The sequence below is a fragment of the Pipra filicauda genome, unplaced genomic scaffold, assembly GCF_003945595.2.
Source record: "Pipra filicauda isolate LSUMZ 115617 unplaced genomic scaffold, ASM394559v2 scaffold4_size7858003_pilon, whole genome shotgun sequence".
Taxonomy (NCBI): domain Eukaryota; kingdom Metazoa; phylum Chordata; class Aves; order Passeriformes; family Pipridae; genus Pipra; species Pipra filicauda.
In genome coordinates, this window is record NW_024104643.1 from 1,382 (window position 1) to 145,560 (window position 144,179).

A 144,179-nucleotide genomic window follows, 5' to 3' on the forward strand; every position below is an offset into this window, starting at 1 on the left:
TGGCATTCCACTGCATTTGTCCCATTAGATTCATCATCATTATGTTTTTGAATTATAGTCTACAACAGCTGGACCACATCATCCCCTTCAGCGCTACGATCCTCAAAAGAGAGTTCTAGAAGAAGACTACTTGATGAAGACCTCTTTGGAGGGAGATGCAGGCTCCTCCACTGGAGAGCCTGGGTTTTCTTTAGGCAAAATAGGACACTGCGCTATTAATTTGTTCAAATTCTTAAGCAGATGTCTATGTCTATTCCTGCTTGCTTTGGCCTCAGGCAAGCCTTCTGGCTTATTGCAACATTGCTATATTGTACCTACCCTGTATGGGATTTTCTGTGGCTCTGCCTGACCCTAATAAAAACCCAAAGAGTCAGAGAAGAAATAATAATACCAGAACCCTAAAGCAGTTGTGGCTAGAATGTATGCTTGCCTTTTCCCTAAGTCCCATCCCATTCACTTCTTCTTTAGCCTGTCTTGCCTTTCTTTAATCCCCATCTAGGAACTATGTCTCCTCCTGTCAATCCTGTCAACAAATGACTGTGTAGGACAAACTATCACTTAAGGAAGAAAACCTCTATGTGGAGATCACACATGCATACAGGAGGTATCCAGTCAGGGTTTTCCAGTGGAAAAACAGACACATATGTGTCCTTCTCATTTTAGGAGAGAGATCTCACCAGCTAATTTCTGCAAGTCTAAACTGACTGTTAACAGACTTTGTGCCGAACCCAGGTTTGCTTTCATTTAAAGGAGTGTTTCAGCAATATGCAGCCTGGGGTTACTGAAATGGCCAAACAAAAGCCACCGAAAACAGGAGTTCAGAGAGCGTGGAACAAAACTGTTACCGGTTGTTAGGTTGCATCCTTCTGGTCTCAGCCACAAAACAGCAGCCACTGTCTTTGATAAAATACTTCTCTCACAAATAATTTTTAAAATAACTTTCGTAAATTAGCTGTGGCTATACATCTCAAATTTAATCTGTGTCTCTGCAACTATTCCCTCAAGGCTCCTCACTGACATGTACTCTTTCTCTTCTTCAGCCTCACTGCCGTGCTTCTGCCTCAGTCTCCGAACACGCCATAACCTATGGACAGAATTTCAGCTGTACTTGCAATTTCCTCATCTTTACGAGATGAAGCCACACCTTGATTTCAGTTTAAAACTCCTTCTTTCATCTTATACTTGTTTAAAAAGTAAGTGGAGAAGCCTCTTCAATCAAGGAATTAGAAGAGACTACATACAAAATGCTTCACTTCAGTATTTTCAGAAAACATAACACTTGCTTAGACAACTTTGTGTTTGCAATATTTTCATGGCTATTGCATTTAAATCGTTGAGTTCCTCCCTTTAAAAAAAGCACAATGAAAACAGTACATTGGACATTATACCTTTACAGCTGAATTGATATGAAAATGAGGATTTTTAATGTAATATAAGACTAAACCAAATAAACCGCAGCCACAGTTATTTAGCCTTCCTTTTTTACTCACTGTTGTTTAAAATTGCCCAACTCATTTAACCTAATTTTAGGAGTTAAACTTGCTCAACATTACTCAGAACTGCTGAGTATGTATTTCAGTCTATTTTCATGGTACCACAAAAAATGTTCTAATGTTTAAGTAACAGCTCTGAAAGAAAAATTAAATAAAGGTTTAATACAAATGCATCACCCATACAAAGAACAAGGTTTAAATTGCAGTTCTATTAAGTCAATGTAGCTTCTGTTCACTTCAGAGGAGGTCAAGATGCCATCCTAATAATTTTATAAATAAACCTACATGCTTTTGCCATTGTTGTGGATGTGACAGCATCAAAGCATAATTCGTGAAGGAAAGTATGAGGGCATGAGTTTGTTCTATAATTTATAGATATATTGAAGTCCTTTGATTATTGTTGTCCTTAATCTGAGAACATTCTCCTACAGGCTATCCAGGAAAACATCTAAATGCAGCTGAGTACATTGTGGTATGAGCAAGAAGTTGTACATTGTTCAGAAGGCAAGCTACAATAAGAAAAGTCATCCATTTTAAACTTTGTGAGCATATGTGCTAGCAAACATAGCTTACCCTCTTCTTCACCAGCTGGACATCTGTAGTTAACATTATAGTAGTTCATACATTATTTGTAATGGTGCTCAGCATGGAGCTTGAGCTTTACTTCAGAGCTAAAATGAACACATTTGGATTTCACTTTATTATTAATGCATTTGAAAGGGCATGGATCAGTCATTTTGCAATTTCTTTCAGAGGCACCGGACAAATTACAGGGACTAGTATAGGATGATTAGTTAAGCAGGGTAGTTTGCAAAAAAGTTTCCAATTCATGGCAAGCATCTTGAAATGATTATTAATTACAGACATTTTAATGTTTGTATTCTTTTCCCAGAAGTCAATTATTGCAGCAGTATTTACAATGTTCCTCCCACCATATGTGGCCATTTGCTGACTAGAACTCTTTCAGAGTTTCATATCAGTTTGAGCCAATGTTATGTGAATTGGTGCCCAGCCCAGCTCTCAGCTGAAGTTTAGAGGCTGGTGGAGCTTGGTGCATGGTGACCTCTGCTGCTTGTGCATTGCTATAGTCATAGAAGGCTCAACGAAAGTATAGCACTGCAACAACTGTAAGTATTTTATCGAGAAAATAGAGACAGAATATCTTTCCTGCAATGCTAGCTTTGACTTTGGGAAAGTTTCAGGTAGCCAGCTGCACAATAAGCCACTTGAATCTAGGAAAAACAGCCATAAATCAAAGAGGGTGTCTCTTTTTCACAGATTTATAACAGTGTTGTAACATTTCACCTGAAATGCTGTGCAATGTAACTCCAGGTGTTTGGCTGCATCTATCATTTACCAGGATGAAAGTTGTGCATATTGAATAAAATATACTATCTGTAATTTCATTTTGTGAAAAATATTAAATTTATTATTAATTTCGGAATTAATGCCAAGATTTAGCATGCAGTAAGATATAGAAGCATGCTAGAAAGTATTTTCTCTATGTAAAATGCTAGCAACACCTTAACAGCAACACACAGATCCTCCATACAACCCTCACTCTCACTTCACAGCATTATCGTGGAAAGAAAACTGTATTAGTACAGAATTAGGACACCAAGAACTAATACAAGATCCATGAATTGCACTCACATATGTTTTGTTGCAACTTTCAGACTCTTTTTAAAAAAGTTTTTTTAAAACCTGAAAAGACAACAGTTTTAGAAGATGGGAGTACCTTAGTCAGTATAAACAGTGTTAGCATTTTCACTCTCTTTTTGGAACAAAAGAGTTTTTCCAGGCTACCTTTCTTTTTTTCTTGTCCAGTCAGTAAGGTTATTTATATCCTTTCCCAGAAGGTATGATACCACTCATTGAGTGAGATTCAGTAACTGGGACTGTGACATTCGTCTAGAGCCCTTTGATAGATTCAAAATTAAAAACATCTTCTGACATGCTGCATCTCTTCCAGGCATATTTTCTGTCATGCAAGGCCTGCACAATGGCATTTGGTGTTGGTAGAGCCCAAGGAATAAAAGGAATTTAAAAAAAATTAATTCAGATCAAAATATTTTAAAGATTTGATGTTGCCTTTAGATTCCCATTTTCCATCTTTATTCTTCTATGTCTTCCTTCCGCCTTTTATGAGTGATAAAACCAGAAATTAAGGCAGCCAGAGAAAGAAACCAAGATTTTTTCTGAATCATGAAACTTCTAGCCTGACTAAGAGACTGAGGTGGATGAATGATTCCACAAGTTGATTGTAGGTTAGTCCTTTGTCTGTGCTTTAACTCCACCCTGTTTCATCCAGTACAAAAAAATCCTCAAAGATTACAAGGGGACCTCAAGATTCCTGTAAGACTTCAGAGAATATTTCAAATATCCAACACCTCTAAAGAGCTAATAAATGGTGTCTGCAGTGAAACTGAATCCCACAGATGATTCCATGCTGCACCACAGCTCATGAGTAAGACTGGCCCAGGAGTCCTGGCCCCGTGTGTTCTATGGCATGGCCTGCTCAAACAGCTAAGGCATAGCTGAGAGACCCAGGGTTGAGAGAACATAAAGTTTCAAGGTATGGACTGTACCTGGAGTATGTTTGTGGATTTGTCAGTTTATTTGGGTTTGGTTTTGTTTTCTTAAAAAGGTAAATGTTCAGAGTAGGGGAGAGATAAAGAATATTTTCCTTAAAGAACCTGTAAGGAGGCTTTAGTGAAAAAAGGAGTGTTTTGTATCACTCCTTTGTGCCATCAGATTGGGCATTCACAGGGCATATCATATCATGAGAAGTACAGGGCATTGCACTGGTAGAGAGGTATAACTGGGAAGTAACTGCTCAAATAAAGATACCCTCTGAGTAAAAACTGAAAATCAAAGTGATCAAAAAAACTTGTTTTAGTCAAATTTACTTCAAACATACAGTATCTTTACTAGAGGATAGATAGCTCAACCAGATATTAAGTAAAATTATGTATGATCCTTACTGACTCTCAGAACGTGAGTCAAAGTCCTTCAGGGCTTTACATGAAACATTGTAGAAGTGAGTGCAAAAGCACTGCTATAAGACACTGCAGTTATTTTGATTAATAGTCTGCACTCAGATCAAGAAAAAGCCCAGTAATACCCAATAATAAAATACCCCATAACACAAGTGTTCATAGTTAAATTTATCGGAGAGATTTTTTTAAAGAGAGTTTTAAGTCACTTTTTAAATGAAATCACTTTAAAAATAATAAATAAATAAATAAAGGAAGACTGTTCCTCTTAAGTTTCCCATTCAGACTTTCTCATGCCTGCTACTGTTTAGGCAATGAATATTCATGAATATAAACATGATTTGTAACATCTGTATACCAGTGGTAGAATGTTAGCAAGACATTTACACTCCTTTGTTTGGGATACATTGCTTTGTTTGGGATACATACACATATACAAAAAGAGATACTTTCCCTTGTGATCTTCTCCAGAGATGATTTCACAGTCCAAAGTCTGGCCTTAAAAAAAGTCTAATGTCTATCATATGATTCTGCAGGAGCAGAAATGGAAGTAGAGAATTTCTCAGCCCACAGCCAAACCCTTCTACCTTGCCAGAAAACAAGAAATAAAAGTTTAGTTTGTGAAACCTTTTCACAGCCTTCACTTTTCTTACAAAAAAAATAAAAAGAAAGAAGAGTATATCTGGCTTCGTCAGTACATACAAAGTCCATCTTCTGAGTTAAAATTCCCCTTCTTCATGGTATTTCTTTATCACAGTTATCCCACCTAAGTTAGATGAGGTGACAGGGCTTGTCACATAAGAAAGTCCAACTAATTTACCATCCTTCCTTTAACAATCCCTTGTTATTTCAGCTTCCCACTCTTTGTTTTTGTTCTTCTTAAATTAACTCAAAATTGTGAACTTAATTTACTGTTTTAAATGAACACCTACCATTTTGTGACAGATCCCACAGGTATAAATTTGTATTTTTAGTTAAACTTAACTAAATGGAAAGTCCCTCGAGGTAGAAATCTAATCTAAACCAATTAGTTAACAATAGCTAGGAAGGGTGGTTTTACATTTCAGAGTGTGAGATGTGCCCAGTGATGAACACTAATAAAGACTAAGAAAACAACTACCTATAACATGACCACACTATCTTTCTGGGCATCTAGGTCCCAGCCAAACCTCTTAGAAGGTTTTGTCAGCTAGATAATATAGATATCAAACATGGGTGTGCATGCACATATCTGAACATCTCATCTGCTGATGAATAATCTAAAGCTACCTGTCCACAACAGCAGAACAGCATCTTGTTCAGTGGCTTCAACAACTTATTAACTTCTGGTCACTTTATTCCTCTGCACCGTTTGTACGTAAGAGCATAAATAATTTTGATAATTATTTTCCTCCAACTAACCACGTCCAATTTTTCTTTTCTGGGTTATAATAGAAGGCAAAGAATTGCATATTTGTTCACCACCCAGGTTTCATAACTGGAAGTTAAACTGGTCCTGAGTGAGTTGCATGTCTCAGGTTCCTAATTTGCCTATTGACTTCTAGCACTTCAATTGCCAGTGTGAAGTGAGCCAGTAACTGAAGGTCAGTCACCCAGCTGGCAGTCCTTCCTGACTCATAAGTGAAAGAGAACTCACAAATTTAGGATTTGTGGAAACTGAAATGAACAAAGTTCTAAAATGCTGATGACAGAAGGCACAGGATTACAGAGTAGTGAAGCCATTTTGATCATTTGCTGGTGTAGAATGAAATACAGCCTGTGATGCACCAAAAGGCTTCCATAAGATATTTGAAGTTTTACTGCAAATATATGTCCATAAAATGAAAAGCAGTCTTCCTGTAATTGTTTTGTTTGATTCTTTTAAACCAAACTGAGCTCTGTGTTATTTTGGTCCAATGTGATTCTGCAGTCAGCACATCCAATAGTATACTCAGTGCCTTTGGAAAGAGAGTTCTTTATTAAGTCCTAATCTTCAATTGGATCTGAAGCATTCCTCTTCTGGGATGTGAGATGTTGCCAGTGTGCTGAAAAATGCCATTAAAATTTTCATCTGTCACATTCCTAAATCTTAATCTGAATAATTGTCACATTCAGACTTCTCTATCAGCATGAAAACAGTCCATCTCAGCCTCTGTATAGATAAGATACGAGGCTTGAGTGGCATATTACATCTTTTTCTGGTCCTTAAGTGTTGCTACATACAAAACACAGATTCTTTGCTATAACTACATGGTATGAACAGTCAAATGGCTCCAGTTATCCTACTATGTCCACATTTCAGACTGACTCAAACCTTCTGGAAAGCCTGTAAAAGAAAGATTAATGGCAAATAGGAAGCTTTAGAAAACACAGACATCTGGAAGTACAGATATCATAGTGGTGTAAGCCACAGTGGAATAAAACATTTGTTTAATTCAACATTTAGTCTCTAAAGCCAGTCAATAGGAAAGGAAAGCCAACAACTTAATGGCACACAGTTGTTTATGTAAGGTCTGCTGTGCAAAAGAGTCATCCAATTTTTTGCAAAACCAGCAGGTGCTGGATGTACTGAACTGTCAGAGCACCCAGTTCCTGGGCTTAAATACACAGCATCATTCACATAATCCCTGAACCCCTTATGGCTGGTTGAGGATCTTTGCCACCTTCATGAGCCCTTTGCTGCTCAACCTCTTGCAGCAATGCAGGGTCAGAGAGGTACAGCAAAGAAACTAGCAGCACCGATTCCATAGGGATGGCCCACATCTACCCCCTACTCCTAGCAACACAAATCCTAGGGCATGTCTCATCTGCATTTGCAGCTGCTGCACTATGGCAATAGCTGGCACAAATTCAAGTGTGGATACGCAATAGTGTTATTATAAAAAGTTACTAGTTTGAAATATTATGAGCTATTTTCCTGGTGATGTTTACATTATCCTGATTTTAATTTCCCACTCAGCAGGTTGAAATATTTTCTTCTAGACTGTCTTTCTCCATAATCATATAAGTCTGTTTCTATTTGAAGCTGGCATTAAAATTAAGTGATTTTTTTCCTTAATGTAATTTCATGCAGTGCATCAGTATTTTCAAACATCTTTGCTTGTACAGTAGCATTGTCAATAGGTAACATAACAGTTATAACTACAGTATTTCTTAGCATCCTGATTTGCAACCAGCATTGCATGATGAGAAGAATCTCCAAAATCATTTGCACTGTGTGATCTTTCAGTGAAGAACAGAGGCGCAGTTTAGTATTTCATACTTTCTAAAAACAAAAAAGACTTTATCTAGTAGATGACTTGGTAATAGAAAGTACATTAGAACATAAATAAATTACACTGATGAATCCTGTCAGCTACTGAATTTAACTTCAGTTAAAGGTAAATCCAATTTAACTGTGCGTATAGGCAAGGTTTGAAAGCTTAACTGTGAATTGCCAAATATTGGTCACAATTCTGTAATGCAGTGAGTCACCTCCATTGTATTCAAGTCAATATAAGTCAAGACCATTTACCTCTCTGCAGAATTGAATGATAAGATGAAGGATTACTCTATGAGGAAAGAAAATTAACTGTTCCATGAAAATCATTCAGGAGTTTTCAAGAAGACTCAAGACTACCTTGCATCTTCACTATAACCTCTTTGATTAGGGTATATTCCTCGTAAAAAACCTTTTTATTTACTGTCAGGGAAATCAAAACACCCCTTTCCTAAATCCAAATCAAGGGTGAGGAATAGAAACTCCTTTAGCCATTACTACTGAGTACCATAAGATTACGGACAGAAGACTATGGACATTCTGACGTCCTTATATAGAGAAATAGACAAGCAACCGCAGAGCAACTACGGAGGATAATGTGATAAGTGAGCCCAAAAAATCTCTTTGCAAGGCATCTTTAGTATATGAAAGAACTAGAGGAGAGTCTATTTCTTTTTTAGATGGAGACTGAAGAACTAGAATTGTCCAAGCTTTCCTCTTGCAGAAGATGTCTGTCACAGAAAGTCATTTGTATTTGTAGGAAATCCTACATCAGTCGGAGTACATCAGGTCCAGCCTCATAAAGCCATGTTTATGTTTAATTAAGCTAAACTGTAATGTGTATGTTCAGGTTGGGAAGGAGAAAGGGTGCAAATCCACAAAAAGAGGAAGGATGCAACAAAGGATGCATGGGAGAAATACTGGACAGGCAGAAATTTTCTAATCTGAAGTTTTGAAATAGAAGTTAGCAAATTCCCAATGCAAGCGTAACAGTGCAATGTAGACATAAAAGCTCATTTCCTTTGCTCAAAATCTTCCCAGATGATTTGACACATTCTCTCTTATTAATTTAATTATAAGGGAAAAAAATTAGGCTACCAATAGCAATTAAGTAGTTCAGCATCTAATCAAATTCTACTTGAGGTTTTGTGGGGTTTTTTTGAGAATAATGTTTCATTCCAGGATATAATAAAAGAAGCAACAGACAAAAAAGAAAAAAAAAAAAATAAACCACGGTTCACAATGTATTAGGACAGATTGTGAAGGACTTGTTATTTTACATTGAGCAGTGACGGGTTTCTCAAAAGTATTGAGAAATTCCCAGCAAATGACACCCAGATATCTTGAACACTGAAAGGAATGTATCATAACTTAACACCTTTTGAAACACTACATGTTTCAAACCATTCGTGGACCCAATTTAGCAGGATTTCTGAAAGACCAATGCAGTTTCTTCCTAAGACTTCATGTACACTGCACATTTCTAGGGTAGCACATGGTTAAATTATAAAATGTCTCAGTGTTACCCATTGCTTTGAGAAACAGTGCTAGAAGGAATGTGATACATTTCCATTTTAAAGGCTCAAGAATCTTTTCAAGAAAGGACAGTCCTCACCCTCACAGCGAACCTGTGAGACTGTTTTCTGGTGTTAAGCAGTGAAGTCTTCTCTTGGAAGGAAGTCAAAAGTGCAATTGATAAATCAGATAATTTCATGATATAAGCAGAATCTCAGCAGGAATATTATTGCCAGTCTTCTCTGCTGAGTAAAAAGTCCGGTTTTCTCTCCTTAAACAGACATAGTAAGTAGATTCTCAGCCCAAGAAACACGTTTCTCATAGAAGATCAGCTGAGACTCCTGTAAACTAGAAAAAGTGGCGAATACTTAGAGAATTTATTTTTAAGCTTTCTTTTCCTTCATTCCCATTCCCTTCCATAACATTCCTATCTTCGTGAAAGCCTTCCACCACCTCTTGAGAGCTATTCTTAGGCTTTATCTTTCCAGAAGTGCTTATATCACATGCTAATTGGCTTAATTAACTACAAGTCATAGCTCCAACAAAAGCATTTCCTATCTAGTCAATGTGACCATTAAAAGGTGATTTGCATTACATTTGCAACAGCAGACGCTTAGCTTGTGAAAGGGGCTAATGAAGCGTGTTCTGGGCACACAAATCAGGTGCTAGACGTATAGAAAGCAGTACACAGTTCCTTTGCAGAAGCAATTTAAAAGATTTTAATTAGTGGTTTTCCAATAAAGACTGACTTTTTTTTCCCCCTTGCAATGATAAAATAATTAAGGGAAACGAAGAACATCATCCTCAAGCAATTTGACAATTACAGGAAGAAAACGCAGTCTTTTTCTGTAGTCATTCATAGAAGTGATTCCACATGTACTAGGTCAGAAACTTGTTCTCTAAACCGTAATTTGAAAACAGAATCTCGAAGGGCAAGTGCAGCAATCAAGTGTTGCTAATCATCTGCAGACAAACCTGCATAAACATTGGGCTGTGCTCTTACATTCAGTTACAATGTGGCACTGCAGGCACCAGAAAAGGGCACCGTTTCAGGTGAAATTTAGGTCACGTGTAAGTGTCAATATACAAAAATATGATCCTATAAATCTCTCCCCAGCTGCGAACAGACCTTGGATTTACATAAACTCTATAGGCACTCCTGTTTTCAATACAGACTTTCCATCGATATCTGCAGCTCCTATTCTTGGCATGTGTACACCTATTTCTTATTGGCAGGGTTGAGCAGTGCTGCCTGCGTCTGATGCTAGATCTAGTTTAGTATTAGAGGGATGGGATTCGAAGTCCCTGCCGAGGGTGCTGCACTGGTCTGGGAGACATTCGCAGAGTACATTTGAAATGCCTGCACTCCACACAGCACACAGGTGAAGCAAGCAATCCCCTCAGAATACAGCCAGGAGAAACAAGCCTTTAACTGTTTCCCTTTTCTCTTCTTCTTTTGCCATTGTTTAGTGGTCGCTGCGGCCCCAGAGATGTGAGGAAGGCTAGACTGAATCCCCACCACCCGCTGTGTTCTGGCCACTCACATAATAAATGGAGGCTTCTCCGTCTTCTGGAGGTTGCTGCATCTTCTTCAACATAGCTTTTGTCTAACTTTAGTTAGTCCTGCTTTGGAGGCTGACCTCCAGAGGTCTTCTGCAGCTTGAGTTATTATGTAATTATAATACCTGTTACTCACATTTGAGAAGACGGCAGTAGTCCTTGTTAGTTTTCTTCATGAAAAACTGTAGACCTATAATGGGACTTCCACAATGAGTAAGAGATAACTATAAATAGAGGATAAGAAATCTTGTCTGTTTTTTGCACTGATGAGATGTAGATGGTTTACTGCGCATATGGATGTTTGATTCTACCATCCCTTAACCTTCTCAGGTACTACTTAGGCACTCAGATCTCTTGCATGCCTAAAATTTCAGTCCCTAAAATTCAGGGACACTGAATCCTGACACGAACAGGATTGCATCTGCGGAAAGGAAATTCCAACTGCAGCCATCCAGATACTAGCTAAAGTGCAGTTCAGTTTCTCACAGAGATCCTTTATTCAGCAAGTCCTTTCTTGATTTTGCAGTGGAGAAGCCTGGCAGAGAGATCTTACACTCCTGCCCCGTTTCCAGCTGAGTAGCAAGGCATGAACCAAGTCCTTCTGCTCAGAGGTTATGGCTCTGATTATAAAAGCGCTTCTTGAGCTTTTAATTCTTCACCATTCTTTTTCCACAGCTGAATGTAAACTGAAAATCAACAACTGAAAATCATGTTAATGCAGCAGAAAATTTCAAAATATTGTCCCCTCTACCTGTAAGCTATCAGCAGAACACAACTAGACTAGAAACCATATCTCTATTCATAGGCAGAATTTAGAGGACACAGGTTCAAGCTAAACTCCTAATGAAGCAGTGCTGGAGTGGCACTGGACTGTGTCACCTGTCGTGGTTTTGGATGCTGTTTGGGTTGCTGGGGTGCAGTGGGGGGCCAGGACTCCTGGGTGCAGCAGGGAAGGGCCTGTCTCCACCTGTCTCCATCCCACTGTCCTAGCCAGGGAAAACCCAGCCCTGAGCATTGGGCACTCTCTGGAAATTGGGCTGAGGCTGAGACATGGGACCACAGGTGGGCCCAGCTTGGTGGGATCCCAAGGCTGGACAGGGCAGGCTGTAGGGGAGCTGGAGACTGATGCTGCTGCAGTGTTGCTGAGGCAAAGGCTGATGGTTCTGGGAACTCACACAGGGTCCAGTGTCCTGAGCATGGTGAGGGCAGCCCTGAGGGTCTGACAGGCTGTGGGCAAGGTGGGGACAGCCCTGAGGGGGGGATCAGGACCCTGAGAACTATGGTGCCATCAGGTCCCTGAGAAAAGGCCATGGAACATTCCAAATTGGAAAGGATGGTTGAGGCCATCTCTTTTGGAAAAATAACCCCGTGGCTACAAGCTTTGCAAACCTGTTCTTTCCTCAGGCCTGAGCTCTCCCTTTTCACTAGAATGGACAATAAACAGACACAGTTTAAGATATCATGTGGACATGTCTCATGACAACAGCCCATTTTAAGTTTATCCTCTCATACATATGAACGAATGATCTTCTCCTAATCATCTATGTGCAGTCCAAAAGATTTTGTCCTTAGGTGCATGACACCTTAGACCTGGGTCTTTAAGTTTTTCTAACTCATTACTCAGATGTGCCTCCTGCACAGCCACCTGAAACACCACGCCTTTAATCTTTGCTGCTGTGCAAGACCACACTTGCAGTTGGCCATTGGGCGATGGGGCAAAGTGGCACCCTCCGGCTGTGGCTCTGGGTGGCTGATAGGCATAGGCTCTTCCCTGATCCCCAAGGACTCCTCTGATCTTTACATTCCTCCTGGAGTTACAGGAGATGCTGCTTTGCAAGAGGCTGCCTGTATGCTTTACCATGTTCATTCCTTGCTTCTGTTCCTTATACTCAATTGAAATAGTGAGGTTTTAGATCTCTATCTTTGTTACTGTCTGGAACAACACAAAGCTTCTGATGTTGCTCACTTGCTTATTTCTGCCAGGTAATATGTCTTGTGTAGATCCCTAACAGTGAGCAGAACTTTGCTGGAGGTGTGAACTGTCAGCTCAGACACCTGGCGTGTACTCCTTTGAGAAATATAGTATCTACTGGAAAGCATCCTTAAACTCTTCCTCATTATTTTGTTTCTTTTAACAGTGCATCTTCTCAAGATGATAATTTACAAAAATGAATGCCTATGGTTGTTTGTTTTTCAGAAATTGTGAAGTTTCCAAGTCATTTTTCCCCACATACTTAGTTTTCTTCCTTTCTTAATAGGTGAAAGGTCACTCCTATTTAACACTGAATCTAACCATTTACCTTCTGCTAACTGTGGCCTTTCTTTCAAAGATAATATCATGGTTTCTGGCAGCTCAGAGACTTGTGCACCTGTGTCCAACTTAAAATGAAGAAACGTTTCATTTGCTTTTGGACTGGTGATTAATCATCTTCTGATGCAATGATGTCCAAAAACTTCTGTTTCTTCCTTCAGCCTCTCCTGGCACCAGTAAACTCTTAAAATATGGTGTAATTACTTCCAGTGTCTGCATTTTCTTCTGAAGGCCAGGCATTGGTCATTCATTGCAATGCATGGAACTGCTTCATGAATGATGACTTTCATTTCCACGTGTTTTATTTTGTCGTTACTGCTGTATCATCTTTTGCATCTTCTGTGTTAAAATTGCTTTCAAAGTAAAAATCTAAGTAAATTTTTGAGGAGTTGGAACTGCATGCCCTATTAATTACAGTCTTCTGTTTCAGATTTCCAATGTGCTTTGCTATAAAGAAACTTAGCCTCCAAAATTTGAGGTGTTTGAGCCCTCTGTAAGTCAGAAAGTCTTGTATCCTCCATTCTGTGATTAAGAACACCTCTCTCTCATATAACATGGAGCAGAGGATTCCTCCATTTCTGTGGGAGTTTGAGAGACTGCCTTTTCTGTCCTGGTGTTTGTGAAGACGGTGAAGTTCTGCTCAATGTACTCTACATCCCTCTAAACTTTCATATATTTTTCAAGTAATTATATTTATTATTCAAGAGTTTTGTTTGTTTGCTTGTTTGTTTTAGTTTGTTTCCCTTCTGGCATTCTGCATCAATTAGGAAATGTAAGTATCAAAGTGCTTGACCACTGTCTGATTTAGGTTGTAATATCCCAATCATTAACTCTTGATTGATGCATTTCCAGTTCCCCTAGTAATTTATTTTTGATCCAGATCAGGTGTGGTTATACAAACACTGGTTCATAACATTAAAAGCACGCAACATGGTGTTAATGCTGCCTTTATACTGTGTGATTTTTGATCTTACACTATAGACTCCAAGCCTGACTCTAATGTGCAGTCAGACCATGACCTTAGCACCCAAGTTGTAAGCTGACAGCACGGCGTAATGTGAGCCTCAAGAAAGTACAATGCATTCCCTGCAGCTTTTGCAAGGGTATGTGAAATCTGTAACTCCCCACTAGTCTAAGGAACTTACACAAAGCAACCGTGGTCAAAGCTGAAGATGTGTAACACTGTATTTTTCTTCATACACAATGATATAGGACTTCTGCATGCTTAATATAAACTTTTAAAAATTTTTTTGCATTTCCTAATGAGTTTCTCATTAGTCTAAATTTTTTCCCTGCTTACATATTTCAGAGTCCAGAATTGCATCATCACAGTAGCTTTATGTCTGAATGACAATTTAGCTATACATTTGATGAATGTCAGTATATATTTAAATTGACTTTCAAACTCAAGTATTAAAATGCTCTTTAAATATTACTGATTTTTTTTCCTTTAACTTACTTGTAGTTTTAATCTAAGAAGTGTTTTAGACAGGAAGAAGGTTACAGGTTAAACAAGGAATATTTTACTTCAGAAATCCTGTCATGAAAGGGGGAACATAACTGCCCTCAAAGAGAGCACACTAGCATGTAGGAGGAGAACATCTGTTTCCACACTGCCTCTTCTGCAGAACACAGCTTATTATATTTGTCTTCATTCTCTCATTTACAAAACAGGTGTGGAAATGTATTTCAATATACTTAGAGTTACAACTAGGAAGAAACACCCACGAACATATTCTTTATGTCACTCTGAGTGCCGATACTAACCTTATTTCATAATTTACAAAAGGTCTCAGTGGCTGACTAGAGGATTGGGAAGATTTGAAACCTGATGTTATGTAAATTGCTGTTTCCAGCTTTGATAAGGAAAGTAAAACATGCGGAAGATGATACACTGGGATAAAGACATAAAGATATGAGCCTGAAAAGGCTCTCAAGGGATTATGTAGTTCTTTTGATTCTAGTGGGGGAAGGTCACCTATTAGTTAGATTGGATATCAAACTTCCCCAGAGTTGAGTTGGCTCTGTGCTGACTTATCACCCTCTGTGCCATTATTTTTGCACAAAAACATACTAATGCAGTGAAGCCTGAGTGCCCTTGGATGCATAAGCAATGGACCCAGTGAGAGATGAGGATGCAGGGATGGGAGTCTCATGAGTGGAGGTGAAGTGGCAAGCAGGATACAGAGACAATGTAGAACTGGAATAGGCTGAAGTGAGTATTCATCTCATATTAATGTTCACCTTCCTGTCAGCTTTGTGCTCATTACTGTGTTCTTTGAAAGGCTGTATGCTGTGAGCTACTGTAGACAGGGCTAGAAGATAACCTTAGAGAAGATGGGATGGGCGGTGTGGAATCCTGTGCCTTTGGGGCCAGACTGTATACAGAGACATGGGAAGCCTGGGGTGATAGCATAGAAAAAACAATTATCTATGACAGTCAGTGATTTACTGCACATATCAGTATAAAAATCATTCTTTCCATCTCTTGTTAGATGGCCCTGTAGCATCTCCCTTCCCTACTCTCAGAGGAGAGCTCTGCAGATTTTCTCTGAACTTTCACAAGTATTCTGCCTGGATTTGGAGGAACAAAATTGTGGATTTCAAATAGGAAACATTCAGTTGTGAACTAAATCCATGTGTGAATATCGAAATTTATATTCTGTTGGGAGCTAAATGGATTTCTGAGGTCTGCAAGCTTAGAAGACTGGAGAATTGCCAGAAACCTGGCAAGGTGACATTGTCATTATTCTACAATTACTGCGGTATAATATAACCTAAGTTTTCTTGAGAGGAAAACAATCCATACTGAGCTTGTACAATAAGCCTCTGTCAAGCACTTCCATTTTCAGGAAGCTACAGTGTAGACAGTGCTTTGAACTGGAGTAAGTCATGAGGTTAACAGAGGGCTCCATGGAACCTGAGAGACCATACTTGAAAAAATTCCAGTCAACCAAGAGCAACCTATAGTTCAACACTTTGAATTCACAGTTTTCTTTTCCAGTAAGACTTTAAAATATATAAGAATATATGAGAATGTATATTATATATATATAAGAATATATATCATATATATAAGAATATATATAATATCTATAAGAATATATAAGAATACCGCACATATTTATGCATACATAGACACAAAAGTGAAATCTGAAAGAAGGGAAACCTGGTAGACAGAATCTAAGCTTATTTTCTTGGCAAATGTAAGGATTTTACTTTTAAAATAACTGTAACGTTCCTTAGCTTATGTGGGGTGGTGACTTTAAAAGTTAATACCTTGAAGGCTTGATACTAACATTCAAAATTTTGTTTATATGGTAAAAAAGGTATAGTGCCAATTGGTTGATTTTCTACTTTTTTTCCCTTGATGATTACTACAATAAAAGGAGCATTTTTTTTTAAAAAAATTCTTAATTTAACTTCCTGGGAAAAAAATGTATGAGAACTAATCTAGATTGTTATACTCACTTGTAACAGAAAATGTACTGGTGTCCTTGCTACATGGCATATAAAAAGTATTAAGATAAGGAAAATTCCGTGTGTTTTTCACTGAGTAGAGGCAGTTTTGATTATGGGTCACACAGAGAAGAACTGTCCTCATGAATTCACTTTTTCATTTTGCATAGACTGTACAAGAAATCCTGGACTGGTAGGAATAAAGGTAGAAATGCTGATTATTTGGCCGGTGATTAACTGTCATACTAACAAGAAACATCTAAAAACATTTCAAGAAAAATCTAGTAAATTCTTAAAGAGTATGCACACAGAACTACAAAGAATGAATATCTTTCATAAGGTTCAGAAAATCTCCTTGCAGTAGCTACAAAAGAGCAGGACGGACATGAACTGAGGAATTTAACCACTTATCTCTGCTTCCCAAAAAACTACAAAAATCTTTGTAGCTGATCAAAACTTCTATCCTTCATGCACCTTCAGTAGAAGTCATTATAAAATATTACCACAAACATCCTTGTCTACAACTTGCTAACGTGCAACACTTCATACATCAGAAAGGTACATGGAAGTTGCTTTAACACTGGAGAAGATCAAGCCATAGACCTTGTGAACTCCAACCCTTTCTTCCTCTTGCCAGTATTTTCTGCATTAAGGTACAGCACTATGAAATCACATTTGACAGTTTTCCTTGAACTGCTTGGACTCAAGTGGCTACAGGAGAATCTCCAGTTTAACAAGTATTACCCTACTCAGTGATGGAGGTGAACCATGCACTTAAGAAAGCAGGAAATACATTAAAATAAACAAAAAAATAAATAAGACTTTTTGTTCTCACCATTAATAATATTGACTACTGACTGAATGCCTGATAAAGAGGATAAGATAAAGCAGTCTTTGATTGGATTTCAGTGGGGACAGCTCCTCCTCAGGTATTTCACACTGTTAGTGCAGGAGAGCAATGGAAAAGGACTGATTCATACCCAATAAATACAAAAAAGCATGCTCAGGTAGGAGCCCTGAATTTGTCACAGGAGTGATTAGGAAAAAAAGCAGGCAGAAAATACATTCTAAGAAAAACCAACAAGGATTTTCATCACTACTTCTCTGAGCACTCCAGCATTAAAATAGGTTTGCATAAGAGAATGGGAAATGGGAAAAAAAAAGGCTCCTAGGGTTACTAGGTAATGTTTAGATTGATAGAAGAGATTAGGTAGATATTCCTTGTATGGCAGTATTACCTCATCTCATATTTGATAGAGAGCAGTGGGAATATTTACTAAAACTACAAAAAGGCAAGGTGACTTTCTTGTCCGGAACTGAAAAAATGAAACTGAAAATGAAAAGAGAGAAACAAGATAAAACTTAATGGAAGCATTATTATGGCTTTGTCTAAATGGCAACTTTCATCAAATCTTGACATATTTGTAAAAACTGTAAAATATAGATCCAGACACAGTAGAATCAATAACAATAACAGAAATTCATCACTCTGTGCTATTCAAAGCACCATGCTGCAAGGTGTGTATTTATACACCATGACAGTACACACACGATAATTTCTGGAAATCAAATAGTTATATTCAAGCATAATTGAGTCAAACGTCACCTCACATCTTTAATGCCCACCAAGTTGGCTTAGAGTTTTGCTGTTAGAGATAATTATTTATAAAACTATGTGTGTGTTGAGCATACAATGTGTAAAAATAGATACACTAACTGGAAACAATTCTAATTTACATTCTGTTCAATTATTTTGGTTTACATTTGCTGTGTTACAAATGGTCAACATATTTTTTTTCATTAATTAATTCAACTGGTCTTGCTTTTGTTTTCTGTTTTAACTAAACAAAGTCTAAAAAGTTTCCATTGTTGCTGTTGCTGTGTTTCCAAAACATCCCGTGGTATGTCCGATTCACTACATATTTGGCTATTTTTCATGTGCTTTCTTTCAATGTTCAGTCTGCATATCATGCAATGTTCTTTCTGGCATCAAATGTCTGAATTTCCTTCCTAGCCTCTCTGTTAATGGTTCATGGCACACTTAATTTGATCATGATACAAATATAAATATTAAATTTGTATATTACGCATACCAGATTAATCTTGCAGAAAAGTCTGGGGTAAATATGTTTCAGAAATGTTTACTTTCTTCAGCAATCTAATTGATTTAAAAACATATTTCTTTGGTTTTGTTTGTGCCTATTTGGTGTACGTGTTCCATAAATAGTTTTGTAAATGCTCTTCATTAGGTGAGTAGTTACAACTGCTAATTTTGATCAGATGTTCTTATAGTTGCCAGAAATGTAATGCATAATTCATATTCCATTATTAATCCCACCCTTCATTTTGCCATTCTTGCTGTTCTAGCTCGTGATCCTCTAAGATAACCCCCACTTATTTGTACTACAATGAAATGCCTCATGACCCAGACAGGACTAAAGTAGTGAGGCTAAGCAAATGAACCAATGTCTGCACAAACAGATCTTCCTTTACTGCAAAAATTATCCAGTCAGAAAACAAAGCAGTGGAAAATGTAAATAATCATTCCATACCATTTGTGAACCATCTGCAGGCCAATTTCTTCAGTTATTCAGTGAAGAAATGAATGTATCCTTCAAGACAACAAGTATGAGAGACAAATATGATCTGCTCATACAATTCACATCAGGGGGGATTCAGCAGCAAACAAGACAGAATCGGGTAGGAATCTTGCAGGCTGATTTTTAATTCTTCAAATAGGGTTTAAATTAGATATAAGTAATTAATGTATTTTATACCTAGGACCAGAATTCACATAAACTAAGTTAAAAGTTAAAATAATCAATCAGTCTGTTGCAATGTTTTTCTGTTCTTCTATGTAGGACATCGACACTCGATGAAAAACAATCTTTTTACAAAGAAAGATGACATTCAGTTCAGAAAATAAGAATGCTTTGGAGTGTTCTTCTGATAGTGTTTACTGAAGCATCTGTGTTTTGTAGGGTAAGTAATTTGTTACCTGTCTGTTTTTTAGGGCAACTTAGCAACAAAGTGCAGACATAAAAAATCCTGGCATTTTAAGTCAACAAACGAATACACAATTTTTCAGGAATTAAATGTAAACACTTGTAAGGTCACTTTCAACAGAAGATACATTGATGAGACACAAAAAAAGAATGAAAAAGAACTTTAAAATATTAATAGGTCTGTAGCTAGCTTTCATAACAAACATTAGGGATTTCAGGGTTCCACTGTTACATAAAACTGCCTGTCTAGAATAATTTGCCTGTGTTTTTGGGAGAGCAGAGTGCTAGAATTCATGTTGCTCAGTACATCACTTGTTTTGTTTTCCAAAAGTCATACAAACTGAAGGAAGTGACTGCATATATTGATATTAGAACTTTTTAAGTTTAAAACCTTAATGGGCACATACCTTCTCAGCATCTACAAACCAAAAGAGATTTCTTCTCTATATGAAAGCTTATTGAAATTATTCAAAAACATATGTTGCAAACTTTTACTTCAACTGGAAAATGATACTTTTCTCCAACACTCCATTATCCCACAACTGAAGAAAATAAACCAAAGCAGGTGAAAAGTCCATGGAAATTAAATATTAAAGACAAAAAATACATTTCTAATACAAAAATAGAGTTGCCCTGAGGAGATGTTTCAAGAGTGAAAGTCAGTTTTTGAAAAGCACTTTGAAGAACAGTATGTTGTGAAGAGGGTTGTCAGAATGCAAATGTAGTGATAATTCAGGTAGTGTATGTGCTCTTCTGCCAACAAAGGGGGATATTTATGATTTATCAGACATAAAAATACTCACTTGTCTGAACAGAAATTGGTTTTTTTTGTTGTCGTCTCTTTTTAATAATGTCCTCTAGGCAACCTGGGAATGATAATATGTATTGCAATGTTCAATGGCAAACCTGTGATTTCACTGTTCAAGGGAAGCACTCTAGTTCAATAAAAAATGCTCAGAACCTGGAACAGCACACCCCACTGTATTGCAAAGCATAGTGTCACTTCTCCTAGAAGAGAAAGTAAATCCTACAACAGTTTCCTGTAGAAAAGAACAGTTCCCTAAATGACCACAACATTGCATTAATAAGGCTACTCGCTGCGAGGACTGCACATAACAGGTACAAATCAGGCTGACTTCCACAAGGGGAATTATCCAGCATTTCGTGGCAGCACATCTCAGGCACCAATTACACGAAAGAGAGATGCAGAAGCGATGCTTGACCCTCAAGCACCGTGCGAGCTGTTCACTGCTACCCTTTTACAGCAAGAGAAAACTCAGCCCAAAGTGCTTGAAGGCATAACACAAGTGGTGGGTGGGAGAACAGAAACGATAAAGCTCTTTCTTCTTCATTCTTTATCCTGTTTCAAACACTCAGACAATGCTCAGAGCATATACCTGCTCCTCCCCTGGACTATACAGGAGTCGAGACATATCAGGGCAGCACTTCACCACAGTCAACTAGCGATGCTGCAGGGCACAGAGTTAATTTGGGGTAATCCTATACTAACAGGTTTATATGGCCTCTGGGACTCAAAGTAATAATATTGCAGTTTTACATGGTGTAAAGTGGATCTATCTTTCCTCTCCTGAGATTGAGAACCAGAATGTAAAGTCGGTCTCAAACCTTAAGTGACTAAAAAGTGGCTAATTAAGTTGACATTAACTTCTGATGACAAACTGATAAAGAAATTAAAAGTGCCTACTGTGAACTGTAATCTTCTCTTGCATGTATTCAGATTTGTTTTGGCAGCTATTTAATTGGAGAAACACTACCTTTTGTACCATATCATACACTTCTATTTCCTTCAGTAGAACTCTAAAATACGAATGTGTAAAAAGATGAATGTTCCTAGATTTACTCTTTCCGAATGTTAGGTGCAGTTTGCCATGGAAAAGTAAATTAGCAATATATGAAGTTGTAGTATTTCAATAATAAACTAGAAGTGAATGAATAATTGTGATAGATTTTACATTAAATTGATTTATGTTGTCTGAAAAGCTAAATGCTAAATCATAAACAGGAAATTTTAAAAAAAAATTATCCCCACCAACAACGTGAAATGCTATTTTAATTCTTCACTGAGATCCTATCTGCAATTACATAATTTTCAAGTCCTGTTGTAAAATATTTTCAACAAAATCACATTTAAAAAATGTTTTCTACAGAAATCCATTCTTAAAATACGTCTTAGATGGAATTATAAAAATTAATCAAAACTTTTGTCTCTCAGTCTACATTTATAGGTTCTGTATTGAATTAATGGGCTGTGCAGAAAAAGTTATTAATTAACTTTCTTTAATACAGCTCATGAATAAGGGATGTGCTGCCTACAAAGTGCTGATAGAGGTGGCTAACTGGGGAAACATATCACTTACATAAATTCAATTCTTTGTTTTAAAATGTTCTATTCTAAAATTTCTGCACAGAGGAAAGGAAGGAAGGGAAATACAAGTGAAAATGATAAGTGAATACAAATACAAAGTGAAATCTTGTTATGAAAATATTCTGTTAAAGTACTGTAACAAGTGCTGCTTTTTTAAGAATTAAGGCTAAATCTTACTTTACTTATTCATAAAATCAGTTATAATGGTGTTCATGGGAATTCTACCATTGGATTCAGTGAAAGTACAGGCTGTGACACTTCTGTTATTCTTAGGAACAAAAGTGCCATTTAACTCTGCACTACCATAGTCAGTGCCCTCATTGTTAAAGGACTAGTGAGAGGAGAAGAGAAAATCCTGAGAGTTTTGATGCATTAAGAACATATTATCTGAAACAAAAAAAATGAACAAAAAGCCATCTGAACCTTCTCTTACTATATGTCAGGAAGATTTGAATGATGAACCAGTGTTCACAGTAATTTCTATACTTTTCAACTTCAATATATATAGATAAAGGAAGTGCACATGATCCCTTTGCCCCCAGAAATGTAAATTTGGAACTGTCCTTGTACAAAAGATATTTGATCACCCACACTGTTTGTCCTCAGCAGATGCTTTTGTATCCAAGCCTGCTCCCATAGAAATCAACTGAAACTAGGCAGTGATTCAAATGAAGACAACATGGGTCTTCAGTACATTGTTGGACAGACATTTTTTAATTAAATGAAGAATCTGTCTAGGGGTAATCTTAGTGATACACATTTTTATTACATGACTCTGTACCAATATTCCTATTCTCAAATTAAAACTAAAATTTCTGTGAAAAGGAGGGCTTGCATTTTTTTTTGCTTTTATTTACAATATTTAATCATTAACAGCATAGCAACAATTTTGCTAAAATCAACTTTATAACCCTTACTAGCTAATTACAGTCTGCCAATAAACACTGAAGAGCTTAAAATAGATAAAACTTGGTTTATATGCTGCTCATTGAGTATTTAGTGAGTTTTGTTCATTGAATTGATACCCACACCTTAGAGAATAAAAAGGTTAACAAATGGCACATTAGTCAAGTAATGTACAACTCTTTCTGCACTTTTTAACATTTGTGTGTCCTCTTGATGACTTCAGCCTTTCTAAGACTAACAAGTGAATTTATAGTTGAGAAACAGCATGGTTGCTTCTGCTGTCAGTCTTTATTCATTACTTTAATAATAGGAGGTGTAATAAACAACATAGATTTACAACTGTACATTTTAATTATTGTTTCTGAAGGTTTGTGTATCAGGAGAGGTGATCACTGCTCCTTTCTGATTTGGAATTTTCTCCTTCAGTGCCAGACGCTACCAAGTTATTCAGTAAGCAGACAGCTTTGCTCTTTTCATCAGTGATTCATGAAAGAGTTGACGGTGTGTTAAGGCCATCTGAGCTTCAGTCTAACAGTCTGATTTGTTGGCTAGATTTACTGCATCTTGATTTTCTTGATAAATTTCATGTGAAACCCAATACCATTTGCCCTGACAACATCTTTATCTACACAAATAAGTTCATGCTGGTCCAGCTGCAAAGAGAAGAAGATTTATATAAACCTGAGAATTTTGTAATGAAAACTTAAAAGTTTCACAGGTTTCACATGCAGAATTTTTTAATCCACAGATAAACTGTAGTTACATTTAGAAGTGATATTTTGGTTTTGGACAGTCTTTGTTAATCTTACACAAAGACTTTAGATAATTGTATCTTGTTAGCATGTGTTACATACAAGAAGAAATGGAAAGTCCCTGCTTATTATACATAACCACTGTGACTGTAATTGCAAAAGACTGAAAAGAGATAATTTAATGATAAACTATTAAAAAATAAAAAGCAAGCACAGACTTGGATTATACAACAGATACTAAAGAAATGCTGTGTAGAAAACAGCTTGATTTCCTGGAGTGGACAGTGTATTAGATTGTTGCCCTAAAAAAAATTTGTCACATTTACAGCTAGTTCCTAAATTTAAAATGTGAATCTCTTGTTTATTTACTGAAAGTTCATGCTTTCCTGCACTCTGATTGAATATCATAATTGCATTTCTCATTACACTTTATACAGAACAACAATATAGTGTACAGCAACTGCAAATCTTTGAGATATTTTGTCCATATAATCCTGCCTTCATGTTTCATATTTAGGATTTTAACAAATTTTGGGCAACAGCATGCCTCATGATGTAACCTGTACATATACTGTATTTTCCTACCCAAGAACATATGCAGTACAATTTACATATAATTGGGAACCTAGAAATCATTTTCTAATTTACTTCAAATGCACACTTCTGAGGAAATTATGGTATATAGTATGATTTCACTTGGATAAAACAATGTAAGCTTACTGTAAAATCAATAAATAAATAAACCTAGAAGTAGTTACCACTCCTATCAATTAGTTTAAGTCATTTACTGTTTGGACGAGTGTATTAAGGGAAGGGTCCACCTGTGGAATATAAACCACAGGACAAAATTTTGTGGACCTATTAATGATAATCAGAAGTGACCGAAGTAACTAACAGACTGAACTGACTGAAGAAATCTGTTAAATGGATTTCAATAATGATATCAGAAGGAATCTTCAAATGCTGGGCATACCCATTTTAAGAGTTCTGTTGCCTTGTAACATAAAGCAGAGAGTGGAATGTCATTCTCTTGCTGATTTCACGAACGGCATCGCTGTGGTGGTGAGACAAATGGCTATTTCTTTCCAGTTTCATAAAACATTGCAGATGACCTTGAAGAGGATGCAAGTTTATACTGGGATGATTGGTGTACAATTTTGAGGCCAGTCTTCATTATATTGGTGGGTTTCCTTGGATTTTAAGTTTAATGATAAGGTGTTCTGGAATTCCTGTGAAGAAAATGCCTCAGAGCTCTTGAATTGAAAAAGACTTGTGAAGAGAAGATATCGTGCATAGTAATTTTTAATAACCTATGCCTCTCAGGATGTCTGATGCTTGCTAATCTTTTTGATCATCAAGAATTAATTTCAAGGCTTTCAGGGAGAATGCAGCAAGAAGCATAACTGTGGTACAACTTCTCTGAGGCATCCTAAATCTCAGAAGGATTTTACTCATTTTTTAAAATACAACATTGACAGAGACAACAAGCAGGGATAAGCAAATTCAAAGAAACCAACTTATTCAGCAGTTGCCTGGAGATACAGAATATAGACCGACTAATCTGAGTTGGTTATTTCACATGGTGAGGGAACTGCAGCTGGATTCCCAGAGAATTAGGCCATGTTCCGATATGGCAGGAAGTATGGGAATTTTTGGAAACTGTTAAATTTGAACGGATTTCAGAAACTAAGGGAGTTAAAGGCACAGTTCTAAGGCTCAGGTGGCCAGTTTAAATGAGCAACTATACCTCAGTTCTGATTTGGTTATAAACACTGAAAATTCTTCATGGCCCACAGCCTAGGATGGATTTGCCTCCTTTCAGAGCCCTAGAATATGTATCAGGAAAGACATATATCAGTAAGATGCATGGGATAAAGAGATTTAAAGATGCTAACAAAGGCAGATTATTAATTAGTTCCCAGGGAAAAATGGAAGTTTGAAGCACCATACTATAACAGTGAAGTTGGCTACTTCACACATAAGCAGGGAAGATTTTCCTGGTGTTGGTCCTATCTTACCACTTGCCCTTAGTATAAGTGATCTCTACAATATAATAAAGACCACGTAATTCCCTGCCACAGGCAAGGGACATCTGTAAGACCCCAAGTCTTGAGATATGAGTCCACCAAGGGAGTTTTACTTGCACTTTAAAAATATACGAGACTGAAAATTTGCCTGCTGAATTATTAGAAGAGCCTTTGGTTCTTTTAACATCTTAAGAGAGAGCGCAAAGGAGAAGACACAGCACACGTTTTCTCAGGAAGTACTTTACTGGTAAACTGCAGAAAAAATAAGAGTACTTGGCAAAAGTTTAAAGGGTAGCATACAACCAAAACAAAGCATTCCACAAACTATTGACTTAACACATGCTAACACATACAACTTAGCAAAATCCAACCCATCTGGTATCCAGCTACCCAAAATATTAAGAAAAGAGACTGGAAGAAGAAAAAGAAGAAGAGAGATAAAAAGAGATATATAGCCACCATTCCTAGATCCAGTGTAGGTCCAGTTACACTCTAGCTAGGAGTCTAGAAGATGGTGGGTTCAAACATGTGGAGATCATGTGTCTTTGGTTTATCTACTCTGGCCCCTGTGGCCACCCTTTTCAGGTGGGACTTCTGGCCCACTGGCCACTCTGGAAGTCCGGAGTGAGGGGTGGTGCTCCCGCTGTGCCAGACAATCTGAGGCTGGGCCAGGGGCTCCCAGGGCTGCTATAGGCTGTGCTCCTGGGCTGCCTCATGGGTGTCGCAGGGCTGCTGTGTGTGTTAGACACCAGATCAGTAATTATTGGGTCAGAACCACCTTGTGGGGAGCACGTGTGTGTGTGGAGGGGGATGGGATGGGTCGAACCTCATGGAGGTGGGGTGATGTCATATCCCTCATGGCAGGCCCCTGGAGCCCACATGGGGAAGCCCCAGAACAGCTTTACACTAAAGTAAAAGTGAGCTGGCAGCTCCCGGAGCTTGGAGTCTTACAGTGTGGGATAAGGCGTGACCTCACCTCTGTGAGATTTGACTTGTCCCCTCCCCCCCTCCTGCACACACATACTTGAGTTGCTCCGAGCCAATACAATAATCCAGTGTGTCACATCACCTTCCACTAGACCAGATTACTCAGAGCCCCATCCAGCCCGGCCTTGAACAATCCTGGGATGGGAAGTCCACAACTTTTCCAGGCAACCTGTTCCAGTGCCTCACTATTTCTTCCTAATATCTAATCTAAACCTACCCTTCTTCAGCTTAAGACCATTCTTCCTTGTCCTTCTCCCCAGTGTTCTTCTCGTTCCATTCTCTGCCCAGACTGTATTTGTGCTTGGGATTGCCACAAAACAGGCAAAGGACCTTGCACTTGCCTTGTTGAATTTCATGAGGATTACACAGGCCCAACTCTCAAGCCTGCCTAGGTCCCTCTGGATGGCATCCCTTCCCTCCAGCGCATTGACTGCATCATGCAGCTGGGTGTCATTGAAAAACTTGCTGAGGGTGCACTTGATCCCACTGTCCATGTCACTGACAAAGATGTTAAACACTGCCAGTCCCAATACTGACCCCCGAGGAACACCACTAGATCTGCAGAATTAAAAGTTTGTTGTGAAAACAGGCTTGGAGATCTCAGGGTTACAACATGTGTGTTGCACACGCACCTTGTATATACTCTTGTTCCTCCATCTAAGAACAGGTTTTAGCCCTGTGGCAGTTTGAGCCACATTAGACATCCAAAATCCAATTTCCAGGCTTCCCCACCACCCCTTCCCACATTTATCCCATCATCAGAGAGAAACTTTCAGGCCAGAGGGGAAAGGGAAGTCATCATCATGGCTAGGCTTCGCGAACGAAGATTTGGGAAGGGCTCTACCCATGTTTGTTGCAAGGAGAGGGAAGTATATACATTTATTTACACAAATAAATATACTGTACAAACTAAAAGCAACTATATATATATGTATTTTTACATTTCTGTCAGTCCTTTAAGCCCTTCCCTTTAACTTTAGTCCAGGAAGAAGCCTTTCAAGGCTGATATGTAACCAGTCTCTCCCTTGTGGGAGTGTTCGGGGCCCGAACGCTCCCCCCTCACCAAGCTCCAGCTGTTTGTTATAGTTTTTCTTCTCACAAAGTCCAAGAAAGTAGCTTTGAGTCCTTTCTCTTCTGCTGCTGTGTGATCTTTCTCTCTCAGTCACATACCTCGGTTCGTAGGCTGTTGCAGTGTAGTTCAGCTTATCAAGCGCCTGCGCCCTGGAATGTTGATTCCTCCTCGGGTTTTCGGCTGTCCTCCGTTTAGATCACGGCAGAGACATCCTCCGGGCCTCTCTTCGGTCCGTCTCCAATTTCACCTGGGATTCCTTTCCCTAGCTCCGAGCTGTTAGCAGCCCGTCCACTTGGCTCTGCTTAAATGCTGAGCCTTAAAATCCATTCCCCACCAGTCTTAAATGCAGTGGGGGGGGGAAAAGCCCCCTAGCCTTGGCCACAGGCAGCTCGGTCCAGCTATACACTGTCCTGCAGCTGCAGGGGGGGAGAAGAAGGCCTACCCTCCTCTCTCTTACCTCTCAGGTGCTGTGAAATCTCTTCCTTCACAGCACACACTCCAAAGGCTGCCTCTAACTCCGGCCCAGGCAGAGTTGGGGGGCTGCAGGGCTCTCCTCTCCCCTCTGGAGGGGGAGAGAGGGAGCCCAGCCACCCCCTGGCCTTCTCCACCTACACGCAGCAGACACCAACAGCACAACACTGCCAACAGCTTCTGGTGCTGTGTATATATGATTTTGAGCAGAAGCGAACAACATGGACAGTGACTGGCTCTCCAGGGAACACTGCCCTGGCACCCAATCACCTCTGAGCCCCCCTGAATTCTCGGGGGGGGGGGGCAATTTCAACCCATGACAAGCCCTAAAAAAAATAAATAAAATATTCCAAATCTGCTACAGAACGCATAGCCGTGCCACGAACAGAACCAGGCAAACACCTGATGGGAAACAGGTATATCCTCTGTTCCTTAGGCAGCATATCAACACAGACAGCAGTGTGTCACCCTGAAAGAAAATGGAGATTCTTTCCTATCAAAAGACTTCATCATATTTAGGGTACAGTTTTCATTATGGAAGAACTTCTGGCAATAACCATGAAGAAAAATGTTTTTATTCATCCTGATTACTGTCAGGGATTTTTCCATTGTGTAAACAGTAACCCATAAGTATTCAGGCATCCAAAGCTTTGAAACAGCTTTGAGAGCAGACAGCAACTGACTACTTGAATGCAAACTCATCATATAAACCTCTTGATAGTTATTATTCTAAGAAGCACATTGCCTCTGTCTTTGCCTGCATAGACTACAAAATGCATGAAAAGTACTGAAAGAGCTTGAGAAGCTGATGGGGGAGGGAATGCAAATTTATTCAGAACTTTTTGAATCAGCAGAAAAGCACTGTGCTAATCCTAGAGATGTGCTTGTTTTTCTAAACTGTTGTAAATTTCCTCTTAAGATAGTAATAAAAATTTAACTTTGAATTTATCTAGCATTACACACAAAATTAGCAATAGTCTGTATACCCTTTGCAATTTTGACTGTGTTCAGATTAAACCAGATGGGACTTGCTGAAATGAATATTTTTGGGCCATAACAGGGTACTTTTTAAGCCCTTGCTTTCAGTGAGAAACTGTGCTTTCTTTGTTTGGACATCATATATGCCCAGTTTTTGTATTTGGTCTGAAAAAGCGGAAGAATCAATTAATTAAAAAAAAAAAAAGGCAATTTCTTCCCCAAGTACATTTTTCCAACAGCACATAAGATAGGGATGGCAACACTATAACATTTCACTAATAATTAGTTGTCATGTTTTAGCAGAACATAATGTAATAAACCCTATTTTTCTAAGATTTTTGTTCATCTTTTTTCTTTCTAACATCATGTACTTTAGATTGCCCTTTTATTTCAGATATTCTTTTCAGATATTTTATTTCAGATATTCTTTTCCTTCCAGATGCCTAGCGGTTAGGAAAGGATTTTCTTTCTTTTGATTCCTCTTCTGGGAAAAGAATTCAGCAGCTTGTTAGTTTCCTTGGTACTCTCTATATAACAAAAGGTGCATATATGGAAGGCCTCATTTTTCTCTTCTTAGCTCTACTGCAAAGATGCTGGGAGCACCTGCAATTCTGTTCATTTCCTTGGGTACTGAAGGTGTTCAGTAGCTCTAAGGATTGAATGTACTGGGACCAAACAAATGTGAGAAGCTCACACTGGAACCATGGAGCTAATAAGGACTGGGAGTTCCAAAATAGATAGCAGAGAACTTACACACAAAAAAATAAGTATTTCTTCCAAGTGAATACATCAATAAAGATGTGACTTGTTAGAAAAATACCTTACTTCTCTTTTCTTGAATGGCCATGTTCACAAGCTCTCATTATATTTTGCAAACTGCAACATAAAAAGATTCTTTCCTACTCACATCTCTATCTCAGTCTGACTCCCATCACTATTACTGTTGCTAAACAATTAGTATAAAAATATTTTCTATTATTCTCATCTTCTAGGTGTATTCTCCCCTTTTCTTCTTCAATGCTGTATTTTATTATTTACTTGTCCTTTTTTTTTTCTGTGCACTAGTAATTAATTGTATTTTATATATGCTAGAAAATTCTATTAAAAGCACTAGGACTTAAAATAGAAACTTTTCTCTTTTTTATTTGATGGAAAATCTGCAAGTTTAATTAGGCAACCCATTGAGATAAACACATCAACAAATAAATTTCCCACTCATGAATGCAGCACAGACAACAAGAAACTGGCTAGGAAGTTTCAATTCACCCGGGTACCAAAGTATTTATACCCAACAGATTTTGGCTAGATAACAGCTTTCCAATAGAACCCAAGGATTACAGAGTGAACTCCAGCAGGGTAGCTGATTCTTTAGCACTGGGAAATCTCCCACTGGATTAGAGCACATACATTTTTTCTTCAGAGTGACAGGCAAACAAGTGCATGCCAGAAAAATGCCTGAAGGAGGAAAGGGTTAATACAAAACTGTCCTCTGCAGGTAGTCACTATCTAGGCTCTTTTACACTGGTCTGTAAATAAGCTGGTCCTGATAACCTGCAGAATAGGAAGCACAAAAATTCCTAGTCCATAAGCCTCTTGTTTACAGTGCAGGTTATTTTTCTGTTTATACTTTGCAGCATCTGGACCCAGAAAAGAAAAAAAGTGAGCCTTGTCTGAGACTGCTGATGCCAGGTATAATCTTGAGATTAGAAATATCAAGAGAAAGGGTATTGATACATAAGCATAGTACCTTAAAAAGAAGGAACATAAAAACTATTTTAAATAGCAATCACACAGTATAGGTCATAACTTTTTTAATAAAGTCAGATGTTCAACATTGTTTAATAACCGACATAAGGAAGCCATCATATTTATAAAGGAGATACTTATTTCTGAAGATTCAGAGGTATTGCAGTTTTTTCTCTTGCAGCTGAAAAGCAAACAGTGTACTTAAGGAATCAATTAAAGAGAGGAAACAACAGTATCAGTTCAGAATTTTCAACCTCTCTGCAATTTGCTTCCACTTAAGAACATCACTCTTCCTTCAGAGCAATAACTGCATAGCATCTGGGAGATTTCACAGGATCAAATAACTTCACAAGTCCAGACCAGGCAATGTTTTCCTGTAAAATGATGGATGATTGAAGTACATCAAAATGTGTTTGATTTAAAAGCTAAGATATGATAATAGGTTCACATTTTGAAATACAAAATTGAAAATAAAAATAATTATCCTTAATGCAAAGCGGGAAAACCACTTATCTAACAAGAAAATCAGGGAAAGTTTGTTTTGAAAAAACAGACACCCATAACAGGATGCATTTTCAAGTCATTTAGTTATTTCTGGCACTACCAAATGATAGCTTCCCCCCCTCCTTCATCAATAAGGATTTGTTCTTTGACTGAACTAGAGCAAAGAAATTAAGGATCACGACATACTCATTTTAGGCAGCACATTCTACTCCTGAAGCTAATTAACTGACTTTTCAAATGAATCAGGCCAGCTGGATCTGGCCATCATGTTGCATATGGCTTTTATAATTTCTATTCTAAATCTTAAACATATTTTATGAATCAACCAGTACAAGATTAAATTAATGCATATATTACATTTAGAAAAGGCAAATTAGTGCTAAATGCAGCAAGTTTGATCTCCCATCTTGGAAATCATAGAGATCTCTATGGCACTTGGGAAAATACATTGTTATTTAAATATTTCAAATTGCCTCTCTGTAAAAATACCAGTTAGAACAAAAGCATACATTTACTACAGCTCAGTAGTTGGCAGAGAATAAAGTGAGTTTTCACTTATTATAAAATGGAGCTGTTAAAATGTAAGGTTTATGGTGGGAAAACATAGCTATTCATATGAATGAGTTTAAACTTTATTTCAAAAATTTATTTTGACCATGGCTCAGAGTAGAAACTGGAAGATGCTATGATTTTCTCCTAGCAAATTATTATTTGTGTGAAAAATGTTTATTGGTGCAGAAAAAGTATTACTGCTGCTTCTGAGTTAAACAGGCCAAGCTCAAAATTAGTGTTAGAAGAAAGAGTGTTATATAAATCATCATGGAGTAAATGTAGTAGCATTTCCTTGTTATATCCTAGGTCTATACTTGTAAAATATATCCAGACTGTATGTTAGTCAAATGTACCTCAGTTGAGCCATACAGTTGGAAAAAGTGCACCCTCTCTCATCATTGATCTTAATTAAGAAACAGTAAAAGAAAATAATAAACATTTTGGATCTAATTAAAAATTTCTTGAATTATATGTTCTAAAGCATATTAATTGGAAATTGTAGCATAAACAGCACAATGTTTGTTTAGCATTTCTAATATTCTTTTTAATTAATAAATATCTCAATGTTGTATAAAATGAGATTTGTTGCATATTTAATTAATTTATTTTTTACTGCCTATTGACTAGTAATTACCATACAATTAAAAGAACATAAAATTTACTGTTGCTGCTTTTCTGAAAATAAAAACATCTGCTGGGCATATGTTTATACTAAATGGAATTGAATGCTTATACTTCTGCAAATATGATGAGAATAATAATTCCGCAACAGAGACTTTTGGTCTGCACTGTAATAAATAGACTGAAATAGCTTCATTTCACTGATGTAGCCTTTAGGTATCATAAAATATAATGCAAAAATACCTGCTCCTTGAGATAGCAAAGACGATCCAGAAGTATCAAAACTTCTATGCAAGGAGCCAGAACAACCTTCAGCTGAAAGAAAGATTAGATACTACAATCCCTTTGGGAAAGACAGGCAATACACTTCCAAATGGCTACACTTCCTCAGAACAAGTCCAGGAAGGTCAGTCATTTCTTAGGGGTTCTGTTGTACAAACGTCAGTTTGCTAATTTTACCTATGGGATGGACATCTTCAAAACAGATTATATTAGAGACAAAAATACATGGAATGCTCTGAAATCAGGGAACTACATTATTTAGTTGGTTTTCAGACATTTGTCCAATAAGAAAATGATACTATCTGTAGCAGAACAATTTTAAAGAGGGAAATAATGAATTTTAATAAAAAGAACTTAACTGCATGGAGACCAGTCTAGATTTAAAAGGAGACTGACTTGCCATTTTCCATTGTAATAGTCTCTCTTGAAAAAGAATCTTCCATGTATTTGCTTTATTATTTTACTTACACCTAATATAGTTTTGGAATAGGATATGCTCCAAAGTCTGGAAGGGTTGGCTGCTTTGTTTTTTGAGATTGCATACCAATGTAAGACAGTCCACCTCCACATAAAACTTAACAGGGCTTTGTTCTAGACTAGCACATATATACAAGGTAATAGTATTAATGCTGTAACTTTTACCATATTAAATGCTTCTAGCTCATTCATTCTGTGCTTGTATTTTTCATAGTAATCCATTATACAGCTGTCTGGGAGCTGCAAGAGATTTAAGAAAAAAAGAGATCAGAGTTCTTCTAATTACTTTTTTTGAGAGAGAACTTTTACAATTAAATATTTTTTCCTCATTGAAACTCACACTACAAAATGAAATCCGTGTTTTGTTTTGAAAATTAGCCCTTTTCTAAGGTTTATAATTACTTTCCAATAGCAGTTTCTCAGTTCTAATTTACAATAACTGTTCTTCAGACAGCATTTTGCACTGACATGAAATTCTGAGATACATTAATTATTCAGAAAGCTCCAGTCATTCCTAAATGACAATTACACAGTAACTGGAGATAACATTCTCATTTCCTTTCCCATATATCTTATCCCCTCCTCAACAGCAGTATATCTATTCTTTTGTGGCTGTGGAATGAGCTAGACCACAACTTAGCAGAAAAGTAACAGCACTGCCAGACATGTAGATGTGGCTCCGAGGGACAAGGGTTAGCAATGGACATGACAATGCTGAGTTAACAGTTGCTGCTCTTAAAAGTCTTTTCCAACCTAAATGATTCTATGACTCTTTCACAAAAGACTATGAAAGCCGAAGTGTTTAATACATTTTTGAACACTTTATTAGAAGAATCATCTGAGAGCATGTGGCTAATCCAGCTGCAAAGATGTAAAATCTCTGCCTAAAATAGGAAAACAAACTAGAGAACACTTAAAAAACCTGTAAGTTTTCAAATGAGGTGTGTATTACGAACTTCATCCTAAGATAGCCAAGAAGGGACTAAAGGGACCTCAAAACTATAACTCATTGTCACTCAGAAGTTCTCAAAGAGGGTATATCAGAGGGTATGCCTTTTGTTATAGAACACACAGTTCAAATTAAAGGCACTGAAAAAATGGAACAAATAAAGAACTTAAAAACACTACAAGATAAGGAGATGAATTCGTCCACATGAATTCGTCAAGAACAAATCACAAGTTGGTCTACTTCACTTGTAAGGAGGGCAAAAGGATTCACAACAGAGAAAAATAGCTGGTTATCATATATTTCAATTTCAGAAAGATTTTTGACAACATTTCACATAATAATTTTACAAGCAAATTTAAGAAACAAGTTTAAGATTAAAGTACTATATGGTGAGTGAAAATTGTTTGAATGACCATAACCAGACAGTTACTAATGAGTCTTTGAACAACTAAAAGACCTGCTGACTGGAGGTCTATTATGTAATGCAGTATTTTCATTAAGAACTCAGACAACAGAATAGAAATCAGATTAATTAGGTCCGCTAATGTGCAACAGAAAGGCATTGCCAGAACTTAAAATAATTTTCAGAAATTGGAGTATGAAATGCTGCACAGAAAAGCAGAAGGGATTAGACTCAGGCAGAAATAATCAGCTGTTCAGGATGGGGAACACCAAATGACAGTCTGCAAGATATAGCAGATCATAAGCTGAGCAAGAGTCACAGTTGTGCTACTGCAAAAAAACAGCAATCACCATTCTATGATGTGTATGGGAGAGCAGCCTGCAAAGTGCAGGAAGCAATCCTTCAACTCTGGCAGTGGAAAAGCTCTAGCTGGAATACTGCATCCATTTTTGGGCATCAGATTTCAAAGAAAGAAATGAACTGTCTGAAAAAGCCCTGAGAGAGAAAAGAGATCAGAAATCTAGAAAACATGATCTAAGAAGAAAGACTCAGAAAACTGGAACTGATCAGGCTAAATTAGACAAAATTGAGAGTGGGCATAATAAAAGTGTTTACAAGGCTATCACCAAGAAGCAGAGAACAGTTTGTTCACTATGTCTACAGCGGATAGGGCTTGTATTGCAGCAAAAAAAAAAGTTAGCCAAAACCTTGAAGAAATCTTTTTCTCAGAGGTTAATTAAGGACTGGCAACATTGTCAGTCTCCATTACAGGAAGCTTTTGCAAGATCTGACAAATATTTTTCAGGGATGATGCAAAATTCTAACTCTGCCTTAAAACAACAGGGTTTAGAAAAACTTTCGTAGTATTTCAATCATATTTTTTTCATTTAGAAAGTACTTTTTCCCAATTGCAGATGCAAGGTCAAGTAGCTGATCTGGCAGTACAAATGTGGACTAACAAGAATTTTTTTTTATCTTATTGCTATTTTATTTTCTGTAGAGCTGTGCAAATATTTTAGAGGTTCTTTTTTTTCTCTCTTCCCCTCTAAAGAGTCAAACCAACTAAAATATATCAGTCATGAAATAAACAAAATAGTTATTTAACCTCTGACCTATAAGCTTTCCATTTCAACTGCATATTAATAGGGTTTTAGTATAATGGATTTTTGAAATTACAGGCTATTTGGAATTAAAATACAAAGATCTGTATTTGGAAAAATGTGATCATGAAACCTTTCTGCTTTTGCTTCCTTTATGTTCTACATTTTTCAAGATGAAGCATTCAAATTGAAAGAAAACAAGCTGTGAAATGTTTGACAAATAAAAAGGGGGTCAAAAATGTCTCTTGGACATTGCCATACTCAAGTATGTCCTTTTCCATTCCCTCCTTGTTTATTACACATTTTGAGTGAATGCATCCTGCTGTCACAGATAGATTAGGTAGTATTCCAAACTGTGTCTCAGATAAAAGTTTGGTGAGCTGGAAAAAAGAAAAACTGTCCACCAAAAAGCATTAATAGAGACGGGCATGAAAAGGGTAACTGGTAGTTAGCCATGTGGCCAATTTCTTGGAAGAAGACTAAAACCCAGATAACACTGGCTTTGGCTGAAACTGCAACAGCTTGCTACCTGCCTTTTGTTCCTAAAAGGTACCTGACACAACCATCTGCTATCCTTCCAAGGTGAAGTAGGAGTAGATTACCGTTTGTATTTTCAGGAGAAGAACTGAACTTCCACATGCAAAGCAAGCCTCATTCATTCACTCCAGTTGTCCATGCAACTGTTCTTTGGGTTGCCACGCATTTGTGTAGCCAAAAAAAAATTTACACATATATGGACTGAACTTTTTTCTTTCATTATGATGTTGAAACTATGAACATGAAAAAACTCAAATACATCTATAATGTATTTGTCTTAAGATTGATTCTGCACTCAGAGATCTAGCTTATGTTACTGACACTCAAGATGTTACTGACACTCAAGTAACCTACATTTCATACAGAGAATTTTTGGTTAGTATTTCTTCCCTTATGTAGCTACAATTTCTCCAGGTGTTTATCAGGTTGTGAACAAAAGCATCTCTTTGCACTGTAATGGGGGTATAATCTTCTTTTAAACTGATTTCTTTGGTTATTCAAACAGCTGAAACAACCAAGCGAACCTAGCAAGGTCTCTGCTAACCTAGTAATAACTATACCATATGCTGGAAATGGCACTAAAACTGTGCCATAGGACTGACTCATCTACGAGACTGTCAACAGAGCCCTGAGAGCACATGAGATACCATGTGCCTGAGCACACCCAGCTTGGACTGCAGTCCCACAGATACGCTGATTGAGCTGAAAAGAAAGCATTCAGGCACAAGGTATGGGACAATTAGTGATACCACACTTAACATCTCTTCAGAAAGCATTTTTTCAGAGCTCTGCCTTTTCCTAGACTGAGCATTTTGACTGAATGAAAGTCTCTTTTACTGTCCAATGCTGTACACGCCCTACAGAGGAGAGACAGCCTAAGGATGCTATTCCACAGTCTGTTTAAACAGATGCAATTCCTCTACTGCCTCAAAGGGACTGCTTTCCCCTGCACTGACAGCACAATTCCATGTTTCCTCTTTCTTCTTGTACAAGAATTATCAGGAACAGTAAAAGAGTACATGAAAGCAGTAAGACAACCCTTTTAGCAGAGCAATGTCTTAGATCAGTTCAAAACACTTGGGAAATCATACCTTAGAGCAAATTTTACAACTTTTCCATGACTAAGATAGTTAAAAATAATGTAATGTAATATAGTGTAAAATAAAACAGATAATGAAATTACAGAATCACAGAATCAAGTAGGTTGGAAAAGACCTCTTAGATCATCAAGTCCAACTTTTGACCTACCACCACCTTGTCTACTAGACCATGGCACTAAGTGCCACATCCAGTCTCTTCTTAGATATCTCCAGGGACAGTGAATCCACCACCTCCCCGGGCAGCCTTATTTCAATGCCTGATCAGTCTCTCTGTAAAGAATTTCTTCCTAATGTCTAAACTAAACTTCCCCTGGCACAGCTTAAGACTGTGGCCTCTTGTCCTACTGCTGGTTGCCTGGGAGAAGAGGTTGATACCCACCTCACTACCACCTCCTTTCAGGTAGCTGTAGAGAGCCTACTCTTTTCCAGGCTGAACAATCCCAGCTCCCTCAGCCACTTCTTATAGGACTTGTGCTCCAGACCCTTCACCAGCCTTGCTGCCCTTCTTTGGACCTGCTCCGGCACCTCATTATCCTTCCTAAACTGAGGGGCCCAGAACTGGACACAGCACTTGAGCAGCCTCACCAGTGCTGAGTACAGAGGGAAGAATCACTTCCCTGGTCCTGCTGGCCACACTATTCCTGATACAGGCCAGGATGCCATTGGCCTTCTTGGCCACTTAGGCACACTGCTGGCTCATGTTCAGTCTGCTGTCAATCAGTACCCACAGGTTCCTTTCTGCCTGGCTGCTCTTCAGCCAGTCTGTCTCCAACCTGCAGTGCTGCATGGGGTTGTTGTGGTCAAAGTGCAGGACGCAGCACTTGGTCTTGTTGAGCACCATACCACTGGATTCAGCCCATTTATCCAGCCTGTTCAGGTCCCTCTGCAGAGCCCTCCTACTGTCCAGTAGACTGACACTCCCCCCTCATCTTGGTGTCATCTGCAAATTTGCTAATGGTACACTCAATCCCCTCATCCAGGTCATCAGTAAAGACATTAAACGGGACTGGACCCAACACTGATCCCTGGGGGACACCAGTAGTGACCGGTCGCCAACTGGATGCAGCACCGTTCACCACCATTCTCTGGGCCCGGCCATCCAGCCAGTTCTCAACCTAGGAGAGAGCACACCTGTCCAAGTTGTGGGTTGCAGCTTTTCCAGGAGAATGCTGTGGAAGACAGTGTTAAAGGCTTTCCTGAAGTCCTGGTAGACTACATCCACAGCTGTATATATTCAGGTTAGTTCATGTCTTAATGTACTATACAATTTCACTACTGACAGTTCCCCAGTCTTAAGTATGAGGCTTTTTAACACTTTTTAAAACAACAGTAAAGTTAAACCACACAGTAAGATTCTTAATCATATGTCCCTTCCTTTGCAAACTGTATTTTATGATATTCCACTAGTCACCGCTAAAGATAATTTACAACCCAAGGACAGTCAATGGTAAGCTAAGAGAAGCACATCTTCATCTACCCAGTGTAAAAAAAAAAAACTCATCTGACAAAAAATAACCAATTAGTGAAAAAGAAAATTGTACTTTGCATAAATTCTGATTTCACTATTGTCTACCAGCTTTAAAACTCAAAATTAAATAGTCTGGAGTTTGCAAAAGCACAAAGTCAATGTAGCAAAGAGAAGTAATTTAGGAATTCCAATACAGTTGAACTAATAAGCACAATGTCTGTCAAACATCTTTGGATTTATTTAACAGCACCTGTCAACCAAGGGAGATGGGAGAAGATGTCCCGCTGCTTGACAGAGTACCATGTGATAAATCCCTGAAGGGAAGAGAGGCCCAAGAAAGGTGGTCAATATTCAAGGGTCATCTTCTCCAAGCTCAAAGAAGCCAAGCAAAACCACCAGGGATCTCCTGGACAAAATCAAAACCAAAAAGGAAGACTATCAAAAGTGGAAGCAAGGACAGATAGCCTGGGAGGAATACAGACATATTGTCCAAGCATCCAGGGATCAAGTTAGGAAAGCTAAAGCCCTCTTAGAATTAAATCTGTCTGACATCAAGAACAACAAGAAAGGCTTCTATAGGTACATCAGTGATAAAAGGAAGACTAGGGAAAATGTGGGCCCTCTCCAGAAGAAAACAGAAGACCTGGCTACATGAGTTATGGAGAATGTTGAGATACTCAACAATTTTTTTGCCTCAGTCTTCACCAGCAAGTTCCAGCCACACCACCCAAGTTGCAGAAGGGGACAGGGACTGAATGAATGAAGAACCACTCACTGTAGGAGAAGATCAGGTTCAAGAACATCTTAGGAGCCTGAAGATGCACAGTGCCATGGGACCTGATGAGATGCATCTGCAGGTCCTGAGGGAACTGGCAGACTAAGTTGCTAAGCCACTATCCAGAATATTTGAGAAGTCATGTCAGCCTGGTGAAGTTCCCATGGATTGGAAAAGGGGAAACATAACCCATTTTCAAAAACAGAAAAAGGGAAGATGCAGGGAACTACAGGTTAGTCAGTCTCACCTTGGTGCCTGACAAGATCATGGAGGAGATCCTGCTGGAAACTATGCTAAGGCCCATGGAAAATAAGGAAGTGGTAGGTGACAGACAACATGGCTTCACTAACAGCAAATTGTGCCTTCAAATCTGGTAGCCTTCTACAGTGAGGTTACAGCACTGGTAGATAAGGGTATAGCAACTGACTTCTGGTTTTTAGGAAACTTTTTGCACATGTAAAACAGAGACTCATATGGAAACAATTTTTTCTCATACTTCTCTGGTAGTATTACACGGTGTCACCAAGTTTTAGCTGCTTTTTAAATATAACCTAAAAAAATTTATGTATTAAAACAGTGATTGCCTTCTTTTTTTTTTTTTTTTGTGAATGACAAGGACATTTTGGATTATTCTGGAAATAAGCTTCCTATATGCTTACTCCCACCTTATATTTTTCCCAAGGCATCGGTTTTTGGCCTCTGCCAGAGACAAAGTAGACTTTTGGTCTATGCAGAACAGCTGCTCTTTTATTCATTTCTAAACAGAGCTAGAAAACAAATTGTACATAAATTTCTCTGATTTTTGTTGTCTTTGAGAGTAAATGTTTAGACTTCATCACATTTTTAGCTATGTAAGTGGTTTTTTTTTCTGAAGAGAGGAATTTAACACATTCTCCAGTATTGTGTAGGTATAGTCCTGACTCCACCGTGAAAACTGCAGGGTCAGAACCACTGTTGAGGGCGCAGTTACAATTTTCCTCTCAGTAGTATCAGAATAGCACTGTTTTTGTGCTGCTGCAGATTTCAACATAGCTGGGAAATAAAAAATAATATTGTTTACATCAGCATAAAATCCAGTCTTCAGTATGCAGCCAGCTGCACATAAAACGAGGAGAAACATAAGCAGAAGTGAGCATTGACTTGAATCAGGTCTTTAGCAACCACACAAATGTGCAGTTTGAAGCAGTGTTGACAGACATCTTTCTCTCAGGGCAACTTGCATTTGTCCAGACTCTTTCTAGCAAAAGGCAGCATGTCTAAAATCAGACCTCTTAACACAAAGTTTCTATGCCTATTGGTTTTAAAAAAAACAGTGAATAAATTTCCACCAGCAGAGTTTAATCAATGATTTTGTAAACTGATTATTGCACAAAAAATGCACTATTGCTTTTGGGTGACTGTACACACAGAGAGAAAGACATATTTTACTTTCAGCTGGGGTGAATGCATGATGTTAGTGCCTATTTATAGAGAAAAGCAAACAAGTAACTACGTTTGCAAACAGAATTAAATATAATCCTTTTAAAATACTGCAAACTTCAGGCATAAGTCTTTTTCTTAATGTTGTAAGCATGACTGCAATGTCATTTGAATTTATTTGCTTATTTGGTTTTGCTTTTTTCTCATAGTTCATGCTTGATGTGCCCGGCAAATTTTAAGTGATTTGACGTTTTGACTACAGATTTTAACCGCTAATTTAGGAAAGACTACGACAACATTTACCTTAAATATTTTACATACTTGCCACTCCTACTTCTTCTTTGATGGTACTGAATTTGTTAACCATCTGCCTAGTACTCTCTAGTGTCTCTATTGCACAACTTGTTCTCCCAGCATGGTTGTGATCTTTACACATTCGTATTCCGTGCCTGATGTTATGTTGCCATCTGTTGACCAATTGAGCAGTTGTAGTACTAAGACAAGACACTCAAGAGCATAAATAAGATCTCCAAAAGATTTGGTAAGTTTAAAACTCAATTTTGAATTTACTTATTTTTCTCTATCTAGGAAAGTTATTTTAATACTTCTCCTTGACATTTTTTAATTTAAAGGAAAAAAGAGGTATTAGGCCTTCAAAGGTCTTCAAAGGTAGCTTAGGAAGACTGTCTAAAGGCTAAACTAAACTGGAAATACATTGGAAACTAAGTTGTAAGAGAAATATACTGCACAGACTGAAATGTCTATCTTGCTATAATGTTACATTTTCAGTTTCAAAAGGTGTCCAAAAGGATCACAATAATATTGAAAAAACAACAAAAAAAAAGAAGATCAAAAGGGGTCAAAGTATTTACTACGTGATTCATGATTCATAATTTTTTGATCTCTTTCAGTTTAAACTTAAATAAAAGATAAAAAGGCAACATGCTTGTATAGTATAGTATTTCAGCTGGTTTAAAAGGATGGATGAGTTACTTTTACTGGGATGTATAGTATCAGTACAGGCAAAAAGTTCTTCATGCCTGCTTCACTCAGCATCTGAAAAGTATATTCACCTCTAAATGACAACATGTATAAAATACTGTATTATATTTTTAGCCTTAAAGGAGATTTGTAGGATTTCCTTCAGAAATAATAGAAAGCCTTAAAAAAATCATGATTATGAGCACCATGTAGAAAAAAGGATTGGTTTTATATAAAGTCATTAGAATAAAGTAATTTTAAATCAGAATATTTTAAAGAATTTAAACATGGAAGTCTGTTTCAAAAAAAACCCCATAAAACCCCCTCAACTTTGATGTCGTTTTTTTTTTTATATATATAAACAAGCATGGACTTGCTCTATTAATATTAATAAAAATGATAATGCTTTATATTCACACAGCAATATAGGAAGTAAATCAAGTCATTGGCTTAAACATTCCATTGTGGTGCTGACTTCAAGAACTTACAGGGATATAAGTATTTCATTTAGTCTCTATTTAGTGACTCACCTTCGAATCATCCAGTTCCAGCTTTTTCAGAGACCTTCTGACATAATCTATGAAGGAGGATGATTTGGAGAAAGTTTTTCCAACATGTCGATCACTGAAAATACAGCATTGAGATGTAGGCTTTTATATATCCAACAACAGAAATTCATGTATTTTTAACTTAATTTTTAACTCGGGAGAAATAAACCAGTTGGACGGTTACTACTGTGAAGTTAGTAACAACTGCCCTTTTTCCTCCTTCCACTTAAAACAATCAAGCTAATACTTGAAGTAATTTCTAGACACAGCAATTTTATAATTGCATTACAGTTGTAGTAAGGTTATTATGTAAAAATTTGAAAGTTAGTTGAAGCTTGTTTTTAATTTCTTCACTAATATTTTTATTTCCCTATATGAATGACAAAATTCTTATTTCTGCTGACAGATGTTTCCTTCTATACTTCTATAATTTATTATAATGCTGCTGTAATTTATTTATCATTAACCGCTAGACTGAGCAAATGCCACTTTGCTTGTTACCTTGTGTTCTTATCCCTGCAATTTTTATTTCATTAAATGATGCCAGAATTTTCTCCTGCTTACAACTGAATAGTCTGCTTTTGTAGGCAGCCTAAAATGTGTTTTTTTTTTTTTTCAGAAAACATGTTAAAATAATGCATAAAAACTGGAAAAAACATACATAGGAAGAATCCCAACAGGCCACTCGAGTTTTTTTTCTCTTCTCTGTGTTTAAAATATCTTGGAGAAACAACATGCAAAGTTTTTGTTAGTCTGAATTCATTTTCTTGACTGTGTCCTAACATAATTCCTCTTCCAGCTGTGCAGTGTAGGAGTTAAATTTTCAGATATAGAATTTTCAGCTACTGAATAACTTAACAAGAAATACACTCCTCCCCACCCTCCCAGTGAAATATTGGATAGAAATATCTTACTTTAAAACCTTTCCTCTTCCTTACTCTTAGTAAAACCCTACCTCCTTATCTAAAAACCAGAACTAACATCTACTCAGGTCAACAGAAAGACTTCACTCAGTGGCAGTTCTAATGTGTTTAGCTGTCAAGGACCCCCATTCACTGAGAATCTTTTCTGTTGTCATATTTAATATTGAGATACACCTGAACATTTGGGCTGATGCAGTCTGGAAATCAGTTAATGATTATGCTGTTATGTCATTCTTAGGAAGACGGGCATCTGACTCTTATAACAAGCTACTGGGGAAGAGATGTTTTCTGGATCTGTCTGGGATAGAACTTCACAGTAGCCCATACAGTGCTGTGCTTTGGCTTTGTGATTAAAACAGTGCTGGTAACACACCAATGTTTCAGCTACTGCCAAACAGTGACCGCACAGTATCAAGGCCTTCTCTGTTTCTCTCTCTGCCTCTCAGTGAGTAGGCTGAAGGTGCACAAGAAGTGCAGAGGGAACACAACCAGGACGGCTGAACAGAACAGGTCATAGGGATATTCCATGCCATATAACATCATGCTCAAAAAAAAAAACCTGGGGGTGGGGGAGGTCTTTCCAAGGTAGCCATTGCTTTAATTTCAAAAGTATAATCTTAATTACTTCCTTTAACAAATAAAACATCTATCTCACACTTTTTCTTTTCTCTACAATTTAGCAGCCATGATTTTTTGTGTGATATTTTATGTAATTTTAAAATAAAGAAGTATTTCTTCTTTCAGGAATTTGACCTTTTGAAGAGTAAGCTGTCTGACTCTACATTTAGCATAAGTTTTGGGAGTATCAGCATTAGCATTTATTTTAGATCTGGAGTATATTGCTGAAGTGAATTTTTCCCCACCTCTCATGCCTGGTTCACACTGTGGAATAGTATCAGAGCTCAAAAAATGGGTTATTTTCAAACTAAATTAATCTGGAAGGTGTGCTTCTGGACATGCTCCAAGTGTTAACAGGCATACATCCCCCAGAATTAGAAAAAATCTAATCCAACTACAACCACAGGAAAGAGTACAATGCAGATGTCAGATCCTCAGAAGCAGCTCTCCAAATCCCATTCTACAAGGAGGTAGCACTTGCCAGGGTAGGCACAGGCAGTGAGTAGCTCTTTACAGCCATCATGGCCATTGAGCTTTCAGCATTTTTTCTCAGGACAAATAGAAATGCCTTTTCCCTTCTGCAGTATTAAAGCTGCCAGGACCTCTGTATGACCGGGTAGCCCAGGATTACACTGACTTTTTAGTAAATTTGCTGAGTGTTCTCTGGTGAAGATATGTTTCACCCATGTATCCAGTACCAAAGAGGACCTACTTCAGCTACAGGTAAAGGAAGGGTAATAAATTTGTGATATAGATTTAGGATGAGTAAATCTTTCCTGCATTTTAATACTAATGTCTATATACAAAATACTTTCTCTATAGAATAGAGGTGGAAGAGAATCAGATCTGTGGTTGGCATTCTGTGAATTCAGAGCTTCCTACCTTTTTGTAACACCATACATTTCTTCTATAATAACCTGAAGAACAGCTCGATAAAACAATGATTCTGTAGGCAGCTGCAAAAAATTTTACAACAGCAAGGATTTAAAATTGGCACTGAAATAAGGATCAGAGTAACAAAATCAGTATTGGCTTCCTTAATGACTTACTGACTTGAGTTCTTTACAATCAGTCAGAACAGATTTAAGAGGACAATTTACTAACATTCTTGCATCCAGTCAAAATTATGTATTTGGGTCAGATTCTAACATAGCCATAAATGCAAGAAAAAAAAAAGAAACTCAAACTCTGAAGATCAAAGGTTGATGGAGGGAAAAAGAACAGAGGAAAGCATACTGATCATGATCCAAATTCTAATATGCAAAATAAATAAAAATTTAGCTAAGCTGTTTTGAATACAAAAGGCATAATTCTCTAGCTGAATCACCATACACTGTAGTCTGAACCATGCAGAAAGTACTATGCTAAAAAAAAAAAGAACATACTGAAAACTTCATATCTTTGTGTATGGAAGATCTGTTTGCATAAAAATAGTTAAAGATTGTCAATTAAAAATTTACAGGAAAAAACTACTAGGGTCAGTGGGCTTACATTTGGAAAGAAGTCTCTCAGCCTTGCCTTTTAAATACTTGCGCAGTTGGCGTCCACCATCCCCTAAAGGATAACTTGCACAAAAATAATTCAAAATATTCACAGGGAAAAAATATGCAGGGATAAAAATGAGAATGATGATGTTTCTAACAGGTTCAAGCTTTTGTCTTAACAATGTCTATTTTTAAATTAGTTGATAAAACATTGGGATAGAGTGATCCAAACCGGGGTTATCAGAAGGACATTTGCACTGAATTTATTTACTAGCTGAAAGATAGTGAAGGAAGTTAGGAATGGTATTTTAATGCCTTAAATTTTAAGCTGTGCTTTTTTTCTCAGACTCTTAATTGTCAAAAGAAAACAGATTCACTAAGTACAACCACAGCAATAAAAATGTGATTTCATGATGACACATGCTATCTATCGGATTTGACGTAGTATACGCCAGTATTTTAGATTCCAGATATGCAGGAGTTCAATAAAAGGCCATGGATTAAGAACATTCAAAGGGGGAGAACACATTTTATCTTAGAATGGCTAAAATAAACAATATTACTTACCATTTGGCCAACTGCAACTCGCTCCAAAGCCTTTAAGAGTCAAGGAATTAAATTGCTGATATGTTTATTCTTTATCATAACATTTTATAAACACGTTGTATAAAAGTCAGAGGAGATGACATGTTGAAAGACTAATGGAGTGACATAACACAAGCTTGCACACTTTAAAGTGTTAATACCTTTAGGTACTCTTAATCAGCTACTCCTGTTATTTTGGTTTATTTACAGGAGAACTAACAACATCTGACTGTGTGGAACTAGATACACGCAAAATTTGTTTGTTTTTCTTTGTCTTTGTACCAGAATTTCAGAGGATTACTTTCAGTGAAAATACTACAAAGAAATGCATTTTTCTTGAGTCTGTTCCTACTGAAATACAAATAATTCACTTTGCATATTTGACTATTTAAAAGTAAACACTCATGCAATGTACAATATTAGTTTTAATCCCTAGTACTCAGATAAATTGAACTGTTGTATATAAAGTTAAATCAAATAAAACTTCAGAAAGACTGCAGTTTATAATATTGTGCATTATTTTCCACTAGATTCTTCATACTATAAATGCTGATGTAGGTGCTAAAGACTGCTTGATTTTTATGATCCATAGTGACAAAAAATGACAAATAATTAGAAGCATGGAATATCCCTTCACAGTTGAAAAGATACTGTACCTATAAAATTTTAAACAAGTTTTAAAGATTGCAGTAGAAATAAAGACAAAAAACTCAGTAAATTATTTGATATTACATCAAATTAGACAGCAAACCAGAAATGCCTCACCACTTACGGGTCATTTTCCTTTAGTCCCCAAACTTCACTACACTAAATAAGACTGCTTGTTACTCAATCATCCACTTCTCCTCCTAGTTATAGAACTAACCTTGTATTTCGGACTGTTCTTTAAACACAGTCCAAGTAGATGCAGTTCATTTGTGACTTTGGCCAACTATGATGTTTGTCTTTTGCTGTGTAAGCTCTAGCTCTCATACCAGCATGAATAGGCTGCTGCTTAGGAGATGGATGTGGGTTCTAACATGTATTGTATGGGTCTGAAAATCAAACTTTCACCCAACACCTTTGACCCTTGGCACATCAATGAATTTGAATGCTGAGTGTCATTGCTCAGCAGACTGAGTTTCTCCTGGCCAGCCTTTACCCCTAGAAAGAGCGTGCCTAGTGGCTCTCTTGCACCTCCTAGAAGGCAAGGAAAATCCTAGTCATGAAAAATGCATATACAGAATTACACTCTTAACAGTAGAAGTATCACAAGAGAACTCTTTGCCTTTTGTGAATATTTAAACAAAAAAAGCTTTTAACTGCCAAATTTCTGAGAAATCTAAAATAGATATATATGGCATGAACAGTACTGTCTCCTGGGGCTCATTTGGTTACAAAATTTATCTTCCTAACATTGTTGAAAAACAGCCCAAACTTTTTCCAAAAGAAATGGAACAGGAGAGGAAATGGCTAATGTGTCAACTGAGGAAGGTATTGTATGACACAAGAAAAAGAGAAAAGGCAAATCTCTTTAGAAAGCATTTTTTTGTGATGTTTTATAGCAACATCTCTAAAATGAACAATTCTTTTCTTTTACTTTCCAAGGGTAACACATTTAAGCCTTATGAATACTAAACAACTGTCCTCCTATACTTTCTTCTGATAGCATTTAATTATCATGCTAGTTCAAGTTTCTGTAACCTCAATACATTAGCCTATACTCAGTCTTTAGTCTACGCTGTTCTCTGTAACAGAGGTACCGAGCAAGCAGCAGAGGCTAGCCATAACCTGATGTGATTCATGATGATACCAGAAATTAAAAATTAATAAAGGGAAGGAATAGTGATCTTCTAACTAAAAGTGGTTGAAATTTTCAGTACCTATCTGTTTTTTCAAATTAGACAACAGCTCATCAATCTATCTTGATGAAGCTAGGTCTTTAAAAGTATTTAATCTCTCAGTGCTCTGTTAAAAAAAATGTTTTCAGATTCTTAAGCCTCATGGATTTTAGAGCTCTTCTAGTTTTTCGAATGGGTAGGTTTGTTCAAGTTTTAAACAGTCAGAACATTCAATATTATGAATCATGAAGGCATTGGGGGAGTTACTGATTGCAATCCTTCGACAATTACCTTGTTTCCCCCTAAGTCCTTGGCTAGGAACTGTTATCCTGAGGGGTTACCTTGTTTAGGTTTCAGCAAAGGTTTGGCCTTTCTGTACAGTCTTAAAATGCACTTCTGTCACTACTCATTTTTTCATGCCTTTAGCAAGCATAAAATATATAAAGCTGAAAGGTCAATACTATTTTTTTAGATATAATTTATCATGCTTACAACATTAATGATGTTATTCTGTGTAGTCTTGGATTAAAGTCATGGCTTTAGGATTAGAAGCCAAAAACAATGAATTCTATAACATCTGGACAAAGCTCTCAGTAGGAAAAAGAGAAGAAGGGGAATCATACCAAGCATGCTGACATTCTAGCATTGCGACCACAACACCAGCCTTTGTCCTTCAAGTACTGACACATGGGAAATCCCCACACTTTGTCGCAGCATTCTGCAAAATGGAGGAAAAAAAAAAGGCACAACTTTTTCTCTTACTTACAGAATGCACAATGGATTGGGCAAGAAGAACAGTAGTTAATGGTAGCAGAAACACTTAATTGTTCTCATCCAGTACAAAAACCTGTGGTGGTGCTATAAAAAACATGTTTTGCTGTAACACATGTTTTTGGTTTATGTTGACTTTCTGATAATTTCACATTTTCCAAAACAATTTTAAGTGAATGTAATGTCCTTTACAAAAATCCACTGAAAAAAACAAAGGGACAAGAGAAAAGTTTGCAAATCCTCCTGGCACCTCATGCTACAGCATGAGTCACAAGATATAGGCCAGGCAGTCACTTCATGCAGCAGGACTTCTCATTGTGTTCTTATTCTATCATAAACATCTTTTAAGCATCACACAGAACAATGTGTATTTGTTTATTCCAATTTTGAAAGACTGTTCTGCTTCAAGGCAGAATGTTTGTTTTCCAGAAAAGAGCAGCTGCAAAGGCTCTTGCTGTTTCTTCAAAACATCAAGAAGCATTTGCATCACAATCTGTGCTCAGTTTGTTTCAGTATCATTTATATTTTAAATAACAACACAATTCTTCATGTTTACCACTAAAGCAAATGTGGGGAAACTAAAGTACAGAGATTACTTTATAGATGCTCTTAATACTCAGCTTTAAATGTAGTCAAACTCTAAATGTTTAGAGTTTTCATTAGCACATTTGTCAGCTGATTTTTTAGAATGCTGAATAAGAATTACTACTTTCTTAAAAAAACCCTACAAATTGGCTGGGATCCTGGCTTTTTAGCACAGGAAGGTGACTGGGGCATATTTAAGAATAAATCATGTAATGGGGTTAAAAAGAGGACAGCAGAAATAGAACTTCAAATTTACCAACAGTCTGAGATACATTTAAGTAGAATTCATTTAATAAAAGTTAAGGAAAGAAAAAGAAAAAGAACTATAAAGAACCCTCCCCCCGCAAAGCCCTTGGTTTTCTAGTGCCCAGTCTAGCTGATCTCTAGAGAGTAACAGCAAGCTGGTAATCTTCTGCACACAGCCTCACACTTTGCTCCCTTTTTAGCCCTGAGGAATGTCAGAGGCTCATAGCAGGTGAATACTGATTTGAGTACCATGATTTAAGAACAGGATTTTAATTCTGAATGATTAGCAGAAGGAGAAAGAAAATTCTTTAGAAATAAATATGTAATTTGATAAAACAGCTTACAATTGATTTCAGCACTAGGAATGTGCTAAGATTTGTAAGTGCCTCATGACAAGCTCTAAAACATTAATTAACTTCAAGTCTAATTATGAGTACATGAGTACATGGGTATTTCTATTGCAGGGATGGCAGTAGGAACTTATTAAGTATATTATTTTTCTTCAAAGAAAACAATGACTGCCATGGTTGCTATCGTATGATTCACACTAAAAAGCCTTTCTAATTCCAATGTTAAAATATTTCAAAATAAAAATTTGAAAACTGGGTTAGAAAGATGAAATCATTGATCTTTTCAAGCAAATCCCTTCTAATTTACACCGTCCTCCAGGCAAATTAATCATTCATGCAAGTTAAAGTTACTACCCTCTCAGCTACAATCCCAATATCAGTGCAGTGTACTCATGCATAATACTGAGGAATATATGATACCTTTGAAAAAGATAATCAGGCAAAGCACCATCTTCATTTAAATTACTGAAACTGTAAAGTAGGAGAAAAAGCGAGAGAAACTCATGCTTCAAGTGAATTTTTTGTGTATATTCAAAGTTGACCACACATCTACAATATTGCCTTAAGTTCTATTTAGTTTTTCATATCCAATCCACTCTCAAGCACACTGAAGGATTAATATATCACTATAAAGTTCATATATTTACAAGTTACATTTTAAACCCCTGGAAATTCTTTTAATGCCTGCAACTACTTTCAGATATACTTAATATTATATAGCTCACTAAATACCTTATTGTGCTTCTATCTGAGAACACAACAGCTGTTCTAAACTGTATAAATCTCCAAAAACACTCGAGAAACATCTAAAGTACAGGTATTCCATGGAAGATTTCACAGTAAACAGCTCGAGTGTTCAACAGCGCATGAAGCAATCATGTTATAATTCGGTACAGAATCAGACAGAACTCCTTCCATGACCACTTAACAAAATGGGGAATTTTAGGTAATCATTTTATGAGCTGAACTGAAGCTATGCTGGGGTATAATCCTAGAACGTATTAGTTAAATTGCTATAAATTTACCTCCAAGCTAAATTCTAAAAAAGACTAAATCACACATTTAATAAAATAACTGCTGCAAATATTGTAATAAAACATCAGTAATTTTATATTGATGTTTCTATTTTTTAATAGTTATAGAAAAAATATATGATAGTAGAAGTAAGATAAAGGTAAAACCCTTTTAACAGCTAATAATTCTGTATGTTCACAGATGATTACAAGGAAATCCAAGAGAATGGGACAAGCTTCTATAATACCTTTAATACTAGCCCATCTATAGATTTTCATCTAAGAATAATACTACAACTTCTAGGGTGTTAACATGTAAATTTTACTTCACAAAGCTTTACAGTAAAATATGGTCTTTATAACACAACAGACCAACAGTTTTACTGTTACTAGAAAAATAAGCTTGACTCGAGTTCCATGAGATGACCCAAATCAGAAAGGTGTGGAGGCAGTGATGTTGGTGCAATGTCGTGCTCCCCTTGGCATGCCTTCTCCAGCCCTGGTGTCCCTAGAGGCTTTGTGGCTCTCTGAATCCCAACTCTAAACCTAATTGCTTTTGACTGATGATGTAATTCAGTGGGTTGAAAAGTCATTTTTCTTCTGAGACTTTTCAGCAGAAATTATTCTTTGTTACCCTCCTCAAATTTGTTCACATACATCCTACTTTGTCTCTTTGTATACACTTAGAAACTTCGTCAAGGTAGTACTAAAACACAAATAACCTTTTTCAGTCCTCCATAGCATCTATCTTCCATGACATCATAGATTCTCAGCCTACTTCTGTTATTCCAAACAAAGTAGACAAACTACTTAATTGCCTTTTTCCTTCACGGGAAAGACTAAGTCTTCCTTGGCCATGTGTGCTGGTTTAAACCATTGGGAGAAATGAACCCAACTCAAGAGAGATTACAAGTCAGAGTTACCTATTTTAAGACACTGGCTATGGAATATCTGTGAAAATATACCTAGGAAACACATAAATCATCTGTACTCTAATACTCTGAAACAGTGAGCAATCTTTCATATTTCAGTGGAATGGAGTGATATGAAGCCACCTCTGTTTCCATAAGGAATCCTTCAGAAAATTCAGTTTCAAAGTTTTTCCTCTGAATCCACCTTACTCAAGGCCTTTTCAGGTTTCACAAATCTGATAAAATTCTGTATGTGAAGTTTGACTACCCTTTGCAACCCTTTTGGTTCCCTTAATTATGGTCACTAGCCTTTAAGGCTTAAAGCTTATCCTGCAAAAGCTTTGCTGACTTCTTCCAGAGTGCATTGTTGAGAAGTTACTCTCCACAGCTTCCAGAGGGCTCTAGAACTTCTGTGCCCAGCAGTGACCTGACTTTAGAAATCCTTACAAAAGCTGGAGTTCATGATTTGCAGTACTCAAGCCAACCTCAAAAAGAGCTATCACTGAAAGTACCTATAGAACTACACCTATGTCTTATTTCAAACTCTCAAATACTTATAAGTAGTAACTATTCAGATCCTTGTTAATTTCATCAATTGTTACAGTCTAATCACACCCTGTGGTTATTCTCTTGATGCTTACTGTTCTAACCCTAAAAATCATGAGCAGACTGAATTTTTCCAGAAATCTGCCATAATGGCTCATTATGTAAATAGGTGTATGTAAAAAGTCTCTAATAAATAGTAAAATCCTTACTACTCTGATGTAATTGACTATCCAATGCAGTAACAGGGAAGAAAAACCTCAAAGGAATAAATTATTCTAATGGCTATGTGTATTTTATCCCTAGAAGAATCTCTATATAAACAGACAATTCTCCTTAGAGAGAGCCGAAGTAAAACTACTTAGAATTTTCCAAGAGCGTATTAACTGAAACTTAGAGTTTGGTACTGCTTATAAGAGCAGTGAAATTTAAAGACAGGTGTTAAATGCCATTGCCTTCAACTTTTTTAAATTGAGTTGAAATTTGATATTACATAGCACCTCTTGATTGCTGTAGCTACTAATAAATCAAAGCAAAAACTTTCATGATGGTAAGAGTTCACAATTATTCCCAGCATAATTGGAAATGTAGTCCCTTAACAAAACTTTCCAGATGAATTTAGTTTATTTATAGACATAGAAGGACACTGTATACTGCTTGCATTACTCAAGATTGTGACTGCTGGCACTACTTTCATCAGAAATGCTCCCAAAGTACTCACAGCAAGTCCAGTGGCAAACTGAATCAGGAAATCTTGTAATATCTTTATTATCTTTAGGATATATGAGAAACGTAATGCAGCTCAGACAAAAAAAATCCCCCAAAATTAAGATAACCAAGGTGATTCAGCAGCCCACCAAGAACACTACAGTAACATTTTGTTGATATTTTGTCTACTCACTGCCTCAGACATAAATGTTATGTTAGGCATCAAAACAGGTACATTTTCTCCCTAACAATATCAGTTAATTCCAGTTAATATGAAGTGAAAAAGCAATTTTTCACTGGCCTCAAACAAGACTGATCCTGGTATTAAATCTTAACTGCCAAACAACACACTGCCCAGCCGTCTCAGGTTATGGCAACCAACAGTCCACAGCAGCTCTTCTGTGAGGTGGCTCATCTGCTTAAAGTACGCTTATGAGAACAACCGTCTGAGTTTACATTAAAGAAGCAGTAAAGATGGAAAATGTGCTACTTAGGGGGAAAGAGCTTTGAGCTGGACTTGCCACAACCTTGACTTTAAGGGTGCACAGCTAGAGAAAATAAAAAACTTTGAAGGAGGGCAAAAAAATAATATAAATATAAAATAGAGCAATGATATTTTTAAGAGTTTTTAAAACTTTGAAGCCATTAAGTCAAGACAAAATAACTATAAAATGCTTTATAACAGAACTTCCCACTGTGTCCTTGCAGGCAAAACCTTGCATACAGGACTGATTTCAAACAAATAAGTGTTTTCCTGTGTTGCAGCAAATTCTGGCCAATCCTCTTTGCTTCTTAGGAAGATCTCCTATCCATCACTGCATCCTAATATTCAAACTAGTCTCTCCATGTAAAGCTTCTACAGGTCTCTGCAATCTCTGACTGATGTCTACACCATCCAGCAGCTTCCCTGAGCTTAGTGTCAGAGCCCAGGCAAGTGAAGTACTACCTGCAGTAGAGATCATATTGGCCCAAGGACCACACAGGCAAACTGGAAATACACAACTGCACGTGACCAGATGGGATGCATTTCTGGATGAGAGGAATGACCGGTGTCACATGAAGACCACACTCTATCACCTTTGACAGGTCATGTCTATTCAAGGGAAGTTCCCAATTACAGGAAAAAGGCAAAGACCACACCCATCTTCAATCTGACCTGAATAAACTCAGTAAGTCTCAATAAGCTTATGGAGAAAATTTTCCTGGAAACCATGCCCAGGCCTGTGAAGAACAAGGAGATTGAGAATAGGGGGCAGGAATTTACAAGGGACTGATAAACTACTGCCTTCTGTGATGCAGTGACCTTCCACGAAGTAGGGAAAGGCACAGTCATAGTTTACCTTGATTTTAGCAACTCTTTCAGCAAGTGTCTTTACAGAAAAAATGGAAAGATATGACTCAGACAGGTGGACTCTAAAGGAGGTAGAAAACTGATAGTACTCTGAAGCTTGACAGTGAAGCCTGCAGACTAAGGGATGTGATTATTCCCCCTTTTTAGAACCTGTCAGAGTATCTAGAGTGCTTCTTTGGGCTCTCCAGCCCACCACTATGACTTACTGAAATGAATTTATTGGTGGCAAGAGAACTAAAGGGCTGCAGAAAAGGTCAAGGAGGGATCTAACTGCTATTTTCGACTACATAACGGAAAGGGAACAGAAAAGATTAAGCTGGACTTTTCTCGGTGGTGAAAAATGAAAAAGACAATAGATAATGCACAAAAGCTGCAAATTCTGAATAGATATGAGGAAAAGAATTTCACGGTGAGGGCAAACATTGAAATGGATTGCTAAATCACTGCCCTTGGAGGTATACAAAACATGAATGGACAAGGCCCTGAATAACACACTGTACGTTTGCCCTACCTTGCACCATCATCCAGTCCAGATAACCTCCAGAAGCCACTTGCTAATTAAATGCTATGATTTGGTCCATTTTGGAAGCAGTACCAAAATTCACTTGCATCAGACAGCTGCAAGAGAAATTAGTTTACTGCTTGTACAAGTGAATTGTTGGATCAATATCATCTGATTAGTTAGAGAGTCCTCTAGCACCCCCTAGAATGCTTTGTCAGTTTGAAATCCATGCACAGGTAGAGCAGATACATGATATAGTCCGAACTCTTTCTCATTTTTCCTTTGAAGAAATCTTAGATATTGTCAGTCCTTGCACTCTTAGCTCTCCACTGCACATTTATGAACAAGCCACACAGTACATGACTTAGTAGGGGAATACAACAGCATTGCAGATCTTAGAATATGCACCCTCATAGTAACAGTACCCCAAAAAAAAAATCTATTTTTTTCAGCATCACTGGCATGATGTGTTCTTTTCCAATAAAAAAATACTGTAATTTGCTTTTATTCTGTCCAAATTTTTATCCTTCAAGCTGAGAAAAATCAAACAGCTAGAAATTCCAACATGCAATTTGGCTTCATTTCCATACTGCTATGAAACTGCAGTTTCTCTTATTACCATGCGTGTATATCTGTTTGTCTGAACTTAGAACACCTGATTCTTTGGTGGTGTCTGAGTAATAATAATCTGGTACAGCCTTATGCACTGGTCTGGAAAACATAATCCTACAGCTAGAACAGGAAGCCATAATAAGAAACAACCAAATGTTTCAGACACTCAGACTCAAACACAACTACATGGAAAGTTCTTAATTTCTTAAAGCTCTGGTGTAAAAGGAATTGTATGTTTTTTTACTAATTGCATTTCTATGACTTAGGGACTTCAATTGTATTTTCCTTTTGGTTTTGGAGTGAGCTGAAGTATTGTGAAATAACTAATACACTTCAAAAATACTTTAAAATTGTTGCAGAGCAAAACAAAAACAACATGAAAAGATTATTAAAGTAAGCAAGAGCTAGCATATGTCACGATCAGTCTGGAACAGACTGTCTGAGCAGCTAACTGTTAAAGAGCAACAGCTGGGTTTCACCTGCCTTTCTGTCTGTGAAGTTCTCTGAAAGAGCTGAAATAAAATTTGCCAATCCACCCCTTTCTCAGGTTTGCTTGATATAATGACCAGGTTCTAGGACTTTGGCATCTGGTCATTTAGACAGCTCAGCTATGTACCACTTGCCTCAGGAAAGCCAGCTGCTTAAATGTTTATCATTATGCAGAATTTCAGGTAAAAGAACTTCCGATTCCAACTTTCCAATTCCGATACCAACTTTCTATCAAAAATGAAAAACTTTCACATTTGAAGGAAAATTTGCCTATGGTGTGAATCCCAAAATAATTTTCAGATTGTGTCCCCAAGAAAAACTGTTATGTACGTACATGATGATCTAAACTGGCAATGACCCAGATCACTGCACCAAAATTGGTGGATTTTTGAGTATTACCTTACATTACAAGAACTTAATTCTCCTCATAGTTGTATATGTACAACTCAATATAACAGGATGTTGCATGTAGACACCCAAGGACAGAGTCTGGTACAAAATATTTTGAAAGGAGAGAAACATACTGGACCAAAAAAGCCTCCACATTTATAAGTGAAGCAATGGAATAAACCCAGCTGTATGCATAACCACATAAAAACATTATGCATTAATGTCCCTAATCTCAGTAAGAATATTAGGAATATTGGCATAACAGAAAAGCTACAGGGCATCCGGGAGTGAATGACCCACATAGTATTATTAAAAACAGTTCTAAATAAGCCAATGGAAAGGAAAAAACACAAGGAGGTTTTTAAAAGGTATAATACTCTCAATATGCAAACTTGCAGCCACAAGTGAAGCTCAGAAGATTTACCTTCTTGGTTTTCAAATTGTTCTGACAACAGATGGTAGCAGCAGCCCACACTGCAAACTGCTTTGACTTCAGGCTTGGCAGCAAAAATACGTAGTGTATTTGCAGCCAGATCTCCACACGTATGTAGACCCACCATCACACAGTCCTAGAAAGAAAAATTTAAAAAAAGAGGCAATAATAAAGCATCTCCCTCATCAACTGAAAGAGCATGAATAATAACAAACTCCAAAATCTAAATAATCTGCAAAGGGTTAGTGAGCTGTAGGGCAAAAATACACAACTCCACAAAGACTCCTGCTGTTCTGTCCTAGAATTTTTCAATATTCATAAAAGGTCTTCAGTGCTAAAAAAACATGGTGAAAACCAACCATGAGACATGAGAGGTTCAAGACTATGAACAACAGCTGCATGGAAGGGAACATCTACATGTTGACTGGACACAGGCCATTTTCTCTTGTCTTTCCTAGCTGTCCTGTTCTTGTTATTAGTACCACTGCTACTTCTTTTTCTTACTTAAGATTTACTGCCGTAAATCTGCATGGACATATCAATGGAATTTCTGCACTTTTAAGTTGCTGAAATCAAAACTACTTCCTAAATACAGATGGAAGGTGAAGAGCAGGCTTTGTTATTTCCAGAACTGTAGTACTGGCACAGTCTCTCAGTATGCCTGCTCCTATTCAACGAATGGCCATTTTGTTCCAAGGTACAAAGGAAGAACTTCAGCTTCAGATGCTCTGTTCTTCTGTCCATTCTATTTCCTGCTTTCTTTTTTCTGCAATTTCCCTTTTCTCTCCATTTCTCCATCAAAATTTTCCCTCTTCTCACCATTCATAACAAGATATTTCCCTTCTGGCATTATTAGTTGGAATCTGCACGGTAAACATGGTGTTGCTTTGAATTTCATCCATATTTATTTAACACAGAATTACAGAATCATGGAACGGTCAGGGTTGGAAGGGACCTTAAAGATCATGTAGTTTCAACCCCTTGCCATGGGGAGGAACACCTTCCAGTGGATCAGGTTGCTCAAATCCCCATCTCATCTTGAACATTTCCAAGGACCGAGCATCCACAGCTTCTCAAAGTAACCTGTTCCAGTCTCACCACCCTACAGTAAAGAATTTCTTCCTAATACCAAACCTAAACCTACCCTCCCTCATCTTAAGGCCATTCCTCCTTGTCCTATCACTCCATACCCTTGTAAAAATTCCCTCTCCAGTCTTCTTGTAGGCCACCTTTAGGTATAGGAAGGTGCTATAAGGTCTCCCCAGAGCCTTCTCTTCTCCAGGTTATCAACATGAAATTAGCCCAGGGTCAGTCACTTGGGATACCTGTCTATAATCATTCTAATTTTATCTGATTTTCTCACACATCTGTATTACATAGTACATACATGTGCAAAACAGTAAAACCTCCCCTTTACTCTTTCACCATAAAGAAAGGCAGTGTTATAGGATTTCTTCTACCTTTTACATCATACATATTACATGCTAAGTGGATACAAATGTAAAGGTGTATGCTTCATCAACAAACCCTGCTGCTCAGGGTGTCTTTTGCATACAGACATGAGCTTGCTCCACACATTCTCAGATACTCGGTAGCATTTATTTGCCCAAGTTACAGGACCATCAGCACAAACCTATGGTCCTGAATCAGAGATGAATTACACCCTGGAATATAGTAGTTCGGTTACTACTGCACATAGGCATGTTTTCATCATTCCATAAAAGACAGAATGCATCTAACTCAATCAATGTACATTAGTTAGTTCAGGCGTAGGAACTAAACATACAACCACAGAGCTTCCAGACTTGTATCACTGTCTTTCGGCAGCTGAGTTTGGGCTTGTTTGGGTAGACACAAACTCTGCCAGCTAGTAAATTACTAAATTAAATTACTCTGGAAAGTCAAAATAAAAACGCTGTTTACAAACTCTTCATCTTGAGTACTATACACAATAAATTCTCCTATACCTTCCTAGTTTGATTGAAATTAGAAAAATCTTTTTCAGTCAGTGATAGCTGACTTAAGAAGTTAGAAAGTTCAGGAAAATTGAAACTCTAATATATATTCATATACTTGATAAATATAACCCCTTACATAATAGATTTATTTTATCTATAATGACAGTTGTAAAATAATTAAATGTGCTAATATATATGTTGTTAATTTTGACAGCTGATTATTATCTACCTCATAAATTCTAAAAGCTGCTTCAAAATAGTCCCACACATATATTAAAATAGAAAAACAACCTGTATTTGCTAGACGTACTTCTGCTACCTGGCTGAAAACCATCTTTGTGCCAGAATATTTGTTTACATCACAGATAGCACCCTGTGTACACCCAGCAAACATTATGTACATATGAAAATGGCAATATAGACAATGTACAATCTAAATATAGTAAATATGTATAGTAAAATAACCTCCAGATCTGTTACGATGTCACTGAGTTCTGTTTCTGCAGTGATGCAAGAGGTTAAGGGTAAATAGAGGTTCGATTCACTCGACTTTGTTGCTTTAGTCTTGGGAGATGTCTTTTTTCTTTGCACTTTTTCCTCTTCACAGAGTTCCCCCCAGTTACGATGAGATGAAGAAAAAACTTCTACAGCATCAGCAGGCAGAACATTTAGAATAGCAAGAACCTCTTCAGAAAGTTTGTCCTCATGAGATTTTGTCTGAGGCATCAAATCAGCTTCAGTTTCTGTCCTGGTTTCAAATGTACCCATTTCTGTGAAACCACAAGAAGGAACTAAATCTTGCATAATCACTTGGTCCCGACTTTGAAGACTTTTGGCATTATTTAAGAGCTCTTCATTGATCGTTTTAGATTTCATTTTACTTTCCACTGGCCTGTCATTTGTCTTTTCCAAACTCTGGGGTTTGAGGTTTGCTCTTCCTCGACTCTGATATGCTCTCCAGTGTTTCTTCAGTTTTCTGTTCCTTTCACGAGCACCATCTGTGTTGGAGTTGGAGGAGTCAATTCCATAAACTTTTAAGTTGTATTGCATGGACAAAAATGAACTCAGGTAGCCTTTTCCAGAACCTATATCAATCACCTAGATATTGGAGGGGGGAAATAAAAAAGAAAAAAAAATTGCTATAATTACGAGCAACAAGGCACACTTCATATGCAAAATAATTTCCTAACAAATTAAGCATGGATTGAATAGCTACATTATCAGTACCATCCTTCCCAACTCACTTAGCTCTTTTGCTTTGTTGGTCCACCTCCTGACTTTAAAACACAGAATTAAGTCTTAACTGATTTGCTCTAGAAAAAAGACATTGCAATGCTCACGCAATGTACATCCTGACTCTTCTGAGAAAGATTCTCAGTATATTTTTTGACACAAAATTTCCTTCTGCTAAAGAAAATAAGCACAAACCACCAGGAACTCCATCTGCCTTTGCTAAACTGGATCAGGATATACAGTCAGCAAATCAACCGCTCACAGTATTCAGCTTTAGGCACCTAATTCCTATACCAAGGAGCCTACTACCACTAAGTGTACAGGAAAAGAGCATCTTCAGATTCCGTGCCTAATGTAATCACTTCAGATGTCACCTAAAGACAGGTGATATTAATACCCCCTTTTATGTCAGAATGCTTATTTATACTGCTTTCCCACTTTGTGAAAACAATCCATACAGTTTTGTTTAATGTGAAGATGCTTTTGTAATAAAACAAAGAGGCTCATATGTCACATGTACTTTCCACTGCTGTTCTGAAGGAATGAGTGATAGCTGACAGTTTAGTTTGTCTTATAGTTGATACCATGTGCTAGTACAGTGACTGATCTAACATAGAAAGGAAAACCCCATACAGCGTATTACCAGAAACAACAGTAACCTGAGACCTTTCAGTACATCATCACAGCTTTACATAATGTATGTTTTAATTTGTAATAAATACATAACACAATATTTTATAAGAACTGGCAGAATGATATTTCTCTAAGGAAAAAAAATTATAATGTTCACTTCTGTCCAGGTATCTACTAAAAATTATATTGACTAGATACAATGACCTCTTTGTAGATGTTACTGAAAAGTGATGAAAGTGTTTGATTCTAGAACATCTCTGTCTTGTTCTTGGTCTGTCAGACATTCATAAGAAAGCTTACACTGATATCTCTATGTACAAATTGCAGCATACGCTACATTGAATTGCAGCATACGCTACCCAGCCAGCACGTGTTTAGGAAGGACAGGTCCTGTCTGACCAACCTGATCTCCTTTTATGATCAGGTGACCCGCCTGGTGGATGAGGGGAAGGCTGTGGATGTGGTCTGCCTGGACTTCAGCAAAGCCTTTGACACCGTCTCCCACAGCATACTCCTGAAAAAGCTGGCAGCCCACGGCTTGGACAGGGGCACTCTGTGCTGGGTTAGGAACTGGCTGGGGGGCCAGGCCCAGAGAGTGGTGGGGAATGATGCTGCGTCCAGTTGGCAGCCGGTCACTGGTGGTGTCTCCAATCAGTGTTGGGCCCAGTTCTGTTTAATATCTTTATTGATGATCTGCATGAGGGGATTGAGTGTACCATTGGCAAATTTGCAGATGACACCAAGTTGGCAGGGAGTGTTGATCTGCTGGAAGGCAGGAGGGCTCTGCAGAGGGACCTGGACAAGCAGGAGAGACAGTCTGATTCCAACAGGATGAGGTTCAACAGGACAAGTGCTGGGTCCTGCACTTTGGCCACAACAACCCCCTGCAGCACTACAGGCTGGGCACAGAGTGGCTGGAGAGCAGCCAGGCAGAAAGAGACCTGAGAGTTTGGATTGACAGGAAGCTGAACATGAGCCAGCAGTGTGCCCAGGTGGCCAAGAAGGCCAATGGCATCCTGGCCTGGATCAGGAACAGTGTGGTCAGCAGGGCCAAGGTAGTGATTCTTCCCCTGTACTCAGCACTGGTGAGGCTGCACCTGGAGTGCTGTGTCCAGTTCTGGGCCCCTCACTTCAGGAAGGACATTGAGGTGCTGGAGCAGGTCCAGAGAAGAGCAACAAGGTTGGTAAAGGGAATCGAATGCAAGTTCTGTGAGGAGAAGCTGGGGTTGTTTAGCCTGGAGAAGAGGAAGCTCAGGGGAGACCTCATCACTCTCTACAACTACCTGAAAGCAGGTTGTAGCCAGGTGGGGGTCGGTCTCTTCTCCCAGGCAACCAGCAGTAGGACAAGAGGGCACGATCTTAAGCTTTGCCAAGGGAAGTTTAGGTTGGATATTAGGAAGAAATTTTTTACAGAGGGAGTAATCAGACATTGGAATGGGCTGCCCAGGGAGGTGGTGGATTCACTGTCCCTGGAGGTATCTAAGATGAGACTGAATGTGGCACTTAGTGTCATGGTCTATTAACCATGGTGGTGTTGGATCAAGGGTTAGACTTGATGATTTTGGAGGTCTTTTCCAACCCGGTTGATTATATGATCCTATGATCTTAAAGTCAACTGCGTAGTTTTTTACCAGGTAAGAATACTCAATACAGCAATAGTCTTACTGAATGAGAAACAAAGACTTATTCTTATTACTCTAATTATTACTCTAACAAAAAAGATTCCATGGACAGTCATGGAATTAGAAAGAAAAATTTGAGCCAATGTCACTAGCAACTACACAGAACAGTGGAGAATACATGCTATTAGGTAAAATTGTTTACCCAGGCTGCACATGGTTTTCTCATCTGCAGTTATCATGTGATATTGCTGTATATTTGTAATCTAGGCATGCTACATCCATCAAATTTCTTGAAATAAATCTGTACAGGAGTGGATTTAGAGAAATAGAATTTATATAATCTAAGCATACTTCTGAAAATTACATTTATTTGTCACATTTATCACCAATATTCTCCTCTGCTCAAACCTGGTGAGACTGCATTTGAAGTGCTGTGTCCAGTTCTGGGCTCCTCAGTACAAGAAAGACATGGAGCCCCTGGAGCAGGTCCAGAGAAGGGCTACGAAGATTAAGGAACTGGAGCATCTCTCTTACGAGGAAAGGCTGAGAGATCTGGGCCTGTTCAACCTCAAGAAGAGACATCTGAGAGGGGACCTCATCAATGTCTGTAAGTATCTGAAGGGAGGGTGCCAAGAGGATGGATCCAGGCTCTCCTCGTGGTGCCAAGCAATAAGGACAGGAGGCAACAGGCAGAAACTGATGCAGAGGAAGTTCCACATGATATATGAGGAAGAACTTTACTGTGCAGGTGACCATGCCCAGAACAGATTGCCCAGAGAGGTTTTTTGGAGTCTCTCTCACTGGAAATATTCAAGAGCCGTCTGGACGCAATCCTGTGCAAGGTACTCTAGGATGACCCTGCCTGAACAGCGGTTGGACCAGATCACCCTTTACAACCTTACTCATTCTGCAATTCTATCATTTAAAAAGGAAAGAAAATTGTTCAGGGAATGATTTTACCCACTCTTTCATGTAAAAGATATTACAGTTATGCGGAATATGGACACCTCCACTTCTTGAAGTTTTTAATTATTTCTGTGAAAAGCAGCATTTGGACACAAGAGACAGCTAGGGAATTATTCCTAACTCCTAAGTGTGACCTCTAGTGGCTGTAGATACAAGCTGCAGTTTGGGGAAAGTTTCTTTAGTTGTTTCCAGGTAAAAAGAAAACAGTAATACATTGTTAAATTAGTTCTGGGAGAACAGTTTTTAAAAGAAAGGAAAAACTGACTAATAATAAGCAGACAATGATCTTGTACTAAAAAAATAGACTGCATTACATTATTCCCTGCTCTACCTTCCCTTGATTACACAAGGAAAGGTAATCAGCAATCTGTAGCATATCTGTCAAGCATGAACCTTTAAAATGAAAATTTCATGATATAATAAACTCCAAAGGTCTTGTCCACAGTGAGCTGGGTACTATGTTTAAACACAGTTTCTGGCACAGTGCAATCAAGAACTTTGTCTCCAGAAGTATTCCAACATTTCCCAGCACCAAATCACAAATGTAATGGATGCTGATGCAGAATTATATCATCCTTACATTACACATTGCAAGTCTTGCTGCACGTGCTGCAATTTCCAAGGAAAACTTTGACAAATACATTAAAGAAAAGAAATGTGCACTTAAGCAAAGAGGAATCAACACTGGCTTCTTTTCAGAGTTTAATCAAGCATTTCTTTAAAAAATAAAGTTCCACTTGTATGATAGGAACAGTGCTTAAAGGGGGTAGTAAACAACTGAAAAAAAACCCTTTAGTTATTTTGCTTTAATGTTTTAATTCAAATCATGAAACAAGAAGTGATTACAGTGATTTGCTTTTATTCTTATTTTACTATTTATTATACTACACTATAAAATATCAACAGAGAGCAATATCCTCTACCACCCGTGACACATCATGGCTATGGAGGTGAGATGGAGGGCATTTTTCAAGCTGTCAGTGATCTGTAATATCGGAAAGAAACACCCTGAGGACACGTGCTGTTGTAAAATGTGTTTTCATGGCTCCAGATTTTTTAATTAAATGCCGCATATATTTTGTTTCGTGAGAAGGATAGAAAAAAATCAATAAGGAAAAACTCTCCTAAAACTTTATAATTGCTGTATTCATTTTAAGTTGAAAGGAAACCAAAACAAAAGGATTTGCTTTTTAAAGACTGAGAAGGAAGCTTTTCTTTTTTTCTCAAGGTAACAGGAAAGCTCTTTTCATATATTAGGGATTTGTAACTTTGCACAAATAAATGTTGCTATGGTGTATGACTAAAATGGAAAAAGTTAATATAGAGCAATAGGCATTTCATATCCAGTGATATACTGAAATATTTTTCATTAAATGTTACAATTTTTTCAAAAAATAATCCTATGTAAAAAGATACTCCAAGCCATCTGATAAAAGTGCATTATGCCTGCATGAAATTGCAGCATATTGACATATTGACATTATACTTAATAATGATTGGTTTGAGATTTTATTAGTAACCAGCTACATTGAAACTCCAGTTAAGTTATTAAGATGGCTTTACTTTTTTACTTTGTGAACACAGGTTTTTCTTTCCTTTCCTTCCTGAATCTCACAGGAACTATTTAAATCTAAATGAAAATGCTATATGAAACACCATCTTACAGCAAATGCAGAGAACATTTAATATTGCATTATAAGCAAAGTATACTCTCCTACAGCTTTTTCAGCACATGAAAGTCTTCAATACTTGAACAATTAATACTTGCCTGAAACAAAAGGTCGGCAAGTCAAAAAACATGCTTATGATAGAATAAAAGACTTTCACAAATCTGCTGCTACTCTTATTTCTGTTCTTTACAGAGCACATCCACTTTAGGAGGGCACCCACACCTGTCACTGCAGCTGGCCCTTAAAGAGCTGCTGGAGAGATTGCCTTCCATTGCTGTAAGCAATCACAGATGCTCACGCATTGATTGTGTCTCATCCAGTAATATTTGGCCTTAATTGCAGCTCTCTGTTTACTTGGTAATTCCAGTTATAAGAAGACTCCCTAAAACTTTGTCTTCGTCAGTCATACCTCACAAAACAGATGGTCGGGACTGAGAATTTTGATCTCTGTTTCCAAGGATGCCACAGGCCTGACCCAAACCTATCAAGAGTACTGTATCATTTACTTATCTAAATTAAACTCAGTCTGAGCCAAAGTTCAGCTTTAGCAATTCAGAGCTGAATCCGAGTTTTGGGGCCTTCCCTAAGGTGGTAGCAACGGCATCTCAGGATGCTACAGGTACATTAATTTTAAACTCAGACATATTTACCTAGGAAAAAAATGCTCAGAGAAAATATACCCAGTATAAAATCTGGGCAGATACCTTATTAATCTTTGGTTTTAAATAAATATAGTTTGTTCTTCACAAATCTTTGTGGAAATTAATATTAGCCTGAAGGAAATTAGTCTCCATTTACACTTATGGCTCCTTGCACAGAAAGTAAGTGCAGCTCAGATGCAGAAAGGAATCAAAGGCAGTGTCCAGAGCCATTAGCCATCTCTAGTTTAAAGCAAGGATGAAGATACATTGGCCAGTTACTAGCATTATAGAGACTAAAATGAATAAATGAACTCAGCTTACACAGACAGTGAAAAATTTAGCCTTACCACAACACAGGTCTAAGGTATGGAATCTAACAGAAAGTTTAACACGGCAAAAACGTATAAGAAACCTATATGCATGTAAACTGAGGAAATGGTATTGGTGTACTTTTGTCTAATGGAATGTGAAATACACTACTCAAAAAAGTCAAGTATTATTGGGTTGCTTGTGTTTTGTCAACAGATCCATAAATAAAACTCTGCACAGTTTTAATGAAACAGCAATGTGCAATCAGTGCACTGTGCAATCATAATTACATGTTAAAAAAAAAAGATTAAGTTACAATCAAATTTGAGAAAGGAATCCTGCAATTCTTCACATCCAAGGAAGAACTTGCCATCTGATGTATGAAATGGCCAGCTTATACAGTAATTGCTGGGTGATAATGGTGTTGGGTGTCCAGTTGTCACTGGTGTTCTACGAAACGTATTTCATACATACTCTGCTACAGAAATCTCTGCTTAACTTTGTCTCTCTTCCAACTAAAAGGGTCATAACTAAATTCCTAATTGACAGATCTCAATTCATGTTAAATAAAGGTCAACAGTATTAAACAATAGAAAGTAATTTAAATCTTGTGCCTGAATAAGATGACCTTTCCAAATCTCTCAAGATACTCTGGTATCTATGTGGCACGCTCGTGTGCCTGACATAAGGCAGCTCTCCTACTGACGCTTACGGAAAATTGCCAGCAATATCATAAACAAGGCAGTACTTGTCCATAGCAAAAAGCAGTACAGTTTTTCGCTGCTCAACATAGAGAGGATGATCATAATTTCTTAAAATTACTCATGAGTGATTATGTGCCACTTCAAAGGCAGCACCTTTGGAACTACACATTTGTGAACAAAACTGTCTTTCAGCTTGGCCCTAACGGCTCTTCTTTAGCTACAATTATGTACAGGAAAAATAAACCCTGCAGTGACAGAACATTAAAATGATGTATTTGCATACAATAAGGAGAATAATTCGAAAGGTATGTGGTAACATACAGTAAGAAATACTTTCATACCTGCTTTATACCACAATAATTCACTATGTTGTCTACCAGCTCTGACATCACCTGCACTTCATGTGATTTCTTATTATTCATAAACTCATCTGCTTTGATACCTGTAACACATTAAGAAAATAAATACACATTAACACAACCTATAATAACAAAGACTTGTGACCAATCAGGAAGAAAATCCCAGCTAACATATGCTACAGTGTTTATATTTTCAGGATAGTAATTTTAAATTAAAATCTCACTAAATTATTACAAGATTAAACTTCTGAATTATGGATGAATTAGTAAAATTCTACACACTGTAAAACTCAGGTTTTTTTAAGATGTAGCATATCTAATACCTGACCAGATATTAGACAATAGCTACTACTATAAAATTGTGCTATTTCTCCCTGTCCCTTAAAAAATATTTATTTTTGTCTCATTTATCACATTTACCTTGACATAAATGAAATATAAGGGCAGGGACAATGAATAATCACATAGTACAGCTTGCTAATGCTGTGGATTTGCTTACAATATCAAGTAGGAGATACCACTAATAAAAGTTATGAGTGATGCTGGGAAAAGTCAAAGGAAGATGAACCTTCCTTTTCTTTATTTAGCCTATGGGTGGGTTATAGAATTGTTATGCCTTTATAGTAGAAAATCACTCATTTCAGTGTTGCTGGAGAACGTGTTAACGAGATGGAGTCAATATTTATCATGGGTTTACTGCTTGTGGACAACACCAAGCACCCACTTGCTAATCTCTACGCCACCCAGCTAAAGTAGGAGCTCAGAAGTCACTCCCTTGGAAGAAACCCACACATTTCTCTCAGGGGACTAATGCTACAATACACTTGGATATAGTTAAATTGATGGAAATTTTTCTGAGTGATGGTAGAAGAAACTGGATCATTACTGATGAGCATGCACATAGAAAACAGGACTTCTCTACATGACTAGGTGGATTAATATACTTTTCCATTCTCTGCTTTTTGCACAGTATGTGTTCATCTGTCCAGAAACTGATCATTAGGCAAAAACTACATTCATTCCTTGATCAGATCATGCTGGGAACAGAGCCAAGTATGTTACTTTTTTAAAAGAGAGTGGGGAATTGAACTGAGCTCATAAGAAACCCAGTGTTTTCTCTATTTTTCCCAAAGCCCACAGGATCTCTCATTTCTTAAACATCTGGGGTTTTTATAATAAACTGTTATGACAGTACTTAAAATCTAATATAGACTCTATGAACTGACAAAAGAAGAAATAGACTAAAAGACTTAAACAAAACAAAAAGCAGAAACAAGTGTTTGTCATTTCACTGAAGATTCTCCTGAACTTTAAAATTGTGAAGACCTACACAGCATCCTAAAAAGCTTTTAATTTGTAAGCATATCAAATTAAAGAAAAACAGACAGGAAAAAAAATAAAAAGAACAAAGGTCTCCCTCTCTGTTTATTTTGAACATTTTTGTGTCTGGACAGGCTCATCAGAAGAAGAAGCAGAATCGGAACAGGAAGAAACAGACATTTAACTTCTTGACAGAAATAAAAATTGTTTGACTGGTCTCCAAAGCAGAACTGTCACTTTGAATGATGATCACATATTGCACCTTTACTCTTTTCTATATTATGAACTCAAAAGACCGAATGGGGTAATGCTAGGTGAAGTATTATTTCAGAGAGTACTTAATCCAAATTAAGTATTTCAATAATGGTAGAAACCCAGAAACACGATCCAACTTATATAAGCTGAGGTTCCAGATGTAAAAAGCATAATTTGTTGATATCTACATATATAGATTATTTATCATCTTAGCTGAAGTTTGTTAAACATTGTTCAACTTCTTTTCCTGCTTTCTGAAGGATGAAAACACTATTTAGATATCAGTTCAGGGAAAATGATACTGTTTGCAGAAAATTATTGATTTTTTAATAAATTTTACTGTTGTTGCATTTTCTGGAAAATTCTGATAGATTTTTACATTATTTTGAAAAACAAGCAGACATATTACAAACTAATACAAAAAATATATCTGGGGACTGTTTTATATTGCCCAGACAATTGAAAATTTGAATTAAAAAAAAGTATACCAGTTTTACACAAACTGGGTAAATTCCTTCTTCTATCATAAAATTACTTCCTTGAAAAAAAAATACTATACATGTAGATTTCCTTACTATGTGTATAACTGACGTAGGCAGAACAAATACTAATTTCAAAAAACATTAGAAATTTAGAGAACCATCTCCTTCAGTGATGAAAAAAATAAAGTGAGGTTCAAATACTTTACAGAAGTAACTTGGATACGATAAAGTAACAGAAAGCTTAAGGTTAGTAGTTTTAGTTGGTACTGAAATGCTGCTCATTTCCATTGTTAACCCCGTACCTGTAGAGAGAGTACTCTTAATCCAACCTTCACTTCCTATATCAGATATGAACCCTCTAACAAAACACGTTTTCCTTGCTGGCTTCCTCCACTTGGGCTGGGGTCTCCTGGACCCCGTGTGCTCCGTGCGAGCAACCTGATGGTGCAGTCAGGACCATGGTGATTCCCATTAGGAAGCAATGGGGAACACCCTTTAGACTCAGAACTCCATTCTGAGTAGTTGTGTCCACAACATGCTTACAATGTTCATGCATACCAATTATTCCAAGGAAGAACAGCAATATATCTATATTAAGCTTGTGAAGAAGTTAGAGAACTATGTAAGTATGCAAACTGTGGGAATAGGCTCAAAAGCCGGTTTGTCTTAGAACAAGAAAACATATTAAAAACATCTGAAACATAAATGGAATTATCCTGAATATAAGCACGGCCATCATAAAGTTGCCAATTTTCTCAAACTTACATTTCTCTTGACTTGCACGCTTTAGTGTGTCAGGAAAAAACCATATCTTCTAAAATGCAGAATTAAATCCAAAATACCTAAAATAGCTTAAAGTTAAAAGATCAGAACTTCCATTTGGCAACTTGCACGTTATGAATCCATAAGTCGGTATTTTGCTTCTGCCAAATGAGTACCAAGAACTTCAATTAAGTTAACTTAACTGATACTTACTGCCAATTCAGCACAAAGGTTTTGAATTATAATTCTATTGTATACATTTGGAACATGTTTTATTTTTCCTATGAATTACAACTTAGAAGTACTGCAAAAGCAGAAGTCCCAGTCCCAGTTACCCAACCAAGCACCACTCCTGCAACAGAGAACAAAATATTCAGCAATTATTTCTGATGCTCCATTTTGCATGACAAGAAGATGAAAGAATCCTTGAAATTTTGCTAAGAAAGTTGATCCAGGTATGAACTTTATGAGTATAAGGTAGAACTACAGAATTACAAAAAATTAAGAGGAACATGGGGAATGAGATCATAATAAAAATGAAAACAACTAAAAAGCAAGTGGGGAAAAAAAAGCAGCATACAGTTGTCGAACTAGAAACATGGGCTTTAGATGAACTGAGAGCATAAGGAAAGAAGCCAGAAAGTAAGACAAATGCACAACAACTCATTCAGACTATCTTAGCTATGGCCTTCTAGTACTTCCACGGAGCTAATAATGGAAAATGGCAAAATTGGAAAGAGATCACTGTGGAAAATGGGAGAGATGCACAGCATTTATATAATAGTGCTATCACCTAGGATAAGACACGTCAAGAGTTTTAGCATATTATAGAGATAAAACACACTCGAAGGCAAAGGCAGAGAGCTGCTCAATCTATCTCTTAAAAACTAATGAGAAATCTTGAAGATAGTGACAAGTCTAGAGAGACTGAGGACTCCATGAATAGCACATTTGCGTAAAAATTACAGCAGTCCAAGTTAGGATAAATGACAGTTTATCATCTGATTCAGAAAAAATAATCAGGGGTAAGACTCCCAGTGTCCAGCTTGATGCCAACTTGAGAGTGTTTTAATTCAATTTTTTTAACTACAGAAAATTAAATTAGTCTAGTTTTATCACATATAATTGGTATTAGTCCAAAACATACACAATTAAGAAAATCGTTTTTCTTTTAAAACATCATTTTTCATATTTTAGGGTGATACTTTAAAAAAAAAGTGAGAGTAGCAACTATGACTCTTGCTACTCAGGGAGAAGACAAAGAGAATTAACAAGGTATCTCAAATAGTGATGTGCCCACTTCCTGCCCCATCCCCTTTAAAACTGAATCTCAGGATGGATCTAGATACTGAATGCTCAAATTTTAGCAAGAGAATCCATTTTCTAAATAAAGGCAATGAAGAAACTATCTAGGAACAAATGAAAATGGAAGTGAGAAGCATGTAGGGAGAAAAATCCAAACAAACCACACTTAAAAAACATGACTTGTAGGACTACAGAGAATAAATAAACATTAAAATACAAACATAAATATACCTGTTGCTCCTTGGCTGTTTCCTTTCAATGCTTCAAGTACATCTTCTAATGGGGTACACACTCCAAGGTTGGACAAAGAATAATACTTAGCAGCCAGGGCAAACAAATGTACATCAATAAGTTTCTCAGAGTTTTCACAAAATGCACTGGAAAACATGTCATCATCTGCAAATAAAAGAAAAGAAAACAGTGCTTAACAGCTCTCTAGTAGTGCTGACAGAGAACTACAGGTAATTCTTAGTATACTGGGCATTGCTTCCATAAGTGGTAAAACTCATTATTTTTCTCCATCTGTATTCACCCTTCAGAACTGAGGTCAAATTTTACTCTTAGCTGAACCAGTGTAAATGTGGAAAAATCTATTGTTTTAGCAGAGCTACTTTAGTATAATTGACAAGCTAATTCAGTCAACATTATCACTTCTTTTGTTTACAAACTTGCTCATTATACGTTTCCTAGTCAGCCCCATCTGCCAGTATATGCTACTAGATTTTTTTAAAGCAATGCAGCTGTTTAATATATGAAGTGTTTTGATTTACAATCACTCTATTCATGTACTTTCCAAGCTGCTTTGTAACGGGTGAATCTACTGGGAGAGTTAAATTAATTTTATTTCCAATCAGATGTGGGCCAAAGTTAGATTCCAATGTGTATTTTGTTAGATTCATGATGAAGTATTTCAGTTTGGTATTACTTAGCTCTTAGGTTCAAAAACGTACATTTATTTTTAAGTGAAACGTATTAGTATGATTAATTTATTAATTCTGAGATTGTTTTGTATTGTCTAATTCCTCCTTATTTTAATTAAAACGATTTGTGAATTCTAGATAGTTTTGCTAATATTTTTTATATATTTGTAATTATTTAAAATATCTAAAAGGTAACCAGTCCAGCAAACAAACTTTTATGAAGATTTGGAAATCTCCTGCTTTGTCTTTTGTGTCATGGGTAGATGTTGAGCAAGTATATACCTAGCACAGCAGCTTTCCTGAATCTGGCATGACAACAGATACAGCTGTTTGTACTGACCTCAGCTCTAATGCTCTTAATTGTCTTGCATATATTACAATTCACTGAAAACATTCCCAACAGTGTCGACATGTTAATTTTCATGGTATGACACTACAAAGGCATGAGTGAAGCAAATAAATTTTGGATCTAAGGAAGAATAAATACTGTCTAAGCTATAACCAGAATTAACATACTTTCCGTGTCTGCATGGCACTTCTTAGTCTACTTCTCTCCACTACAAAATCAAAAAAGAAGGCCACCTTTCTCTCTAAACGACTGCCTTATTTGAACCTCTGAACACCCAGTAAATTTTAGTTAGTGAGCCCTTCATGAAGCATAAGGGTCTAACAGGATATTAGAGACCAGAAATAAAGAATGCAGTTCTTTAGGCAGAAGGGGCAATTTTGATTTCTAATGTCTCTTCTCTAAGATATACTACAGAAAGACAAGAAATTAGATGTGTGCATTTTGAAATGACTGAAGAAAAATAAATTTGGTTTCCGACAATACTTTCAAATCAAGCAAATAATGGAAGAGACCGGTGCAATGGGATAAGATAGTCAAACACTTTTGACCAATGGACAGAACTGTTTTTTTCGTTTTCTTTTTAAAAAAAAAAGTTTCAACAGAAGTAAATATCTACACAAAGGAGTATTTTTGCTTTCTGCTGGGTAAGTGTTATGCAAGGAGCTCTTACATGAAATTATCACAGCCTGAGTTATTGCTGAAGAAGAAAATTTCAGTTTATTTTTAAGGGAGGTTCACTCATTTAACTTATTTTAGACTTTCTGGGGATGAACAGTGTTCCAGAAAATTCATAGACATTCACAAAATGCATTAGTCTGAAAAAGTAAAAAATGCATAGAAATCTCTAGGTCAGATGCAATGGGAAGAAATCCTTAATCTGCCAAGAAAGAGAACAAGGTTTAAAAGACTCATCAAGCAATAAATTCTATGTCAACAATACTGAGAAAGCAATAGACATGAGAAATTAAGTCAAAAGGTGCAGAGCCATTCAGCAGTTTTGCCAGGTGAAGGAGAAATCTAATTTTCTTGATGAGAAGTGGGTGTTCCGTTTTGTTTCATGCAAATTATGACCACTTTGAATTGGTCTAGTATTTAGTATAACACACTGGAGAAAAGTTTGGCACGTTCTACTATACATTTATGTTGCTCTTTATCTCCTTTTTTTATTTCCTCAGTAACCAGCATGGTCACACCAGGCCTCCAATGTATGGTACAGATATATATATGGTATAGGCGCTGGCAAAGGTTTGTTTCAAAGCCTCAGACTTGCTTAATATCTCAACCCAGAATGGCATCTCAGTCCCAACAGAAGTTTCTACAATATATAGGTCATCCTACATTGTAGAATGACCTATATATGCTAGGTCATCATATATATCCCTTCATCTGGAAAAGTCATTCTGAGCAGACAAGAGATCATTAAAAAATGGGCACAAATATGCACATAAAGATGACATACCTGTACAAGCTACCACAATTAAATATTGAGTTTAGGTAATTACATCCATACTGTACTAAAGCTATATCTGGAGTGAAAGCTAGGGCTATCTCACCAATTTCTACTGCAAGGTTTACAGTCTCCTTTCTTCAGACTGGATCAACATTAACTCCTTGGGTACCATGATGGCCATGTCCTTAACATCTACCAAAAGACTAAATGTAAGAATGACATTGACCTAAAACACGTCACTTCTACAACATCAGACATCATGCAAAACTCAGCAAAACCTGTATCTCTCACATCCTCTGTAAAGAATACAGGTTATATACCTCATTGGCAACTTTCAGCCAGCAATCGTTGTGGAAATAACCATCATGTGAATTACATATACAAATTTGTTACAGCACAAAAAGAAAAACACTATCCTGACCCCAGTATAGAAAACCATTAAACCGATAACCTTGAAGAAATTTACCCTCATTTTTCCCATCTGACCTTCAAATAGCTCACCAAAATCAACAGCAGAGGTAAATATTCTGCAAATTAGAGTTCACGATATTTAGCAACCCAATCTTCCTTTCACCTTACTTCCTGCTGATTCCACTACATCACACAAATAAAACTTACCCTGAAACTTAATAACTTTTCTAGGTTAAAGTCTGGTTATTGAAATTGGGAGTTTTCTGCTTCTTTTGCCAGAACTCGTGAAAAACTTATAAATCCACTACTTGCTTGTTTTCACTTTTTCAGCAGCTGACACAAAATATATTTACTATCCTTACAAACCACACTTAGGTGAAATTAAATGCAGCAATACCCATGTTCTATGACTTCCTTGAACTTGGTTATCTAGTGGAAGAACATGAACAGAACTATAAGGATCTCATACAAGATCACTAATGTATTACCTGTAATAATACTCCTACTAAAGTTAAATTGTTGTCCCAGCTTGCCAACTAAAAGAAAAAAAACCCAACCGTATTAAGGTATCTGAAGCCTAACTCCAAGCTACAGAATGGCAGCTGTCGAACTAAGCATTATTTATGAATATTAAAACCAAAAGTTTTCTTGAAACGTTTCCACGCTGGATGCTCAAAAGAGGAAATCTTGTATGTCTTTTAACCAGTCAATCTGTATATTTGCAAACAAATCTTCAGAGGAAAGAAAAATATGGCCAAAAATTGGAATTACAGTACAAACAGTAATTTACAGTAAAATATGAAAACACTTAAACACACATTTGTCTGTGCCTGTGTCCAATTTACAGCAATGACGCGATAAACAAAATGCAATATGGCAAATGTCAGCTTTTTGATGCATAGAAATATACACCCGTTTTCTGAATCTAAAAAGGGACCATTAATTTTCCGGCAGGGTACAACTCAAAACAAGGATTCCATCCTTTACGTGATCATTATGACGAAATGTCATCTTATGAGTGTTTGAAAATATTCTTTGAAATTGATTTACAGAACATGTGATGTAATGTTCTGTAACATGATTATCTTTTTGCATATAATACTGTACCGGGAATTGTAATTTCTTGTTTGCTAGCTTCTAAAACTACAATTCAACATATGTTTGTCAAAATCCCTACAGTAACATAAAACATTGGCCAGAATAACAGTTTTGTGCCAATCTGCAATGATGTAACTTTTTAGTTTGCAGAGCTGTGTGAGTATGAACTGACAATTTCACATTTTCAGATCAATTCTGTCAAATATAGTTTATGTTTCCCTATAATTTAACTTGGGATCCCTATTAGAACAGATCCTTGAAAACTTTTCATAATAGTTTGGGGATTGCAAATGTATAAACGTAAAACTTCTCAAACTCTTAAGAAGCAAAGGTTTTACCATGTGAAAAAAAAATGTAATTTACACCTATTTTGAGTAAGGTATTTGGGGGTGATGACCACAAATTCATTTGAGCATGCAAAATAAACCTATCCTTACAGCCACACTCCAAAAAATGTAGCTCTCTGCATGGTAGCATGTTATGAGGGCCTTTTAATACCCTTTTCAAGGTAATAAATAACTAAAATTTAGATATCTGATAATTTTGAACATGAAAGAGTAATTTATGTTTATGTTGGGTTTCAAAATCTCTAATGGTTGGTTTCTGATCTCTACGTTATTGAGTCACACTAGTGCACTCAAACTATGACACTAAGTTTCTCGATCTTAATTTTAATACAAATATAAGTAATGTTTGCAGGTATCTTCACTGAGAAGCTCATATTCATCTTATGACTGGATGGACAGATACCATGCAGTCAAATGAGTAAGGCATGAACCACCAAATCAGCAAGAACATACCCATTCCATTACAGTGCCTTCTGTTAAACAGCATATTATAATTTTAAAGTTAGAAAAAGGAGAAATTCTTTTTTTTTTTAATTAGCAGAAATAATCCCTGCAGAAAACACAGAAAAAATTCTGTATTTTAGCTACAGCATGAAGGCTTCAAATCCTTCTAAGAGGTGTGCTTCATTTTAGCCATAAATTGCCTCTTTTGTTTCAGTAATTTCTGTAAAATCCATTGAATATAGATCATTATTTTTTAATCTGATTTTAAAATCTCTAAAGCAATACTCTGCCTTTCTGGTTCTCATTCTCCTCTACAGGCCACCACATCAGAGTTTGAATAATTTCATGGGTTTTTCCATAGAAATGGGTAAGGTCAGACTAATTTTCAGTTAGTGTTCTCTTTTTGATGATTTCATCTAATAATTAGTTTTGTTCCAGCCTCTATTTACATTCAATTTTATGTTCTGTCTCTGAGTCAGTTCTGACTCTGACATTACCTGTCAAGAACATTAAGTTTGTCCTTGCTGCTTCCCAATACTTGCTTGCTGACCGGACCACTGCCTTGTTTCCATCTGGCTCTTGAAGGTAATTTATAATCCAGTGTCTTTTTCATGCACAAATAAACTCTGTGGGTTTTCTTCCCAGATACCTCAATCCTTTAAAAATGAGGCTTACAGTTAATATTTTGAGAGGTCTCTAGATCCAACAGTGAAATGCTGCAAGTGATGTAGCAATTCACAGTTCTTCAATCTCCTTCCAAGTCCAAATCATTATCTTAGCCTGTCTTCTATGCCAAAAAGTACACAGCTCCACATGCTACTTTCTGCGGACCCTTCTAGTGTGCTCCACATGCTTTCCTGTCTCACGTGCCATTTAGCACAGCGTTTCAGTGCTAATGCAATGTGACAGCTATCTACACTCCATAAGCTTTGGCACAAAGCAGGTTTTTCTCCGCTAAGTGCTTTGTCAGAGATTTTACCTTGGTTTTGAAACTGATCTCTTTGCTTGGGCTCAGTCCCCCCAAATACCACAGCTTTCAGATCCTTTATCCTCATTTCTGTGCTCTGCCTGAAAGACTATTACTGGTATGTTTCCCTTCTACTCGGACTGCAGTAAATTCAGTAACACAATTTCATAGCTGGCTTCCTCTTGAGTTACGTGAAAATCACTAAAAATATGAAGTGCCTCTTAAATAGATCTTGTCTGAAATAAAACAGCTGTCTTCCTCTGCCAGACACTCATTATTGCAGATATGTAGGAAAGCAGTGTTTAAGCCTTTTCCAGCTGTCCTCCACATCTCCAGTTTCAACATCTGACTATTACACCTTTCCACTTACGCGGAGGTTTTCTGTTTGCTTTGGGTTTTTTGGTTTTTGTGCGTTTTGTTGTGTTTTTTTTTTTTTAATTTTACTTCTTCAGAAGTTAGTCAGAGTGAATGAGTCTGACAGTTTAGAGTTTCGTTTCGTTTCTAAACGAACGGAATGAAATTTACAGAATGAGACCACAGTCACAACTGCCGCTACTGCGACACTTTTCGCAACTCCCACCACGCCTGCGCTTCCTCCGGACCGCGACGGGTCCAAGCCCACCCGTTTCCCAGGAAGAGCCGAGCGCAGCCGACGCCCCCTCGCTCCCGCCCCACTCACCGCACGGCGCCGCCGCGCTGTCGGAGGCCCCCGCCAGGGGGCGCGCGAGCGGCCCGGCCGCGCGCAGCGCCTCGAGCACGGTGTGGGGGGGCGGCACCACGAGGCGCTCCCAGAGCCCGCGCGTGAAGAACTCCACGGTGTGCGCGCGGCACAGCGGCAGCGCGCGCCGCACGAACCGCGCCGCGCGCCGCAGTGCGCGCGCCGCCGCCGCCGCGGGCAGCTGGCGCGGGAGCGCGCGCGCCGGCCGCGACATGGCCCCCCGCGCGGCCCGGCGGGGCGGTGGCGCAGCTCCGTGACGTCGTCGGGGTGCGCCGCACCGGCAGCGAGATGGCGGCGGCCCGGCGGGGCGGGCCCGGAGCGGCGGCGGCGGCGGCCACGGCGGGCGCGGGTGCCTCAGCGCCCGGCCGAAAGCGGCGGTGGAGGCCCGTCCTGCTGCGCAGCTTCGTGGGCAGCGTCCAGGAGGGTGAGTCGGGGCCGAAGGCGGTGCCGAAGGTGGCCCAGCTCCGCGAGCCAGCTCCGAGCTGGGCCTTAGCTACGGCCTTAGCGAGGGTTACGCCTGGCGGAGCCGCGGGCCCGCCTTGCCCGCTGCCCGAGGGGTAGTTGCGGCCATCGGCTCGGGGCCGGGGGCTGCAGGGCTGGTGGGGGCGGCCGGTGTGAGCTGGAGCTCCCGGGGCTCGGGAGTGCAGACCCCGTAGAAAGCTGTACCCTTAAACATACTTGAAAACAGGTTCGGACTACTGATAGATGTTTATGCAGATGTAAAAACGAATAGGAAAAAGAGCATTGGCCTCAGCAGCACTTTTCTGAAGTTGCAACTTTGGAGAAAGAATTAAAGAAAAAGTTATGATTAGTTTGACTTCCCTTTAGAAGCTGTTTTGTTAGTGAATATTATGAAAGCCAGTAGCTCTTAAGACTAGTGCAATAAAAACGTATTAGGAAAAAAGCATGTTTGGCTTAAACTTCGGTGAGTTGTTCTATGCTGACGGACACTGAAACAACCATTGTTGTTTCCTTTAAGGCTAAATGATTCTGTGATGTAACATACCTTTGGAGCTGTAGAAAAGTTCGTTCTGAACACGTATAGAAAGAAAGTAGTAGCAATAAAATACTGTTTAAATGCAAAGATGCAATTAATTATTAATACAGCATAATACAGAGATTTAGTGACTTTTTGCTGTGTCACAGCAGCTGCTGCTGACAGTATTATTATCAGTGTCTTTCTGAGACTACCTTTAGGAGCTTATTTTGGAATCTATTTCGACGTTTCTTATGAAGCTGTCAAAAGTAGGAAAGAAGTGAAATGTTAACACATCTTTTCACTGGATTTAAAAAGCACTGGCAAAGGTGTATAATGCTGAGTAGTCATTAAGGAGCAATGTCTGCAGTCTTCTCTTGAGTTTAGGCAATAATTTTCAGTAATAATTTTCAGCAAGCTTCAATGCAACAGTAGGGAATTATAATTAAAACAGTCATTGTTTCCTTGAATTTATGACTGGTCCTTATTAAAATTGACACACATAGTGGCTTTTTCCATTTTGTAAAGGAGACAGATTGAGATTGTCCTGACAACAGGTGAGTGGTTTGGTACCGTTTGAGCACAGGTGTATTTAACTCACTTTTTCTTATACTTTCAGGACGAGGATTTGCATTTCGGAGGAAACAAAAGATCGAAAGACAGTACAGGAGATTATTGAGAAAGGGAAGAAAGGTCCATTCCCAACAGAATGATCAGTTTACTGATACCTATCCAGAGCACTTGAAACATCTTTACCTCGCAGAGGAAGAAATGCTCAAGAAGCGGAGGCACAGGACACCAGAGGATTCAGTGTTATCAGAACAAAAGCTTAATAAAGCAGAAGAGTAAGTTTTTAAAATATGTCTTTAAAAAGAAGTGATTGTTTCAATCATTAAAGAAATACTTTAGATCTTATACTTTACATGGATTTGAGTATGGTGATGTGCTTTACTGAAAATGCCATTAGGTCTTAAATATTTTTCGTGATTGTAAGGAAAATAAATGGCAATGCAAGTAGCTTTGAGACGATGAGACATCATTGCACAGTATTGCCACAAGGTGGAGATAAGAATAAAGCAAAAATTTTTCTTTCTTTTTCCAGAAGAGAGTGGTATTTTTAAATGAAATCGCGAGCAAATACATTCTCTTTGTTTTTGATCTGAATCTCCTTGATGCTGATAGCTACTTTTCACTTTTTTGTAGTGCAAGTGATAGAGTAATCAAAAACTTTGTTAGTGAACAGCCACTAAATATCTGGCAAGGCTTATATTTTTTAAGTGTGAAATGTGTTTGCTACCACACTATTTATGTAATGGCTTTGTTGTAAATCAGAAAAAAAAAATTACAACTAAATAACCCAAAAAATCCACTTAAAGTAATGTGACAGTAAATGCCAGACAAATGGCACTGGTTTTCTTCTTCTTTTTGCTTTGGTAAAAGTTATACGGGCAGTCTTTTATATTAGGTTCTGGAAGGAACATAGTTGCAGTTCCTTATTGCACAACGTTAAGGACAATACTGTACCTTTCCAGTATCTAATTTCAGAATGTTAATATGCCATCTCATTCAAGAAGAAACTTTTAGAAAGGGGTTGTTACTACTGTGCTTTTTCACCTTGCCATGTCAGCCTGACTTCTCTAGCAGGCAGTCTGCCGACACTGGCTGTCCTTGCATCTCTGCAGCTGCATCTGTCTGTTGGAACTAGAAAGAGATAATACAGCTCCAAGCTAGTGCATTTGGGTTTTCTAGCTCTGACGAGGTTGCATAATGGGGAAAACTCTTTAGGCACTCTTTAAACTTCATGAAATATCATCCAGATATATCTGCTGTGAAGATCCAGCAGATAAGGTATGTGTGTTACTAAAGTTGTGTGAGTTCAGTCTTTGGTACATTTTGCATTGAAGGAGTTTAGTTTGTTGTGTTTCATGGTGATTGCTCACTGCATGGTATGGAATGGTGTTGGGTATCAAGTAAGAGTGGTGCAAACAGGTCTACATTCAGTGTAGAAGGATGACTCTTCGAAGTCTGTATTTGCAATTAACTTCCCTGAATATGCAAAAAACATTGGAAGCGATTCTGCAGTGCCTGTGGGATATATGGTTATATCTGCTTGATGATAATCAGTGTCTGAAGTACATGTATGTTTTGTTACAGGTCAGTTGTGACTGAAGGGAAGTTTAAGAAGAAAACATCCAATCAGAAGGCAAAAGAAGAGTACGAGAAAATAAAGGCTGAGCGTGCTAGGAAGAAAGAGGTAAATCTTAAACAAAGTTCTTTCTTGACTGTAGACAAAGGCTGGATTAATACCATTTCTACCTGTCAATGTCCCACAGAGGACCGTAGGAGAAGAATACAGGCATTAGGACTCCTTCAGTGTTTTTCAACTTGACAGTAGTATTCAGCCATGCAGGCAGTCAGAATAGCATTCTCTTTGTTCTTACCATTTTTGTCTTGCAGTTGCTGTTAGCAGAATTTTATTATGTCAGTTGGTACATCAAGAAAAGCTTAGAGCTCTATCTGCATATCCCAGTGGATTATATTAGACCACTTAAATACTGTAGAAGGGGAAGTAATAATAATACCATCATCTCGTGATGAAAAGTTAAATATCCATCCTATTTCTTATGGCGTTACCATAATGCAGTCTTCATTTTACCTTTTGATGTGCTTTGCCAGCAGTGAAACAGTTAAATGTAATAGTATCCACGGCCAAAATTTTTAGTAATTCTCCTCATTCTAATTTAATGGGAATTATTTTTACAGGACATATTATAATATTATCCTTGTTGAATAACTCATTTGAGTTATTGATTTGAGAGATCCTTATTTAACTGGGTTTATTCCTTCCCAGTACATCGTTGCACGGTAAAGTGGCACATAGTGCAACTTGCAGAAGTTGTGTGACTTGCTGCTGACATACTAAATTTCAGTAACTATTATATAAGTATATAGCTGGATAAAACACTCTATTTCTTTAGTTTAGCCATATTTAGTTTTATGCCAGCTGATCCTTTTGTGAGTCTGGGTGAGTTACAAGGTTATTCAGCTGATAGCTGCTTTTTTGAATGTTAGCTACAGATCATGCCAATAGAAATGAATGTTATGACCAGCTTATTTAGAGGGAATGGGAACAAATAAAACACCAGTAAGACTGCAAGGAATTTTCTTTGAGCAGCTCATAGAAGTTGCCTGAGGGGAGTTGTTGGCATTTTTAGTCTTATTCAAGATATTTAGGCAAAACAGTGTGGCTAAGTGCCACAATAATAATATCATTTATGTGGAGGACTGGCATGATTATCATATACTTTACCCTCATGTATGTTAGCAAACACTCTATTTGCTGTTATTTATCTTGGGAAGAGAAATAAAGACATAATTTTGGCCTCCACAAAGGCCTTTTTTGGCCTAAAAAAGCTAGGATTTAGTAAAGATCAGAAAAAAATACTAATGTAAGTAGCAACTGTCTAAGTAAGATGAACGTTCTTGCTTTGAAAGCATTTGGTTGGTAGCTTAAATGGATGTTGTTTACAACAGTATGCTGAATAGTGGTAAAAGTATTAGATAGGGAGTGAATTACAGGTAAGTTAAAGTAGATACTGCTCTGCTTTTTTAAAAAAAGAATAAATTATATTAATTGTTTTGGTAAAATAACTGCAGGATTCTGAATGGAGAGACATTATCTTTGCATATTTTTGGATCTTTTTTTGTTCATTTATTTGACTGGTTATTGGTTCTTTTTCCTGAAACCTCTTAGATTTCTGTTTAGAAATATTTCCTTGGGTTATTTCTGGTTAATTTTATATTCTACCTCAGGGAGCAAGTCTTACTAGATTTTGTATGTCACTGAAACTATCTATGCCATGGAAAATGAAAATATAATTGCTAAATTGTGATTTATTCAGGCATTCTGCAGAAACATCCACCTTTGTGGTCATCGTGGCACTGCATTTCAAAGACTATAAACTTTATGAGAAAAAAGTCTTCCAGATGAACTGAACCTTCAGTCTGATTTGTGGCGTATTGCATATTTGAGTTCTATCTGTCTGTCCCAGGCAATTGTGTCCAGTATTGTAGCACATCTGCACTGCCAAGACATTTACACAGGAGCTCCTGTGTCACACTCTTTCTGCCTTGCACTCAAGAGGAGAAAGTGGAGACTTTTTTGCCTCTTTCATTTAAGGAGAAAAGTCAAGGAGTATATTTTGCAGAAAGGAAGTAGTATGCATTGTGGCAACAAACCTTATTGTAGGATGCTTTACTGAAAAATCTTAGCTCTTTTCTTGAAGCTTTAGGCTATATAGTGTGTTTTGATTGCAGTATATGCTGAAAGAGCATCCTGATTATGCTTTTAAGAGTAATGGTGTTTCTACTGTTAGTACAGTACCTAATTGCCAGTATCTATACAAAAATAAATTTTATTGCTTATAGATAGCTTCACAGTCATAGAAGGTATGTAATTGTTTCATAATCATGTATCTTTATTTAATTTCAGGAAGCAGAAAAAAGAAAACAACAAAGAGAAGAAGCTCAACGGTTGTACAAGCAAAAGAAAATGGAAGCTTATAAAATATTGAGTAAGAAGACTAAAAAAGGGCAGCCAAATCTAAACTTACAAGTAGAGTTTCTTCTTCAGAAAATACAGCAAAATACCTAAACTTCTGCATATATTTGAGTTACCTGTGGACATTTTATTAAATTACTTTTAATAAATAATGTTATTTTGCTTCTATATTACTTTTGTTATTGGCTTGATTTATCTCATCAGTCTAGTAGTGATATATTCATCCTGAAAATATGTATTGTGTGCTGAGAGTAAGAGAGAGATCTGGTACCTTGAAAATAAATGGTCTGGATTTCTAAACTTAAATTCTATTAGCTACCTAATATCCTGGATTCAAAATCATTAGGGCCTGGTGCCATCTGAACATGAATCTAACGCTTCCTGCAATTGTGGCTACTAAATTATACTTACTTGGGGGGACTGAAGTGATACATGGGACATATTTGATGTCTCATGAACTGCCAGTTCTAGGAGCATGTCTTGTGTGCTTTTGGATAGGGTTTGGCACATGAAAACAGAGAACATATACTATACTTGGATGGCTATTATTTATCATTCTCCACAAAGAAGAAAACTTACAAAAGATCCTAAAATGGTTTGAATGTAAAGATCTCATGGACTTGACCACGTACTTTTTTGCTTGGTGATTTTTGCTAGCTATGCTGTATCAGGTAGATGGGTTGAGGTTTTGTGTATCAAGTTTAAATCTTTGCTCTTTGGAACATCTTTAGAAAAAGATTTCTTTTAAACTTGGGTTTGTAGATGCAGTTAGTGATCTTTGACCTAATAAAGTGAAAGCATTCTTCGTGAGTCTAATCAGTTTCCAATAAAACAAGTAAACTATTTTCCTTAAGTTTATACAGGAGAATACTATTATACTTTTTCCTTTATTTCAGTCTACTTTGGCAGCCAAGAAATAATACTGAGTTTTTTTCTGCATATAATTAGACATTAAAGGAATATATTGGAAGAAATTTTTTAGGACGTGCTTCATAATATTTGCAGTATGTTTACAGTATTGCAGTATTATTTGTAGTATTACATTATCTCATTTAGAAGTTGATGTCAACTGCAGAAAAGTCCTTATTTAAAATGCATAGGAAAAATAGTTTTGAATTGTATGACAAGCGCTGTTAAATGAGGAATAGTTCAGGAGTTTGTGTAGGCTGAAATGTTACTTGTGTCAGTATCCTGAAGCTTTTTCCGCCTTATCTTGTTATACTTCTTGCAAGGCTTCGAATCCTCATGCTGTAATGTCATCTGGAAAAACTATACGCAAGGCATAAGTTAGTGCACCAACAGAAAGTGTGGGAGCTTTTTCTGAAATGGGCATGTCTGTTTTATGAGAAAAAGGAAGTGTAAATTTAACATGCTGATTGTGTTTTAGACTGTTCCCTCTCTGTTTTTGGTCTGGGTTTTCCTGCTTTTTTTCCCCCCAATAATTGTTGTAATTGCCAGTTTCGAATGGTTCTGAGCTGAAATATTAAAGAGCAGAAACCTGCAAAGTGCCCAGAGAATGGGAAAGGCAAACATTAGTACAGAGAGTCTAGTTTGATTCTTATCATTCTAGGCTGTCAGCTTTTACTTTAAAAAATGAAAACAACAAGTATTTGCAATTGTTAGTTATGGGGATTTTTTTATCAGGAGGGCAAAAGACTTAGCATGTTTGCTTTGTGTTCTTTCTGAATAACATGAAACACCTTCCATGTGAATTCGTGCTGCTTCCATTTTTTGGTCGCATGTGTCTGTTACCCTCTATGATCTCTATCATGTTGAAATGTGAAAAAGAGGAGTTGTCCTCTTTTTCATAGAAAAAGTCCTGTTGCTGTTCCTTTTTTTTTTTTATAGTCACATGCTCTTTTCTAGCAGTTTGTTTTCTGTTCTCTGAAAGCCTGCAGATCTCAAGTACTGATATCTTTCCAGTACATCATCTGAATTAGATGAAGTGGAAGGGACAGAGCTTCACAGTTTTACATTTTATTCTTGTATATATAAGTTGTGTAATCAGTGAATGCAGGCAGCTTTCCAGATCTCTCTTTTTTTTCCCCCTTTCATTATAGACCAGTGAAGTGGTGAATCAGAAATAAGGAAGGGAAGAAAGTACAATACATTCATATTTTCTTTTTGGTTCTGAGGAACAGAATCTGAAGCTTTCTTTGCTCGTTTTGCAAATAACTTCTTGGGAAATCATAATAAGTAACTGAACTAGATCATCTCATTAAGCTAACTTTGACAGCCCAAGGACTTTCTTACCCTGTACCCATCTTGAAAGAATTTCCGTGCCACTACTAGCAAAAATAAAACCTTTGATACGTGAAGTTACTAAGGCTTTGGAAATGAGGGACAAGTTAGGCTTTGGATTTTTTTTATCTTTACAGTCTGGTAAATTATGTCTGTACTAGGAGTTGGGTAAAGAACATGAAGTTAAAAACTTGCTTAATCTTAGTGTCTGTTTCTGCTTTCACAAAGTAGTGTTTTGAATCATTAATCCAAGAATTTAGAAGCAATTCTAAATGGATTAATGGATAGAAATGTTGTAAACATAAGGAAAATGGAAGGGCACCTCACTTAATAAAGTCTGTGAGGACAGGAGAAATCTCTGAAATACCAACTTTCCATAGAATTTTTACTAAGTCATGCCTTCTGGAAATTGCTGAGTGGATAGTTAATAATGAACTGAGAGCCATGCAATAGCTTCCTGACTCCTCTAAAGAAAACCTTTATGGGATGTGAAAAAGAAAAAAAAAAAGAAGTCTAAGGTAGTTCAGTCTGAACTTTTGGTAAAATAATTGTTGGTCCATTCATAAAGCTGCTGCATAACTGGACCTACAACATGTAAATTACTCTACCTTTTAGGTATAGCTTTGTCATTAACTTTGTTTTCTTCTATGTAGCTTTTAATTAATAGCAATTTAGATTATTATTTTCAAGTCTGGATTTATGTATTTTCCCCAAAAGATTATCTCCACATTTGTATCTATTTTTTTAGTATCTTGCTATCAACCCAGTTGAGGAAACGCAACACATTTGTTTAGAAACTTATATTTGAGGATTCCACTTTGCAGATTAAAAAGGAAAAAAAAAAGCTAACTAATTTATTCAATCCACATTTGCTCACTAGAAATGTGTGTGCTGGCTTTGGCTGGAGTAGAGTTGATTTTCTTCACAGTGGCTTGTGCAGGACTATGTCTTGGATTTGTGCTGAGCACGGGATTGATAATAGAGAGATGTTTTTGCTGTTGCTGAGCAGGGCTTACAAGGGGCCAAGGCCCTTGTACTGCCACGCTGTCAAGGAGACTGGGGGTGCATGGGAGGTGGGGAGGAGACAGCCAGGACAGGTGACTCTGACTGACCAAAGGCACATGGCCATGTAGTGAAAGGTATTCTAAGACACAAAAACTAGTAAGTAAAAACAACAAACGGAATTCCTGAAATATTTTTCTATTAACTGAGGGTAATTTTGTTTGTCCTGTTTTAAGAATAAATGTAAAATTCTAACTCTAGTGTTCTTAATGTTTTCTATAGTCAGTGAGGATGCCGTCAAGGGGCAAATAATCTGAACGTAAATCGCAGGTGTCACTCCTAGAGATACATACCTACCCATACGAGTTTGTGGTAGCTAGTTCTAACACCTAGACTTCTAGAAATGTCATTTGGCAAGAACACTTAAATTTTGTGATTCACAGTGCAGTTCTTTTAAAATTTAGGCAGAGTGAAAAATAGTAAACTATCCTGAATGTATCACACACAGCTGACCAGGACAGGGCAGCAGAGTACTATGCTCTGCAGCCACTTTTGAGCAGGGAGATGTTGATTTTGTTGCAGAGATTTCTTTCTTTCTCCTTTGATTTTTTTTTTTTCTTTTAGTTCAACAGTAATGATTTGCTACAAGGCATGTTGTGCTACAAGGCATGTTATTTTTTGTTCTTTCTTTATTTTCTTTTTTTCTTTTTTCCTTTTTTTCTTTTTTTTTTTTTTTTTTTTTTTTTTAAAATTTTTTTTCCTTTCCTTTCTGTGATATAATGAAGTACAAAGACTTAAACTGCCAATGGCAGATGGAAAGTACATGACCTACAGTCGCTGCCATGTCACTTTAATCTAAAAGTCAAAGATATGCTGGCATAAAGCTGTAAATAATTCTCCTATTTAACATTTTAAAAAATTAAAACTCAACTGTAATACATAGTATGTTTTCAGTCAATGCCTGACAAAAGTCAGTTACACATTGCTTAGATTGCTTTAAGACCCAGGTGGTAAAACATGTACAGTAGGAAGGTAATGCTACATAATGGAATGACCTTAATTTTTTACCATTCAGTTTTTAATATTTACATTCAATTTATTTTATTGTCCATGTAAGTTAGATCAAATATAATGTAAAATAAATACACTTCTTTTCAAAATGGAATCCTAAATTGAATACTTAAGAATGAATTTTTTAATTTGTTCTTAGTTTCAAGGATGCGTTGTCGATTTGTATGTAGAAGGATCTACCAGATTGGTCAGGCTGGTGCTGTTAAGTGCTTGTTTCCCCAGGAGCTGCATATGTTAATTGAGTGTTTATATTAAACAGTCTTCAGGCTGTTATATTTTATACTTCCTACCTACACCAGTTTTGGGTTTCTCCCTGATGACAGGACTGCTCTCTTTTTGTTGAGGATTTTCCAGGGAGGAGTGGAAGAAGCTGCCCTTCACAGATGGCCATCTCCTTGGCAGGAAATTCATCTGGTCTCAGCATGTAGGATTTACTGTGCACATATGAACTCTGCATTCAGTGTGCACACAGTACATCTGATCTGGCCCAGACTCATCAGATTTATGGCAGGAAGCTTTATGGCTGATCTGCACTGGTACTGAGCATTTGAAGCTTCCAGAAATTTTACTGCGTGTTTGTATACAGGGGACAAATTTAGCTTTGTCGGCATTCCTGAGTGTTGGCAACACAGCATTCAAGTCTACATCCACACTACTGGGTATTTAACAGTTATTTGAAATTGTTAGGTCATCAAACTTCATCAGACAACATTATTGGATACAAAAAGTCCATTAAGACCAAATATTTCATAACCCTATATGTTAAGAAATTTAAGCTAAGCTTATTTTTCATAAATGCAGTTCCTTTTGCTTCAATGTCCTTTTTCAGTTTGCATCTTATGTTCTGAGGATAGTTAAAAATTCCCAAACATTCCGCACTTAGAATCATGTAACATATATCTGCTGGAGGTAGAATGTCTCCTCTCAAATATAAAACTGTAATATGTGATATTTTGTATTCCACTGTAATAATGAATGTGAGATTTTGTCATCTGAGAGAAATAGTTATAATTTCTGTTTGTGAATGCAGCACATACGTTTAATTCTCCAAAGACAATGCAGTGAAAGCTTTTTTTAATGCTGTTTTGATTTCTCCAGATAATTGTCCATCAATAGAAATTATAGGTATAAAAAGCATAAGTTCATTCTGTGTCACAATTTTTACTGATATTCATGATTTCTTTTCCTCCTACTTATTTAATTTTGGTGGAGTTTTGTAATTTTTCCTTATAGGTAAGATAAATAAAGTTGGTATCTTCAGTGGAAAATGGTATTTGGATTTAATGAGGTAGACTGGGTTCCTTTTAAAGGAACCTGGTATGCATTAAAATACATTTAGTAGTTGATAAACCAACACACATTAAAATATCAACTTATTTGTGGTGTATTTTTTATAATTGTTGTATAGGTGTCAATACATTGGATTGCACTGTAGGTCTGAAAACAGAACACTACTTAATATGCACTATGCTCAAGATTAAAGCAAAGGGGATATACTTTACATGCCCACATTAAGACCTGTAAACACTGGTCTGATGTTCAGGCAATTCCTTAAGATAGTCACTTTTTAATTTAAAACTATATTGTCTTGTCCAGGTGGTAGTGGTTACCGTTGTCAATGTTATTTTAAAACCAATTGTATACATCATTTTGTGCTAGTTTCAGTTTCTGAACCTGCAAGTGTATGGGCTGTTGCTCCTCAATCCTTACAGTATTATGCTCTGAAGGCAGTGGAGGCATGCTGATAAATTGCCTTTGCACTAAGAGCAATAAATCATGCCAAAAATTACAAATATTTTGTATTTAACAATTATTTTCTTTGGGAGTGCAGAAAGGGAGCAAAACGCATTTACAACACACACAGGAACACCTTCCACTTCTGCATTTTACTTTGTAGTAGAGCAAGTTATCCAATTTTCAGCTGCATATGTAGGACCAGGGCAGATCTTCCAGCCCACATCCTCACTTGCTGTCCCTGTTCAGAAGAAGCACACTTAGGAATGGGCTTCATCTTCAATTGCTGAGGCTTAAGCACATGCTTGAAGTTAATTATATAGAGAAATAAAGAGAGAAAACAGAAAGCTACCTCATCCTTCCTTTGACCTCTTATCCTGTTTGACTGGTTTTTTCTTTAAGTTGCAGCCTAAGTCTTAGGATTTTTATTTTTTTTTCTAGCAGAGTAGTTTTTTGGCTAGTTTTTGTTTTGTTTTGTTTTGTCTTTTCTTTACAGGGAGAACCAGAAGAGGATCTGGGGAACTACAGGCTTATCAGTTCGACCTTGATGCCAGGGTAGGTCATGGAGCAAATCATCCTGTGCCATCACCCATCAGGTCCTGCTTGACTAACCTGATCTCGCTCTATATCAAGGGGATGCACTTAGCAGATAAGGGAAAAGCCGTGGATGCTCCCAACCTGGACTTTAGCAAAGCTTCTGACATTGTCTCCCACAGCATTCTCCTGGAAAAACTGTCTTCTCATGGCTTGGATGCGTGCACTGTTGCCTGGATGAAATAACTGGCTGGATGGCTGGGCCCAGAGAGTGGTGGTGAATGGAGTGACATCCAGCTGATGGCCAGTCACTGGTGGTGTTCCCCAGAGCTCAAGATTGGAGCCAGTTCTGTTTAATATCTTCATCAGCGACTTGGATGAGGAGATTTAGGGCACCCTCAGTTTGCAGATGACACTTAATTGAGCAGCAGTGTTGATCTGCTGGAGGGTAGGAAGGCTCAACAGAAGGATTTGGACAAGCTGGATCAGTGGGCTGAGTCCAACAGTATGACGTTTAATAAGGCAAAGTGCAAAGTCCTGCACTTGGGTCACAACAACCCCATGCAGAGCTACAGGTTGATGGAAGAGTGGCTGGGAAGCAGCCCAGCGGTCTGGAAAAGGACCTGGGGTTGCTGGTCGACAACCAGCTGAACATGAGCCAGCAGTGTACCCAGGTGGCCAAGAAGGCCAATGGCATCCTGGCCTGGATTAGGAACAGTGTGGCCAACAGGACCAGGGAAGTGATTGTTCCTCTGCACCCAGCACTGGTGAGGCCACACCTCGAGTACTGTGTCCAATTCCTGGGCCCCTCAGTTCAGGAAGGACACTGAGGTGCTGGAGCAGGTCCAGAGAAGGGCAACAAAGCTGGTGAAGGGTCTGGAACACAAGTCCTCTGAGGAGCGACTGAGGGAGTTGGGGTTGTTTAGCCTGGAGGAGACTCAGGGGAGACCTTATTGCTTTCTACAACCACTTGAAAGGAGGTTATAGCCAGGTGGAGGTTGGGCTCTTCTCCTAATTAAAAAGTGACAGGACAAGAAGAAACAGCCTCAAGTTGCACTAGGTAAGGTTAAGATTGGATATTAGAAAAAATTTCATCACCAAAAGGAATTGTCATGGAAGCTTTAAATTTCAAGTAAGTTCTGAATATTGTTCATACCTTCAACATTCACAACTGATGAAATGGTAAGGTTTTTTGACTACAAGTTAGATGTTTAATAATCAGCAAATAATCATAATGAAAGCTGTTTGCCAAATTCCTTGGTTCTGAAAGGTCCAGGTATTCTACAGAACATATATATAGTCATGACTTTCATGGTAAGACCCTTAATTTTTTTATATTTTTAACTTTTTGAAGATGCTTGGGTTGTATTGGAAACTCTTTTACAATAGGTCATCGACTTCCTTATATTTGGATTCACAAACCAAAAACATAGTTATGGTGACATTTGGATATTTATTATTTCAGGAAAAACTGGTAACTGAAAAGCAAAAAAATAAAAGGCAGAAAACAAAGGAATCAGAAGTGATCTTAACCTGAAAGTGTAATGTGTAGGTAAGACTGTCATAACTTTTTATTTCCTCAGAATGTCATTTGGCAAATGTGAAGTTAAGCTACCTCAGACCTTTAGCAGCTGTAAAAAAGCTGCGCTACCATGAAAAAACAATTAAAAAAAACCCAAAGCAGGAATAGCTAGAAACATTTCTGTCTGTCAGTTTGCACTGGGTGTCTCAGAACAGAGTAGTCTCCTAAAAACTTAAGAAATTTATACAAAAATTCTTCAACTTGTGGTATAAGAAATGTAAGAACAGATGATTAGTGTATGACTTGTTTGCAGTTTGAATTTTTATCTAATATGTTTGGGCTATTATTCCTACTCCACCAAAGTCTAATGTGTACTGAAGATCACAGACTTTTGCATCTGTTACCAGTTGCAGATTAATTACAGCCTGTAAAGCTTTTCATTATCCTTTAATTTAATTGTCTTTTAGTTTCAGTTCTATGGTAGTATAAATAAATTGTAAACAGTTTTTTGCAGAGTAGCAGGGCTATTGTATGTGAAAGAGGCTTATTCTGGAGTGGTTTTGGTATTAGATATAAAGAAGTTATCGTTATTAAAGTAGTGGGGAATCAGAGAAGTGTATTTTCTACTTCTCTAACAGGCATGGAGGAAGGAATCTTGTTCTTATTCTTAGCTTGGGACAAAAGTGTTTTCTTCTTTGATATATTAAATGTGCACTTCCTTGTAGGCTTACATTGTTTAATGGATAGTGACACCTCACAGAAAAGTTGGAGGCCTGACAGAAAAGACTGGGATGGAAAGCACAGACAGTTGGAGAACTGGTAACAATTGTGTGTTTCTTAATCTAAGCAATATTCAGCATATATGAACCACCATTGTACAAAAATGGTGCATATATATGAAATAACTCATGTAACTTAACAGATAAGTTCACATCCACAGAACTTATTTTGTTATAAGTTTTTAGGATATTATGTCTAGGATAGTTATTTCAGTTTAAAACAGGGATGCCATTGCAAGTAGCTAAAAAATGTCAATTGGAAAAAGAAAAAAGTAGAACATACTTTTCCTTAGTTTAAGTATGGAAAATAAGTACTACAAAGTAAGGGGTTATTTATTACCAAAAATCAGTATTGTAATCTGCTTTGCATTTATTTTAAAAATTAAAGCTAATATCAGATTTTTAGATTAAAATAACAAAAAACAACCTGAAATTTAAGTTTTTTCCCCGGTGCTAGCTGGATTTGGATGCTTCCCAGTTGTGGTCACAGATTCACAGAATATTCTGAGTTGGAAGGGACCCACAAGGATCATCAAATCTGATTCTTAAGTGAATGACCCGTACAGGGATTGCACCTGTGATCTTGGCATTATTAGCACCACTCTCTAACCAACTGAGCTAATCTCAGGGTTTCTATAGCAACAGCAAACATATTATAAAAACAATGTTAAAACATTTTCAAACATCTCATATTTGTGGTTATCTAGGTGCAGAAGGTAATATCAAATACCTGTCTCCGTTTCAGCTAAGCCATTCCACAAAAAAGATGGAAAGAAACAATTTGTAGCACCCTCGCTTCCACTAGTACTGTGTGTATGCATGCGCTTTTCAGGGGCTCTTCTTGGTTAAAAAGGCCCACTGGGTGGAGGCATGGAGCTAAATTTCATCAGGAGGCAGCAATTCATAGATTAATAAATGTAAAAAAGAAAGGGATATTAAGATCAAAACCTGGTAGCCCTGTTTAATGAAGCCTTTAAGACTTGCTTTTTGAAGTTGCACACATCTCCCTTAAAACCTACTGATTATACACTGGGATTATTTTTGCATTAGAGAATCAATGGAAAACTTTTGTGAACCGCTTAGATATATCCCTTAATTTTTACTCTGTACAGTTACAATTTCCACCATTTCCAGCTAGTTACACAATCAATGATGTAACAAAGTTGTATATGTTTTTATCCTTCCTAAGCAACATAGAAGGAAAGCTGAAGACTTGCAGTATAGAGTCTGCTTTAGTAATTTTTTGGCTTTTCTGAGAGCTAATTGCCAGTTTATCAATATTTTTCACTTAATAGAGGTACCAAAGTTGAGCAAGGCTAACTGTTCTACGAGCCATTGTGCATTGCAAAACACCTTGTTTTTTACTACATTACGCACTTATCCAATGTCAAACGAGTCTTGGCTACAAACCCCTCAATTTGTTATCTGAACTTGCTGCTTGGCTATTAGAATCAGTGAACAACCCTTCTTGCAAAAGAGACTAATCAATGATCCACAGCTTCCCTGGGCTTGGCTTTCTCCTTTAGGTGCTGCCAGCTGCAGCTGAGCATTCTGGTGGCCCAGTGTCACAGGCAGTTCAAATGCTTTTAGCCATGTGAGCCCCTGCTCCAGGGGACCAATCTGAAATACCACAGGGGATGTGCCTGCATCCCCCTGCAGTGGTTCAGCTGGAGGAGTTGCTTCAACAGGGCCGGTGACCTAGCAGACAGAACTGGGAGTGAAGGGCCAAAAGCAGACTGTTGGCATCCATTACATACATATATAGGGATTTTTAATGGAGCACTGTGAGGTGCTGGGATTTGATAATCTCTGCCTAATCTGCTTTTCTGGGTCTTGGACACAGTTTCAGCCAGGACCTCTGTCTGTCAGATGTAATGGTAGTGACATCTGCCAGTGACTGTTTCTCTGTTTATGTTTCTTAAAGGTCTTCTCTGTATAACTGTGTGGGAAGTGATGCCTTAAGCCCCTAATGGTTTTTTATTTTTCTAATATTTGTAAGACTTGTAAGTTTTATAGGTAAGGTTTTAAAAGCAGAAACCCCTTTGTCCCTTTCCCTTGTTTACACATTCCCTAACCCTCTTACCCCATTCTATGCCTTCTATATCAATCTGCTTCTGAATACAGCAGAGTGTTTAGTCTTCTGTCAAGGCAAAGGCCTAGACTGTTTGGAGAACAGCATATCAGGGCCTAAACCACAGAATACGGTCAAAAATTAGGTAATTATGTACCCTTTGTGCTCTGATGAAGCTGAAGATGATGAATAAGGGGTCCCAAAATACACCCCAGACCCATTTCTCAGGGGGTGGACCCGGGGCGGACCAGAGGAAGGGCCAAAGGGTGGACACATCTGGGATTGGATGGATAATGTTATAAAATGTAACCTCTCAGGCACGGCCGGCACGCGCGTCTATATCACCTACTGCCTTGGCAAATAAACCCTTTCTTATCTCACCCCTAATTAACTGCTCCGGAGATTTTTTTCAGCACCAAAATACACAGGCAACAGAAGAAAAACAAAGTCAAATGAGACCTAGTTAGAGGCTTGACAAATATCCTCCTGGTCAGCTCTAGTTAGTACAGGCACAAGTCAGACTTGTAATTTTGTCTATAGATGCCTATTCTGTGCTCCTTGTTCCTGGGAAATGCTTGTAGAAGATCTCCGGAGGAATTGCAATTACTAAGTGGAGTCTTGGCAAATATTGACCCATCTGAGAGACAAGTCAGTGCCCTAAGGTCAACCCATGTGACTACTGTGCTGCTGCAATGCTGTTGTGCTCCTTTTCAGGCTGATTCACTCAGGCATCTTCAGACAGGCACAAAGACAGTCTGCAGTCAGAGTGGATGCACCTTTACAGTACAAAAGGAAAAACTTATTAGTTAACATGAAAGAGATAGCTAGGAGTTAATGAGCTCTTAGTCTAAATAACAGTGTGCCCACCACCTCTGGTGTGAAGAATCACTGATGAGAGGCTGGAATCAGTCAGAAGGAGGAAGGGTTGGACACCACCACATATCCTCCCTGCTTCAGTGTGCTGTCTGCCACTAGCTGCATCAACACTGACAGCACTGCCAGTTTGACCCAGTGCTTCACAACTAGCTCCAAACTGAACAGACCAGCCCAACCAACCTTCCTGCTGTTTTCCCATTAGACCTCAAAACATTTCCATGCTGTCATTCTGTCTCTTGTATCTTTGGGCTACTGATGATAGTCTCAATACTACTACCCCTCAGTGTGACTTTTATCTTTTCTGTCACTTTACAGACCTTCTCACAGCACTTCCATTGCAGTCCAAGCCCAGGTTACTCTGCTATGTCATGTGAGATCCAAGTCTTGGATGACCACTCCACTGGAAAGAGACAAGCAGCCTTCAGGTGGGGTTACGGACGGAGAGTTTCAGCCTGTACACTGGCCCAGGGAAAGGTGGTCAGGAATTCCTTCCTCTGGAGAACTAAATTAATATAACTGGTTCTGTTGCTTTTCACAACCCAGTGTGAATTACAAAAAACCAGAATTTCTTCTTGCTTGAAGTCACTTTGTGTTGTGGAAGTAGCATTTTCATCCAGGTCAGGGTGCCCTGTATTCAAGTTCAGGAGTGGATCATACAGTGTGGTTCTTCTAAACCAGGTTCTTCTAAGCCAGGTCTAGTATTCCCATTTGTCTTTGCCCCTAGCATTCCTATTTGCCTGTTACTCTTGCCTACCTAGGTCTGAATCAAAGTCCTGCCTTTGAGCATGTCTGTTGGTATTCCCAGTTTGGTTTCCAGGTCACTAATAAATATGTCAGATATGACAGGTCCCAAGACAGACTCTTGTGTTTCTCCACTTGTCACCAGCTCCAAGTAGCATCCCATGATGCTCTGAGTGCAGTCATCCAACAACTTCTTACCCATCTAATAACCTGTTTAGGAATAATTTTTTTAAAATTGTAAATATGCAATGTGTATCTTGTTTTGCTTTTTCCCCAAGTAGTGAGTTGAAATATTTATTGAAAAATTGGGCCATTTATGATTATCTTTTAATCATTTTTTTTCTGAAATAGCATTGATAGGTTTCCTTTTGTACTAAATAGGCCTTAAATTAGTTTTATTTTCCTTACTGTCAGCTATAGAGCTTTCTTGTTATCCTTTAATTTCCTCTATTGATTTTCTATGATTTCTTATTTTTATTCATTTCACTATCCTTCCTTGTTTCTGCTCTCTTGAACATAAAAAGGTTTTTTTTATTAATCTGTACAACTCTATGATGTATACGTGCAATAAAAATGAAAATGTAGAAGTACTAATTCCTGTGCATAAATTAAACTCATTTAGTATTACTGAAAAAATGAGCATCATAAAACAAGCATGATACTCCACATAAAAATAGAAATAGCTGTTATACTTGTAACACCTAACAATCCCGAAGTATGAGAACATTTTCACAGGTATTTTTCCTGTTTTCTAAAATCCACTATGTCACCCTGGTATCTCTAAATGTATAGCATCCAGAGGGAAAACGGTCTTTCGACTGAAGATTATAAACTCAATGTTATCAGCTGTACCAAGATTATTCTAAAAATCTTATATAATTATTTAAAAAATAACTTCATTCAGCCCACTAATATTAGGTCTTATCCTTCATCCTGACAGATGATGAATTATCTCACAGAATTATAAATTTTTGTAGCTCAGTTCCAGTGTTCACGCCTTGATTATATTTGTTATGTGCAAATTATGTACTGAGAAAACAGTAAGCTTATCATGCTTAAAAAAATACAGTACTACCCTGGCATTCATTTTCTATACAGAGATCATTTAATTCTAGCAAAATAATATAAGGTTATTACAATGTGAGGTTGTAAAATAGCTAGATTGCTTGTTTATGACTTCAGATACTTTTACCTTGTAGATAAGCAAATCCAAAAATTTACAAAAAAAGTGCCCTTGTGCATTTATGCAGATTTTTTCCTGACTGTTTTTCTCCTGAGGCAAAATGTGTAGTATATATAAGTTGTGGTAACTTCCAAATTTGATTTTTCTCATGAGTTTTATGGGTAAATGGATGTTTTCCAAGTGAAATAATCACTGGGAGCTTGTTTACATAATTTGATTGACAAACACCTCAGTACAATTACTTACAGACCGTGAAAAATTCCTGGGGAAAAGTATAACTGAAGGGATTACTTTGTTTGCTGGAGCTCTAGCAGTATTCTAACAACAACAGTGTATGTACATCAAGGGATGTTTTATGTAAACATGAGTGTTTGTTAAATCTCAGGTTTTGTTCCAGACGGCTTTTGGAAACACTATCCTGGTAGACCATTGACTTTGAATTCTATGAATTGAGATTTCTTTGATACCCACTCAGGATGATTGTGCTTATTTGTGTTGGGAATCTGTAGGCTAGAGCCATACCTGAGGAAGTAGAGCAGCAATTCATGCACAGCTGGAGTGAAGCAGGGGGAGGAGGGCACACCCATCCTATCAGTATAATGTCTGTCATGTGAAGCTTGTAGGGTCATCTGAGTTTAAACAGGGGAGTGGGTAAGGTAGTTACCATCTCGGTTCCTTTCTGTAAACACCTCCTTGAAATGTTATCTACTTGCTAACATTAAGGTGTGAATGATGCCGGCTTGGCATCATTCTCTCCTGTGTGGCGTAGACAATCCTTTTTTCTTTGAACAGTATTCAGCAGAACCAGTCCATCAGTGGGCAGCCGGAGAGGGTGAGGCAAACGAGTGATTGTCCTGTTTTCTCTTACACCATTTATTCATCAATGTTAGCACAATGCTTTATGGAAGAACAATTCAGCCTGCACTTTATGTACATCTTCTTCCACTCATGGTGCAATTGAATCTGATATATATATAATATATATATTTACATTCTGATTGTTCTACCAAAACATTTTAAAGAGTAGAATGATTGATAAGTAGTACGTAGCAACGATTTTTATTTCCTTCATGCTGTACCATTGTAAAAAGGATATGAATATTTTAGGATTATTTGTAGCATTCAGACCTGTTTCACAGTCTTTAACACCTCTGCAGTTTTGACCTACAGAGAGAGACTAAAAAGATACTGCATGTGTTTGCCTGTGCCCATGTTCATCTATGTATGTGTACGTGCGTGTGTGTGTGTGTGTACATGTTTAAAATGTGAAGATGTTACATACTCAACATTGCGACATGCTTTCCACTGTCTGATTTTTACCCTGGATCCATAAAACAATTAATGTTTTTTAAGAAAGATCAATTCCAGGGAACTAATTACATTTTTACAAGAGATAATTAAGAAATAGTGGTACAGTTGAAAATATACCTCTGAAATACTTGATATTCTTCTTTGTCCATCTATTTTGAAGGCTGTTGTTATTTTTCTTGCAGTACTCAATGACAATAATGTTCAAATACTTTTCCTTTTCCTCTAATACTATGCTGGTTATATTGTTTCACTACCTGAAAACTGGAGGTAAGATTTTTTCAGTTGGACTTTTCAGAGCCTGCAACTGGAAATCAGGAAAACTGATGTTAAAGTCTGAAGATGCTACTTTTCCACTCTGACCATCATATGAAGAACTTTTCTTAGCCTGTCTCAGAGCAAAAGTATCTGGCAAATGAAGCCTCATGCCTCAGAAGCAGAAAAAGAAACCATCTTATGGGACGTTTCTGGTAGCTGGTCTATTTTCTTGAGTGAATAGAGTGTACATTACAAATCAATATCTTGATTATGCTTGTTTTGGGGTTTTACACTCTTCCAAAGTAAAAGAGAAGGAACATGAACTTTCTTTTCCACTTTTCCTATTATTAGCCCTTTCCCACAGAGCTTCACAATAGTATTTTCCCCAGAGAGCCTTAAATCGATGAATCTTTCACAGATTGAACAGCTTCCTTCTTGGTTCCTCTTCAAGTCAGCAATGCCTGCTTTCTTGCCCTCTGCCTTTTTTCAGTGTGGAACAATGTGGAATGAAGCAAACACATTTGAAGTCGATCCCTACTACAATTTTAGGTTTGCAATTTACTGGTATGCAGCCTGAGCCTTGGGGAAAAAACCCCAAGCAAACAAAAAACCAAACCAACAAAAAATAAAAAAAAAAAGCACAACCCCCCCCCCAAGCCCCTGAATTCAGTCTCTACTGCTGGATCTGACAGAGTTCCTCGTTGTAGTTGCATGGATCAAGACAAGAGTCTGTAAGGCAAATCCCAATGCAAAATGAAGCCATTACTCATAAAGACTAGATTTCAAACAGGGTAAAAGTGATACGAAGTAGCAATGCCCTGTGGGTTAGCCTCTTGCTTATCACGTTATATGTTTACATAGTATAGCAATTATGATATTTCCCAGAAAATAAAGTAACAACAAATAATTTATTGTTTTTAAACTCACTAGAACTATTCTAATGCAAAAATACTGTATATTTTTAAAGTTTGTTTCTCTAAGAGAGAATTAAATTTCTCTCACAAAAGCATAGTGGTAGTAGCAGTAACAGTAGTAGTAAAAGTATCCAGATACTTTTGTATTTGTGAAGTTGGCATATGTTTAAGTGTGATGATTAGTCATAAATGAAGCGGCTTGTTTTAGCTTCATTTTATTTAATTGATTCTTGAAGTAAAATTTTGGTCTATTGAAGGCAATCAGATTTTCACCTTGTATTTTCAACATGGCCAGTATTCTTCCCTCTGTTTCTTTTGTTAACCTTTTTAGCTCCCATTCCTGTATTTCATTTCTTGAAATGATAGAGTTCAAAGATCTGATTGCAAGACCTGATAAATCTTGTGGACCATAGCCCTCTATTTGATGTGTCAGTAATTTTTAAGCTGTAAAAGCAAGCTTGCTGGATATCCAGACAAATGTACTTTACTACTTCTTGTGTGAAGACAGTGCTGCAAGACCTAGCTGTCTCTGTGACAGGGAACACACAGATTTTTATGACCTTAAAGAAAAATGCAGTGTTGAACAACTGATATCTCATTACACTCCTCCTTTTAAAATAGTTACAACTAGAGACTTCTTCCTCTGCTTGGAAATACCATGTATCAGTAGACAAGGAGTATTTAATCCTGTAACAAGCATGTCACCTTCCCTCTGGTGTGGAGAAACAAATGCATCACCTCAGATGTACACCCATGGCCATGTCTTTGAAAGGCAAATCTGTTTGGTGGTGTGACAGTGGTTCAGGAAAACATTCTGTAGAATCTGCTGCTTTCATGCAGCACAGAGAGGGCATTTAAAAAAAGAAATAATTCTAATAACTTCTAACTTTTATGCCCTCTGTTCACTTTAGAGACAGATGAATGAAACTTTCTTTTATCCTTTACAGAAAAAAATGAAGAACAATCTTAACAGAAATCATATAATTCCAGATTTCCTTTCGGCATCCCAGACAACACTGTCTTGAGAGAAAGCCAATATATCATTCCAAAGCACTGTTTACAAATGTGTGATCTGAAGAAACACGTGTTTTTCCATTCAACCACTAAGTCAATAAAATATTTACAAAATTCAGTTCTAAAAACAAACTCTGAACTTCTATAAAGGGAGTTCAGTCTTCATAGAGTTACTAATGTTACTACTTCATGGATTTAAATTCACCAGTGGATTTCATGCCAGTGTAAAATTGAGTGTGTAAGTTCAGTGAAAAATAATAATATGCCCAGTTTATTTATATCCTATAATGTAATCAGTTTTTGTTTATCACAATCCTGCTATAGCATATAGTTGCATTATGGTGGGGGTGTGGGGTGCATATCCTTGTGAATAGTTGTGGACTACAGGATTTTTTTCCAATGATGGCATAGTACATTTCAGGAAAAAAAAAAAAAACAAACAAAAACCAGACACACATATTGCTTCATGACAATATATGGTCTTGGGGATTTTTGAGTAATATTTTGTTAGTTCATTAGAAGTAGTTCATGGAGCCTTGTGAATGTATGAATCATAAGCCATAAAACTATCTTTACTTTTATGCAATCCTATTTATAACTGGGGTCTGGATGCTAGAGTCAAGCCAGCAACAGATGAGTGTTGGAAACCAGCAGCTACAAATCACATTCAGAAATAGGGGAAAATAATGATGCAAAGCAGTATATCAGAGCTTTAACTACATCTTTTGACTGGAAGTCTTTCTTCCAGATGGATCCTTTTTAAATCACCTTTTTCTTAGCGTAGTGGTTTCATAAACAACATTTTGCCCTAATCCAGTAGGCAGGATTTTTTCGGGGAGAGGCTATTCAGGTCATCTGGAGTAGGGGCAGTCACTTCCAGGTAAGAAGATTTATTTATTGGCATTCAGAGGAGGATCATATGAAGGCGATAAGGAATAGTTTAAGGAAGCAGACCTGGTGTCCTTCACCACATCAGAAAATAATCTGAGAAGTTTGGGATTGATTGCAAGTAAACACTATGGTTTTGTTGTTTTTCTTTTTTTTTTTTTTACTGAGGGGAAGAGTCGATTCCCTCATACGTTCCTCCATCCCTGCATTACTTATGACCCTTCTGCCATTTGCATGCACTGTTTCTCTTTACTAAATTTTTGGAGGAGGTTTTTTTTGTTTATTTGTCTTGTTTTGGTTTTGCTGTTGTTGAAAGACCTTACTGAGCCACTGTATGATACTTGAGACGCTTCCTCTGTTTTAGTGAAGCTTTTGATCTCTTTTTTTTTTATTGTCAAGTTAAAACTTCTAAGATCTGAGAACCTTGTACAGTATCAGGAAACGCAAGCTGTGGATGAATTCACGTTTAACAGACTTGAACTTCTATGCAGCTAATCTGCTTTTATTCTAAACTAGAAAATGCAGGCAGCATTGTAAGAAATACATTTACTGCTTAACAGCAGTGTCAGACTTTCAGCATTTCTAAAGTTGTCATAATAATGCTATCTTCATGCCATAAAAGGGACTGTTCAGTAACTATATGCTAAGATTGGGAAGAATATAACAATTTCCTACAAGATCTGATTCCATCAGGACCACTGCACTGCTATTGTGACCTTTTAATACCAATGGAAGAATTTGTTTGGAATCAAATCCTGAAACTGGAAATTCATGTATTAAAGTATTGTATTTTCAGTGGGGATAACTACAAGAAATGCTGCTTCTTAAAGGATTTTCTACTTACATTTCATGATTCCAATGTTCTGTCACTTTCAGAAAGATCTTTTTCAACTTCACTTTGCCTTTTTTCAGTTATTCATCCTGATGCATAACTGATGATCATCAAATCGTGTTCAACTTTCACTCTGTCATTGAAACCTAAAGCGAGAATTACTTGAAGGACAAGTTTGAGTGCTTTTCCTAAATCACGCCTTTCAAAATCTCCTGGTTTAATCACATTATTTTTCCAGAACCAACTCCTGCATTTCTGTAGATAAGTAAGAGTTCCAGAAGCAAGTTTTGTCTGTCTTCTTTATTAGGCATTCTGTCTTTATAGAAGTAGATAAAAACTAGAAAACATGACTTTAAAAGCCCATAAGGGCACACATTCCAGAAAACAAATAAATAGAACCTCAAAGGGTTCTTTTTATAGCTGTTTTTTGTGACCTATACTCTTGTGGTCATATCTTCAGTGATATAGGATCAAAATCTCAAGACACATGTAGCAAATAATGACATTTTTCAAGACAGATGTAACTTTGTTTCAGTGAAAGGAAAAAGAAATTCTTCTAGTCTTCATATGAATGTGAGTTTTGTCTTTATAAAAGCAAGGAAACAAGATTTTGTTTAACCCTAGGAAGAATGAAGACATGAGGAGTGCTAACTTAAGTTACATCCTTTATATAATTTTTCAGGCTATTTATGAAGATAGTAAATTTTAAAAGATATTCTTTTACCTTAGGCAATCTATTTATCCACACACCAAAATGTGTTTCATATATGACCACACACATTTCTTTTAAACAGGATAATAATCTCACTAATATTGATAATTTAATAACCAAATGTTAAATGGCACGGAAATCTTATATTTTGTAGAGATAAAAGGAACAAGGGGACTTTTAAACACTGAGGTGTTTGTTAAGATAATTCTACGCATTGAACATTAAAATACAATCCTCACAAGGCCAAGCTTCTTTTACTCTCCCATATTTCTTCTTTCATTGACATGACTGTTTCCACTATTCTGTAGTGAAATTAAATTAAACATATATCAATATATATACATAAATACATCTTGGCAATCTCAGAATATCTCAGATAAGATGAGGAACCTAACATTTAACCACTGTAACATTTTATAAAAGCTCATTCTCCACCACTGTAAATTTCCAGGAGGATCCCTCAAAGAATTCTTAGTGTCATATCTAATATATTTTTCAATATCTGCAGTTCTGATTAGTCACTAATTAACATTTTAAATTCAAGTTTGGTTTTTTTTCCTGAAATGTATGCTCTTTTTCCAGTACTACTATGAGATATGAAGGAAAAAACAAATTCTGCGGACTGTTGGTGCCATTCTGAAAATTGGAGGGCATTAATCTCATCCAACTTTCTTACGTTTAAGCACCTACTTAAAGTTAATTGTTTAGGATCTATCTATACCCCATGAAGAAAATAGAGAGTGCTAGAGACAGAGTCCTCCTGCGTGTTTGAATCAGGACAGACATTGTGGTGATAGCTCGATGACGAGCATTAAGCAGATGATGCCTAAGTTTTTATTTGCAAAATGAAGGACAATAATTCAGATTCTTTAAGGCATCTCTCTCTGCTGTATCCCAGCACCAGCACTGGCACTTTACCTAGCTCCATGTCCCCTATCTGCAGTGCTGCTCCCGCTCTGCAGTGGCTTGTGGGGCCATGCATGCCTCTGCCAGGTGCCGAGAGAAATTTGCTGACTCAGAGGAGCAACCTACTGCATATGGGGGTGAGTTAATGCAAATTCATCTTCAAAGCAGGTAATTTTAGTCCCTAAGGGGAGAGGAGAAATTATGAAAAGGCCAAAAGAGAACTTGCAGAACAAAAAGACTGAAGGTAAATGAAGAAGGAGGAAAAGTATAGCTGTAGCAGAAGAAACAAAATGTAGGAGTCATTTGTGTATGCATAAAAACAAGGTGATATATAAAAAACCATAAAGGAAGAGGCTGCTGGAACAAAGAAAGAGGCATAATTCAGATTTTATGATGGACTTTAGTCATCTTTGAACAGCCTGGCTCATGAATAGTTAAACTGAATCTCTTGAATAACCTGGAAAATGACATTTGTTTCCATAAATTATTCACCGAATACCTGAAAATAACAAACACATTCATTGTAACTGGCTTTCAAGTAAAAAAAGGGTGATTTTTTCAATACATTATTCAAACAGCTGGAGTTCAGATATGTTTTTATGTATGCCAGCCACAAATACGCTTGAGGTGTTATTAGATGCCAAGTGTGATAAACTGAGCATTTCCTTTGCATCAAATGCTATTGATTGTGAGCTCAGAGAGCCATTGTCTGCTGGAAACGTGAAGTATTTGAGCTTTTGCCAGTTTCTTGTTGCTGAGCAACGACATTTGTGTCCCTTCCAGTTTCTTGCATGTATATAGCTTGTACATATGTATTAAATGGAAGGTGGAATGAAAACTATCTTAACTATTTAACAACTACATGAAATATCTCCTCTGTTTAAAACATAAGAGCTGCCAAGTGGTAAATTTTCCTGGTTTTCCTATACAGTTTGGTTTAGGGAGAGGACACAAGTGCCAGGGAGCAGCCAGAGCAGGGCCAGGGAGCAGGGGGCCGAGGAGTCCCTGTGCTGTAGTGGCAGGGTCCTGGAGCTAGGGCTCAGCCCCACAGCCAAGAAGGGAGTGGGGCAGACCTAGGGGTCTTGACCAGGTGCAACTGTGGCTCAGATCAGGGTGTCAAGGCGGGTCCAAGGTCCAGCCACATCAGATACAGGGCAGACATGGTTTCAGGATGGCTGGACAAGGCTGTGGTGGTGGCAATGAGCTGAGACCAGGCTGGGACATGGGCCCACTGGTGACCCTGGGTCAGCAGGACTCCTTGGCAGGGCAGGGCTGTATGAAGCTGGAGACCAGCTGTGCTGCGGAATCACTGGGGGATGGGCTGATGGCCCTGGGGGGCTGACATGGGGTCCTGGGACTGTGGGCAGGGTGGGGGTAACCCAGGGGATGTCATATTAGGTCTTGGGTTACAAGCAAGTTTTGGGGAGCACTGGTCCCCCCAGGACCCTGATAGTGGTGCTGGCAAACATTTTTAGAAGCACATGTTCTCACTGCTGTGTCTGGATTACTTTATAATACTGAATTTCTAGACAAAAAGTAAAGGTCTTTTACTACATTTTATGCATTGTCTACATTTTTTTTTCCATTCCATTACAACTGTGCAAACAAAGAAAAAAAATTAGTATTCATTAGCAATGAGCATGTTCTCCAAAGTTTGGACTGTCAGCAGCATTTCACCACCATGGAAAATGAGACCACTTCGTAAGATTCACACATAGGTAAAAGTGAGATTCACATAACAGTGCTAAAGATTACTTTGACCTTTTCATCAGTCACTTTGAAATGTCAGATATTTTCAACTGACTCCACAGAACACCTTTAGCTCCATTAAGCACTTGTTTTAATCTTTAATAATGAGTTTAAATAGCTGCATGTTAATTAACACAACAAAAAGTGATTTCCATTGCATTTCCAAATAGAAAATTTACAGGTAAAGTCATGTTCACTTTTTTTTAAGTATGAAGACATCACTGAACCCAGCTTTCAAATCTATTAGCTCTTGTGAATTCCACAGTGTTTAATTAGGGCATTTTTGGGACTCATTGATGAAAGTCAACAGCTAATGTTTTCAGTGTGTTTTTAAGTGTGGTAAGAAACAGTAATGTTGGATTGAGTCACTCATACATGAAGGTGTTTTGGTCAAACTCTTCCTTTCTTTCTAGCAGTTCTAACCGGAGCCTTATTGCTGTCAGCAGCGTAGCTTTTGCCTGTTAGCTGATAAAGTAATTAGCAGTAGCACAGCAGGTGGAAACTTTTCCAGAGTATATGTGATTTGATAACCGAAGTGAAACACTGGCTTAAACTCTGGAGTTCTGAAGAGTTATTACAGATTTCCAGTAAGAGGTCAGGTCATCCCAGGAAATGCTGGCCATCATTTTCTCTCTATATTCAGTGCTGTCTGCATCAGTACCAAACTGATGTCTGCTGTCTCCTTCAAGAACAGTATTATGTGTACATGGTAAACATGTAATGTTAAAGGACGACCATCACAATAAGTAAAGTAAGAGAAGAAATTTAGTCAGCTGCAAAGTTTTTCTATGGAAATGCCCTTTTCAGGATCGGAACAAGAATTTGTGAAGGATAGGTGAAAAACTGTGTTTAAACAAATGAAGAACACTTATTTTTTTTAATTTCATGAAAGCTACAAACCTTCTGTTTTTCTGTACCTCCTTATTGAGTAAATTAAAAAAAGAGATATGAGTTTTTCATATATAGCTCATGTATGAAAATTACTTCTATAAGAGAAGTAACAGAAACTTACAACAATTATTAATTATGTACATCTGATTTGCTCAGACCCTTTCTAGACAAAAATATACTTTATTTGGATATATCAGAGCACCCCAACTATTTGAGCTGTTTCAGACTTTCAACACTTATTGTAAAACTTCCTTCCTCCTGTTTTAGCCCAGTGCCAAGATCAGGCAAGATCTAGGTCACATCTGTTACTATTTTCTCCAAGATGAAGAAAGCACACCCAAAGTATCTTCTCAATGAGACTGGTAACTGAAAGTAGAGATTCCAAACTACCCAGTAATGCCTGTGTTTTCCCCCAAGACACTGATCAACCTGTATATGGAAAACCATTTTATGTTACATTAAGAAATGTGATTGCTGTGTTTAAATGCATGCTACTTGAATTCCTAAATGAAAACAGATATGCTAAAATGACTCTTTAAAGATTCCAATTTATATTTCCCTAAAAAAATATTGTGGTTTTGCTTTTTGTCTCTCTAACATAGGTGGCATAATGTAGAATAAGTGCAGGTATATTATAAGATAGATTAGGAAATTAAGCTTTGGAGCTTATTGGTTAAAACTCCCTGCAACAATAAGCCAATTGGTTCTTTTATATTTCTCTTGTAGAAATATAACAAATATGCATAGTGAAAGTAAAATATGGACATAAGGCTGACCCTAGATAATTCAGATTACTGCTGTAAAAAAGATTTCTGAAGAAAAGGGATATGGCTGCTGAATTAGTAAGAAGATTTCTTAAGATGATGTGTTGGTCTCATCCTCTGATTTTTGCCAGTGATTTTGTGTACAGTTATCTGCATATTGAGTTTCTGTCTTCAACACCAACCACTACCGAGCAAGAGAAAGGTCTGAAGAAGTACAGAAGGTAACATGGATATCATACAAATAATACAAATACTATAATTCAATTTTAATAACAATGAAACAAAAAATTTTAGCTGAAATAATCTCAAATTCTTGTTAAATCCTAAAAGCAACAGCAACCTTTACTACAACACTATTGCTACAGCACAAAACTAATAGCTTCATTCAGTTCTGCAATGTGGCTGTACCAGATTTGTGAAAGCCAACTTCTGTGGAGACAAGTGTTGGAGTTTTACCTTAATTGCAAATCTGTTCAAGCATGAATTTACGTATTGTGTCAGATCAAGGCTTCATACAGCGGAGTTAGGATTTACGTAAAAAATAATGGGATGTGCATCTTCCCTCCAGTCCCTCATAGTCATGATTTTGGATCACACTGCAAATATTTCTTGGTCATATGGCATAGAAGCTCCTCTGAAGCACCACAGGATGTGCATTAAAGGTGGTTAACTTATGACAGCATCACTAATTATGCAAGGAGAACCGTAATACCTAACACAATTTATACTTGCGACCAAAGTCATTTTAGTTTGTCCCAGCTGCTCCCCAGAATTCATGCTAAAAAAATAGATTACGGGAAGTTCAAAGTTGTGTGTGCAGAAATGTATCCAGTTAATGGTATTATGAAACTAATATTCATATGGCTTTGCAAGACAGCTGTTTTGTGGCAGTATAAATCGAAGCAATGATCAGTGGTGAATATTTTGGTACAGGGCAGGCATCATTTTACTTAGATTTTGGAGACAATATAACAAAATTCTTTTCATAAACAGAGAAAACTCCAAGTTTGAAAATCCTGAAGCTGTATCACTCCAATTACAGCCATGGGAAGGCTATTCTGCAACTGTCGCTGAAGGCCATTAAATTCCAACAAAATTTTATTCATGGTCAGTTTGTTTCTACTTGGTTTTATGCCAACATCATTCCTTGGATTAAATAGTTCCTATTCTTCTCCCTTGTTTATCCCCAAAGTGTAGAGAGAGAGTGTATCCCTCTCAGCTTTTGTTTTGCTAGGCTAAACAAGGCAAGCTCTGTTGACAGATGATTAGCTGGAACCCAGACTGGCGAAGCTCTCACACCAGCTTCTGACAGCCAGGAGCAATCACTCTTTGGAGGGTTCCTCCAGACTCTAATGCAAGTTATCAGAGATCTGAGAGCAAATAAACATTCTCCTGGGCTGTAGATGTCTCACTTCTTCCCATTCCCCAACTACTAACACTCCATTAACCAACTTCCTTTTTTTAATAATTGTCAGTTAGAAACTCAAACCTTTTTATAGACGTGGGAATTGTAATTGTAGCCTGAGTTGACATAACTGGACTACTTTTGACCTCATTAATTTGTACATTAAAAGAAATAAATGAGAAGAGTCTGAAGAGAGAACAATAAAAAGCCATCATGGATCTCAAGTCCTTATTTCACAGTTTGAGATGTGGTAAAGTCCTTACTATCAGTGTTCTTGTTCTTCCTCTGTTCAAAATTAACTTTCCTACACATACATATGTGGCAGTCATAGTGGTGGCTGCTGTGTGTGTGCATACATATTTTCCCCTGATCCTGAAAAAGATCTCTCTGAGTATTTGTGGAAAAACAGAAAAGTAAAAATCATTGATAAATCCTGGATATTTTCCCCTTCATTTCTTTAATATGGAGCTGGCAACAACAATTAGTTTCTCCTTTCAAGCCACAAATGTCATGGTCAAAATTCAAACTAAGGTACCTATGTTCTGGAAATATAGGAAAGGAATTGCTTGTTTCAGATTTAAAGTTATTCTCCTTCCCCATCTTAAAAAATATTTTGCAGTCATGAAGTGGCTTCTTACCAACAGTGCTGGCTGCTTGTCAACATGAGTGAGGTAATCCCTACATATAGTGCTCAATTTTAGGAATTGGCTAATCTCCAAACTGTAAAAATGAATAGGTTGGGCTGTTGAAATAGATATTGAAATCTTATTTCTGTAAATTTTACGCAGGAGAAATATGGACTCTGTCACCTATGGATAGTTTTATGGCTAAAAAATCTGGTCAGGAATTGTCCCATGTACGTGTTTTGCTTTTAGAGGAGACAAAAATAAAAGGAATATTTATCAGGACCAATGATCCCTAATTGGCTGTTTCCCTCTCTCCAGTTGTCAGTTCCTCCCATCTTTTCTTCCTTCCTCTTCTCTACTCCTTCTCTCTTTTCTCTCCCTCACTCACTCCTTTCCCTCGTTCTTGTCCTCTTTCTATCACTCAAGTTTCTCTATTTTGTCAGTCACTGTAGGATGATTTCTGCTTTTCAAATGTTTGCATGTTCCAATGAATCAGGGGCATGTTTTTAAGGGCCAAATAAGTCCACTAGCACATTTTCTTGATTTATTAGGATGTATAACATCTGATTACTTTATGCTAAAATTTTCTGAACTCAATTATCCATCTTGTTCTTTTTCAATTTATTTTTTCCTTACTTCCTAATTCTTCCTATTTTTCTTTGTTTTCTTGTTAAAACTGTGTTTAGAGGGGTTTGACAATTATGAGAATTGAGCAAATACATTCCGTTTGAACTACTTGACACTACTTATATGCTATGCCATTTTCCCATATTTCTTCCTTCATGTGAGTGAGCATGATTAAATCTTTCAGCAGGAGCTGCAGCTTCATTGTCTGTGGATGGACTTCTGTCTTTGGAACGCTATCATAATAAAAAGAATGTATTTATTCACTACACCATCCTCAACAGAGAATGCTGCTGCACAGAAAAAAACTTTTACCTTACACAGGAGCCTGCTAACTGGGGTTTTGCAGCTGTTCACTGTTCCTTTTCAATAAGGATAGCTGCAAGAACTGTACCCGAATACATATTACATATTATATCCAGTATCTTAGTAAACATTCTTAATGCTATCAGTTTAAATGCTGCCATTTTCATCAATAAAATTCATATTCAGAGGTATTCAAACAGTAGTCTTTGGTTGTGGAGACTTCAATATTTGCAGAGTTAATTTTAAAATAAACTACAGTTTTGTTTTTACAGTGACTGAGTAGGGAAGACTGTGGGGGAATGCAAAGATTATGAATTCTGGAAAGAGCGACTTTAGAAGTGGGTCCGTCACAGCAACAGCTCTCCGGGATCGAGCGGAGTAGAAAAACACTGGCGATTCGCGTTTTTATTGTACGGTTTTTCCCTGGACTATGTAACTCCTCTATCCACGCGTCTCCTCCCGTGTCGTCTCTCCTCCCTGAACCAGGTCCCCACCTCTGCACAAGCATCATTGTTTGTCTCATCCGCTTCTCCCCAATCCCTGGCTTGTGATTGGACTGTGGTCCTCCTGTATCCCCCACTGGTTAACAGAGCCCTCAAGCCACGCCCTTTCCCCCAGACCTTGGCCCAATCACGTTCCTCCTTCTAAGCCCTCCCCCGGAGACCTTAAAAGCCCTCAGGAGTTTCAAATAAATCACGTTTTGCCCTGGAATCCAGAGAAGAGACTCGATGACTCTTTCCTCCTACCGAAGGGGGACCGCGCCACTGAGACCCTCTCCGAGAAACAGCGAGCGAGGAGTCGCTACAATAAATTCTTTTAGAAGACCTGCAAAATATCTAACCAGTTCACTTTGAAAGACGAAATTCTTTAAAATATAACTTTAAAGTATATATTATATATATCTAGCATTATCACATGTACAAGACATTCATGAAAACGTCTGCTTCAAATGCCTTAAGTGCATATGTGAGTGTGGGGGTAGAGACTAGGTAAAACAGTAGGGCAGGAAAGGCAGCTGCTCCCAGTGGAGGGGAAGAGAGAAAGATGAAAGTGAGGAGATAGGACAGGAGAAAAGGAAGACAAAATATGCCAATCAAACAACTTGCCGTCAGTGTCTTCAGAGCAGTGATAATGAATGGGCATCACAAAAAACTGGGACTTGACAGATGTACAAAAAAAAATCCATCTAATGTAAGAGCAGTGCTAATCTACTTGTGTACTTGTTGGCATGGACAGAAGCGACTCAAAATGATTCCTTAGAAACAGGTATTTACAGTGCCACCTTACACTTACTATTCCTTCTTTAATGTTTCTCTTTGCCTGACTGGATTTCCATATGTTGTACTCAACCTTACTGCCATATGGTGCAATGAAATGTAATAGCTTCTACATAAAGTTGTAAGCAAAGCATTCCTTAATAGATGAAGGATCACACTGCAGTCTTCTCATTGTGAGTAGCCCTGTCAGTTTCTGAATGATCATCTTGTGTGATATTTTTTATTCCATTTAACTTGGTAGCAAACAGCTATTGCATACTGACACTCTTTCGTTCCATTTATAATTTGAGCAATTCCTTGAAAATATTTAGCTCTCAGAAGGATACTTCTGCTTTGATTTTCATTCTTGATTGTTGCTGCTGATGGCTTTCCTTACAGTTATTAGAACCCATTTTTTTAATATTGGTTCTTCACAATAAAAAAGTTAACTGTATACTGAAGTATTTCAGGGCTTAATGTTCTCCAGTGATGAGGTTTTAGAATTTACTGACCAATTCTTTATTTTTAGTTTTTACACAAACTTGTTATTTATAAAATGAATAAAACTCCAGGAAAATAATGAATAAAGGACTGATGAAATGGAATAATTTTTATGTTTTGTTTTGTTTTGTTTTCTTGCTTCAAAACTTGTTCACAGCTCTGTACACTTTGACTACACGTTTTATCGTGTGTTTATATATGTCTCAGCACTATAATTTTACTATAACCGTGGTGTACAGTGTAGAAAAATAATGATTTCTTCTTCCAGCCATTCTGGAGAGGAAAGAGAGTGTTTTGTTCCATCAGAAAGGAAAATGTTTTGTGTTTGGAACTGATAATTATAAACAGTAATTGATTTATTGTAATTGATTTTGATTTTCTATGCTACCAGATTTTGTGTACATCTCCCATTGCAAATTGGTTTGCTATACCTCTGTCAGCATTGGCTCTATATTAATGTTTAAGCTTCTTTCTTTTACAAGATATGCTCCTGTTATATTAGGATTACATTTTGACTTTGATTTTCTATCTCTTTATTGCTAATTTTTCAGATTTAGTGGATAGCATATACAAGATGTTTGCATTGCAAAGACTGTCTTACTGTGTTTGAAAAGCTTTCTCAATGAAGAATTTGTAGCTTTTTCTTCATAGCACATAATTTTTCATTTGAAATGTTCTCTCTTTACCTAAATCATAGAAACTCGTGACATCATACTCAATGGGGCTTGTAAATTTAAGGTGTATTGTCTTAACATTCAATCTACCAAGAAAATTCTTCTTTCAGCATTACTTTCAGTCGTCTCTTTAGGTAGTTTCTTAACTAGTGTGTGACTTTTACAATACAATATACGTTTCAGATTTAAAAATTAATGCAGAATTTTTTCCTTGGCTTACTTAAGACAGAAGGGATTCATTGAACTTCTTTTGTTTTAAAAAAACAGTTATCTCACAGATTAATTTGGCATAATTTAATTCCTCATAGCCTCTGCTCCATGTTGGTTTGTTTTTCTCTGGGCATTATTTTGTGTTATTTTTGTAATTTGTTCTAAGTTCTTTCATAAGTTTGATATCAAACTACAGGGTATTGTCAGTGATTGCCATATTATTTTTCGTCCCTCTTTTTAACATTTTGTGCTTTCCAGTTTGACTCCAGTTTAACTCAGTAGACCTCACAGACCTTATTTTTTCAGAATTCTTTCAGTTTTGATCTGCTTTGATTGAATCAGTCCTCTCAGTCAAGAAAATTATACTAGCAACCATCATATAGACTTTGTACTTGGAAGGGTCATAGGAAAGAAGAACAGTCTCCCTAAATCACAGATTGAACTTTGGTCTTTAGATAGCTGGCTCTTAGGCTATTAATTGCATCTTCAACACCTATTGAGAGATGACGAGGCTATGGTCAAATAAGACTGAGCTCAATGCTGCATTAAAGATATATGCTTAAATATATGATGTATATTTAGGAAACAAATGACCATTTTGATTATACTACTTTGGGTGTTAACAGTTATTTTTCATTAATTCCCAGTTTATGAGGTACTAAGGTGCTAAATAACAGTGCCAAATACAGCTTGATTTGAGAATATTGTAGCTCATGGCTTGTTTCTTCCCTTAAAGTCCACAGAGAAAGTGGATATGCAGGAAAACAATGCATATATACATTCATTAGGGTATTAATTAAAGTAGTAGATATTGCAGTAAAACAATTAGCTCTCCTATGTCTCATGCAAGCTCATTTAACCACTTTAATAATCCTGTAGATGACTGAAATTTTCAACAATTCTGAAATGTTTACTGTAAATGCCAAACCCAAACTAATGGGTTTTTTCCAGTCTAGGGTGAATTCTCAGTGTGTGAAGAAAAGTGTTTATTTGAAGTTCAAAACCAATTACAAACAAATCTGTCTTGTAAAAGCGAGCATGCCAAAATCAGAATTCTCTTTGCTTCAATAAATGTGTGTACACCACAAAAAACTCCCTTGAGGACATTGGAATTAAACAAGTGGTGCACAAGAGAAAGGAAATGAGTTCTGAGGAGTAATTCTATACTGAACATTCAAGAAATGAGATACTAGCTATCTCTAAGAAATATGAAAGGGTGACTTTCACTACTGTAACTGTGTTGAGGGCTGCTTAATATGCAAAAAACCACAAGGAAGTCAAGGAACCAGATTAGTTTAATTCCACTGTTGGGGGGGTTATTGTTTTGCTTTTAAATTTGGTTTTCCATATTTTACAAGTTAATGACATTTTCTAGGTACTGAAGACTTTCCACGAAGTTGTTAATACTTTGACATTCAATCTTGTATTTAGCAGTACTAGAACTTTAAATAAGTGTGCTTTAAGGTCCTTCCTGCTGAAATCTGCACTTGCAAATAATAGAGAAGTTTTATTCAGTACTGTTTCCATTTCTATTGTATTAGTCAGGGTGTTGCACAAAATGCCCTCCAGTTGCCTGTTTGCAACATGATATTTTCAAATGTTTATTTTGAGTGTAACAGTGATTGTGAAGATATTGGATGCATTTACCAGAAGTGGACAAATCTATCTCCAGGAAGAGAGGAAAAATATGAAGACAGCTTTGCAGCATATTCTTTAGCAGATGTTGCTATGTGATAGATGTTGGTCCACAGGGAAAGCCACAGAAATTTGTGCACTTAAACAATGCTTTATGAGAGACAGAAATGTTCCCGCTGAGCGGTAGATACAATCCAAATTATATAGTCTGGGAGGAAAACTGGTTCTCACAGATAAAGATATAATTAACAAGAAATAAAAGGCTGCACTGATGCCTTAACTTGAGAATACATGGCTCCAGAAATCAAAAATCAACATGTTCTCTAAGAGACAAAGCCTTGGTTACATTGCTGCTAAACATATGTTCTCTGAAAGGAGCTGGCTGTTCTATTGATTACATCTGGCATTTGTTTTAAAGCCTTTTATGCTTTTTGAATTATATCGTTCCTAAAGTATACACACTGGCTCCTAAAAGTTATGGTGGCAGAGAAAGCTGATGAGCCACTTGAAGTACACAGCTCCGATAACATTTGCTAAAGCATCCTAACTGAGGAACTTGAAGTACAAATAATAGAATATTGTAGTGAAAGATGCAAAAGAGCAAGAAAGGATTTGGATTATTTTGGCTAAGTTTTCAAATAGGCATCCAAGCAGCAACATGTCTCAGAAGTCCCAATTAATGTTGAAAGTAATGCTTTCAATGAAATTTCACAAAGCAAGTACATTAAGCATCTTCTACTATTTGTGGAATTTTCCATCACTAGTTCTTTGATATCCCTAATCTGCCACAGCATTCACAATCAATTTATTTAAGATAATTTTCCTTTAGTTTAGAAGTGAAACAACCAGAAATTCCTGGGACCTTTTGCTGAACACTCTTGTAGACAATAGCAACATTTATCAGAGAAATTCTTGTTGGAAGTACCTTGAAGGAAGGAGAGACCTAGTTGTCTTAAAAGCCTTGGATTTTTTTTTTCTAGACTCAGGAAGTGTAAAATTAACTGTGCACTGATGTATACGTAAGCTGAAGAAAGTGCAAAGATACGTTTATATAAATTAAATATTCAAAAGCATAAGTTTGATGTCAAATATTAATGTTTGTTTTAATTCTTTAAGTCTAGAGCAATAACTAAAACTGAAATTGGCTTTTCAATAAGGATTTATGTTCTATTCAATTATTTGGTTTTCTACAGCACTTAATATTATTTTCAATTTTTTCCTTTTATTATTGCTGTAAAATGTCTGTTGCTATGAATATTACCTACAGCTAAGAGGTGTGGCTCCTTCTGGTTTTGATTGCTGAGCGCAGGTCTCAACTCATGCCTCATGTTTTCTCATCTGATTTAGCCCTTGGAACCTGATTTTGTTAGCTCCTTATCACTAATCCACCTGGAACCATTCTTGTCAGTTCCACCTTTTTGAAGAGAAGTCCTATTGCTTTCTTCTTACGAATGTAGCATGCTAAGTAAACCACTGAGACCATTGTATTGGAACATAGTCCTACAAATTTGTATCCTCAGTACTCAAAGATCTTGTTTTAAAAAAAATATTATTTACAACTAACAAAGAACAGCTTCAATGGTTTATTTTAATTCTGATTGGATGTGTTCAATTCCCTGCTTTAGTGATTTTAGAGTTCTGTTTACTTTGCACTGTCTACTGCTCAGATACTTAGTGCTATTAATTAGCAATAACGCATATAACCATGCACATTAAAGCCAGATAAATGCCTCCTACCATTTTAATGATCTTAAAAGAGACACAAAGGAAAGACAGACCTATTTATTTAATAGGTGAAAAAGAAATCAGTTTTCTGATGGCCATACATAACTTTTGTATCTTGCTAATAATACCAAATTACATAGTTAAAAGGAGCTGTCAAAACCAAATGTATGTAGTGAGAATTTTTTGTACTAAAAATATAATGAATCATTTTTATTTATTTGGTTTAGTTCATTAGCCACAAATATTTTTCTCTTAATAGGGAGCAAATTAAGTTTTTCTTAAGTAGTTTGTTTTACAATGCTTCTATTATAGTAAAAGGAGGAACATCTAGATAACTCGTTTCTTTGGCAAATCCCTCATAGCTAGACAGAATATAGCCTATTTATCTCATCACTAAATCCCAGTTGCCCAGGCTTAAACCAATGACTTTCACTATGGGTTTGTTAAATTCCATAATGTAATACCTGTCATAGTAGAACTCAATACTAATTTAACTAAGGATTTTGCTTAAAACAACCCTTTAGTTCTGGATGGTATATGAATTATATGTATTATAAGTGTTATTTTAACTATTGCTAGTAAATATAAACAGTATCTCAACTGCATTTGGATTTTTTTCTGTCTAAATTTGTACCAAAACTTGGCTTGCATTCCACTGCTAAAAGACATTCTCAGGGGAAGAAGATTGAAAGGAGAAGATTTGTGACACATACAGTCCTAAACACATATTTAAGCACATCTAAGCAGAGCAAGTGGAGCTGTGAGTAAGCTGATTGCTGTCTGTCTTGAGGCACTGTCATGTTATTGCTGTTTGAGACACAGGAAAGCATCAAGACCATGTCTTGGGAACAGAATGGTTTGTTGGGAGACTGAACTTAGCTCTTGTACATTGCGGAGATATCACTCAACATGTACTACTTCCAGGAACTGAGTAAATTTAGATCATGCTCAGTAATAGTTTGATGCTCTGATACCACAAATCTGATGCTAGTCACACTTGTACCACCAAGGCATGGCATTACATATATGAGATGGAAATATAGCAAAGAATGAGCATGCTTCTCAGCCTGAAGGCACTAGTGCAGTTGTATTGCTTACTGCTCAACAACTGAGCTGCTTAACCAACAGAAGATTAATAAAAGCTAAACAAAAGCTGTTGTTCTGTCTGGGTTACATCCAATGGTAATGAACTTGCAAAGAAAAAAAATGAAGATAAAGAAAGGGCACACTCACTATCACTTTTCAAACCAGGATTCTTCTCAAAGGTCAAAATTGGTTTTTGCACATCTTCTGAAATTGAAATAATTTCTGTTACAGAAAGTAGTGGAGCAGGGAGGGAAGAGAGGAATAGGTGGCAGAAGAAGGGACGGTGTGATGCATAGCTAGCAGAGCACAAGCATACCAACAAACCTGGGATATCCAGCAGGCGGGATCACTCAACAGAGACAAGTATGGCTTGTTTCAGCAGACAGTGGAGCAGATACCCCCATCTCTGGAACAAATCATGAAGCTCAGAATGGCCTGACTGTCCACCCCTAAAAGTGGCTAAAAAAGACAGTGAGAGGAGCAAGGCAAAACATGGCCAAGGCAGCCAAAGAAGGAGGTGAGGAACCGCTGCAGGAGTTGCAAAGAGAGCACGAGCTTGCATAAAGCCCAATGATGGAAGGACTAGCTCTGCGGGGGGGCAGCCAGCCAAACAGGGAGCTAAACAGAACCATTCCCCACACCTTATCTCTTCGAGCGCTACCAGGCTGCAATACTAAAAGATTACTTAACTACAGAAACCAGCAGATGTAATAGTTGCTTTACTAGGGGAAGAGGAGCATAAATTGTTATAGTTACTTTTCAGGAATTATGACTCTGCTTATTTATGTTGTTAAGAGTGTTATCACTGCAACAAAAAGATGAACATACTTAGGTTATTCTACATAGTAGAATCATAGAATCATAGAATATGCTGAGTTGGAAGGGATCCATCTGCATCATCGAGTCTAACTCCTGACCCTGTGCAGGAGACCTCAAGAGTCACACCATGTTGAGAGCATCAACCAAATGCTTATTGAACTTAGGCTTAGTGCTATGATCACTTCACTGGGGAGCCTGTTTCAGTATGCAACCACCCTTTGGGTGAAAAACCATTTCCTGATATCCAGCCTAAACCTCCCCTGACTCAGCTTCATCCTGTTTCCTCGAGTCCTGTCACTGGTCACGAAAGTGAAGAGATTGGTACCTTCCCCTCATGAGGATGTTGAAGACCACAAGGTCTCCTCTCAGTCTCCTCCAGGCTGAACAGACCAAGTGACCTCAGCTCCTCTGCTTAAGGCTTCCCTTCCAGACCCTTCACTGTCCTTGTGGCTCTCCTTTGGACACTCTCTAAGAGCTTAACATCTTTTTTATATCGTGGCACCCAAAACTGCCCACAATATTCAAGGTAACATTACACTAGTGCAGAGCAGACCCAGTAAAGATCTTTATAGATAGTAGGCAGTCACAATAAATAGCAATTTTTTAAAATAGGATTTCACTGGGATGTTTTTAGTATTCACCCTGAAGCTCTGCCTGCAAACTACAGTTCAGCTTTTACCTTTATACTTCATATGCGTGCTCATAGTACCTCATGGTCCTGTATGTTATTTATGGGACTATCTAAATATAGGTCATGTCTAAATATAGGCATGTTTACTTTTCATAAAACACTGTGGACTCAGTTCTGCCACGGAATTTTACCATTAATTTGCCTGTGAGCAGAAATGGGTCTGGATAATACAGAAGTAGAGAATAATTAGGAAAATAGTAAGCAGGCACCTATAGTTTCCTTAAGCATTCCTCAGCTGCAGTATTTTACCTCTTTAACTTGGCTTGTTTGCTATCAAGTACTTTGGCCCACAGTACAGACCTCTAACACCCAAGGGAGGTCACTGGTACTATTAGAGGGAGCAAACTCTGATTGAAAAACAAGGCTGTTACCTGCTTCAGAATCACTTACTGTCAACTGGCTCACAGACCTGAAAGGCTAAAGAAGTAACGTTATGAAAAGTGTTCAGTACTGGATAGGAACAAGGATTTACAGCCACACACACAAAAAAAAAGGCCTTTTCTGTGAAACGAAAATTTAAAAAAAAATTAGAACTTTTTACATAAACATTTATTTGTGATTTTTGAGATTTAAATTTTTTTTGGTTAAATTATTTTAATTTTTAAAAGTTAATTTGGAAATAAAAATACCCCAGCTTTAAATAGAGAGGTGCTCTTTGGTGGGTTGAAACTGGCTGGACACCAGGTACCCACCAAGTCACCCTGTCACTCCTCTCTTCAGTTGGATGAGAGGAGAAAAATACAACTGATCAATACATTGATCAAGCTAAGGACAGGAAGGGAACTATCAATGTCATAGGTAAAACACACTTGACTTAGGGAAATTAGCTTAATTTATTACCAATCAATTCAAAGTAGGGTAATGAGAAATAAAATTTTAAAAACACCTTGCATCCACACCTCCCTTCGAGCCAGGTTCAACTTCACTCCTGATTTTCCTTACCTCCTCCCCACCAGCAGCACAGGGGGACAGGGAACGGGGACTGTGTTGGGTTCACTGTACATTGTCTCTTCTGTGCCTCCTCTGGGGGGAGGACTCCTCATACTCCTCTACTCCAGAGTGGGGTCCATCCCATGGGAGACAGTCTTCCACAAGCTTCTCCAATGTGAGTCCTTCCCACAGGCTGCAGTTCTTCATGCACTGCCCTAGCATGGGTCCCTCCCACAGGAAGGACCTTCAGGAACAGACTGCTCCAGTGTAGGTCCTCCATGGGGTCATGTAAGTCCTGCCAGCAAACTTACTCCATTATAGGCTCCTGTCTCCACAGGGCCACAGGTCCTGCCAGGAGCCTGCTCCAGCACAGGCTTCCCATGGGGTCACAGACTCCTTTGGGCATCCACCACCTCTGGCATGCGGCCCTCCACAGGCTGCAAGTGAATCTCTGCTCCATTGTGAACCTCCATGGACTACAGAGGCACAGCCTGCCTCACCATGGGCTTCAGGGAAATCTCTGCTCCAGCGCTTAGAGCACCTCCTCCCACTCTTTTTGCACTGACCTGAGTGTCTACATTGCCCTCACATATTCTCACTCCTCTCTTCAGCTGTTGTTGTGGTTTCCCCTTCTTAAATCTGTTATCCCAGAGGCACTACCACCATTGATGATGGGCTCAGCTTTGGCTAGTGGTGGGTACATCTTGGAGCCAAATGGCATTGGCTCTGTTGGACAGTTCTGGCAGCTTCTCACAGAAGCCATCCCTGTTGCCTTTGTGCTACTAAAATCTTGCCACACAAATCCAATACATGTTCAAAAATATGACACGGTATACTAATGAAATTCATTTTTCTTAACTAGATACTATTTCTCAGACAAGTTTTTCTAAGTTTCTTTTTTTTTAATGTAAGTAATGGCTACCAAAGTTTTCCTTAAAAAAGAAAAGGATCAACTATGGTTAAGTAAACCAACCCAATTTGAGGCGTGAATTGACATGTGGTGTTTAGTATGCTGGGTTACAGGAGCTGACAGAATAAGAAATTCATAGACTGATGTTTTCATGCCTGATTCTTATCTTACATTCACCAAGCGGCCATTATCAGTGCTGCCAGTCATTATATATTGCAACAGAATAGGCAAAAATCAGGCTATTAAGTATGCTAGACAATAATTCTAATCACATTCTATTGTTAAAAGCTAAACAGAACAATTCATTCTAAAAAGTTATTTATGTTTACTTTTAAAGTCCTCTTTGTACCACTAAAACCAGATGAAAACTATATACCTTATAGTTAGCCATTTTATTTGTCCTTACTTGTTCATGAATAGTTAAAAAGATTGCAATGGTAATGTTATTTTAGTGAGCAGTGTATTAGTTTCAATAGTATTAGTTTAAATTAGAAGTCAATTTTGTAAGAACTGGGGACTTGTGATTCTCTTATAAATCAACAGTATTTTTTGGTATAGAAAAGATACTGCTGTCAGCTGCCAAAAATTGCTATAACCCATCAAAGTCAGTAGAAATATGGTCATATACACCAGCTGACAGCAGGATCAGAAGAATCAGCTTCAGAATCATTTGAAAGAATCAGAGCTGCCTGTATGAAATAGCTACAGGAATAGAGTACAATGTAAACAGCACTTTGGAATGAGATGTAACAACTTCAGAAAAAACCCCCAAAAGCTAGAGATTTGTGGATATAATTAGAATAGTTTGAAAAGTATCAGGAAATACAGTCAGAAATACAGTAGTTGAACCAAAAGAGAATGTAAAGGCAAAAGTAAATTCTCGGTTAATATAATATCTACCGAACAGCAAATGTGACAAGCAGCAGATAGGTCTGCATCATGAAGACTCTGACATTCAGAACAGTGACTAAGACATGAGAGTCTCCTTGCCTTCACATAGTTGCCAGATAATTTGCTCTGAAACTTGTCTTAACCTTGTTCATCCTTACTCTTTATATATTGATTTCCAAGAAAATTAAACTAATAACTCTTATTAGAAACATTTATATTTTCTAATTCTAATTTCTTAACCTACTCAATATATTACTTGTAAGAGATATTTTTATTTATCTTCTTCAGTCCTCATGCATTTTCTCTTTCAGGCCTTGCTGAAGCCTGAAAATGAACTCATTTTTCCACAGTTTTCTATCACCTATGGAATTGCACTTCTGAGTGATAGATATTCAATATCAATCTCTTTAAAATAACTTCTGTTACGCTTGTACAATAGTAAACTGAAGGAAACTTTGTCTTCAGTTAATTAAACTAATTTTACTTTTGTGCTAGCAGAAGGTGGTCCGGGTTAAGTAATTGAGAGATTACATTAATTCCAACTGAGCTATTGAAGCTAGTGTGCTAGCTAGCAGAAAATTACTATTAATTACTAAGGGTCAACCTCTGAAATAAAAAAAAATAATAAAAAAAAGAGAATACATACAATGAAAATTGGTTCAAAGCCAGGATGGTGTGAAATGCAGTTTGTGGTACTAATAAATGAGCATTGACCTCAAAAACAGGTATCCAAAACCTCATTCTCTGGTTTCATGTATTTTGACAGATCAAAAGTCTGCATCAAGTCCACTGAATCCATAAATATAAAATGTTACTTGATCCATTGTCATTTAAGTCGGAAGTATTGCAGACTTAAATGACATTGGATCAAGTGATTCCTATTTCGATGGATTCCTGTGCCGGTGCTGAACCTTATGGAGTCAGTGTCTGGGGTTTTTTCTTTCTGCTCCCCTGCTGTGTAGCTACTTTTCACAACTGTAAGTGCATTAGCGTCAGTACACTTTGGATTTATATCTTTTAACAGAAGGGAAAGAGGACTGCATGTAATTTCAGCAGTCTAAAAGTTAGGGTTTCAGCCCAAGTTTCCTATCTATGTTTTTTCTATTGCAAGAAAGACAAAAATGCACTGTCACGTGACGACCATCTGACAATTTTAAGGAACGTGTCTTAGGATCTGTGAATCCAAGAATAAAATTGGTTTGCCTAGATTGGGTTGGTTTGTTTGGTTGGTTGGCTTTTTTAATGTGATAAATGCTCTTGCCTGTAAAGATGTTATATACAACTACAGCAGATTCCACCAATGTGAAAGACATCACTATTGCTAGACCAGAAAAAGCAGAATTCTTTCTTCTTCAAGAAGGAACAAGGTAGCTGAAATATATTAGTTACCAGCACAGAAGAGTAGGGTAATATTTGGTGATTGATAAATTAGACTTCAAATCTGTCTCTGTGGAGGAAGGTTCTTCACCCAGAGGGTGGTTGGGCACTGGAACAGGCTCCCCAGGGAAGTGGTCATGGCACCAAGCCTGATAGAGTTCAAGAAATGCTTGGACGGTGCTCTCGGGCACATAGTGTGACCCTTGGGGCTGTCCTGTGCAGGACCAGGAGTGGGATTTTGATGATCCTTGTGGGTCTCTTCCAACTCAAGATTATTCTATTCTATTCTATTCTATTCTATTCTATTCTATTCTATTCTATTCTATTCTATTCTGTTCTGTTCTGTTCTGTTCTTACACTTTCTAGACATGAAAGCTACACAAACATGGTGACAAACACTCTGGATGTCTCCTCCACAAACAACAAGAGAGAAGAAAGCATCACAGATAAGAAAGACTTTCAGACTAACCTGTCTGAAATACTAACAAAACTTACACAAATATTCAAAGAACTACCTACACTTTCAGTTATTTCTGATTTTATTTGCTTTTGGGCTTTAGAAGAACTGCAAGGGTGCTGAAAAATACACAACAGACAAGGAAGGAGTCTATCAATTTAAAAAGGGTAGTGTTATCAATTATACTCATTGAAAAGAGGAAACAGAATGAGAGGAAGTCTGCATTGACTGAATACTACAAAGATACACTGCTGGCTCCAGCTAATGGAGTTATTTAGGAAGTTTTGGGTTCTAATCCCAAAAGTAACTTGTCATAATTAATTTATTGTATTGTATTGCTTCTGCAACCCATTAAGCAAGAACGTTGTGACATGGAAACCTACAGCATTGTCTCTTAAATGATGACTACAACGCTATTCCTATCCACAAAGGAATTTGTTTGAAAAGTATATGATAGGAACAAGGATAAATATAAAACAATGTTGTACCAGCAATTTAAAGAAAAATGCCATTGAAAAGCTTTTCTGTCTCTTTGCTCAAACAAGACATAACAGTTTTTGGGGGCAATCATGGAAATTTTTTATATCCGCATGTGACTGAATGTTCTGAGGTAGATATGTAAAGGAGTTTGTACATATATTATACACTGACACATATAACTACTGTATAGCAAGCCACCTGCTAAGCCAAACAGCTGGAAGAAAGCATATTCATTCAAACACCAGCACAAGGTACATTCAAAGATTCAAAAATAATTGTTTAAAACATAATCTTTTTATTCCACGTGCTTTAGTATATTCTACAAATTCTGCTAAGTCAGAATTTCTCTAGGCAGTTGAATCAACCATTTTTCTTTAAACATCTCAGAGCCCAGAAGTTAAGATTTCTAGAATTGTATCTGGTTCCTTGCCACATTTGAAATTAATATGTAGATAAGTAGGTGGATTAAGAGTTCTGAAAGGGCTCCAAACTTGTAAACTTCATAAGTTCAGAAATCTCTTGAAGAGCAGATTTATAGGAGATTATGAAGATCATTTTTTAATAGAACTGCATAAGGTATAACATAATTCACTCTGTTTAATGCAACACTATGAAAAGAAATAGCTTCCAATGTAGTACCAGTGGCTAGTTAATACAGTATGTATATATGGATGCTGATGAATTTAATTTTCTTAAGCAGAGAAACTAAGTAATTCAAAGTTGTCAAATAAAAGAAGGAATTAACTTCAGGCATTCATTTTTGGCATCAGTAATGGACAACTACACGGAAATACATTTCTTGATTAAACATTCTTGTCTAAACATAGCAGCCAGAATAATTTTTCTAACAGTATAATGCCTTTGTGATCTAATTCAATTACTTATGTCACTCACCTGATAGCATGTTTTATTTCACAGTGATTTATATTCCTTCACAGAAGATAGGCTATATCTTATGGCTGCAATGATTGCAGACTCCTGCCTCTCAACGCTGGCACTTTGCAACCTATTGTGGCCCAAGAAGGCTTGTCTGTCACATGCCTTCTGGAAGACTGCTGGGATCTCCAGTGCTCCAGGAGCCATGCCTACTCCTGAAGAGCAGACCAGAAGATGGACACTTCACTGAGTCCTGTCACAGTGTGCTTTTGACACTATGGATCACTCCTGCTTCGGTTCATTCCCAGGAGCAGGCATCAAACAACCCACACCGGGCTGCACCAAAGGCTTGGAGAGGTGTCAGAGAAGCTGGAGACAGTCCCTGCTCATCACAAAGATATGAGGATGTCACACATGTCTCTGTTTGGTGACCTAGGGCCTAATATCCTCCATAATGACAGAGCAGCTGATGGAGGATGACGACTGGAATCACTAGCCCACCAGTGTCCTGACAAGCTCGACACCACGTGGATGCCAGCATGGCCACAGGGAACCCTGTGGAGCAGGTGTTCCAGACCAGCTGCCCTCCCAGAAACACTCACACTATGTGAGTGGCCAAAATCAGCACTGTAGATATAGGAGGATCAGACTATTCCCCAGCGTGACCTGCGAGGTGGGGATGGCAAACAAAATCTCACCTCAGCAGGTTCAAATACAGCTTCATAAAGTTGTCTAACATAAAAAGCCCAGCAGAACCTGGTTTTTCTTTCCATTGTTGATCATGGTAAACTACCAAATACTGGACTTTCTAAGTAAGTTTCAAACTGATTAAGATATTGTAAGACCACCTGATGTGTGTTTTCTTTAAATGCCAGATATATTGTATTTAATATATCCTGTACAAATAATAATATTTTATTAATATTTTACATCAGTAAATATATTCACATATAAAGGATTAGTATGAAACAGTGTATCTCAAGCTTATTGAAACTAAGACTTTGAAAGAAGAGCTTTATTTCAGAAATACAGAAATGTTTTTATATTAGCAATTTTTTTCATTACAACAATCAGACACTAGGGAGTCTTTGGTGCTTATGCTATAGTTTTAACTAATGATAAATTTAATGACATATAGAGTACAAGTCTGTCACGGGGTATCTGTCGTATCGGTTAGGTTTGGTCAGCAGAGAAAGTAGACACACGCACACAGAGAGATGAGACAAGGGGGTCTGCTGCCTAAGTGCAGCAGCCTGCTTTACTGACAGCTAATCCACAATTTCCCACACACTTACTGTAAATATATTTTTTACAAAAACACCCAAGAATTAACACCTGCACCCTGAGACACAGCCAAGAGCCCTGTCCTTGCACTGCTTATCATCTTTCCAGTCAACTCCCTGATACTCAAGGCTGTTCTGTCCATGGGAACAGTTAATTAACTTCACTACTCTCACGGGGACAGCCTAATACCATCTAATATTTTAAGCTTGTCAAGCTCTAGGGGCTCGGCGGACCCGCCACCTCTCCTCCACAAGTCTAATATCCGCCAGCTTCTATGGGACAAAGGCTGACTCCATAATGTGAGGGTAGAACTTCAAACTAGCCATCAAAATCAAGTTTTGCCAGGAAATGCAGCCCTGATCTAAAACCATCTGAAACAGACAGATGTCTGACTACTCACAGGTTATACCAAGACTAAAATTCTTCAGTGTGGAGCTTAAGTGTCATACGCTTCCGTTACCACTACAAGGCAGATTCTGTATAGGTACTTAATAATTTGAAAATGTCAATGGATACACAGTGGCAGTTTACAAAGTTTTGCCTCTAGCTGCCCAAATGTCCCTAAGGGTTGGTCCTTAGCTGTGAACTTCAGCTTTTAAGTGAGTACATTCATGTAGTTCCACATGCAATTTTTCAGTGACAGCACTGTTTTAAGTAGATTTCATTTCTGCTCCTGTTTTCCAAGAACTCATTTCCAAAGACAAAATATAACCAAGGAAAATTAGGATTGTTCTTTTTATAACCTATAAAGTTTATAACTCATCTGGTTTGGACTTAAAGTTGAGCCTGACTTGGTTGAAAGCCCAGCCCTTCAAATGCTTGTTTCTGAGGGAGCAGCATCCTAAAACAGACATGGCAGGTGGGAAGGGTCAGCAATACCTTATAACTGTTGCAGAATATGAACCTTTGTCTTTAGGCTTTATTCACTTTGGTGCTTTCAAGAATGTGTCTCAAACCTCTTCTGGTTGTTGCATAAAAGCTCTCTATTCATCTTGGGACATGGGAGAGTTTCTATGTGTATGTGGAAAAAAAATTCAGGAGGTAGTAAGGGCACTTTCAGAGTTGTTTCCACAGAATAGAGATAGTTCTATCTATCTATCTATCTATCTATCTATCTATCATCTATCTATCTATCATCTATCTATCTACTTATTTTAACTACTTGATGTGTTTTCTTTTTCAGTGCAGTGCAGTCTACATTTTCTAACATACAAAGTATGGATAATCAGTGTACATGGAGAGATGCATGCCAAACACATAAAATAAGGCACTTTTTTCAGTAAATCATTGTGACATCCTGTAAATCATTCACTAGAGTCAGTACAATTTTCACTTGAGCTTGGAAAGATGTATTTTTTTAACATTAGGACTGAATGAGATTTACAAAAAACCATTGGAAAATCTAGCATGTATGCAGTAATTCATCATTGAGGAGAGATAATCAATGCTTGTTTAACCTATTATCACTGCTGATAAGTAGGTAATTCAACAGAAGTTTTTTTCTTGCTATTTAGGAGAAGAAATTTTAATTAAAGCAATAGATTAAGTGATTAAAACAATTTTAACTTACAAAACCTTTATTGCTTCTTGCAATCTCTTCTGTTTATATCTGCAGGAAATTAGGGTGATGTGTGTACTGGTTTTGTATTTAGACTTGCCAAGCTCACTAGTCATTGCCTGGATAATTCTGCCCAGTCATGTTGGTCAGTTCGTGCAAGGACATAACTGGATGGCGTGCATCGCACAGAGCTAAAATGTCAGACTTAAGAGAATGAAAACTAACTTGCAGCCTGAGGGACTCCCAAAGACATGAGTTCAGATGAATCACACTCTGAAAAGAAAATTAAAATAAAAATTTGAGGGCATGTAACGAATCTGGTTTGTCCTTAGTGTACAATGGAGATGACAGGGTAACATTTTTTTCATCTAGAGCCTGTACCACATTTTTGAAAGCATGTGTAGCAATAGCAACATGTCAGATTTCAATCACTCTTTCTTCTTTTGATGTGCAAGGAAATTTGGTGTGTGCTTGGAATGAAGAAATAGGTTGATACTTTATATAAGAATTCAACATTGTAAGGTGACCCATGCACAAGGTCATTGAGCTGGTTTGTTTTTAAATAGTCTTATTTTAAATCAAGGAAATCCGCAGCTCAGACACTTTAAACAAGTTACACTGCATAATTCTAAGCACATAATTTTGCTCTCTAAGCTGGATAGTAAAAATAATGCAATGTGAATATCTGCTAAATCTTTAGATTTAGGTTGCATTGATTTATAAAAACTTCATGAGAGGGTAAGCTATATTATTTTAAAGTAATTTTCAATTATTAAAAAGAGCAATTTTTTCTGTAATTTTTTGTAAATATTCTCCCTTTTATAGTAGTAAGTTGCACTCATGCTAGTGAATTAGGTTGGACTGTGGCACAGGATGCTGTCCTGTTGTCACCTGTGTGCCTTAGTGCTGCTGAGCTTGGTGCGGCCCAGGCTTCTCCCAGCCCTGCTGGCCATACTGGGCATGGTGTGTTTTGGGTGATAGCTCAAACTAAAGGGCAGTATGGGGAAAGCTAACACATTTCGAGGGGAAAAACACAGAAATTTAGCTGTGTTGATACAAGTAGTGCCACACAACTTGTTCCCGGTGCCAGAGAGCTAGAGCCTTCTTTTTATTTATTTATTTTTTTTAAACTCATGCAGAAGCAAGAGATATTCCTGTCTCCTCCTACCTTTCCCTCTCCTCCTTCTCCTTTCAAAATTAACCACTGATTGAAAACAATTCCTTGGTTTGTTTTTGTCTGAATATAGTGATGTTGTATCATTTAACTGCTGGAACTTCATATTTACTTTTGTATATTCAATAATTCAGTTTAGTTAATGAAGCCTTTATGTGCTAGTATAGTAGTTTAGACAAGGCAATAAACAAGGTAGTTATTTTGTTATACGTGAATTTGTAGCTGTGATGAAAGCAAAGAGGACTATATTTTTCTTTGTGCATATTTTTATAGTTACTGCAGTGCAAGATGCACTGTGTATATTATGCTGAAATATGATGAGTAGTCAGAGTAGTAAGGACGGGATGAGATGTAGAATAACATAAACACAATTGTTGGCAAATAGATGATGCTACCTCCTCCCCATACCTTGAACAGTAAGTTTTGAACTGCCTGAATGCATTTTGTAACTGAAACCCCTACATTCTATTTACTTTCCAGCACCAGACATAGTGGTTTTGTCATCAGATTGGAAATACTCATCCTTCACACTCCATCAGAAGATCACAAAATAAATTGTCAATAAATGTACCATTTCCTTGGTAGCTTTACATCTCAACCAGTATTACTATGCTATCAATAAAATTCACATGCAATTGCACTGAATTCATGTATACCTGAAGGCTTATCTTTGGCATATTTTTAGCTGAATATATATCTTGCTGCATAAATGTTATAAAGCTTAGGATGCAGAAAATTTAGGAAGAGATTTTCAAAAGCAAATGACTTTGTACCTGTGTAGAAATTTTCTTGGAAACAAAACTGTAGTCATAAAATACTTATCTATCCATATTTTATAGAACCTGAAAACAGCTTTCCATTACAATATTGCATATATTTTCCCATCCATCTCATGTGTCAGAATTCCAGAAATTATTCATGTAAGGAACAAATACATATTTTGGGAAAAACACTGTGAGTTTAGGCTTTTCATGGGACATAAAATTCATTGGGGAGGCTGTAAGGGGCCATCACGGAGAGCAGAAGATGATAAGAATAGTGTGACAAAGATCTTGCAATTCTCCGGTCTTCATTGTAAGGGTTAACAACTTTGCTGTCCCATGGCTGACATCTGCAGGTCCCTTGGCTGTCACAATGTACAGTTTAGGGCAGCTTCCTACCAGCTTCACTGCCAGTGCTTTGTAGTACTTCTCTGTAACATCAGGCTATTAGCAGGTTTTCTAAGTTTAGAAAATGGTGGACATTTAGATCCTGCAGTGATTCATGTGAGTTTTCCTTTAAAAGATATTGCTCATATTTGCTACCTGTAGATATTAAAACCCCGTACTCTACAATGTCATTTACATGGGTATCACACACATATGCATATATACATGCCCTATGCATGTATGAGTGCATGCATGTAAGCTTGGCATGTCTTCAAACTTAGGAAGGAGGGATGATGTAAATCATAGGCAGGATGCAAGTTCAGAAACATATATAAAGGTGTACATATGTAATTTCTTGTACTAATGAAAGTATATTTAATCTCCAAGCATATTAATTTGAAAGATTATTTTAAACCTTTTTAATACAAATTTTCATGTTATAGTATAGTATGTACATTAGAACATGCTTCAGAAATAAATGTGCAGTATAACTTTCCAGCGTGCATGACAAGTGTGTCTTCATCAGAAAATTGTGGTCTTACTGGTGCTTGTACATACTTACAATAATTTACTTAATAGACTTACTGTTTTGTTATACACAATGTCTAAAAATAGAAATAACAAATATATGACTTTAAAAAGTCTGATATTCATTTTAATAAGATATTACTGGATTTATGTGTTGATTTGTACTATAACAAAAACCAATACTTATTTTAGTCTATGTGATCAAAAAGATTATTTCATGTGTAATTAAACCAACATGAAATTATCTTAAACACTTTTCATTTATTTGAACATTTTCAAAGCCATAAATAAAATAATCTAAATCAAAATAGGTACCTAAAAAATTTCTGAAATGAATGCAATATTATGTTATGAAGATAGACAGGGGGATGGATTTTACACAGAAATCTGTAATTTAGTTAAATTAATGTAATAAAGATTTTTCAATTAATTACCGTAAGATCAGAAAATTGGACCATTTTGAAAGATGATTGCAATATCTGTCTCTGGAGACCAATTGTCTTCAACATACCAATAGCATTCCCCTGAATCTGTAAGTCTTTTATATTGGACCAGGGTGAAGTACTAAAACATTAATTTTATCCATCACATTCTTGAGGTTTCCACTTCTCAGTGGCACTGTGAAACTTCCCGCTTTCTTAATTTCCTAACACCTCCACTATGAAGCTACTCAGGGTCTACATAAAAATTCTGAGAATAGTAAAGAATCCTACTATGCCTCTGTTAATTTTGACACTAACCCAAAAAAGACTTCCTGACTCCTCAAATATTTTTTATTTTCCATACATCATTCATATTTCAGAATAATATTTCCTTTATTTTACTGAACCTGTTTAATATGAAATTAATAATTAAACTAAAATTACATGTCAAATTGAATAACCTTGACATACATGCATACACCACGAATAGTATACAAATTGTATATACCTGTATTGACAAAAATTAACAACTACATTGTTTAAGAAGTTAAATAAGAAAGTATTAATGAGGTTGTACCAGGAATGTCACTCCATATTACTCTGACTACTGTGTCATTACTTACTGGAGTGTTGTTGGGTTAATACAAAGAAAGAATGGCTGGAACTGGTTAATTATGATAAAGTTTTAAAAAAAAAAGTTTAGATATCTAAACGTTATCTGCTTATAACATTTAGATAGCTGCATTACTCTTTCAGATAATATTCCCCTGACATGTTAATAAAGTCCTGACTATTTCACCAGTGTTAATTAAAGCTAAATCTTTACCTGAAATTGTCAATGACTATTGAATTTACATATAAATAGCTTCAGATTCCTAAAAATTAGAGAAATTCATAGTTTCCATCAGTATTCATTTCAGCTGTGTTGGAGTTGACCCTTCAGCTGTTTCTGCAGGCACTGTAAGACAATTTGTCATGCATAGGACTTAAGCTGTGTTGTAATGAAATAACAGCTATCTCAGAAGCTGTTAGATATGGTTTTAGTTTTTGTCACAGTTTCTGAGATAGTTTAACTATATAGGATTAAAATAAATACTCATCACTGCTGTAATTTTTATTGTAATATCAGAAAAGTTTTCAGGAAGATGATTTAATTTTCTTTTTAAATCTTGCCATAAGTTATGGAAAAAGTTTTACTTTGTGTGTAGACAAATATAACCAAATAAGAATTCATGGGATCCATGAATTTCAGTCTAAGGCTCAGGAAAAAAAAAAAAAGTTGGCTGGTCTTGAAAGATGAATATGAGGAAAATCCATGCATGCACAAGCATAAACATACCTATCCATGCCACTGACAAGGTTTTAGAACTTGTTTAAAGAACTCTGGGGACAGAACTTACGTTAGAAATATTATTTCAAAGTTACTAATGCCACAATTCATATATTTTTAGACCTCGTTCTTGATCTGTAAAGAAGGCAAATTTCCAGTCACTTAACGTTAGATAAGTCATCCTGTCACCAGAAGACTATTTGCATTACTGACTCTTCCACTCTCACCCCATGAGCCCATAGGCAATTAGATTCATGAATTATGATTAGTTAAATGCATTCTCCATTGGACCATCTTCATTAGTGTGATGAATCTTTCATGCTCTATGACAATCTGACATACAGCAAAATGCAACAATTTCAAGAATAAGCTTCTATGACGTAGCATCAAAGACATCACCAGTGGATCTTTCAAGATGATTTGAAATTTCATTGCATTCAATGGAAATAATAGGTCTATGATTATTAAAAGAGAATTTCAAAATGTGTTGTAGGATGTTCACGCTTCACCAAGCCAAAACTGTTTCCAATTAGTTTTCCAGTAGCTTGAAAAATAGGAAAAAATATTGCAGTGAAACAGAAAAACATAGGACAATGTCTTACATATCTTAGGACAGATGAATTGTCCTTCAAAAGTGCCAATTCTTCTCCATTTTCCATGTAGGAGACTGGAAAACCTAGCTATACCATGGTTTTTTAAAAAGAATTATATTTTCAGATTATTACCATTAGGGAAGATGAATCCCATTTTAGCATTCTATAAAGAAATTTAGAAGTCCATTAAAGTTAGATGGGAACAAATTTTATCCTTACTCAGAAAGTTATGATATTAAGTTATAGCCAATATTTATTTTGCGTTTTGTTCTGCATCTGCAGTACTTGTATTAGGGTACAGGACGGACAAAAATCACTGCCAGTATTTGTTTTAAGCGACTGGATAGCTTTTTCTTGATTTCCCTATGATATGTATTCTAAAAATTCTAAAAAAACCCCTCCAAACTCGAAAATATTATATCATTAGTTTCACTCTTTTAATCACCAGACAAAAATGTAGAGATCTTAGACTTGAGTTCAGGAAGCTCAGGGGTAGGGGCTTTTTTCTCCCAGGACTTTTGGAATTCTAGTTTCAGGCAGATTTGCTGACAGGCTGCTAAAAGAGCAGATATATCAAATGGCAGCAGCTCAGGACAGACTAAGAAACTTGTATAGCAGACATACTTCTTCAGGTCTAGATTATGTCTGACCAAAAGCCTTTGCTCATCTGTTGTCACCATGTCTTCCAAAATGCCAACTGCCACAATTTAGGAAAACTGATCATGAGTAATTTGTTAGACAGTTAAAGTTTACAATCCTATACTAAACTCTCCATGAAAAAACAGTGGCTCTTCTGAGGGGTGGAACTGATACTTTAAATTAAGATCCTCAAAACATCTGCATGAAACTGAAATACATTTTGTGTCACTATAGTAAAGTATATTTACAAAAAAGGGTCTCATTACTTTTCCCTCCAGACTGAAAATTTATAGAGTAATATCTTATTTAATCATAACTATTCTGGTCTGAGTCTTTATCTTACTGTGTTTGATTAACCTTTGTTTACTTAAAATATACTTCAAACCACTGGCAGCTCTAAGGAGGGCTAATAGGTTAGATTAATCATTCATTTGAATCAGAATCTTGTCAATTCACAGCTCAGTTTGAGAAGCAAAAACTACAAATATGGTTTCAAGTAATTTCTAACACAAGAATTTTTTTTTCTTTCAAGTATAGATTGGGCGTGAAGGAGCTGGGCTACTTCTCAAGTATTTCTTATTAACATAATGAGCAATTAGTAAGCAAAATCAGAAGTTGTCCCATATTTACATTAAATCTATTTTTATGATTTGCAAAAAGTACAAGCAAAGCTTTGGATAATTGCTCAGTATAGTTCACAGGGATTAAGCACATCAGCTTCTCACATTAAAAGATCACAGAAGTGAACATATTATAGGATTAATTTTTTTCAGTCACTTTTTGATATTTAAAAATATTTAACTAATATGAGGCAATATTATATTCACACTTCAAAGACATTTTTAAATTTGTTACCCAGCCAGGACTAATCCATTTAAAAAGAGAAACGGAGTAAAGAAAAGCTTTGTTAACAGCAAGCTAATAGTGATGTGAAATTTTTATTAGTATCAAGAGTCCATATTTTCTATTTCTTTCAGAAAGGAATAAAGCAAGTTGAAAGATTTGTAAATAGGAGATAGATGATTAAGTGCTCCAGTGCCTGCTCTTGTTTCAATAATAAAAAAGTAAAATCCAACTTGAAGTAATAACATTTTGACTTAAAACATTCTTAACGGAAAACCTGGAGTTGAGCCAATTTGCTTCAGAAAGGGATTTGAAAGGGAATCTGGCTAAACCAAAGACAGGTAAGCAGAACGCAGATGCAGTACAACTAGGCAGAAAATGAAAGGTCTGCCTGCCTGTGTGATGCTCTTTGTTTGACAGATTGCTTGCACTTGTCACAGCATTTGTGTAAGGCAGATGCTGGAACACGTTCAGAAATACAGAGCTTTGACAAGAAACTTATGTTGAATTTAGCATTTTCTTTATGATAACAATAAATATTGACCTTGACAAAAGCACGCTGAGATATTTTTAAGCTCTCAACTGCACTTCAGTGAAATGAATTGTTCTTCCTTATATTTTTCCAATCATGTTTACAGTATAAAAGTGGTCCTAGTTGTTGCAGAAAACCTATTCCTCACTCTGAGAGAACCTAAAGGTTTGTCAAATTCAAGAAAGATCTCAAATTCTATAGGGTAAGTCTTGTAGATAAATGACAAGTATTAGTCTTCATGCTGCTTGCCTACTTTCTCTCTTATTTTTATAGTACTGTAGAAATGTCTCGTGATGCAGATTTTGCAGTTAAAATGCCTTTCAGGTCTGTAGCCATTTCAAATACTCTGTGATGTGAAATTCTGTCAAAAATGGGTCAACCGTGAACTAAAGGTTGGTTCAACGAAAGACAAAGAATGTTATCATACAGAAAATGAACGATTGCTTTCACATTGTGGTTGTTTCACTGCAGTGATGGTTTTCACCCTCTTTCACAGATACATTTTTTTCTGTTTGCTTTTAAAAGGGTTCTGCATAGTTAAAAACAAGAATGTTCAATAATAACAGTTCATTATAACACTAAAACCACTTCTTTAGGTTCTAGAATGACATCTATATTTTTGCATGAATAGTACATCAACTTTATAACTCACATAAAGCGAGAATGTATGCATGTACATGTATACATACATATTTACATATATACGTCTAGGAATATATATGCATGAGCATAATCTGGATACTTGTATTCATGTTCATTTCTATGTGGTATAATTCTCATTCCACTCTATTTTCTGCCTTATTTCTGCACATATCAAATCTTCTAATCAGTGGCTTGAATGTTTAAGATTTGTGGGGACTTTCTTCTATGATTACTTATTTCCCTGAGGCATACAGTCTTGATAATTATATGAAAATTACTATTAGATGTATGGATAGTTAAAAAGCTGGAAAGACATAAATAATGCAAGACAGATTTATTAAGGGAGCCCGGTGACAGGTGCACACAAACACTTTTTGAAGAAAACTATCATCTAGGTCCTTAATTTAGGAATCTAGTAGCACTATGTGGGTACAAAGGATATCTGTGAGCGCTCCTTCCATTAACAAGCATATAACCTGTGCTTATACCTGCATATATGCAGGAGAATTACAATATTGAATTATACACACAAAATGAGAGCCTCCGGGTAAGAATCAAGGGGCAAGCAAATGATGTGGATGTCATTGTAGGAGTCTGCTACAGACCTCTGTGAAGTAAGATACACAAGTATCCCCAGAAATGCCAAGGCAGTGGAAAGAATTCAAAAGTTTATTTAGAAGGCCAGAAGACAAGCAACTTACAAATACCTCACAGTGCTGTTGATGCACCAGGCCCCAAGGAAAAAAGGGCAAACTTCCTTTTCACTCCTGGGCTTTATCATCACTGACCCTCCTGACTCTCCTTGGGCTGCAGCGACCCAGTAGCATTTGTGTAAGCATCATCTCTCTCCTCTCACACATCAGAGAGAGAGGCTGAGAACTTCTCTAGCTATGTGGGGAAGGGAGAAAGCATTTGAGAAAGAGTTACCTGTTAGGCAGAAAGCTTTCTCAAGTGAAAACTCTGTCTCCTCGCAGCAAAATCTTCTGGAAAAAGGGCATTCTACCCTCACAACCTCCCAGCCAGGACAATGACGCCCAGGAATTATTCTTTGAGGAACTTAGGGACACTTCCAAATCAACTGCCCTTGTCCTTGTAGGGGACTTCAACTTGCCAGAAATTAACTGGGAGCATTAGACAGCTGGCACAACCAGGGTCAGAAGGTTTGTAAAAAATGTGGATGACAACTTTATGGAACAGGTCCTAAGGGTACCAGCTCAGAAAAATGCCCTTTTTGATTTGCTGCTTGTCAACAGAGTGGATTTTGTGAGCAAAGTGGAGATTGGTGGCTGTCTTGGCCACAGTGACCACAAAGTGATCAAGTTTAAAATTTTAGCTGACAGGATGAAAAGTACCAGCAAAACCTCAACTGTGGTTGTGAGGAGAGCAGACTTCAGGCTGCTCAGGGAATTAGTAAAGTTCCCTAGGAAATATTTTTGCAGGTGCTGGGGTCCATCAGTACTGGTCATTTTTAAACATCACCTCCTAAGGAAACAGGAACAGACAATTTCCAAATGTTGGAAGTCAAGCAGGTGAGGCTTGGCTGAGCAGGGATCTTTTCTTGGAAAAAAGGCAAAAAAGGAAGGTGTATGCAAGGTCAAAGGAAGCAAGGTCAAGTGACATGGGAAGAATACAGGGATGTTGCTTGTCACCGTATGGAGAAAATTTGTGTGGCCAAAGCCCCAGTGGAGTTGAAGCTGGCAAGAAATGCGGGGAATAATAAAAAGATTTTTTTCAAATACCCTAATGGCAATAAACAGTGTAAAAACAACATTGACCTATCACAGGATGAGGATTGTTACCTCACAAGCAGGGACAGAGACAAGGCAGAGGTGTTTAACGCTTTCTTTGCCTTCATCTTCAACACAGATGACGGACCAAGGGGGTCACAGTGCCCTGAGCTGGAGGACCATGACTTTGAGAATGATCAACTCTGAAATAGTGTGGGATCTGTTGCTCCAGCTGGATCCGTACAAATCTGTGGGGCCTGATGAGATTCATCCCTGAATCCTCAAAGAGCTGATGTCATTGCAAAATCCCTCTCAGTGATTTTGGGAAATCAGGAGAGGTCCCAGTTGACTGGAAGCTGGCTAATGTTGTCCTGATTTTCAAGAAAGACAAGAATGAGGACCCCAGAACCTATGAGGCTGTCAATCTCACTTCAGTGCCTGGTAAAGTTATGGAGAAGATTATTCTGGGAAGTATTGAAAAACACCTGAAAGACAACACAGCCAGTGGTCACAGCCAGCATGGCTTCATGAGAGGAAAGTCCTGCTTATCAAACCTGATTTTCTTTTATGACAAGGTAACCCACCTAGCTTATCAAGGGAAGCCAGTTCATGTCATCTTTTTGGATTTCAGTAAAGCTTTTGACACTGTCTCTCACAGGATCCTTCTGAACAAAATGTCCAGCACACAGCTGGATAAATACATCATGTTGTGGGTGAGCAATTGGCTCATGGTAATAGTGAATGGGGTAACATCAGACTGGTGACCTGTCACTAGTGGGGTTCCTCAGGGCTCCATCTTGGGCCCTGTGCTCTTCAACATCTTCATAAATGACTTGGACACAGGACTGGAAGGGATACTAAGCAAGTCTGAAGATGATACAAAACTGGGAGTAGCTGTTGACTCCCTTGAAGGCAGGGAGGCCCTGCAGAGAGACCTTGACAAATAAGACAACTGGCCAATCACCAACCATATGAAGTTCAATGAGGGAAATTGCTGGATTCTGCACCTGGGATGGGGCAATCCTGGATGTTCATACAGTCTGGGGAAAGAGATGCTGGAAAGCAGTGCTGTGGAAAGGGATCTGGGGGTCCTGGTTGACAGCAAGCTGAATATGAGTCAGCAGTGCCCTGGCAGCCGGGAGGGCCAACCATGTCCTGGGGGCATCAGGCAAAGCATCGCCAGCGGTCAAGGGAGGGGATTGTCCTGCTCTGCTCTGCACTGATGCGGCCTCACCTTGAATATTGTGTTCAGTTTTGGGCACTACAATATAAGAAAGATATTAAGCTACTAAAAATTGTCCAAAGGAGGGCAATGAAGATGGTGAAGTGCCTTGAGGAAAAGCTGTTTGAGGAGTGGCTGAGGTCGCTTGGTCTGTTCAGCCTGGAGAAGAGGAGAGTGAGGGGAAACCTCATTGTGGTCTACAACTTCCTTGTAAGGGCAAGGGGGGGCAGGCACTGACATCATCTCTGTGGTGACTGGTGACAGGACCTGAGGGAATGGTCTGAAGTTGTGTCAGGGTGGGTTTAGATTGGATATTAGGAAAAGGTTCTTCACCCAGAGGGTGGTTGGGCACTGGAACAGGCTCCCGAGGGAAGTGGTCACAGTACCAAGCCTGACAGAATTCAAGAAATGATGCTGTCAGGCACAGGGTGTGACTCTCGGGGATGGTCCTGTGCAGGAATAAGGGTTGGGCTCAATGATCCTTGTGGGTCTCTTTCAGCTCAGCATATTCTGTGATTCTGTGAGAATTACCAACGTACTTCTCTCCCTAGAAGACTGTATTCTTGAATTACTAGAATATCGTTTGTTGCCAATACGATGGCAATTCATATTTAGGACAACAGACTGAGTACTCACAATTTATAATGTTATACACTTAATGGTACTGTCAAATAGGATCTGTATATACTAATACTCTTTTTCACAATTTTTTCTAATAATTAAAGCTGCAAATACTGTTATGCAAATCTTTATTCATGTAGTACTTATAATATGGACTTTCTGAGTAAGTAGAAAATAATAAGGAAGGCATCTATGCCAAATCTATGACATTTGGAGGATGTCATAGATTCATAGAATATCCTGAGTTGGAATGGACTTACAAGGACCATCTTTAACTGCAAAAATAAATTTGTATAAAGGAGAAAGGTTCATAACTGAAGTCTAGACTCAAGACTTTTACCAAAAATTATATATGTTAAATTTTATTCACATTTCTTTTCCAAAACTGAGTAGCTTAATCTTTGTCATTTTCCAAATCAGGACAGTTTAGGTTTTGATGCTTCTGATAATTGTACATGACAAATTTGCCATGTCCCAGGAGATATGCCTCTCCCTAGACTCAACACAAGAAAGCACAAGTATAGTAACACAGCTGTGGGTGCAAAAATATCCTGATATTAATGGAGTGGGAGGGAGGAGGGTGCTGAGCTTGCTTTCCTCCCTTTCCTTCCCTCCCCAGTTCCTACTGTGCACATAGCTGGAGACTGCCTTTTTGATGGGTGGGAGGGGGGCACTCTCCTAGTGAGGGTCTTCTTTGCCCTTTCCATCCCCTGCTCCTCCGTCACATTTTGGCCCCATTTACATCTTCAGAGCCCTTGTGCAGCTTTTTCTGGCTCTGTTAATCTGGTAAATAAGGCCTGAGAGTCAGAGCAAAACTGCAGCATTGCAGATATGAGTAGCATACGAGTCTCGAGAGAGAGACTAGCAAATGGGCTCATCTAATTTTTTTACTCTTTGTCTATAATTACTGTGCTCTAGAGGCTGCAACAACATGCACTAGAAGAAGTTTAGATTTTATAACCTCTAAGCTTCAGGAGTTTGAACCCATATTTTCCACTTCTGATAAAAGTGCCATAACCAGCAGGTGAACAAGCAGGGTAAGGTTGTTTGAGCCTCCTTGTGCAAAGTCTTGCATCAAAGGAATAAAGCTTTGTTAAGCCAGAAGAAGAGAAAGCATGACTCCTTCAGTCCAAACAGGAGAGAAAAGTGGGTTTGGCTCCCAAGGCTACACACCTGTTTTACATTTATTAGTGAGCTGCTGGCCCTGAGTCCCTACAGAGCGCTGGGTGAATTGTAGACAAGCTCATTCTTGAGGGTTTAAAGCTGATTGCATAGAACAGATTTTAAAACTCATAAAAAATAAACTTTGAAAGGAAACAATGAGTCAGATTTACCAATATTTATATTATTATTCTACATATCTTTTTTTAGTTAAAGGCACAATTTTTCTCTTTGAGGACAGACGAGGATCTTGTCGGTCATACCGGTATACGGAAATAAAAAAAAAAATTGTTCTTGTCAGTGTCCACTGTACTGAGCCGAGAGAATTTTACCCTTTATGTTTTTAATTCAATATTTAAGCATCAATCAGTTAAAGGTCAAAACATACAGGTACACTTTAAATGAAAAAATGCGTTTATTCAACAGTTTCAAATGCTTGTATCTCAAGAGAGCTTTCTATTCTGTAGATGCCCAGGAAATTCTCTTTTGTTTGTTAACTTGCAAGTGAAATTATCATATCAATAAGATGTAGAAAGAGAATATGCAATGAACCATACAGTGAATTTGTAAATTAAATTTTATTTATTCTGATTTAAAAATAAATTTATATTACCTAGATGATTGAAGGTACACAGGAATTATATTCCTATTTATTTGATGCATCTTTAATTTTTTTTCTTCAGGATCTCTCTTTAAAGGTTGTCTTATTTGTAGAGGCTGGTGGAGTGATTTTGAAAAAATTAATTTCATAATGTGTTCTACTTTAAAAATTAATTTCATAATGTGTTCTTGTCACAAAGGACAAGAAATTTTCTAGCACATAGTGGTACCTTCTTCACTGGAATTTGTCAATTTACTTCAGCTGCTGCTTGTTTCATTGTATATCACACCCATTCTACTAATTCGATTTTCACAGTTTAGTATGTTCTTAAGTATTCTTACATTAATTTCATGAAGGATTCCCACATAGTCTTTCATTCAATATATATATATATATATTTATTTATTTTCTTACTTGAAGTGTCTCAGATTTCATTAGGATCCTTGGAAAGTAAATTTACATAGTCATAATAAAGGAGAATATATATGATTCTGCAAATGTATTATACATACGTATTATACATATAAAAATACATACATACCTACATGCTATACATACATATGTATAGTATCTAACTGCTTTTTCTTAACATAACCTCTATCTAGTTATAGCAATATCAGTCATGTTTTTTGTCATTATCCAAGTTGTTTGCCTAAAGTTGTTTAGTTGACTTAAGGCTAAAACAGTTGGACTAGATGCCCTAAATCTGAATTTATATTTGAGGGAACAATGTCCTCTACATCATGTAAATAGATGCCTGAGAACTCAGATCCTCTAGTATATGGAAACATAAATAACAACCCCACTATATCACTATTTTAGTGTATGTTTTCACTCTGGTTTAAGTAGTAGAATAATTTTGACTCTTGCATACAGAATTTCTCCATTACTGTTGTTTTCCTCTATTTTTAATTTCTGAGTTACCATGACCCAGAGTGAATTCAATTATAAGAAATCACAAAGTTCTTTTTTGTTTGTTTTTGGTTTTTGCTTTTTTTGGTTTGGTTTTGGTACTTTTTTTTGTTGTTGGTTTGTTTTTGGGTTTTGGTTTTTTGGTTTGTTTGTTTTTTTTTTTTTTAATGAAGCAAAGGAATTGCTATTTTGTGTGTGATTTCACAAAATCACAGGTTTGCTGACTGGTTGAGGTAGGGAAAAACATCTGGAGGACATCTGGTCCAACCCCCCTGATCAATCAAGGCCGTGCAGGACCCATTGCCCAGGACCATGTTCAGATGCTTTTTGCATATCTTTAAGGATAGAGACTCCACAACAGTCTCACTGGGCAGCCTGTGCTGGTGCTCAGCCATCGTCACAGAAAGAAGTGTTTCCTGACATTCAGAGGGAACCTCTTAGGTTTCTGTTTGTGACCATGGCCTCTGGTTCTGGCATTGGGCACTACTCTCAATTGTTTGTATTCCGTTAAAAGTTCTTAATTAATATATTTCTAGGAAAAATGTAAATCTAAAACCAAAATTTATGCAAGGAAGAAAATTGTTATATCAATGCTCTATAAAGCATCTGAGCTCTATAAATTTTCCATGTAAGAACAACATATAATATCTTTAATCAATTATTTACATCTGTTGCAGATAGTTATGAGATAGATTAAATTAATTTAATGAAACAATGGAGTTTAGAAACATTTTCCCCTTGCTAACGTTAATCCATGTCAGAGTAGGTAACAACTGTGCACTTAAGAGTAATTTTACTTCTGAGATTTGGGGTTTTCTAATGTTACCTTTCACATAATTACAATGTATCTGTCATATTCTTTAACATGTTAATTACAAAAATATACTTTCAATCTTAATTTAATTTTAACCGATAGTATTTTCCTGTGGTATACTGTATAACTTTTGTTTTGTCTTCAAAAACTTTAAGTTATAGACCCAAGAGAATGATTTTAGATGAGATGCAGACTCCAGTTTAAAGATTTTAGGTCTCTAAAGATTTACTTTTGTTTTAGCTATTATTTTATAAACTACACTGCAGAAAACTATTGACAGTTCGTCTGCCAGAACTCCTTTGCTTTTTAGGAGCTTGGGGTAGCAATGCTGCAGGATGACATCCACTGCAGATGTCCAATTAAATTTGCTATTGTAAAATCTTTAAAGAGCAGTCAGTGATAGAAGCAAGGACTTCATGCTTTAATATTACATTCTTTTGCCACCCTACCGAATTATTGCTATACAGTAGTACTAAACTGCTGACATGAATTCCTGCTATATTACACATGGAGCGCTATCTTAAAAGAAGGTTATTAAAAGTAGTGAATAAAACACTCAAAAGTTACAAAGTGGCAGAGACATTTTGCAATGGGGTAAAGCAATACCTATTATTAGGTTAAGCAACTGGAATAAACAGGCAAGGTTTTATGCACACAAACCTGTGACTGAAAGAGTAGCAGGCAACTTCAAAGTAAATAAATTTCAAACCTATGCAAGAACAAAGGGTTAACATAATGTCAGAGTGAAAACAAATGAGGATGTACCACAAAACTTACATGTCCCCTGAATTAATGAAGTTACATAGGCTTTGGTTTCCAGGCTTACTTTTTGAAACAAATTAGTAAAATTGAACATTTTTTGATTGAATAGTATGTCCTGGTGACTGGGTTTGTTTGCAGGTCTGCTTCATAACTTATTTCAAAGTAAAATGTAAAAGAAATCAAAGAAATTTCATGGTACATTTAAAACACAAAGATAGATATTCTGTTTTCTCAAAAGAATGATGAAATAGGAAAATCTCAGCTCGTATGAAGGCAGGGAAGTAAACATAATCAGCATGGGATGGAAATTTAGTAAATTAGACACATGGAGCTCCAAATTAGTGATTTTTTAATACACTCCTTGGATTCAGTTCCTGAGCCATGCTATTCTATTCAATATTTTGTCTGCTTTTTCACTTGACTATATGAAAAAAGCTTCAGGATATTTTATGTGTTTTGTTTAATGGAGGTTTTACAGACCCGTTCTGAATCTTACCAGAGTACCCATTTTAAAAAACATACTTTTATCTGGGGTTTGCCTTAATGTTTCTGCTGGAGGAGAAATACTCTTGGTGTTAACAAAATGCCTTACTTCCCATTGAATTTTATTTTCCATTTTATCTTATTTGCCTCAAGCCTATGCTTTTCTCAGCTGTCAGGAAGCAAGATTTTTCCTTGTTCCTAATCCATCCATTTCATTTATCTGTTTACCTTTTACTTCATTTTCTGTGTTTGAAGCAATGTCATGTAAGCCAGCTGTTTACGGTGGATTTTTTAGAGCTTGC

At 37.2% G+C, this 144,179-nt stretch overlaps 2 protein-coding genes across 5 annotated transcripts; one reads left to right on the top strand and one right to left on the bottom strand.

Annotated features, from left to right (window-relative positions):
* Positions 1 to 30,950: 30,950 nt before the first annotated feature.
* Positions 30,951 to 78,104, bottom strand: METTL25 (methyltransferase like 25). Of its 4 annotated transcripts, none has more exons than XM_027747801.2 (12): positions 77,837 to 78,104; positions 71,403 to 71,567; positions 67,030 to 67,130; positions 59,376 to 60,008; positions 56,944 to 57,088; positions 48,672 to 48,766; positions 46,211 to 46,240; positions 45,042 to 45,115; positions 42,601 to 42,694; positions 33,504 to 33,578; positions 32,823 to 32,894; positions 30,951 to 31,276 (listed from the first exon to the last, which is right to left on the bottom strand). In XM_027747801.2, exons 1-12 carry the CDS (start codon positions 78,087 to 78,089, stop codon positions 31,187 to 31,189), a joined length of 1,827 nt encoding a protein of 608 aa, XP_027603602.2. In that variant the 5' UTR covers positions 78,090 to 78,104; the 3' UTR covers positions 30,951 to 31,186. The 4 variants fall into 4 exon arrangements, with proteins under 4 accessions (XP_027603602.2, XP_039242650.1, XP_039242651.1 ...); XM_039386717.1 differs by lacking the exon at positions 77,837 to 78,104 and adding an exon at positions 76,688 to 76,785 and having other exon boundaries at positions 31,138 to 31,276; XM_039386718.1 differs by lacking the exon at positions 77,837 to 78,104 and adding an exon at positions 73,994 to 74,082 and having other exon boundaries at positions 31,138 to 31,276.
* Positions 78,105 to 78,142: 38 nt separating this feature from the next.
* CCDC59 (coiled-coil domain containing 59) lies at positions 78,143 to 84,942 on the top strand. Its single transcript, XM_027747831.2, has 4 exons — positions 78,143 to 78,299; positions 79,471 to 79,696; positions 81,006 to 81,105; positions 83,344 to 84,942. Exons 1-4 carry the CDS (start codon positions 78,164 to 78,166, stop codon positions 83,503 to 83,505), a joined length of 624 nt encoding a protein of 207 aa, XP_027603632.2. The 5' UTR covers positions 78,143 to 78,163; the 3' UTR covers positions 83,506 to 84,942.
* The last annotated feature ends 59,237 nt before the right edge of the window (positions 84,943 to 144,179 follow it).

Bases quoted from the DNA above. Each gene is read 5' to 3' on its own strand.
- METTL25 (XM_027747801.2), bottom strand. From the start codon at position 78,089: ATGTCGCGGCCGGCGCGCGCGCTCCCGCGCCAGCTGCCCGCGGCGGCG. The intron at 45,116-46,210 runs GTAAGTAATATT...AATTTTTTGCAG, and splicing joins GAGTTGCAGTTGGCCAAATG to CTGCCTACAGAATCATTGTT. The intron at 33,579-42,600 runs GTGAGTCACTAA...AATCTCTTGCAG, and splicing joins TGGAACTGGATGATTCGAAG to CTCCCAGACAGCTGTATAAT.
- CCDC59 (XM_027747831.2), top strand. From the start codon at position 78,164: ATGGCGGCGGCCCGGCGGGGCGGGCCCGGAGCGGCGGCGGCGGCGGCC. The intron at 79,697-81,005 runs GTAAGTTTTTAA...GTTTTGTTACAG, and splicing joins AAGCTTAATAAAGCAGAAGA to GTCAGTTGTGACTGAAGGGA. The intron at 81,106-83,343 runs GTAAATCTTAAA...ATTTAATTTCAG, and splicing joins AGCGTGCTAGGAAGAAAGAG to GAAGCAGAAAAAAGAAAACA.